This window comes from Gnatocerus cornutus, unplaced genomic scaffold (genome assembly GCF_029298725.1).
Source record: "Gnatocerus cornutus isolate USDA-ARS CGAHR unplaced genomic scaffold, icGnaCorn1.1 ctg00000033.1, whole genome shotgun sequence".
NCBI classification, from domain to species: Eukaryota; Metazoa; Arthropoda; class Insecta; order Coleoptera; family Tenebrionidae; genus Gnatocerus; species Gnatocerus cornutus.
In genome coordinates this window covers 1,887,352-2,031,530 of record NW_028275382.1, presented here as the reverse complement: position 1 = coordinate 2,031,530, position 144,179 = coordinate 1,887,352, and the positions used below count along the sequence as shown (strand labels likewise).

Genomic DNA, 144,179 nt, shown 5'->3' with positions numbered 1-144,179 from the left:
TATTGAAAACAAAATACGTATTTACACTTCTGTTATTAGGCCCACCATGACGTACGGAGCACCAACCTGGAACCAAGCAGACGAAAGAAGAAAGAAGAAACTCCAAATCGTGCAGAACAGGACCCTGAGGAACGCCATCGACGCCCCATGGTTCATGACCAACGAACAAATCCACAACGACCTGAAGATCCCACCCATTGAAGATGTCATCCAGAAGATCGCCAGGAGGCACTTCGAGAAGGCAGCAGAACATGAAAACCCAACAATTCGGAAGCAAACAGAAGAAACCACCACGAGAAGATTCAAGAGACCAAGACTCGCAATGGAAGAAGAATAGAAGAAAGAAGAAGAAGAAGAAGAAGAAAAGGTCCCACACTGGAAACACAAGACCACCGAAGAAGAAAGAAGAAAAAAACCACCGAAACAAAAGGCCACCGAAGAAAACAAGAAGAAAGAAGAAAACCACCGAAGAAAAGGAACCATGACTGTGGAAGAACACGAAAACTCGTGAGACCACGAAAAAGAAGCCACCGACCAAATGATGATGATGATGACGACGGAAGTTCATTTTAAGAGACCGAACGAAGTGGACGAGAGTTTGCGCCGCTCTCAAAAGGAAGCACATAAACTGGACGAAGGCAACGTCAACGAGGGAAGGAATCAAAATCCAGCCGGAAACGGTACAGGATTACCGGGCAATGTTCCTGAAACCACGACAGTGTGTCATCGTGGAGATTGGTAAGGATTACAAGTCGATATATAAGAAAAGGAACATTTTAGGTCTGTGCGTCACCGTCGAGGCGCTGAGGGCGGGCACGGAGGCACTGCAGTGCCACCGGTGCCAATTGTTCGGGCACGTGCAGCGGAACTGCTTTGCAGAATACCGCTGCATGAAGTGCGCCGGCAATCACAGCACACACGAGTGCACGAAGCAAAGGACAACGGCCGCGAAGTGCGCCAACTGCGGGGGAGAGCACATCTCCGCCTGGAGAAGGTGTCCCGAGCGGCCAGGAATGGAGAAGCCAAGGGAACCGAAGAAGTGGGCCGAAATCCCGAAGAAGCCGCAACCAACACTCAAGGAAATTCAGCAGGAGGAAAGGAAGAAAAAAGAAGAGGAGAAACCACACTCCTCCAAGAAATCGGAAACAAAGTCCGCCCCAAAAACGGACACAGGTAAGTTAGCGGTCATCATCAGGATGACCGCGAACTAAGAAGAGCACCTCGAGTGGGATAAGAAAAAAGAAAAATGAAGAAACAACTGGCGGACGGTTTGAAAATCGCCGCCTGGAATGCAGATGGGATCAAAAATAAGAAGCAAGAGCTGGAGCTCTTCCTCAAGGAGAAGGAAATAGATGTGGCCCTCTTAAATGAGACCCATCTCTCAGGTAAGGACAGTTTAAAATTTCAACATTTTTATTGCTTTAGAAAAGACAGAGAAAACAGACAAGGAGGGGGTGTGGCCATTCTCATCAGGAAGAACATCCAGCACCACCCACTCAACAACACAGCCGCCAATGAAAACGTGGAACAAACCGGAATCGTGGTCACCACGAAGAGCGGTAAACTCGCGTTGTTCGCGGTTTACTCGCCGCCAGGAGCACCAATCGACGAAGAGGAACTCGACGAAATCTTCAAAAGGAGGGAACCGACGATCGCAATGGGCGACTTTAACGCCAAACACATCGTCTGGAACAGCAAAATCACCAACACGCAAGGAAGAAAACTTTTAAGGTACGTAGAAAATCGAACACTCACCGTTATTTCCACAGATGAGCCGACAAGATACCCGCCTGGAAACTGTGGACAGCCGGACATCCCGGACATCGGAATCATCAAGGACATCAACAAAAGGTTCAAGCTGGAAGTGGAAGACGAGCTCAGTTCCGATCACAACCCGATCGTGCTGACCCTGGACGGAAGCCGAAAGCGAGAACCAAGGATCATCGAGAAGGTCAACTGGAACAAGTACGAAGAAAACTTCACCATCGAAGAAATCGACATCAACAACGGAGAAGAACTAGAAGAAGCAACGAAAAAACTTGAAGGAGCCATTCAATCAGCGATGGAAAAATCCAAAACGAGTAAGATTCAATATGAAATACCAGAGAAAGTTCGCGACGAGATCAAAGAGATCGTTAAGAAAAAAAGAAAAGCTAAAAAAGTGTTTCAGAGAACCCTCGCACCACAGGACAAGAGCGAACTCAACAGATGGAACCACGAACTCAGCCGGATTCTCAGGGAAGAAGAAAACCGGAAGTGGGAAAGAAAAATGGAAGAACTCAACGAAGAAGATCATCCACCATGGAGAATGGCAAGAACACTGAGGAAGAAAAGAGAAGAAATCCCCCCCCTCGAAACGGAAACCGGAACGGCGTACGAAGGCAGGGAGAAGGCAGAAGTTTTCGCGGAGAAGATGGAAGAACAATTCACCAACAACCCCTCAAAGGACAGGAACTTCGAGATGGAAACCGACCAGAACGTCCAACATCACCTCCAGGTACCAGAAGGGTACAGGATGGATGAAGCAACCGAAGAAGAAATCGAAAGAATCATCAAGGACCTCAACCCGAAGAAAGCTCCGGGAAAGGACTGAATCACCAACACGGCAATCCAAAAATTGCCACAGGTAAGTAAACAAGCACTACTGAAAATAACCAATGCAATTTTAGGTCTCCGGAAGTTTCCGGAAGCATGGAAGGAAGCAAGAATCATCATGATCCACAAACCAGGAAAGAAGAAGAAGGACCCCGCCAGCTACCGACCCATCAGTCTGCTCTCCAGTCTTAGCAAGGTAGCCGAACGGGTCATCCAAAGAAGAATTCTCGAAGTAATTGAAGAAAGAAAAATCATCCCGGAAGAACAACACGGATTCAGAAGAAGACACGGAACCATCCACCAAACGACAAGGATCACAGACTTCATCATCCGAGGATTCAACGCCTCAAAAGTGACAACAGGAGTCTTTTTGGACATCGAAAAGGCCTTCGACAGAGTCTGGCACCAAGAACTCGTCCGGAAACTTATCGATTTCCGGATCCCGTTGGCCTACGGTAAGTTAATCCACTCGTACCTTACTAATCGCTGTTTTCAGGTCAAAGTCAACGAAGAGGAATCCACCAAGAAGTGGAGCAAAGCAGGAGTCCCTCAGGGTTCTGTCCTAGGGCCGCTCCTGTATTTGCTCTACACCGCGGACGTTCCAACGACGGAGGACACCGTCATCGCAACGTTCGCGGACGACACGGCCATTCTGGCCCAAGGAAGACACACAGCAGGACTCGCCAAGAAGATCAACACCCACCTGGAGGAAATCGAAAAATGGACAGAAAAATGGAAGATCAAAGTCAACGGGAAGAAGAGCAACGAAATCATCTTCACGAAGAGACCAAAGAAGCACAAACCAATAAGAAGCATCAAGTTCAGAGAAGAAGACATCCCATGGAAGACGGAAGTCAAGTACCTTGGAATCACCATGGACCAAAAACTTGACTTCCAGAAGCACATCAACGAAGCGGAAACCAAGGCAAAAAGGATCAACCAGGAACTCTACCCACTCCTCAACCGGAGGAGTAAGGTAAGTATTGAGAACAAAATACGTATTTACACTTCTGTTATTAGGCCCACCATGACGTACGGAGCACCAACCTGGAACCAAGCAGACGAAAGAAGAAAGAAGAGACTCCAAATCGTGCAGAACAGGACCCTGAGGAACGCCATCGACGCCCCATGGTTTATGACCAACGAACAAATCCACAACGACCTGAAGATTCCACATATTGAAGATGTCATCCAGAAGATCGCCAGGAGGCACTTCGAGAAGGCAGCAGAACATGAAAACCCAACAATTCGGAAGCAAACAGAGGAAACCACCACGAGAAGATTCAAGAGACTAAGACTCGCAATGGAAGAAGAATAGAAGAAAGAAGAAGAAGAAGAAGAAAAAGTCCCACACTGGAAACACAAGACCACCGAAGAAGAAAGAAGAAAAACCACCGAAACAAAAGGCCACCGAAGAAAACAAGAAGAAAGAAGAACACCACCGAAGAAAAGGAACCATGACTGTGGAAGAACACGAAAACTCGTGAGACCACGTAAAAGCAGCCACCGACAAAATGATGACGACGGAAGTTAATTACCGAGCGAATTGGCTCTGGGTTGGGCGGCCCAGACTCGCATTCGGGAGGTCCCGGGTTCAATCCCCGGCGGCCGCCTAGCGTTCTAGAGGTTTTTGAGAGGTTTTCCTCTAGAGATTAGGCGAATGCTGCGCTAGTATTCCTCCTGTCAGTCAGGGATCTTCGGATCCCGCTCGGTCAGTGATGTAAGACCAATACAAAAATGCCCGATTGAATTATATAAGCGCATGAGGCGCTTGAAAAATTCACATCGCACATTTTTTTTTTACGGAAGTTAATTATTCTCTGACGACTTGTCGTGCTGAGAACATCACTTGTGAATTTGCTCGAAGCCACAAATCTCCAAAGCTTTTTCGAAATGGCCGCAACTGGTAGCTGGGACCTCAACACCATGACGGTGGACACCTTGTAGCGCTTGATGGAAGTGATCGCCATGCGACGGGAATTTCTCGTCGCAATGGGTGCCCCGTCAACGTCTGAGCCCCAACCCAATTCGGCCCCCATCGACTCCGACCCGGAAATGGACGTGGAAGTCCGCGAAGAGGGAGAAACAAAGAAGAAAGGAAAGAAGAGACAATCAAAGGAAGAACAAGAAGAAGGGTACGAAAACCCCAAACGAACGACGAAAAGATCGACCCCGAAAACCCCCAAACCCGTGGAGACGAAGAACATCTTCGAAAAACTCCAAAATGACGACCAGCAAGATGAACCGGAAAACGAGAAGACCGAAGAAAAGGAAACAAAAGAGGACGAACCGCGCCAGAATAAGGTAGGTGATAATTCTGGACAAAATTCTACTCCGATCATTTTAAGAGACCGAACGAAGTGGACGAGAGTTTGCGCCGCTCTCAAAAGGAAGCACATAAACTGGACGAAGGCAACGTCAACGAGGGAAGGAATCAAAATCCAGCCGGAAACGGTACAGGATTACCGGGCAATGTACCGGTTCCTGAAGGAAGAAGGCCATGAATTTCACACTCACCAACTCAGGGAAGAAAGGCGACTGAAGGTGGTGATCAAAGGAGTCCCGCAAGAAGTCACAGAGGAAGAAATCAAAGAAGAATTGGATCAAGAAGGATATCCGGCGGAAATGGTCCGTCGGATGAAAAATCGAGAAGGGAAACCACGACAGTGTGTCATCGTGGAGATTGGTAAGGATTACAAGTCGATCTATAATAAAAGGAACATTTTAGGTCTGTGCGTCACCGTCGAGGCGCTGAGGGCGCGCACGGAAGCACTGCAGTGCCACCGGTGCCAATTGTTCGGGCACGTGCAGCGCAACTGCTTTGCAGAATACCGCTGCATGAAGTGCGCCGGCAATCACAGCACACACGAGTGCACGAAGCAAAGGACAACGGCCGCGAAGTGCGCCAACTGCGGGGGAGAGCACATCTCCGCCTGGAGAAGGTGTCCCGAGCGGCCAGGAATGGAGAAGCCAAGAGAACCGAAGAGGTGGGCCGAAATCCCGAAGAAGCCGCAGCCAACACTCAAGGAAATTCAGCAGGAAGAAAGGAAGAGAAAAGAAGAGGAGAAACCACACTCCTCCAAAAAATCGGAAACAAAGTCCGCCCCAAAAACGGACACAGGTAAGTTAGCTGAAGAACTGTCATCTCTATTGATTCAATTTCAGGCTAAAAATCCAACGGATGAGGATATCCTCCAATTCCACAAAACCATCGGTCGCATCATCAGGATGACCGCGAACTAAGAAGAGCACTTCGTGTGGGATAAGTAAAAAAGAAAAATGAAGAAACAACTGGCGGACGGTTTGAAAATCACCGCCTGGAACGCAGATGGAATCAAGAATAAGAAGCAAGAGCTGGAGCTCTTCCTCAAGGAAAAGGAAATAGATGTGGCCCTCTTAAATGAGACCCATCTATCAGGTAAGGACAGTTTAAAATTTCAACATTTTTATTGTTTTAGAAAAGACAGAGAAAACAAACAAGGAGAGGGTGTGGCCATTCTCATCAGGAAGAACATCCAGCACCACCCACTCAACAACACAGCCGCCAATGAAAACGTGAAACAAACCGGAATCGTGGTCTCCACGAAGAGCGGTAAACTCGCGTTGTTCGCGGTTTACTCGCCGCCAGGAGCACCAATCGACGAAGAGGAACTCGACGAAATCTTCAAAAGGAGGGAACCGACGATCGCAATGGGCGACTTCAACGCCAAACACATCGTCTGGAACAGCAAAATCACCAACACGCAAGGAAGAAAACTTTTAAGGTACGTAGAAAATCGAACACTCACCGTTATTTCCACAGATGAGCCGACAAGATACCCGCCTGGAAACTGTGGACAGCCGGACATCCTGGACATCGGAATCATCAAGGACATCAACAAAAGGTTCAAGCTGGAAGTGGAAGACGAGCTCAGTTCCGATCACAACCCGATCGTGCTGACGCTGGACGGAAGCCGAAAGCGAGAACCAAGGATCATCGAGAAGGTCAACTGGAACAAGTACGAAGAAAACTTCACCATCGAAGAAATCGACATCAACAACGGAGAAGAACTAGAAGAAGCAACGAAGAAACTTGAAGAAGCCATTCAATCAGCGATGGAAAAATCCAAAACGAGTAAGATTCAATATGAAATACCAGAGAAAGTTCGCGACGAGATCAAAGAGATCGTCAAGAAAAAAAGAAAAGCTAAAAAAGTGTTTCAGAGAACCCTCGCACCACAGGACAAGAGCGAACTCAACAGATGGAACCACGAACTCAGCCGGATTCTCAGGGAAGAAGAAAACCGGAAGTGGGAAAGAAAAATGGAAGAACTCAACGAAGAAGATCATCCACCATGGAGAATGGCAAGAACACTGAGGAAGAAAAGAGAAGAAATCCCCCCCCTCGAAACGGAAACCGGAACGGCGTACGAAGGCAGGGAGAAGGCAGAAGTTTTCGCGGAGAAGATGGAAGAACAATTCACCAACAACCCCTCAAAGGACAGGAACTTCGAGATGGAAACCGACCAGAACGTCCAACATCACCTCCAGGTACCAGAAGGGTACAGGATGGATGAAGCAACCGAAGAAGAAATCGAAAGAATCATCAAGGACCTCAACCCGAAGAAAGCTCCGGGAAAGGACTGAATCACCAACACGGCAATCCAAAAATTGCCACAGGTAAGTAAACAAGCACTACTGAAAATAACCAATGCAATTTTAGGTCTCCGGAAGTTTCCGGAAGCATGGAAGGAAGCAAGAATCATCATGATCCACAAACCAGGAAAGAAGAAGAAGGACCCCGCCAGCTACCGACCCATCAGTCTGCTCTCCAGTCTGAGCAAGGTAGCCGAACGGGTCATCCAAAGAAGAATTCTCGAAGTAATTGAAGAAAGAAAAATCATCCCGGAAGAACAACACGGATTCAGAAGAAGACACGGAACCATCCACCAAACGACAAGGATCACAGACTTCATCATCCGAGGATTCAACGCCTCAAAAGTGACAACAGGAGTCTTTTTGGACATCGAAAAGGCCTTCGACAGAGTCTGGCACCAAGAACTCGTCCGGAAACTTATCGATTTCCGGATCCCGTTGGCCTACGGTAAGTTAATCCACTCGTACCTTACTAATCGCTGTTTTCAGGTCAAAGTCAACGAAGAGGAATCCACCAAGAAGTGGAGCAAAGCAGGAGTCCCTCAGGGTTCTGTCCTAGGGCCGCTCCTGTATTTGCTCTACACCGCGGACGTTCCAACGACGGAGGACACCGTCATCGCAACGTTCGCGGACGACACGGCCATTCTGGCCCAAGGAAGACACACAGCAGGACTCGCCAAGAAGATCAACACCCACCTGGAGGAAATCGAAAAATGGACAGAAAAATGGAAGATCAAAGTCAACGGGAAGAAGAGCAACGAAATCATCTTCACGAAGAGACCAAAGAAGCACAAACCAATAAGAAGCATCAAGTTCAGAGAAGAAGACATCCCATGGAAGACGGAAGTCAAGTACCTTGGAATCACCATGGACCAAAAACTTGACTTCCAGAAGCACATCAACGAAGCGGAAACCAAGGCAAAAAGGATCAACCAGGAACTCTACCCACTCCTCAACCGGAGGAGTAAGGTAAGTATTGAGAACAAAATACGTATTTACACTTCTGTTATTAGGCCCACCATGACGTACGGAGCACCAACCTGGAACCAAGCAGACGAAAGAAGAAAGAAGAGACTCCAAATCGTGCAGAACAGGACCCTGAGGAACGCCATCGACGCCCCATGGTTTATGACCAACGAACAAATCCACAACGACCTGAAGATTCCACATATTGAAGATGTCATCCAGAAGATCGCCAGGAGGCACTTCGAGAAGGCAGCAGAACATGACAACCCAACAGTTCGGAAGCAAACAGAAGAAACCACCACGAGAAGATTCAAGAGACCAAGACTCGCAATGGAAGAAGAATAGAAGAAAGAAGAAGAAGAAGAAGAAAAGGTCCCACACTGGAAACACAAGACCCACCGAAGAAGAAAGAAGAAAAAACCACCGAAACAAATGCCACCGAAGAAAACAAGAAGAAAGAAGAAAACCACCGAAGAAAAGGAACCACGACTGTGGAAAAACACGAAAATTCGTGAGACCACGTAAAAGCAGCCACCGACAAAATGATGATGACGACGGAAGTTAGTCTGAATCAAGCAGCGGTACGAGGTCTCTGCGCTAACTTTATCGGTTAGCCACCTAATTTATAATTGTATAATTTTATGCAATAATCATTTTTCAAACACTTTTGTGGTAATGGTCTTCATTTTTTAAAACAATTTCAAACAATGCTGTAGTACCGTACTCAGAATTCTTCAATTTTCTTATTCCTCTGTACACTAAACAATATGTGTCTGAAGTAAAGTTTTCCAAGTTGCTGCGTATAACCTCAATACTTCTTTTGGGTAGAAATACTTTAAAATTTTCCAATTCCACTATAGGACACTCACCGTAAAGCCCGTTGTACAAAGATACATTTTTAATAAGGTACTTTACACCAATGGGCAGAGTTGTAAGACCCTTAAATTCCTTTATGGAGTTGGAACTGTTAGTGACAATGTTGATTTGTTTCAAATCCATTCTAAAAAATGTATTACTTCGTATAAAATAATTAAATGAAAATTAACCCATACTTATATTCGATTCTTGGACTGCACAACACTTGATTTGAATGAAATTTATTGATTTTTTCTTTATATAGACCGCGAAAAAGGTCCGGTCTTATCAATCTTTGCGGTTTTTCTGAGAAACGCGGAAATCAGACCGGATGATTTCACCCAAATAACGAATTATTTTGCATTTTTTTCCGAGAAATTGCAATATTTTTTTCCCGAGAAATTGCATTTTTTCCGAGAACCGCACTCAATTTTTTTTGAAATTTTTGCTCACTCTAGCGCCCTCTATGATTGTCACCCAAACCGTCACCGCCATCTTGATCTGACACAACTGTCGAATTCAAAATTTCCGCCATTCCATAATGACATCTGTCAAAATTCTCGCCGCCAGCTGTCAAATTTCCAACGCCATCTGTCAAATTTTTAAATTTCCCGCCGTTTAGCCGCGCACGCGCAAACTGAACTGTTTATCGGCCCGCGGCGCCTCCAACCGGCTACACATTTAAATTTCCCGCCACTAGCTGTCAAATTCCCACCGCCATCTGCCAAATTTTTAAATCACCCGCCACCTGATTGGCAGATGACCAGCAATACGCCGGAAGAGCCGCCGACACCATCTGTGCGCCTGATTGGTAGATGACCAGCAATACATCACCGGACGGGCGCTCGAGATTACGACTTCCGGTCTAGAACCGGCTTTGTATCACTACTTCCTGGGAGTGGTAAGTCCCGGCCGTATAGAAGGTGGCTCGGGGACATGCCAGTGGCTGCATTGCGTCGCCGGCGGAGTTGGAACAAGATGTTTGGGAAGTAGTCGTCCCAGTTTTGATCAGGTCGCTGGATTGTCTGAATTCGCAGTGCCTTTTTAATTTCCCCGTTTCGTCGCTCGACGGGGTTTTGCCGCGGCATGTAAGGAGCCGTTCTTTGGTGTGTTGCCTGCCAGCGTTGGCAGGCTTGGGTCCATCTTCTTTGGAACTGGGGGCCGTTGTCTGATGTAATCACCCTTGGGTAGCCGTACCTGGGGAATATTTTCCTTTCGAGGAGGCGTATGATTCGCCTGCTCTTTGTGTCTGGTACGGCAAACGCTTCTACCCTCCGTGTAAACAAGTCCGTGAACGTGATGACGGATCGGTTCCCCGTTGTTGTTGTTGGGTACGGGCCCATTATGTCGATCGCGACATGTTCAAACGCGCGTCGTGGGCGTCGGGCGGTTTGCTGAACCTCGGCGGTAGGGGGCCTGCGTTTGCAACGCGCACACGTCAAGCATTCGCGCACATACTGCACCACGTCCCATTCTATACTCTCCCAGTAATAGGATGCCGCGATGGTGCGTGCCGTTTCTTCGCCGCCCGGATGACCTGCCAGGTTGGAGTCGTGGAATTCCTACATTACCTCTTCTCGACATCCCCGTGGCACGTACAACTTCCTAGGTCCCTCTTCGGTGTAATAGAGTACGTCTTCGTGTACTTCGAAGTGGCGGTGGAGGTCGAGCTCCCAACCGCCTTCCGGGGGTTCCACCTCAAAGCCCCTCTACCGCTCGATTGCAGCTTGAGTCAAACCATCGTTCCGTTGGGCCTCGCGGACCCGATCGGCCAACGTCTCGACTCCCGCTGGTAGGATCGTTAGTCAGTGGCGGCTCGTGACAATTTTGAAAACGTGGGCAACTTTAGATGACCATCTCCATTAATAATAATCACTTCCCTATTTTTTTCCAATACCTACACTTTTATGAATTACTCTTAATGTGGATTCAACTTCACTTGCCATTTTCTACAGATAACCCGCACAAATAAACCTTAAAACTAGTGTATGTAAATTAACCATGAAGTTATTTAAATCATCAAGAACACGCAAGATTCTTTCACTCCTGATAATTTCAGATGAATACCGGACTTGGCAAACGATATTATCCGATTTTTTCCGATCTTAACTTCGAGTTCATGGGCTGGGCCAGCGTTACGTGCTTGCTGAGACTGAGACATTAATTTGTTACTGGAATCAGTTGATTTATTTATCGGATACAATTTACTAATATATTAATTTTTATAACTAATTATTACTATTTACTATTAATTACTATTTTTATAATTAATTATAACATAATTGGAGTATTTTCAGTATAAAAATCCATTGAATTCTATGTAATTAGGCTTTTGGGTGTACGAAATTAATTCAACTTGTCACAATATTGTGTATTTTAAAAATTGAACTATTGGGTACAGTTTAATAGCTTCGCATATGTAGTTTTACTACATGCGCATTTATACCATTGCCCAAAACTAATAATTAAAATTAAATTCTAAAAGATTGTAACGGTACGAATTTGTGTAAGGGATTTTTAGCGTCATTTTAAGTTTAGGGTGGTTAAGCTCTGTTGGCGGGGTTGGAGAATGCGCCGACGCTAAACTCTGGCGGGAGTAGAAGTCTCCCAAAGTAACACTACTTTTAGAGGTCCAGCATCATCCAGGAATCCTCCAGCGCTGAAACAATGCGTTTAGTTTGGCTTAGTTGGGGAAGTTGTTTGTTGGAGCCAAGCAACCACCACATTCCTCTTTTACCCGCTCCAGGGGTGGCTGCTTGGACACCAGTCACCTCAGTTTTAGTGTCCATGTTTTGGTTGGGTTCGTTTGGTTTCGTTTAGTGTTTATTTCCGGTTATCCCTTAGTTGTGTCGTGTTTTTGCGTTGTAAACAAACCCTATAACCTCACTTTTGACTACTGTCATCTGAGTCAACTAGTTCTTTTGGCTATAAAAGGTTGGTAGTACCGTCCGTCGTGACGTATTTTCCAATTTTTATAGAGGTTTTCGGAGGGCGCGAAATGAGTACCGGATCGGCAGTCATCTTGGTTTTGGGACTGAAACACGTGAGACTGTGGTGATTATGGGTGCAGAAATCGGTGGTTATGTGAGCCATCCTCGTGGTTTTTGGTAATTGGAATACGGAGGCTCACTTGCGGCACAGGCCGGTTTTGATTTCTGTGGCCCAATTTTGGGTTTTGTGATAAGGTATTTTATTTTTTTATTTTTGGTTTCCTCGTGTCGTACTACCTTCGGGTCTGGGTACTTCCCAAACGTCACGCTTCAAACTCGTGGCGCTCACCCTTCCAGCTGATCGTACCCCCCCTTCTTCACTGGGGTAGTCGTGGCCGGGACCGCGAGGAAAGTCCGGGGAAGGTAAGGCTCGAGGAGCAAAGTGGGTTACAAATTTGGCGCCCAACGTGGGGTACAAGTAGAGACAGCACATTTAACTCTATTTATTTTTTTTATTTTTCTTTCTGCTCTTTTGGAAATTATTTTTTGTGGCCGTGGTGATGGAGGCAAGGTACCTAAGACGCGATGAGCTCGAATTTGAACTGCGGGTTAGGGGAGTAGACCCCAGCGGGAGGTCGGTGGAGGTGTTACGAGAGAAATTGGGGGTATTTCTCAAAGCGGAAGCGGACGGTACCTCTCACCCTACCGACGCACAGTATGATAAAGGCCAAGTATAAGGAACTGTTGACGGCGATCAACGTGTATCAGGAACCCTCGACGCGTGATAATAGGCTCAAACGCATTTAAAGTCGGTTGCTTCACCTCCTCCACAGGGTTAACCGTGCACCGTCGGAAGATGCTTCGGCGGAACATCTAGCGTCTCGGGCTTCCTTGGTTTCCCAGGTGTCAGAGCTGTTTGAAACACTGGATAAAGCAACCAAGGCCCGTCGCAGCCTTGGCAACTTCAACCTTAGCGCCATTATGGGAGTGGTTCCACCTTCGGGGGACGAATCCGTGGAGTCGGAGGATGAGGAGTCTGGTGATTTAGATGACACGGAGGGCAGCCCGCAGGGTAACTCCAGTCGCGTCGTGAGAGGCCCGACGGAGCATCGCGATATGCCCATACACAAATGGGGTGTCAAATTTTCGGGAGAGCCATCAGGATTATCGGTGCCAGAATTTTTAGATAGGGTTTCCGAGTTGAGGGTAGCACGAAGGTTCTCCGAACGCGATTTATTCATTGCGGCCATCGATTTGTTTGAGGGAAAGGCCCTAACGTGGTTCCGTTCGGTACGGCCTCGAGTACACAATTGGGGAGAGTTGGCGGATCTGCTACGGTACCACTATTTGCCGCCGGACTACAGCCACCGGTTATTTGGAGAGATCTTGGCACGGAAGCAGGGCGAGCAGTAGAAGTTTATCGAGTACCTCGCGTGCATGAAGTCACTGTTTGATCGACATGGAGCCATTCCGAGGGAGCTGAGATTGGACATCCTTACCCGTAACCTCGCTCCGTTCTACGTCCAACAATTACCAGTTGTGGAAAGCTTAGAGGAATTGGAGAGACAATGTCTTAGATTAGAGGTAACCAAGTATCAAGTAGACAGCTACCAGCCGCCACCGCGAAGAAGTCGCGATCTCGTGGAACCCTCGCTAGCGTACGTGGCTCCCACCGAAATTTCGGCTGTCCAACGACCAACTCCAGACAACGATCGGCGGTGTTACAACTGCCAACGAACAGGCCACCTCTCCAGAGAATGTCGACAACCTCGGAGACTACGTTGCTTCCGATGCCAGCGCGAAGGCGTCACTACGAGGAACTGCCCGGATTGTAACCGCGATAGACCATCGACGTCGGGAAACGACGCACGAAACCAACAGTAGGGCGGCTGGCTGGTTTCAAGAAGTTCAACCGCTCCGTGGGTTCTGGATCTAACGGTGATCGGGTTAGGCTAGCGACATCGCTGAGAGCTCGGCTGGATTTTATTTTGGAAGGTGCGGTCGGAGACGAACGACCTTATTTGAGTGTTGTTGTTTTAGGTCATAGGGTGTTAGGCTTATTGGATTCAGGAGCCAGTAGGACTTGCGTTGGGCAACCCGGTATTTCCATTTTTGAATCGTTGGGGTTAAGGCTGGACCACCCCGCCAATGTATCGTTGTGCGTGGTGGCTAATAGGGATAGATGTCAGGTTAAGGGTGTCTTTCATGTACCGTTTAGGGTAAAGGATCGTGTGTATGGTTTGGAGGTTCTAGCAATACCGTCTCTCCCACTTGTCCTGATTTTGGGGATAGATTTTTGGACCAACGTTGGATTAGTTCCAGATGTCAGACGTGGGGAATGGGTGTACAGTAAGGGTCAGCCAACGCAAATCAACGCCATCGAAAGCTCTCACAGTTTAACAGCGTAGCAAACCAGACGCCTGGAAGAATTGAGGTTGACCATTCCATTTGTGGACCATGGCATAGGTGTCACACATCAAGTGGAACTCAAGATCAGGACGGAGGCTGAGCCTATACGGCAAAGAACATACCCCATTTCACCGGCGTTGTGGAAGCACGTAAACAAAGAACTTGACACCATGATACGAGAGGGTGTTGTGGAACCGAGTTCATCCCCGTGGAGCTCGCCGATAGTGCTGGTCAAGAAGAAGGACAATAGCTATAGGTTTTGCGTGGATTACCGCAAACTCAATGCAGTTACTCAGCGAGACTCTTACCCATTGCCACGGGTGAGCACAATTTTAGATCGTCTCCGTGACGCTACCTTCCTCTCCTCGATAGACATCAAATCGGCCTACTGGCACATTCCTGTGGAGGAAATAAGTCGTCCAAAAACCGCCTTCGCTGTTCCCGGACGCGGACTCTTTCAGTTCCGAAGAATGCCATTCGGCCTCCATAATGCCCCAGCGACTTGGCAACGATTTATAGACCACGTTTTAGGTTTTGACTTGGCACCGTCGGTTTTCGTTTACCTGGATGACATTATCGTGGTTTCTAGTGACTTCGAGTCGCATATGCGGATTTTGGGCGAAGTCTTCCGTCGTCTCAGGGAAGCTGGGTCGACGGTCAGCCGTGATAAGTGTTGTCTATGTCGGTCGGAGCTTAAGTTTTTAGGTTATGTGGTGGATTCAAGAGGCCTTCGGGTGGATCCGGATAAAGTAGACGCGATCATTAACTTCCCCGTTCCCAACAACGTACGGGAATTGCGTCGCCTACATGGCATGGCTTCGTGGTACCGCAGGTTTATACCGGATTTTTCCGCGATTGTCGCACCCATCAACGCACTGCTACAGAAGAACAAGAAATTCCTATGGACACCTGAGTGCAGAGACGCCTTCAGGACTTTAAAAGAGGCACTCGTTTCCGTCCCCGTTTTGTATTGTCCGGACTTCGAGCGAGAATTTTTTGTGCAGACCGACGCCAGCGACTATGGTCTAGGGGGAGTGCTCTATCAAAGCTATCCTGATGGTGATCACGTGATTGCCTATGCGAGTAGATCCTTGTCAGCGAGTGAGCGCAAGTTTACGGTCACCGAAAAGGAGTGTGGAAGGATATAAGTTCACTGTCGTCACGGAGCATTACAGTCTAAAATGGTTGCATAGTTTGAAGTCGCCCTCAGGTCGGCTGTCAAGGTGGAGTGTGACCCTACAACAATACGATTTTGCCGTGGTGCATAGAAAGGGCAAGAACAATGTGGTGCCTGATGCGTTATCCCGAGCGGTTCCTCGAGTGGATGTCGTAGGCAATGGTGACGCTTGGCACAAGCGTATGACGACAGAGGTCGAGGATAAGCCGTTGTCATACCCGTTGTGGCGCGTAGAGGATGGGGTCTTGTATAAAAGGACAAAGACACCCAACACGGATTTACAGGGCTTGGAGGTTGCCTGGAAAATTGTAGTGCCGAAGGACCGACGAGTAACCCTACTGCGAGAGAACCACGACGACGTCTTTGCCGGTCACACCGGCGTCTTCAAAACTTACCACCGCCTCGCGGAACGGTATTATTGGCCGCGCATGAGAGCCGACGTCGCTCGTTACGTGAAGCACTGCAGGACATGCATCGCCAGCAAAACTGACAATATGCCAACAGCTGGACAAATGTCAGGCCGACCGAATATCACCAGGCCCTGGCAACTTATCTGCATCAACATTGTTTGCCAGCTTCCGCGTTCGACGCATTGTCACGAGTATATTATGACAGTGGAGGATTATTTTAGTAAGTTCGTTTTGTTTTTCCCACTGCGTAAGGCCGTCGCAAAGTCTATGGCGAAGTTACTGGAAGATCACGTGTTCTGTGTAATTGGGGTGCCTGAAGTCTTGGTGTGTGACAATGGGAAACAACTGGTTAGTCGCGAACTGAGTGACATGCTGCAGAGGTATGGAGTTCGGGTGCAGTTTACTTCCCTTTATCATCCCCAGGCTAATGCGGTGGAGAGACGACATCGGACCCTCAATATGATTCTGAGGTCATATACGACGGACAACCATAGACACTGGGACAAAGACCTCCAAAAGGTGGCATGTTGCCTTCGGACATCGAAACACGAGACCACCAACCAAACGCCATTCTTTATAAATTTCGGTCGCGAAATTCGTTTAGATGGGCGACCCCGCTCTGTACCAACAGCCGAGGAGGAAGTCGAACCACCCTGACCAGAACACCGTGCTACTGCTTTTGGAGAACTGTACAAGGATATTCGCAAACGACTTGACAAGGCGTTTGAACGCAACCGCCGAATTTACGACCTACGACACCGGAAGGTACAATTTTCAGAGGGCCAGCGGGTTTGGCGAAGGAATATGGCACAATCGAATGCCGCTGCGTATGTCACCTCCAAGCTATTGCCTAAGTTTGTTGGGCCATTTGTGATTCGGAAACGCTTGAACCCCTGGAATTACGAATTAGAGGACCTTCAAGGTAAGAGAAGTGGAGTTTGGAACATCAAAGACCTTAAGGAAGACCCCGGAGATCCCCCCGACGTGTAAACCCCAAGAGTGTCTGGCCAGGGTAACCTGCTACGGTGATATGGGTAGTCCGTACAGCCAGTTTCCCCAGTGTGGATTTCACTAGCGTCTGCACCAGAGTGGTCGGCTACCGAAATCAGCCACTTCGGCGTCTGTCTTCGAAGAAGCGGTCGTGTGGTTGTGTCCGATAATGAGCTGTTATCGTGTCTGTCTCCAGAGGAGCGACGTTAATAGTGTCATCGTTCGTGTATTTTTGTATCTTTGGATCTGTGGTTTTCTTGATGATTTTGGTGTTGATATTTGTAGATGGTATAATTGTCGTAAAGTCGAAGTAGTTTGCAACGCCGACAAACCTCTTTTGTTTAAGGCTAGGTTGATACCGAATCTTCCTGTGTGGAGTGGAGATTCGTTTTGCGGTGTGCTACGTTGATTAGTCCTTGTATGAGGTGTAGTTTTGATTCCATCGGCTGTGTTACTGTATTGGGGATCATTCGCAATTTGGTTTGGTTGTTCTTTGGTATATTGTGTTTGATTCCGTTTTGGTTTAGGATTTGACAGTTTGTACGGGTAGGTGCGATTCGTTAGGTTGTTTTCCGCTGCAGTCGGGATGTTGAGTCGTATCGATCTGTACCTCAGCCTCTTATACAGCTAGTGAAGTTCCGAAGTTGGCATTGGCGCCTTGATTAGGGAGTTTGATTCGGTCTTTCATTGGCTATACAGGTGTTCGGCTACGTCTTCTTTTCTTTTGTTGTTGACAATTATGTATTGCGAGCTGAGCCTTTGACCTCATGTTGTGATGATCCGATCGATTTTCGTGGTCGTCGGGGAACTTTTGACACTCCGTTGTATTGTTCTTTTCGAGAGTTTTATTATGATTTTGTTTAGTAGTTTTTGTTTTGACGAGAGGATCAAGCGCCCAACCTTTTAAGGTAGCTGCATAATTTAGAGTGTGGTCACAAGGGTGATCCAATCGCTCGTAGCAAATGTAATATTTTCGGGTTTTAGTAAGTTGTGGAGAACATTAGGTTGAGAAGTACAAATTTCGCCGATACCTCACACTGAGAAATTTTGGGAAAATTTCTAACGAGGAAAGGGTGGGATTTATGTAACGGTACGAATTTGTGTAAGGGATTTTTAGCGTCATTTTAAGTTTAGGGTGGTTAAGCTCTGTTGGCAGGGTTGGAGAATGCACCGACGCTAAACTCTGGCGGGAGTAGAAGTCTCCCAAAGTAACACTACTTTTAGAGGTCCAGCATCATCCAGGAATCCTCCAGCGCTGAAACAATGCGTTTAGTTTGGCTTAGTTGGGGAAGTTGTTTGTTGGAGCCAAGCAACCACCACATTCCTCTTTTACCCGCTCCAGGGGTGGCTGCTTGGACACCAGTCACCTCAGTTTTAGTGTCCATGTTTTGGTTGGGTTCGTTTGGTTTCGTTTAGTGTTTATTTCCGGTTATCCCTTAGTTGTGTCGTGTTTTCGCGTTGTAAACAAACCCTATAACCTCACTTTTGACTACTGTCATCTGAGTCAACTAGTTCTTTTGGCTATAAAAGGTTGGTAGTACCGTCCGTCGTGACGTACTTCCCCTTTTTTATAGAGGTTTTCGGAGGGCGCGAAATGAGTACCCGATCGGCAGTCATCTTGGTTTTGGGACTGAAACACGTGAGACTGTGGTGATTGTGGGTGCAGAAATCGGTGGTTATGTGAGCCATCCTCGTGGTTTTTGGTAATTGGAATACGGAGGCTCACTTGCGGCACAGGCCGGTTTTGATTTCTGTGGCCCAATTTTGGGTTTTGTGATAAGGTATTTTATTTTTTTATTTTTGGTTTCTTCGTGTCGTACTACCTTCGGGTTTGGGTAGTTCCCTGGACTCGTGGTCACGCTTCAAACTCGTGGCGCTCACCCTTCCAGCTGATCGTACCCCCCCTTCTTTACTGGGGTAGTCGTGGCCGGGACCGCGAGGAAAGTCCGGGGAAGGTAAGGCTCGAGGAGCAAAGTGGGTTACAAGATTTCTCATGAAATTCTAAACTTTAATCAAACATGAGAAACTGGATCAGATAAATCTAATATTTTTTATTAGGCTCACAAACAATAATCAGATGATTGTATTTATTGAATAAATTGTCGATTGGGAAAAAATCAACATGCTATGACGGGAAACGAAGAGAATCGACTACTGGGCTAGCCCATCGTAAGCATAGATCGCTGCAACAATGCGCGTTATACGTTCTAAGGCGATGTACGTGCTGATACGTGCTTTACACATATTTCCTCTGGAGACGTACTACGTTACTTGATTCGTAAAATTGGGCTAGCCCATGAGCGGTCTGCGCTTTAGCTGAAAATACAGTTTCTCTGATCTGTGCTGCAACTTTCCGTGATTGTTGAAGAAACATATTATTAACAAGTTCGAATTAATTTTTCTTCAATGAAAAATAAAACGAATTATATCATAAAAATCCTCTTCAATGATTGATGCTATTTGCTAAGTTCAATTATTATTATCGATACATAATTAAAGATGTAAAATTTAGGGTGGGATTAGCCCACCTTGCCCACTGATACGAGCCGCCACTGTCGTTAGTTCGGTTCTGGGTGTGGGAGGCAACATCCGGTGGAGGTCTTCGTTTCCGGCTTCGTCGTCACCTGGTGCTTCAAGTGGATCTCGGAAGAGGTGGTCTGAAACCTCGTTCTGAGTGCCTGGGCAGTGCTCGATCTTAAAACTGAGTGCTTGTAGCTCGAGTGCCCACCTCGTCAGTTTGGCTCGTTGGTCGCGAACTGATGCAAGCCAGGTGAGTGCCTTGCTGTCCGTTCTTAGTGTAAATTCTCGGTCTTCTAAGTACGGCCGGAACCTCCGAGTGGCCCATATTACCGCGAGACACTCTTGCTCGTTGACATGGTACCGTTGCTCCCGAGCATTAAACCGCGCACTCGCGTACGCGATTACGTGGCGTTTGCCCTCTGCGCATCCTTGGTAAAGAACAGCGGCCATGCCTACCCCACTCGCGTCAGTCTGCAGCACAAACGGTAGCCCCGGGTGTGGACGCCGGAAAGGCTGTGGTTTCTCATGCTCGCACTTTAACGCGTCAAAAGCACCCTGTTCTGCGCTTGTCCATCGCCACCTTTTCTTGTTGGACAATAGGTCTGTCAACGGGGCTGCCACTATCGCGAACCTCGGCACAAATTCCCGCACCCAATTGCACAGCCCCAAGAAGCTGCTTAGTTTCTTGCGGTCTGTTGGGGGTTGTGATACCTTAATTGTGTTGACGTGTTTGGGTAAAGGTTGGTTGTGCTCGTCGCTCACGAGGTGCCCCAAGTACTCAAGTTCCCGTTGGCCGAGCTGACATTTAGAGGGGGAACACTTTAGCCCGTGCGCCTCCAGCCTTTCAAACACAAGTCGGAGGTGGTGTAGGTGAGTGTCGTAATCGGGTGAGTAGATGATGATGTCATCTAGGTACACTAAAGCGAACCTCTTTAGGTAGCCTGCAAGGACGTCCTGTACCATCATCTTCTGGAAGGTGGCTGGGGCGTTGTTAAGGCCAAACGGCATTACCTTAAATTGGTAATGTCCGCCTTCGGGAGTGGAAAACGCGGTTAACGGCTTCGATTCCGGTGCCATTGAAATCTGCCAATAACCCGCCTTGAGATCGATGGACGAGAACACTCTTGCCTGCCCCAGGTCCTTGAGGGTTTCGTGAATGATCGGCAGTGGTGCCGCTTCATCCTTCGTTATGCAGTTTAGTCGTCGGTAGAACACGGAAAACCTCGGCCTGCCGTCTTTCTTTTTGACGATGACGACCGGTGATGAATAGGGCGACGTTGATGGTTCGATTATGTCACTTGCAAGCATTTCGTCCACGTCTTCCTAAATAACGCCCTTTTTGTGGTCCGAGTACCGGTACATTGGCACTCGGATTGGCGTAGGGTCTGTTATATGAATTACGTGCTTTGCCGCCACCGTGGTGGATGGTGGGAGGTCGTCGTGGAACGTCCCCGCAATGTCCTTCAGGAGCTTGGCAAGTGTTTGTTCATCTGGGAAGCCGTGATTGACCTCCTCGGGTGTCAGAGGTCGGCGTGGTTGGACTTTTTGACGATGACGACCGGTGATGAATAGGGCGACGTTGATGGTTCGATTATGTCACTTGCAAGCATTTCGTCCACTTCTTTCTAAATAACGCCCTTTTTGTGGTCCGAGTACCGGTACATTGGCACTCGGATTGGCGTAGGGTCTGTTATATGAATTACGTGCTTTGCCGCCACCGTGGTGGATGGTGGGAGGTCGTCGTGGAACGTCCCCGCAATGTCCTTCAGGAGCTTGGCAAGTGTTTGTTCATCTGGGAAGCCGTGATTGACCTCCTCGGGTGTCAGAGGTCGGCGTGGTTGGACTAGGTTACGTCTTTCTGCTGACCAATACACGGCGTGTCTGTCACTCACGCCGAGGTGGACGCTTCGGCGCGCGTAGTCCATGTAGGCCTGCTGTTTCTGAAGGAAGTCGTAACCTAAGAGTAAGTCCTCCTGCAAACGGTGCACCACGAGGCACGTCACCTGATAGGCGTGCCCGTCAATTTCGCACACAACCGTCTGCGTGTGCACCACCCGTGGGCGTTGGTTCCGGCCGCGAGGCGAATGTTAGCTCCGTCGGGGAGCTGGTGTACCGGGGCGTGTTCCGGGACACAACTGGTCGACGCGCCTGAGTCCAATAGCGCGATAGTTTTCAACCCGCACACGGTCGCTGTCACCCGCGGTGTTTCGGTGCGCACAGGGTTGTCTACCGGCAAGGGGACCACTGGCCGCGCACTGTGGATTAAATGTTTTGCGGGTTGCGGGGGATGTTCGTTATCGCGAACTTTCCGGCCATAAGGCGCGGGTCGCAACGTTTTTGTTCTCCGCACTGGGGTCTTAAGGTCTTTCGCGGCACCATGCACTGCGTGTCTCTGGTTTCGCGGGGGAAGTTGGGCGCCACCGAGGGTTTTCCCTCCCTCGGAAGGGTGGTTATACGGGAGCTTTATTGCTCGTCGAATTCCTCGGGCCGCGCTGCTGCCACAGCGTGACGGGGTACGGCCCTCGTGTCGTTTCCCTGTCAGCGGCGATTGTAGACTGGGCACTCTCGGTGGTAGTGTCTTTCGGGGCAGTACTGACACTGGGGTGGATTGTGGGCTGGAGTGTTAGCTGCTGGCCGCGGTGGAGGTGGTAGTAAGGCCTCCACGGAGATGGCGCGGTTGAGAAGCGCTGTGAAATCCTGGATCGTCACCGGGTCCAGGTGCACAGCGATGTCTTTGCGCACCAGCTTGATGCACGCCCGCACCAGGTCCTTTTCCACCAGCTCCGGACACACGCGACGCGCCACGATACGTTTCCGTCGGAGGAAACGCTCCACCGTTTCACCTCGAGCTTGTCGCTCGAACAGGAGTTGTCTCCTTAGTTCGGCGACAACCTCCTCACTCCCGTAGCGTGTTTGAAATGCGTCCTTAAAGTCTTCGAAATCACTGAGTAAGTGGCGCATTTCGGTCCACCACGTCCGCGCCTTTCCCTCTAGTTGGTTGGCGACGCTCCCCAAACGTTGGCGACCAGTCTGCTTTACCAAGAGGGACTCGCATTCCGCGAGGAAGGCTTGCGGATCTTCGTGCCCCAAGAGGCGGAGGACGTCATCAGCCGTGAAGGTTAGCGTTGGTGTAACCGGCGTGGCTGTGTCTCCGCTGGTGGACCCGCTGGCGAGAGTGGATTTCAACCAGTTTTCTGCCCCTGGGTTTAGTTTCGTCATTTCGGCTCCGATCTTAAAAAGCTGCCTCGCTGATCCCTCTCGTGTGGCGAGGGTTGCCACATGGAGCTCGAGAACTGCGAGACTCTCCTCGATGGAGGTGATTGTTTGCTCCGTCATCGCTCTCGTCGTTGGCTTGGTCATGGGTTAGTCTCTGAGCGCTCTCAGAAAAAAATTGCCCCACCTTGGGCGCCAATTTGTCACCCAACTCGCTGGTGACGTTGTTGTGAGTGTGGAATTGGGTAAAGAAATAAAAAGCAGTTTGTATTTTTACTGTCCCCGTAGTAGGCGGAGGAGAGAGGTTGCCCGTGTTGCAGGCGTGTGTTGAGGGTGGCTAGCCGATATAGCTAGCGCAGAGACCCTTGTTGGAGATGGTGCTCGATATCGTGGGTGTGTAGAGGGTGGCTGACCGATATAATCAGCGCAGGGACCCTTTGGAGGCGATGTTTGTTGGAGGTGGCTAACCGATAAAGTTAGCGCAGAGACCTCGTACCGCTGACTGCAGACTGACTTCCGTCATCATCTTGTCGGTGGCTCCTTTTTCGTGGTCTCACGATTTTCGTGTTCTTCCACAGTTTTGGGTCCTTTTCTTCTGTGGTTTTCTTCTTTCTTGTTGTTTTCTTCGGTGGCCTTTTGTTTCGGTGGCTTTCTTCGTTCTTCTTCGGTGGGTCTTGTGTTTCGAGTGTGGGACCTTTTCTTCTTCTTCTTCTTCTTTTTTCTATTCTTCTTCCATTGCGAGTCTTGGTCTCTTGAATCTTCTCGTGGTGGTTTCCTCTGTTTGCTTCCGAATTGTTGGGTTGTCATGTTTTGCTGCCTTCTCGAAGTGCCTCCTGGCGATCTTCTAGATGACATTTTCAATGGGTGGAATCTTCAGGTCGTTGTGGATTTGTTCGTTGGTCATGAACCATGGGGCGTCGATGACGTTCCTCAGGGTCCTGTTCTGCACGATTTGGAGTTTCTTCTTTCTTCTTTCGTCTGCTTGGTTCCAGGTTGGTGCTCCGTACGTCATGGTGGGCCTAATAACAGATGTGTAAATACGTATTTTGTTTTCAATACTTACCTCACTCCTCCGGTTGAGAAGTGGGTAGAGTTCCTGGTTGATCCTTTTCGCCTTGGTTTCCGCTTCGTTGATGTGCTTCTGGAAGTCAAGTTTTTGGTCCAGGGTGATTCCAAGATACATGTCTTCCGTCTTCCATGGGATGTCTTCGTCACTGAACTTGATGCTTCTTATTGGTTTGTGCTTCTTCGGTCTCTTCGTGAAAATGATTCCGTTGCTCTTCTTCTCGTTGACTTTGATCTTCCATTTTTCTGTCCATTTTTCGACTTCCTCCAGGTGGGTGTTGATCTTCTTGGCGAGTCCTGCTGTGTGTCTTCCTTGGGCCAGAATGGCCGTGCCGTCCGCAAACGTTGCGATGACGGTGTCCTCCGTCGTTGGAACGTCCGCGGTGTAGAACAAATACAGGAGCGGCCCTAGAACAGAACCCTGAGGGACTCTTGCTTTGCTCCACTTCTTGGTGGATTCCTCTTCGTTGACTTTAACCTGAAAACAGCGATTAGTAAGGTACGAGTGGATTAACTTACCGTATTCCAACGGGATCCGGAAATCGATAAGTTTCCGGACGAGTCCTTGGTGCCAGACTCTGTCGAAGACCTTTTCGATGTCCAAAAAGACTCCTGTTGTCACTTTTGAGACGTTGAATCTTTGGATGATGAAGTCTGTGATCCTTGTCGTTTGGTGGATGGTTCCGTGTCTTCTTCTGAATCCGTGTTGTTCTTCCGGGATGATTTTTCTTTCTTCAATTACTTCCAGAATTCTTCTTTGGATGACTCGTTCGGCTACCTTGCTCAGACTGGAGAGCAGACTGATGGGTCGGTAGCTGGCGGGGTCCTTCTTCTTCTTTCCTGGTTTGTAGATCATGATGATTCTTGCTTCCTTCCATGCTTCCGGAAACTTCCGGAAACCTAAAAATGTATTTGTTATTCTCAGTAGTGTGTAACGTGACAATTTCGAGTTAAACGGGAAGGTGTTAGAAAGGGTTGATTTTCGTGACCTTTTGACGCCTGGAATTTATTGGTTGCCTATTTTAGTGTAGCCGCGAGTTACATTGTCCGTTACGAATTCTGTTTAATTATGTTAATAGTTACCAGTTTGTTAGGTTCGGAGGTGACTGGAGGAATACGTTTGAGCCTCAGAATTTTAGCTGGAGGACTGCTACAAGTTTCTCGGGGTTGTCTAGGTTGCAACTCTTTAGTTTTCATCTTTGCTTCAACTTTTCTAACTTCTATTTTCTACCGTTTCACAACCACGATAGCCTGCTTGGTGTTGATCGTGTCGTGGGTCATTCTTCTTTTTGACCGCAACATCAACGGTGCTACTCTTGCTATTTTTTTCTTCTTGCGATTGTTTATTTTGTTCATAGTGTGCGTTGAAGTCTACGATTGATTGATGAATAATTTTCCAGCTGTTTACTTACCGTCGGCTTCGTTTTGCTACTCTTTACGATCACTTTCATTCTTTGTTTTGATTCGAATAACCCCAAATTTTCACCTGTCAAGGGGTCACCTTCTCAATGACAAAACGTGACGTAGAGCCGAAGAAGCGAGCAGCCATTCCGGGTCCGTAGTTCTCCTGCGTTTTAGATTTCGAGGCGTACGGTGCTCCACAGTGTTTCGATATTTTGGAATTTTGAGTGTGACTTATTGGCCTTTTTGATTTTATTGGTGCATTGGTATCTGGATTGGGTCACTAAGGTTCCTGGAGGAAACCGGAATTTGTCGGGGCTCGAGATCGAATAAATCCACCACGACGTGAACCACGTGGAAAACTTTAAGGCCGCTTTCCATCGTAGTAAGTAAAGTATTCCAGTATATTCATCTTCCTAAGGGTATTTTCCATCCTAGGGCCTTCTAGTCTGTTCTATTCTGTGCTATTCTCTGCTTTCGTTTTTTCCTCCCCTTTTGGTTGGGAGTGCGAACTGGAAGTTCGAAATTGGATCGCTGCTGACTGTTTTGACCGAGCCATACAACCTCTTCCCTTTTGGATTCTGGAAGGCTCAACACTCGGGAGCATCTAAAGGAGAGTCGGTAGGAGGAGCTGTTGGGGCTCCTGTAGGAGTCAAGGTCAGATCGTTTTATCCACGTTTTTGTTCGAGTCATCGTATCAACGCCATCGTGTCATCGTTTTGTTAACTTGTTTCTGTAGGAGTTTTCGGCTTCACCGTAATCGTCCTTGTTATTTGTTAATTGTAATATAGTAGTTGGGAGATTACAACTTCACTGTAATCAACCGTTTTACATTTAGTCATTTCTTTTTTGTTTTTCATTATTTGTACAGACGTTCTTGTTAGTCGGGACCCGGTAATTGCGAGTTTTGAACGATTGAATTGTTGCGCGGATTTTCGGTGTGCCGTCGGCTTGCGCAAGCGTTCGGTCTACAGCGAATCGTCGTAAATCTAACAGCAACGATTGCCGGTGTAAAGACGTCGTCCAAACTAAATACTTGTTTTTCCTGTATTTTTTTATTTAGGTTTTACTAGTGTGTTTTTGAATATATTCGTTCCTGGTTAGTTTTCTCTCTTGTTTTTTCCTTCTTCGTTCGGGTAAGCTACACCGAGTACTTTGGATCCGGGTACTCGCAAGTCGTAGCCGGAGGATCCTGGCGCCCTCAAGATTGTCGGGTCGGTGAGTTTTAACGAACCCACCCAGACTGAGCTACCGGCGTAATTTTGTCACCAGCCGGCCCGAGCGACTTTAGTCGGTCAGTTTGTTTTTTTGCTTTTGCAGTTTGGTTTTTTTGCGTGACAAGTGCTTGTTTACCTACCTGTGGCAATTTTTGGATTGCCGTGTTGGTGATTCCGTCCTTTCCCGGAGCTTTCTTCGGGTTGAGGTTCTTGATGATTCTTTCGATTTCTTCTTCGGTTGCTTCATCCATCCTGCACCCTTCCGGTACCTGGAGGTGATGTTGGACGTTCTGGTCGGTTTCCATCTCGAAGTTCCTGTCCTTTGAGGGGTTGTTGGTGAATTGTTCTTCCATCTTCTCCGCGAAAACTTTTGCCTTCTCCCTGTCTTCGTACGCTGTTCCGGTTTCCGTTTCAAGGGGGGGGATTTCTTCTCTTTTCTTCCTTAGTGCTCTTGCCATTCTCCATGGTGGATGATCTTCTTCGTTGAGTTCTTCCATTTTCCTTTCCCACTTCCGGTTTTCTTCTTCCCTGAGAATCCGGCTGAGTTCGTGGTTCCATCTGTTGAGTTCACTCTTGTCCTGCGGTGCGAGGGTTCTCTGAAACACTTTTTTAGCTTTTCTTTTTTCTTGACGATGTCTTTGATCTCGTCGCGAACTTTCTCTGGTATTTCATATTGAATCTTACTCGTTTTGGATTTTTCCATCGCTGATTGAATGGCTCCTTCAAGTTTCTTCGTTGCTTCTTCTAGTTCTTCTCCGTTGTTGATGTCGATTTCTTCGATGGTAAAGTTTTCTTCGTATTTGTTCCAGTTGACCTTCTCGATGATCCTTGGTTCTCGCTTTCGGCTTCCGTCCAGCGTCAGCATGATCGGATTGTGATCGGAACTGAGCTCGTCTTCCACTTCCAGCTTGAACCTTTTGTTGATGTCCTTGATGATTCCGATGTCCAGGATGTCCGGCTGTCCATGGTTTCCAGGCGGGTATCTTGTCGGCTCATCTGTGGAAATAACGGTGAGTGTTCGATTTTCTACGTACCTTTGAAGTTTTTTTCCTTTCGCGTTGGTGGTTTTGCTGTTCCAGACGATGTGTTTGGCGTTGAAGTCGCCCATTGTGATCGTCGGCTCCCTCCTTCTGAAGATTTCGTCGAGTTCCTCTTCGTCGATTGGTGCTCCTGGTGGCGAGTAAACCGCGAACAACGCGAGTTTACCGCTCTTCGTGGAGACCACGATTCCGGTTTGTTCCACGTTTTCATTGGCGGCTGTGTTGTTGAGTGGGTGGTGCTGGATGTTCTTCCTGATGAGAATGGCCACGCGCCCTCCTTGTCTGTTTCTCTGTCCTTTCTAAAACAATAAAAATGTTGAAATTTTAAACTGTCCTTATTTGTTAGATGGGTCTCATTTAAGAGGGCCACATCTATTTCCTTTTCCTTGAGGAAGAGCTCCAGCTCTTGCTTCTTGTTCTTGATTCCATCTGCGTTCCAGGCGGCGATTTTCAAACCGTCCGCCAGTTGTTTCTTCATTTTTCATTTTTCTTACTCCCACTCAAGGTGTTCTTCTTAGTTCGCGGTCATCCTGATGATGCGACCTATGGTTTTGTGGAATTGGAGGATTTCCTCATCCGTTGGATTTTTAGCCTGAAATTGGATTAATAGCGATGACAGTTCCTCAGCTATCTTACCTGCGTCCGTTTTTGGGGCGGACTTTGTTTCCGATTTTTCTGAGGTGTGTGGTTTCTCCTCTTCTTTTTTCTTCCTCTCTTCTTGTTGAATTTCCTTCAATGTTGGCTGCGGCTTCTTCGGCATTTCGGCCCACTTCTTCGGTTCTCTTGGCTTCTCCATTCTTGGCCGCTCGGGACACCTCCTCCAGGCGGAGATGTGCTCTCCCCCGCAGTTTGCGCACTTCGCGGCCGTTATTCTTTGTTTCGTGCACTCGGGAGTGCTGTGTTTGCCGGCGCACTTCATGCAACGGTATTCTGCAAAGCAGTTCCGCTGCTAAAATATTTCTTTTATTATAGACAGTAGATGATTTTTTCCGCGACCTTGCCAACTGCGGACAGCAGGCTGATGGGTCGATGGTTTTGCGGAAATTTGTGGTCCTTGCCCGGTTTCGGAATGAAGATCACCGTTGCGCACTTCCAACGATTTGGAAAATAACGATATTTGAATGCGGCATTACAAATGTTCGCTAAAGATACAAACGTGTTATCTGGCAGATGTTTCAGGATCCTGTTGGTGATGTTGTCAGGACCTGGTGCTTTTCTGGGTCGAAGTCCCCGGATTAGGAGGCGGATTTTTTCAGGAGAAGTGGGTGGAACGGGAATTTCGGGATCTTCATCGATGATTTCCCGGACTTGGCTTTCCACGTGGTCGAGATGGTCGTCGTCGGCGTTTTCCAGGTTTTCTGACTGGTTCTGCATTGCAGTTCCAAGCTGTCTGCGAACGCCGCCGCCTTTTCCTCGTCGGTGAAGACGATTCCATTTCTTCCGTGGATGGGAGGGAGGGGTTTCTTGCTGCTGCGAAGTGCCCTAGTCATCCTCCAGATCGAGTTGTCTTCCGTGGTGAGAGACTCGAGTTTCTCCTCCCATTGTTTATTTCTGAACTCCTGGAGGGCGATCGTGATTTCTCGTTGGAGACGGTTCGCAATCGTTCGGTCCACGGCGAGGCCTCTTCTCCTTGCGATTCTTCTGGCACGGTTTTTCTCCCTGATCATGTCCACGATTCTTTGGGGAATCGTGCGCCGTTTGGTTGGCGGCCGGGAGAAAGTCGTGGTGGATTATGCGATGGCGGCTTGAATCCGTCTCTCGAATTCTTCGACTGCTGCCTCGATTTGACCTTGATGTTCGATCTCGGGGAATTCTCTGAACTCATTCTCCGCGTGGCCGATGAAATCCATCCGTGGTGACGACTTCTGGTTCGTTTGCCTCGTTGCCGATTTGCATCAGAACGGGGCTGTGATCCGAAGAAAGTTCGTCGATTGTCGTCAAAAAAAAAAAAGGTGCCACAAGGGCACGGTATATTTGTTCATCCAAATACAAATACAACGGCAATAAATTGGGTGCCTGACAAGCAAAAAACAAGTTGTACATACAACATAACAACAAACAACTATACTTAACCATATGGCGTGCAAGAGTAATTATAGCCTTTAGAAAATAGCAGCAAAGAATCAAGTAAGGAGGTTTGCGAGCAAACAACCACCCGCAATAAATATGGACTAAAAAAACAACAGGTCATCTATCGAAGCGTAACTTTGCACTAGCCGTAACGTCATCAAATTGCCGGATCACTAAAGTCCACGTCATACACTACAAGAAACACCGCTGTTTGTACAATCTGCCACTACACAAGCGCTATCTGCTTCAATAGCCCGGAAAAGTCTAAAGGTGGGGCACTGCATTATACACTGTACAGGTAGATACGGAGTAAGGTATAAAATAAGTAATTAAACGACTATACAAGTCGAGATCATAGACAGAATAACACAATCATGTAACTTACAATTTGCAACTTAAATAAAGTATAAATGCGACCGAACAGTGCAAAACGACAGGTAGTCTGTAAGGACACTCAAAATACAATAAATGAAATAAAGATAGAATAAGATAAACAGCAATATCATGCATACAAATATATTCTGTTTAACAAACACTATCTACGCATTGAAGTCAGTCAAGAACTAGCGCAGCACAGTGGAAATTGCGTTTGAAGTATTGTACCGTAAAACACTCACTGCACTAACTAGATCACAGGGCGCGCGAACATCGCTAGGAAATCCAGGGGTAGCCTGGCGACGTCGGAAAGAGCTGGGTTAGGCCCCAAGCTGGTTGTCAGCAGAAGCCTCTCGTGGTCGAAGTTGGGACATGACAGCAGTCTGTGCTGGGGGTTGTCTATATCTCCGCAGGCCGGACAAGCATCAGAATCGGATTTGCCGATGCGGTACAGGTGAATACCGAATTCCCCATGGCCGGTGAGAACTTCGGATGATTTTCTTGTAAAAAAATGTCTAGGGTTTTCGGGCACAGTTGGACAAAAAGAGTACGTGACCCTGCCTTTGTCCGTACTGCCCCATCTTTCTTGCCAGATATCGAGAGACAGGATGTGTAAGTGTATTCTTTTGGATGCCGCCGTGAAGGAAATTCGGTAAGGTTCAGATTAAAGGAGAAGAAGGTGCAAACTTCGTTGTGTCTAAGGATTTTTAAAGTATCAATTTTGGCAATGACTAGGTCTAGCGGAATGATGCCAGCCAAGACACCAGCGGCGTCAGCCGAAACCGAGGTGTAGCATTTAGATACAATTTTTGAAATTAATCCGTAGATTTGTGTAAGGCACCGTTTGATTTTGCTAATATGTATACGATGGCACCAAAACTGGCAGCCATAACTAATGATTGGGAACAATTGCTTTGTTGTATATTGCCAGAAGAGACTCAGAAGATTTCACGCCGTAACAATCTCTAGCTTTTGTCCTCAGCGACCACAGTATTTTCTTAGCTTTATCGCAGATATACTTGACGTGTGGCAAGAAATTTAATTTTTCATCTACAATCAGCCCCAGATATTTCATTTGTTGTAAAACGTGGATTTTTTTTGTCGTCCAGTTGGAGTTTTAGGTCCCTGTTATGGAGCCTTTTGGGTCCTTTATTGCACAGAATTTTGGTTTTAGATGGGGAAATCGTCTGCTTATGATTCCCTGCCCACGTTCGCAATAATCTAAAATCATTAAACATTCTATTCTTTAGGTCGTCTCTAGAGTTTGCCTTGGATACAATAACCACATCGTCCGCGTAAGCCACAACTTCGGTACCAGGAGGCTGGTTTAATTCCAGATAATCATCGAGGATGCAATTCCAAAGTGTAGGACCCAGCACTGATCCCTGGGGGCACCCTTTAGTACAGGTTTTTGTTGACAATAAGTCTCCGTCACTGTAGGTAACTTTGCGATCTGACAAGTAGTTTTTAATTAATTCCACCAGATAATCGGGAATCTTCTTTTTTCTTAGCGAGCGGATTAAGGCTGGCCACCACACGTTGTCAAAAGCACCGCTAAAATCCACGAAGATGGACGCGATGTATTTGTTATCAGACTTTAGTTTATTTAAGTAGGAATTAATGGCGTCTGTTGAGGACTTGCCGGGGCAAAACCCAAATTGATTAGGCGTAAAGAAGTTTTGGTTGGAGTCGTACATCCTTTGTCTGATGATTTTTTCGAAGATTTTCCCATAGACCCTAAGCAATGTGATTGGTCTGAAGTTTTTAGGATTGGACAGATCACCGGAGACGTCTTTGGGAAGAACGACCAATTTCCCTTTTTTCCACAGCTTTGGAAAATATGCCGTTTTCAGGCATGAGTCAAAAACATGCAAAATAAAAGGCCCTACACTTGGATGAATTTTCTTAATTATGCCTGCTTTTAAACCATCAACTCCAAGGGTCTTTTTGTTGTTCAGGTTTCGGATAAGAATGTTTAGTTCTTCCGAAGGAATCCCATTGATGTCTCTATATTGGGATTTTATGTTTTGGAAATCTTGTTTGCAAATATCATGGGCGAGGTCGTCCTCGCCAGTGGCGTCGTCGCGTAGCAACGAATTTAACAGATAATTCATGGCTTCGTCTTTAGTAAGAGTGGCATCGTCCCCTACTCCAAAGGCCGACAGAAGCGCAGTTTTCTTAATTTTCTGAGAGGCCACTTTATATACGATGCCCCAGGGATCTCGAGCTAGATCCTTATCTGCAAACTTCTTCCATGCTTTTTCGCGGACTGAGTGCAGTTCTTTTTTATACCTCTCTCGGGCATTACTCATTTCCGGAAATAAAAAGTCTTTACGCGAAGGATCTCTGTTTTTGTACAATAAGTTTTTCTTGCTGAGGTAGACGCGTCGAAATCTGTCGATTCTATTTTCCACCAGTGTTGTCTGCTGGAAAATACCTTTTTTTTGCGTCCCAGGCCAATCAAGATTTCGTTAAGTTTGAAATAAAACTCATCCAGCGCTTCGTCAATTTTCCTTGGACAGGCCAGCACCGGGAATTGGTTAAGAAGATAATCGTTCAACTTTGCTGTTTCTTCTAAAAGAGTAGTTTCATCGACATTGCTAAGGTCCAACTTGTAATTTTCTTTTCTTCCTTCCATCGCCAAAGATAAGCTCATGTCAAAGGAAATTGGTCTGTGGTCAGAATTGGTAGAGTGGTCTAAAACTTTCCAGTTGCAGATACGGTTTGCTAAGTCGTAGCTGGCCAGTGAGATGTCGATGTTGCTAATACCATTTACCGTTTGAAACGTAGGCAAATTTCCCGCTTCGTTAAGGATTGACAGATCATGAGTAAGAAAGAGCTCCTCCAGAAGATGGCTATTTTCGTCAGAGAAACTGTCATACGACGCCGTTGATCTACAGTTAAAGTCGCCACAAATTAAAACTTTTTTCCCACGCAGTTTTGCAAGGATTAACTCTAAGGAATTGATGGTATTTATAAGATCTTCTTTGTGAGGAGGACTATAGACGGAGATGACGAAAACGGGGGTATTACCTGACTTTTGCAACGAAATTACTAAAATCAGCGGAGTGCTTAGAAATGGCAGAAAAAGAGTGTTTAAGGAGGAATCATTAATAATGAAACAGCTTAAAAAAAAATTCTGATGTCAAAGCAGCAAGCTGGAGGGTGCCAAGATTCGGAACGCTGTAATTTCTGTTTTGAGATTTGTAGCAATAGAGTTCTTGAATTATCGCTATGGCTATGTTTTCATTTTTTATGGTGTTCAGCGTATCCATCAGGGCGGTTTTGGACCGTTTTAAGTTGGCCTGTAGGAATTTGTAGCTAGTCCTCATAGGAGATGCTACATTCCATTTCATGAAGTCTCCGAATGTATACTGAACCCGATTTATTGTTGGTGGCGTGGTTGATTGCTCTAAATTTGGCATTGATGCAGTTTATGCACCTGTGTTTGGAGGGATCGTGTTCATGGGGGCAGTCTTTTGATTCATGTTCCGAAGACGTGCAAAAACCGCAAGTGGAGTCTGAAAGACAATGTTTTGCCACATGGCCGAAACTTTGGCATTTTTAGCACTTGGTCCCTCTAAGGAATCGTTCTACTTTGCAAGAGACCCAATCAATGTAGAGTTTGCCCTTATTGATGAGGTATTTCCAGACCGCAGGTGAGAGTTCAATGACCCAATTAGCAAAATTCGTTTTAATTGGGCCCACCTTAAAAGCTGATGTAACCCAGTTTTCAGGCAGCTCAATTTCGTCCTGGACGTTCTGTTTAATTTCATGAATAATTGCGTCTTGACTTAAACTATCTGGAACATCATAAATTATGACTTTAGGCCATATTTTTGAGGGTCGTCTATGTCTAGGTTGGCTTTCTTAAGCGAGTCATTTTCTAGCAAGGACTCAATTTCTTTTGAAGACGATTCAATGAGTAGGCCATTGTTACGAATTTTAATAATCCGGTCCGGTTTGATTTTCAACTCGCGAGGATTAACGGAATTGAACAGAATCTTTTTGGTGTCTTCCGATGAGTTAACATTCTTGGAGCTTTTTGAGGGGAAAATTAGAACTTTATGTGCGGGAGCGGGACGATGGGGTTTTACAGGTAAATTGGAACATACGGCAGTACTTACAACTTGAGAGTAGCTTAGTGGCGTTTCAGAAGGTCTTTGTTCGTTTTCTTTCAGCACATCCTTCAGTTTATCTAGCAGGCGATCTTCGTAATTAATGCGAGAGACGTTTTTGGTGTAGAGTCTGCACAAATCATTTAAGCTTGTGTGAAGGGCTGTCTCTGCTTTCACGGCCTGATTCCGCTTTGCGATTGGTTCTTTAGTTGAGTTCACAAAATCGACAAACGCACTCACTTGTTTATTTATGCTATCTAACACCGCTTTTAGAACTTTGTCTTCCGGGATGGTCGGATTTCCGGGCAAACCGTTTACACAGATAGTTTCTAATTGTTTAACATCTTCCGGTTGCGTCATTTTTAAATAACTAAAGTTCGACTGCCAACGGCCGTCGAGATAACACCTACACGCTTGCAATAGCAATTAATCGGAGCAGATGCGCTCGCCCAGACACAAAGCGCGCCGACACAGAGATCAAAGCGCGCCTCCGCCAGCGGTAAGAAAGGAAGCCGACACAGCTGCACAGCGAGAGCAGATTGAGACACGACCGCTCGCTATAAAAGCTCGATGCAGACACTTCCCAAGGTCGTGACACCGCGCGATGACCCATTTACCCATAAGGACGCCGTTGCTCCGGTTTCTGCGCTTGACACACCTGACACCGGCGAACGTACTGCGCGACATTCTTTGCCATCCCGGGCCAATAATACTTGGACGCGACTCGAGCCTTGGTCTTAAAATACCCCAAGTGTGCCGACGTAGGGTCGTCGTGACATTCCTTCAACACGGTCGTTCGCAAGGGTTTCGGAATGGCTTGCTTCCAGGCGTCGTCCGGGGTTAGTAGGGGCGCCGAGGATTGAGCACGTCGAAACAGGGTGCCCTCCTGAACCCGCCAACCCGCGTGATCCTCCGGAGACCCTGACACTCGTTCGACCATCCGGCGGCCGCCCGAGATAACGCGTCTAGTACCACATTCGCTTTGCCCTTCTGATGGACAATCTCAAAGTCGTAACACTGGAGCCGCAATGACCAACGTGCCAACCTTCCGGAGGGATTCTGTAACCTCGCCAGCCACAGTAAGGAGTAATGGTCGGTGATGACTCTAAACTTAACTCCCTCGATGTACGGTCTGAATTTCTCGATACCGAAAAGAACCGCCAAACACTCTAGCTCCGTCGCCGCGTACTTGTTCTCCGGAGCTGTCAACTTCCGACTCGCGTATGCAATCACCCGCTCGCCATCCTCCCGTTCCTGGGTCAGCACGCAACCTAGCCCGATTTGACTTGCGTCACACTTAAGCGTAAACATCTGACTGAAGTCCGGGCACACTAACTCGGGGCTAGAAACCAACAGCTGTTTAACCTTCAGGAAAGCCGTCTCCGCAGCCGGGGTCCACGCGAATCTTCTTGAAGCCTTAGTTAATTCCGAAATCGGGGCAACAATGCTGGCAAAACCCTTAATAAAGCGGCGGTACCAAGACACCATTCCCAAAAATCGCCGAACCTCTCTTACATTCTCTAGAGTGGGATAATCAACCATACTCCTAACCTTTTCTGGATCCGTTCGGAGGCCGGCCTCACTTACAATGTACCCCAGGTACTTTAGTTCGGGTTTGAGGAACTCGCACTTCTCCCGATTGACAGTCAAAATCATCAAAAGAAATTGAAACAGACCTTTACCGGGAACCGTGTAGGCCGTGATCTCGCGACTTCTCTCGGAAAGGGGCATCTGCCAGTAGGCGCTCTTAATGTCAATGGAGGACAAATAACGGGCGTTGCGCAAGCGGTCCAAGATCATGCTGATATAGGGGATCGGATACGCGTCTCGTTTCGTTACCTTATTGACCTGCCGAAAGTCGATACAGAACCGGTATTCGTTGTTTGCTTTCTTCACCATTACGACCGGAGAAGACCACGCCGATTGGCTTGTCTCGATAACCCCTGGCTTCAACATTTTATCTACTTCAGCGACAATAAGGTTCTGAATGTGGGAAGAGACCGGATAGTATCGTTGTTTAATTGGAGGACTCGTCCCTACGTCGATGTCGTGACATACCTCTTTCGCGAATCCTAAGCCCGTACCCATTTTCCGGAAAAAGTCCGAGGTCAAAGCATCCACTCGCTGCTGTTGTTCCTGAGCGTCCTCCGCCCGCAAAATCGCCACTGCGCCCTTATTCGGTACTTTATAAGAATTCGTCCGCAAGTGTGGGATAATACCCACTTGTCGCCAAAAATCCACCCCCAATATGACGTCGACGTCGATCGCCGGTACCACCAGGACCCTCACAACGCTCACTTGACTTCCCAACCGAATAGGTAACTGCAACGCGCTCTTCACCGGACACGCGCTACCGTCCGCAACATACACGGACAAATTGCAAACCTCGAGAGTTAGATCCAAAGTCTCCAACTTCTCCCAACCCCTGCGGCCCACTGCGGTCTGAGAAGCACCGGAATCTAACAGACCCGTTAACGTAAGGCCATAGATTTCCACGGACAAATACGGCCGGGGGTCACCTTCTCTAGAGACAAGCACTTCGTCCACCCGGTGCCGCTGAAACATTACCCCCAAAACCGAGAGCCACTTCCGCCATGACTTGTCTCTTACTCTTACTGCCGGTCCTATTGTGGAGTGGTACGACCGACAGCTCCGCGCCCTCCGGATACGTTTTCCCGCGACTCGACCCGTGCACCCGCAATCCCGTCTCCTAGCCCCTGGCTTCCCGCAGCCGAAACAAAATATCCTGCGCCTAGGTTGAGGGCACCTCGAAAAATTGTGGCCATCTTCCCGACAGTTCCAACACAAGGCGTGAACGATAGCGGTTGCCTGTGTACTTTCCGAGCTCGTGACTGGCGCCGCCAAGTCCGGCTCCAGGAGACTAACGCGGTGAGTCGATCCGCGTGTAGAGGTGGCCAAATGTCGCGAAATTTCCAGACGTTTGCATATACCCATAAACTCATCGACCGTGTGAAATTCCGTTAAACCGCTACCATGAGTAAAATGTGGGGCGATGTTCCGTCGGAGAACTCGAAGCTTTTCTTCTTCGGTAGGAGGGGTGGGTAACCGGTTAAACAAGTTAATCATACACGAGAAATACCCGCCCACGCGTTCCGTGGCACCTTGCACGCGTCCCCGAGTCTCAGCCCACAACTCCGCCTCGTAGTCAAAGGGAAGGAACTCCTCTCGCAGCAGTTTTACAAACTCGGGCCACGACGAGATGTAACTTCGGATGGACCGGTACCAAATCAAAGCGGGTCCTTTTAGCAAATCAATCAGCGAATTGGCTAACTCAAGCTCCGAGACCCCGCGCGCGATGCGATACTCCTCCAACCGCACGATAAACCCGTTCACGCTTACTCCTCCCTCGAGTCCGGAAAAAGTGATACCCCATTGGGAGACTGGTATCTGGTTCCGATGAACCACCACCTGAGTCTCCTGTACCGGAAGTGTTTGGGGTACAAACGCGTGTGTCCCCAACATCAGGCGATCTCGTACTTCCTCGATGATCCCCAGCTCTTGTATCAGGTTTGCCGCTGCGGTGACCAACAGTTGCTCTCGAGGATCCGCCGCCTCGATTATTCTTTTAATCCGCCCAACCCGGCCGTACAGGTGCGCCAGTTTTGTCTCCACCACGCGGTCTTCGTGGGAGTTGCGGACCAATTGTAACCGCCCCTGGACCATTGCCCGCAAATTTGCCACCTGACCGGTGCACGCCCGCAACTCGTCCTCTATTACCGGCTGGAAGGTCTCATGAGTCACCAACGTTCCGAACTCTTCCGTTCCTAACAATTCCGACAACCTCCGCCTCATCGCTAAAACGGTTGTCGCCTCCGACATTCCCCGGACCAAAAGCTCATAGAGAAGCTCCCCTCGGCTCAGCCGTGCCGGATCCATCTTAATTGTAACCCACTACCAATAACTATATCCGAAAAGAAAAGAAAAGAGAAGAAAAAGAAGAAAGAAATTTTGCCTTTATACCTGCCCAGGCCCCACGTTGGGCGCCAATTTGTTACGGCCGAACCGCACTGGGATGGCCCCGGCGTTACACCGGCTAGCTCGCAAAGATGAGGCAGGTAAGGGGAAGGCAAAGAAGGGCGCCAAGTGGTTTGAAGAAAGAATTTATTTCCCACACACACACACCGACTTCCGGAGGTAAACCACTAAACGACTCCGGGAGTGGTGAAATAAACGGAAACAATGCTCAGCAAAAAAAAGAAAAACGGCGACGCCGATAAGGTCTCCACAATGCAAATCAAAAGGCTGAGGGCCGAATCTTTAATGAAATTTTTGTAGTAGCCAATTAATCCTAAAAATTGTTTAATTTGTTTGGTATTAGTCGAAACAGGGTAATTTGTGACTGCTGATATCTTTTCAGGATTTGGGGATACGCCCTTGTCGCTTATAACATGACCCAAGTAAACAACCTCTTTTCTCATAAACTCGCATTTATCAGGTTGCAAAAGTAAATTATTTAATCTTAGGCGACTGAATACTGATTTGAGTTTAGCATGGTGATCTGCGATTGAATTTGCATAAACAACAATATCGTCCACGTAAGCGAAACATTGAAAACTAGTTAAGCCCGTTAATACTGTATTAATTATAGCTGAAACGTACTAGGAGCCGTTTTCAAACCGAAAGGCATACACGTGTACTCATAGTGACCAGTTGGAGTTGAAAATGCAGTTTTTGGAATATCCTTTTCTGCCATTTTAATTTGATTAAATCCCGAAGCTAGATCGAGTTCTGTAAAATATTTAGAGTGGCCAAGACCATCTAAAATTTCTTCAATACTGGGCAATGGAAATGCGTCACCGACAGTTACAGAATTTGACATTCTACGGAGTGGCCCATATAAGATTTTCGGGCTCAATATCTTCGTTATTTATGAACGGATTTTTCCAAAATTTAAAATATAATTTCTTGAATAGGTAAGGATGATGTGACATTACCAGCGTCATCCTTGTCTTAAAAATGTTAATTTTACTTGTCTTATTTTAAATTTTAATTAGTTAAAAGTTATGTCATTTTATAAAACAGCAATAATTATACGCGTGTGCCAAAAATCAACCGTCTAGCAAGTCAAGTTGCCGAGAAAAAGACAAAAAAGGACCTCAATATTTCCAAAAGATTGTAACCCACTTCGCTCCTCGAGCCTTACTTTCCCCGAACTTCCTCGCGGTCCCGGCCACGACTACCCCAGTGAAGAAGGGGGGGTACGATTAGCTGGAAGGGTGAGCGCCACGAGTTTGAAGCGTGACCACGAGTCCAGGGAACTACCCAAACCCGAAGGTAGTACGACACGAGGAAACAAAATAAAATAACTTATCACAAAACCCAAAATTGGGCCGCAGAAATCCCAACCGGCTTGCGCCGCAAGTGAGCCTCCGTATACCAATTACCAAAAACCACGAAGATGGCTCACATAACCACCGATTTCTGCACCCACAATCACCACCGTCTCACTTGTTCGAGTACCAAAACTAAGATGACTGCCGATCCGGTACTCATTTCGCCCCCTCCGAAAACCTCTATAAAAAAGGGGAAGTACGTCACGACGGACGGTACTACCAACCTTTTATAGCCAAAAAAACTAGTTGACTCAGATGACAGTAGTCAAAAGTGAGGTTATAGGGTTTGTTTACAACGCGAAAACACGACACCACTAAAGGATAACCGGAAATAAACACTAAACGAAACTAAAAGAACACAACCAAAACATGGACACTAAAACTGAGGTGACTGGTGTCCAAGCAGCCACCCCTGGAGCGGGTAACAGAGGAATGTGGTGGTTGCTTGGCTCCAACAAACAACTTCCCCAACTAAGCCAAAACTAAACGCATTGTTTCAGCGCTGGAGGATTCCTGGATGATGCTGGACCTCTAAAAGTAGTGTTACTTTGGGAGACTTCTACTCCCGCCAGAGTTTAGCGTCGGCGTATTCTCCAGCCCCGCCAACAGAGCTTAACCACCCTAAACTTACAATGACGCTAAAAATCCCTTACACAAATTCGTACCGTTACATAAATCCCACCCTTTCCTCGTTAGAAATTTTCACAAAATTTCTCAGTGTGAGGTATCGGCGAAATTTGTACTTCTCAACCTAATGTTCTCCACAACTTACTAAAACCCGAAAAGATTACATTTGTTACGAGCGATTGGATCACCCTTGTGACCACACTCTAAATTATGCAGCTACCTTAAAAGGTTGGGCGCTTGATCCTCTCGTCAAAAAAAACTACCAAATAAAATCATAATAAAACTCTCTCGAAAAGAACAATACAATGGAGTGTCAAAAGTTCCCCGACGACCACGAAAATCGACCGGATCATCACAACATGAGGTCAAAGGCTCAGCTCGGATCCTCGACTCCTTGCATTATAGCTCCTTAGTGAGACAAAAGTTCTCAATACATAATTGTCAACAACAAAAGAAAAGAAGACGTAGCCGAACACCTGTATAGCCAATGGAAGACCGAATCAAACTTCCTAATCAAGGCGCCAATGCCAACTTCGGAACTTCACTAGCTGTATAAGAGGCTAAGGTACAGATCGATACGACTCAACATCCCGACTGCAGCGGAAAACAACCTAACGAATCGCACCTACCCGTACAAACTGTCAAATCCTAAACCAAAACGGAATCAATCACAATATACCAAAGAACAACCAAACCAAATTGCGAATGATCCCCAATACAGTAACACAGCCGATGGAATCAAAACTACAGCTCATACAAGGACTAATCAACGTAGCGGACCGCAAAACGAATCTCCACTCCACACAGGAAGATTCGGTGTCAACCTATCCTTAAACAAAAGAGGTTTGTCGGCGTTGCGAACTACTTCGACTTTACGACAATTATACCATCTACAAATATCAAAACCAAAACCATCAAGAAAACCACAGATCCAAAGATACAAAAATACACAAACGATGACACTATTAACGTCGCTCCTCTGGAGACAGACACGATAACAGCTCATTATCGGACACAACCACACGACCGCTTCTTCGAAGACAGACGCCGAAGTGGCTGATTTCGGTAGCCGACCACTCTGGTGCAGACGCTACTGAAATCCACACTGGGGAAACTGGCTGTACGGACTACCCATATCACCGTAGCAGGTTACCCTGGCCAGACATTCCTGGGGTTTACACGTCGGGGGGATCTCCGGGGTCTTCCTTAAGGTCTTTGATATTCCAAACTCCACTTCTCTTACCCTGAAGGTCCTCTAATTCGTAATTCCAGGGGTTCAAGCGTTTCCGAATCATAAATGGCCCAACAAACTTAGGCAATAGCTTGGAGGTGACATACGCAGCGGCATTTGATTGTGCCATATTCCTTCGCCAAATCCGGTGGCCCTCTGAAAATTGTACCTTCCGGTGTCGTAGGTCGTAAATTCGGCGGTTGCGTTCAAAAGCCTTGTCAAGTCGTTTGCGAATATCCTTGTACAGTTCTCCAAAAGCAGTAGCACGGTGTTCTGATGAGGGTGGTTCGACTTCCTCCTCGGCTGTTGGTACATAGCGGAGTCGCCCATCTAAACGAATTTCGCGACCGAAATTTATAAAGAATGGCGTTTGGTTGGTGGTCTCGTGTTTCGATGTCCGAAGACAACATGCCACCTTTTGGAGGTCTTTGTCCCAGTGTCTATGGTTGTCCGTCGTATATGACCTCAGAATCATATTGAGGGTTCGATGTCGTCTCTCCACCGCATTAGCCTGGGGATGATAAAGGGAAGTAAACTGTACCCGAACTCCATACCTCTGCAGCATGTCACTCAGTTCACGACTAACCAGTTGTTTCCCATTGTCACACACCAAGACTTCAGGCAACCCAAAATATACAGAACACGTGATCTTCCAGTAACTTCGCCATAGACTTTGCGACGGCCTTACGCAGTGGGAATACCAAAACGAACTTACTAAAATAATCCTCCACTGTCATAATATACTCGTGACCCTGCGTCGAACGCGGAAGCTTGCCAACTATGTCGATGCAGATAAGTTGCCAGGGCCTGGTGATGTTCGGTCGGCCTGACATTTGTCCAGCTGGTGGCTTATTATCAGTTTTGCTGGCGATGCATGTCCTGCAGTGCTTCACGTAACGAGCGACGTCGGCTCTCATGCGCGGCCAATAGTACCGTTCCGCGAGGCGGTGGTAAGTTTTGAAGACGCCGGTGTGAACGGCAAAGACGTCGTCGTGGTTCTCTCGCAGGATGGTTAGTCGTCGGTCCTTCGGCACTACAATTTTCCAGGCAAACTCCGAGCCCTGTAAATCCGTGTTGGGTGTCTTCGTCCTTTTATACAAGACCCCATCCTCTACGCGCCACAACGGGTATGACAACGGTTTATTCTCGACCTCTGTCGTCATACGCTTGTGCCAAGCGTCACCATTGCCTACGACATCCACCCGAGGAACCGCTCGGGATAACGCATCAGGCACCACATTGTCCTTGCCCTTCCTATGCACCACGGAGAAATCGTATTGTTGTAGGGTCACACTCCACCTTGACAGCCGACCTGAGGGCGACTTCAAACTATGTAGCCATTTTAGACTGTAATGATCCGTGACGACAGTGAACTTATATCCTTCCACGTAAGCTCGAAATTTCTCTATCGCAAAGACCACAGCCAAACACTCCTTTTCGGTGACCGTAAACTTGCGCTCACTCGCTGACAAGGATCTACTCGCATAGGCAATCACGTGATCACCATCAGGATAGTTTTGATAGAGCACTCCCCCTAGGCCATAGTCGCTGGCGTCGGTCTGCACAAAAAATTCTCGCTCGAAGTCCGGACAATACAAAACGGGGGCGGAAACGAATGCCTCTTTCAAAGTCCTGAAGGCGTCCCTACACTCAGGTGTCCATAGGAATTTCTTGTTCTTCTGTAGCAGTGCGTTGATGGGTGCGACAATCGCGGAAAAATCCGGTATAAACCTGCGGTACCACGAAGCCATGCCATGTAGGCGACGCACTTCCCGTACGTTGTTGGGAACGGGGAAGTTAATGATTGCGTCTACTTTATCCGGATCCACCCGAAGGCCTCTCGAATCCACCACATAACCTAAAAACTTAAGCTCCGACCGACATAGACAACACTTATCACGGCTGACCGTCAACCCAGCTTCCCTGAGACGACGGAAGACTTCGCCCAAAATCCGCATATGCAACTCGAAGTCACTAGAAACCACGATAATGTCATCCAGGTAAACGAAAACCGACGGTGCCAAGTCAAAACCTAAAACATGGTCTATAAATCGTTGCCAAGTCGCTAGGGCATTATGGAGGCCGAATGGCATTCTTCGGAACTGAAAGAGTCCGCGTCCGGGAACAGCGAAGGCGGTTTTTGGACGACTCATTTCCTCCACAGGAATGTGCCAGTAGGCCGATTTGATGTCTATCGAGGAGAGGAAGGTAGCGTCACGGAGACGATCTAAAATTGTGCTCACCCGTGGCAATGGGTAAGAGTCCCGCTGAGTAACCGCATTGAGTTTGCGGTAATCCACGCAAAACCTATAGCTATTGTCGTTCTTCTTGACCAGCACTATCGGCGAGCTCCTCGGGGATGAACTCGGTTCCACAACACCCTCTCGTATCATGGTGTCAAGTTCTTTGTTTACGTGCTTCCACAACGCCGGTGAAATGGGGTATGTTCTTTGCCGTATAGGCTCAGCCTCCGTCCTGATCTTGTGTTCCACTTGATGTGTGACACCTATGCCATGGTCCGCAAATGGAATGGTCAACCTATATTCTTCCAGGCGTCTGGTCTGCTCCGCTGTTAAACTGTAAGAGCTTTCGATGGCGTTGATTTGCGTTGGCTGACCCTTACTGTACACCCATTCCCCACGTCTGACATCTGGAACTAATCCAACGTTTGTCCAAAAATCTATCCCCAAAATCAGGACATGTGGGAGAGACGGTATTGCTAGAACCTCCAAAACATGCACACGATCCTTTACCCTAAACGGTACATGAAAGACACCCTTAACCTGACATCTATCCCCATTAGCCACCACGCACAACGATACATTGGCGGGGTGGTCCAGCCTTAACCCCAACGATTCAAAGATGGAAATACCGGGTTGCCCAACGCAAGTCCTACTGGCTCCTGAATCCAATAAGCCTAACACCCTATGACCTAAAACAACAACACTCAAATAAGGTCGTTCGTCTCCGACCGCACCTTCCAAAATAAAATCCAGCCGAGCTCTCAGCGATGTCGCTAGCCTAACCCGATCACCGTTAGATCCAGAACCCACGGAGCGGTTGATCTTCTTCGGTAGGCCAGCCGCCCTATTGTTGGTTTCGTGCGTCGTTTCCCGACGTCGATGGTCTATCGCGGTTACAATCCGGGCAGTTCCTTGTAGTGACGCCTTCGCGCTGGCATCGGATGCAACGTAGTCTCCGAGGTTGTCGACATTCTCTGGAGAGGTGGCCTGTTCGTTGGCAGTTGTAACACCGCCGATCGTTGTCTGGAGTTGGTCGTTGGACAGCCGAAATTTCGGTGGGAGCCACGTACGCTAGCGAGGGTTCCACGAGATCACGACTTCTTCGCGGTGGCGGCTGGTAGCTGTCTACTCGATACTTGGTTACCTCTAATCTAAGACATTGTCTCTCCAATTCCTCTAAGCTTTCCACAACTGGTAATTGTTGGACGTAGAACGGAGCGAGGTTACGGGTAAGGATGTCCAATCTCAGCTCCCTCGGAATGGCTCCATGTCGATCAAACAGTGACGTCATACACGCGAGGTACTCGATAAACTTCTCCTGCTCGCCCTGCTTCCGTGCCAAGATCTCTCCAAATAACCGGTGGCTGTAGTCCGGCGGCAAATAGTGGTACCGTAGCAGATCCACCAACTCTCCCCAATTGTGTACTCGAGGTCGTACCGAACGGAACCACGTTAGGGCCTTTCCCTCAAACAAATCGATGGCCGCAATAAATAAATCGCGTTCGGAGAACCTTCGTGCTACCCTCAACTCGGAAACCCTATCTAAAAATTCTGGCACCGATAATCCTGATGGCTCTCCCGAAAATTTGACACCCCATTTGTGTACGGGCATATCGCGATGCTCCGTCGGGCCTCTCACGACGCGACTGGAGTTACCCTGCGGGCTGCCCTCCGTGTCATCTAAATCACCAGACTCCTCATCCTCCGACTCCACGGATTCGTCCCCCGAAGGTGGAACCACTCCCATAATGGCGCTAAGGTTGAAGTTGCCATGGCTGCGACGGGCCTTGGTTGCTTTATCCAGTGTTTCAAACAGCTCTGACACCTGGGAAACCAAGGAAGCCCGAGACGCTAGATGTTCCGCCGAAGCATCTTCCGACGGTGCGCGGTTAACCCTGTGGAGGAGGTGAAGCAACCGACTATAAATGCGTTTGAGCCTATTATCACGCGTCGAAGGTTCCTGATACACGTTGATCGCCGTCAACAGTTCCTTATACTTGGCCTTTATCCTCGGCACCTCGACCTCATACTCATAAACATACTGTGCGTCGGTAGGATGAGAGGTACCGTCCTCTTCCGCTTTGAGAAATACCCCCAATTCCTCTCGTAACACCTCCACCGACCTCCCGCTGGGGTCTACTCCCCTAACCCGCAGTTCAAATTCGAGCTCATCGCGTCTTAGGTACCTTGCCTCCATCACCACGGCCACAAAAAAAATTATTTCCAAAAGAGCAGAAAAAAATAAAAAAAAATAAATTGAGTTAAATGTGCTGTCTCTACTTGTGCCCCACGTTGGGCGCCAAATTTGTAACCCACTTCGCTCCTCGAGCCTTACCTTCCCCGAACTTCCTCGCGGTCCCGGCCACGACTACCCAATGAAGAAGGGGGGGTACGATTAGCTGGAAGGGTGAGCGCCACGAGTTTGAAGCGTGACCACGAGTCCAGGGAACTACCCAAACCCGAAGGTAGTACGACACGAGGAAAAAAAATAAAATAACTTATCACAAAACCCAAAATTGGGCCGCAGAAATCACAACCGGCTTGTGCCGCAAGTGAGCCTCCGTATACCAATTACCAAAAACCACGAGGATGGCTCACATAACCACCGATTTCTGCACCCACAATCACCACCGTCTCACTTGTTCGAGTACCAAAACTAAGATGACTGCCGATCCGGTACTCATTTCGCCCCCTCCGAAAACCTCTATAAAAAAGGGGAAGTACGTCACGACGGACGGTACTACCAACCTTTTATAGCCAAAAGAACTAGTTGACTCAGATGACACTAGTCAAAAGTGAGGTTATAGGGTTTGTTTACAACGCAAAAACACGACACCACTAAAGGATAACCGGAAATAAACACAAAACGAAACTAAAAGAACACAACCAAAACATGGACACTTAAACTGAGGTGACTGGTGTCCAAGCAGCCACCCCTGGAGCGGGTAACAGAGGAATGTGGTGGTTGCTTGGCTCCAACAACCAACTTCCCCAACTAAGCCAAAACTAAACGCATTGTTTCAGCGCTGGAGGATTCCTGGATGATGCTGAACCTCTAAAAGTAGTGTTACTTTGGGAGACTTCTACTCCCGCCAGAGTTTAGCGTCGGCGTATTCTCCAGCCCCGCCAACAGAGCTTAACCACCCTAAACTTACAATGACGCTAAAAATCCCTTACACAAATTCGTACCGTTACAAGATACAAACTGATAGTCGGCTATGAAACAATTGACTTCTACAGCGAGTTTAGATTTTGGACATCCCTGACTTGTTGATGAATCCGTGACATTCATGACATTTGTGACATTCATTTGAGGTTATGTTTATTTTTGAGCATTATGATGAGGACTATTGATTTAAACTTGCACATTCACGATTTGTTATCTCGATCTTTTAGTAACTAATCACAATGCATTGAACCGAACATCGTTTCTCGACATTTGTGATATTTCTCATTTGAGGTTATGTTTACTTTTAAACATGACGATGAATATCATTCATTTAAACTTTAATGTTGCAATGGCCTGAAGTTAATTGTTCGTTTAAAGAATTATCCCATAGAAAGAGTCGACCGACCATATTTTGTTAGAAATATCATGTGTGCAATTCTCATTGGAACGTAGGTATAGATGATGTTCATTGTCATTTTGTTTAATTTTTTCTTGCACTACTTCTTTGACTCGTTATTCTTTCTTAGTGAGAAATCGTCTTGATACCGTGCAAGCACATTTTCCATATCATAATAGTCGTCCTAGATCGTTAGATACAAATACAACTTGCAACATCATGCACCATATTCGGTTCGAAAGCACGAATCTGAAATATCAGAGGTAAACAGTATTTTCCTTAAACAGTATGACCTTAGAAAATGTAACTCACTATCATGCGTTTTTGGTGATCCAAAAATGTATCTGATTTCCATATTACTTATTATACGTCTTGGTTTCCTATTCAAAGTTTCATTTGCCAATCTTTCGAAACGGAATATTAATGGTACTGTTTGGCCAATTTGGACTTGAAGAAACTTTCTTGATAACACCTTTTAGCATAGCGGTGTGCAGAATTATACCTACATTTGTCGATTCAACCTTGTTTCTACAAATCATAATTGAAACATACGAATTTATTAATCGCATAGCCACTAAATACCATAAAACTCCGTTTTGACATGGGTAAACTTGTCTTTGTCATTAGTCTTGTAGGTGCTGGGCCACTCAACGATACAGCATTCTTCGTTACTTTTGCATACCAACTATTCTGGCATTCACTTCTGAATCAAGTGATTCAAACACTCATGAGGTACAAGCTAGTGCGCACAAATGGCACATAGCTCAATTCTGCACCAGCATTTTTCGATAGCAGCACTACGTCCTAGATTTCATAGGTATTATGAACCAATTTTGACTTCTTGACTACGGCAGTTCACATATTGGAGCTTCAAGCTTAATCTACTTTGGATTAATGACATTATAAACAAAAGAAAAATGTTAAAACTGTCTAGTACCACACATTTTATAGGCGCAGTAAAGAAGTTTGCTGAATAATGATGAAATACTGTGATGATCTAATTCTGTCTCCATCATAACTGTTTTAACGTAAATGCAATCATAAATGAGTCAAATCGCTTCACTGCATACGTGTCACTGAATTTCCATTTCCAATAAACTAGTGACATTTCTAAAGAAGTCGTGAATTCTAGTTGTACCTCATAGCGAACCATTCTGCAATCATTTTTCTGGTGATAACCAACTTTCAACAAGTTTTTTACTCACATTTCCTTGTGCCTACGAATTTTTTGCACCAAAACGCTGCCTGATACATTGTGATTAGTTTCCAATTTCAAAAGATCAAGAAAACTCGTTCTGCGCAAGTTTAAATCAATGATTTTCATCATCATGCTCAAAAGTAAACATAACCTCAAATGAGAAATATTACAAATGTCAAGAACGTCAGCGATTATTGACAGACCGAACGCAGGGATGTCCAAAATTGGGCGTGGGAAATTATCTTTTTCATAGCCGACTATGATTTTGCATCTTTTGGAAATGTTGAGGGTCTTTTTTCTCTTTTTCTCGGCAACTTGACTAGCTAGGCGGTTGAGTTTTGGCACACTCGGACAATTATTGATGTTTTATAAAATGATATAAATTTTAACTAATTAAAATTTAAAATAAGACAAGTAAAATTAACATTTTTAAGACAAGGATGACGCTGGTAATGTCACATCATCCTAACCTTTTGAATAAATTATATTTTAAATTTTGGAAAAATCCGTTCATAAATAACAAAGATATTGGTGGCCACCCTGGTGGCCCATCTAAGACTTTCGGGCTCAATATCTTTGTTATTTATAAACGGATTTTTCTAAAATTTAAAATATACTTTCTTGAATAGGTAAGGATTGATTTGACATTACCAACGCCATCCTTGTCTTAAAAATGTTAATTTTACTTGTCTTATTTTAAATTTTAATTAGTTAAAAGTTATGTCATTTGATAAAACAGCAATAGTTATACGCGTGTGCCAAAAATCAACCGTCTAGCAAGTCAAGTTGCCGAGAAAAAACAAAAAAGGACCTCAACATTTCCAAAAGATACAAACTGATAGTCGGCTATGAAACAATCGACTTCTACAGCGAGTTTAGATTTTGGACATCCCTAACTTGTTAATCAATCCGTCACGTTCATGACATTTGTGACATTCATTTGAGGTTATGTTTATTTTTGAGCATTATGATGAGGATTATTAATTTAAACTTGCACATTCACGATTTGTTGTCTCGATCTTTTAGTAACTAATCACAATGCATTGAACCGAGCATCGTTTCTCGAAATTTGTGATATTTCTTATTTGAGGTTATGTTTACTTTTAAGCATGATGATGAATATCATTCATTTAAACTTGCGCAGAACGATTTATCCCGATCTTTTGAAATTGAAAACTAATCACAATGCATCAGACAGCGTTTTGGTGCAAAAATTTCATAGGCACAAGGAAATGTGAGCGAAAAACTTGTTGAAAGTTGGTCGTCACCAGAAAAATAATTGCAGAATGGTTTGCTGTGAGGTGCAACTAGTATTCACGAATTCTTTAGCAATGTCACAGGTATATTGGAAATGAAAATTCAGTGACACGTATGCAGCGAAGCGATTTGACTCATTTATGATTGCATTTGCGTTAAAACAGTAATCTCACTTATTATGGAGACAGAAATAGATGATCACAAGCTTACGTCTTTTTTCAGGAAACTACTTTACTTTGATTAACACATAATTTGTTACAACATATTTTATTGTAAAGTACAAAGTTTTAACAGTGAATAAATTAAACCAGTGACAATTATAGCAAGGTAACACTATATTTTCTATAATAGTAATGAACGAATGTACAAAAATTTACAAATGTATCAGATATTTACACTGTTACAACATGTCTCTGTAGTTTGAACATTTATAGCAAGTACAAATAATGCTGGAATACTGTAAGCGTTTGGTCACTGCCATTTTGCTTGTTGGCGATGAGATTTGGCTTTTTTTTTATTATCAACTCATTTCTTGAACTGTCTTGTAACGAAATGGACACAAACAATTAGGGGCAGCATAAGTTTTTAGATATGTTCTGTGATGGTAAAGAATGAATTTGCGGTCCCTTGGTCTCAGCAAATCGCTTGTCGCTTTCAACTGGAACAATTGCTTCGATGGTACTACTCATTTGCCTTCCCTGAACACTTACCATATCATGTTGCGGCGACTCTTTATCGAATTCATCAACAAGCAGGGTTTTGCACTTTTAGCAGCTTGGTTACTGCCCGTCAAACATATCCACCCATGTTAGAAGAATCCAAGTGGCATAGTCGTTCATGGTGGTCAACAACACCGTTCAGAACGTTCTGCAATCGTTCTTAATGCTTGCAACAGGGTACGATAGGGTGTCAATGAGAGTCCCTTACATGTTTGCATCTTTTGGCGGTTCAATAAGAAAGAACAGGTTCAATATTGAAAGTAACAGTCCGTGTTGAAGTAATTTTCAGTGGGCTGCTTTTAGTCTTGTTCGTCTTTTTTTCACTCGTCCAAGTTATTAATGAATGTTATGTTACCGCGCGGAAAACGCTCCGCGGGACAACCGCGAAACGCGAATTATTCCGCGCTCTGTGCAGCCAATCACAAGCCCGCATTTGGCACTAGACTGTACGGAGAGCGGACTGCAAACGAAACATCCACCGCCGCAGGCGAATCGCCCCACCTTACGACCAGGCCAGACAGACAAAGGCTCCTCCCACATCCGGCCGACACACAGATAAATACCGGCCGGATTTCCGACGGAAGTGAGTCAACCCGACCGTGCTGACGCTGGACGGAAGCCGAAAGCGAGAACCAAGGATCATCGAGAAGGTCAACTGGAACAAGTACGAAGAAAACTTCACCATCGAAGAAATTGACATCAACAACGGAGAAGAACTAGAAGAAGCAACGAAGAAACTTGAAGGAGCCATTCAATCAGCGATGGAAAAATCCAAAACGAGTAAGATTCAATATGAAATACCAGAGAAAGTTCGCGACGAGATCAAAGAGATCGTCAAGAAGAAAAGAAAAGCTAAAAAAGTGTTTCAGAGAACCCTCGCACCGCAGGACAAGAGCGAACTCAACAGATGGAACCACGAACTCAGCCGGATTCTCAGGGAAGAAGAAAACTGGACGTGGGAAAGGAAAATGGAAGAACTCAACGAAGAAGATCATCCACCATGGAGAAGAGCACTGAGGAAGAAAAGAGAAGAAATCCCCCCCCCGAAACGGAAACCGGAACGGCGTACGAAGACAGGGAGAAGGCAGAAGTTTTCGCGGAGAAGATGGAAGAACAATTCACCAACAACCCCTCACAGGACAGGAACTTCGAGATGGAAACCGACCAGAACGTCCAACATCACCTCCAGGTACCAGAAGGGTACAGGATGGATGAAGCAACCGAAGAAGAAATCGAAAGAATCATCAAGGACCTCAACCCGAAGAAAGCTCCGGGAAAGGACGGAATCACCAAGACGGCAATCCAAAAATTGCCACAGGTAGGTAAACAAGCACTACTGAAAATAACCAATGCAATTTTAGGTCTCCGGAAGTTTCCGGAAGCATGGAAAGAAGCAAGAATCATTATGATCCACAAACCAGGAAAGAAGAAGAAGGACCCCGCCAGCTACCGACCCATCAGTCTGCTCTCCAGTCTGAGCAAGGTAGCCGAACGGGTCATCCAAAGAAGAATTCTCGAAGTAATTGAAGAAAGAAAAATCATCCCGGAAGAACAACACGGATTCAGAAGAAGACACGGAACCATCCACCAAACGACAAGGATCACAGACTTCATCATCCAAGGATTCAACGTCTCAAAAGTGACAACTGGAGTCTTTTTGGACATCGAAAAGGCCTTCGACAGAGTCTGGCACCAAGGACTCGTCCGGAAACTTATCGATTTCCGGATCCCGTTGGAATACGGTAAGTTAATCCACTCGTACCTTACTAATCGCTGTTTTCAGGTCAAAGTCAACGAAGAGGAATCCACCAAGAAGTGGAGCAAAGCAAGAGTCCCTCAGGGTTCTGTTCTAGGGCCGCTCCTGTATTTGTTCTACACCGCGGACGTTCCAACGACGGAGGACACCGTCATCGCAACGTTTGCGGACGGCACGGCCATTCTGGCCCAAGGAAGACACACAGCAGGACTCGCCAAGAAGATCAACACCCACCTGGAGGAAGTCGAAAAATAGACAGAAAAATGGAAGATCAAAGTCAACGGGAAGAAGAGCAACGGAATCATTTTCACGAAGAGACCGAAGAAGCACAAACCAATAAGAAGCATCAAGTTCAGAGAAGAAGACATCCCATGGAAGACGGAAGTCAAGTACCTTGGAATCACCATGGACCAAAAACTTGACTTCCAGAAGCACATCAACGAAGCGGAAACCAAAGCGAAAAAGATCAACCAGGAACTCTACCCACTCCTAAACCGGAGGAGTAAGGTAAGTATTGAAAACAAAATACGTATTTATACTTCTGTTATTAGGCCCACTATTACGTACGGAGCACCAACCTGGAACCAAGCAGACGAAAGAAGAAAGAAGAAACTCCAAACCGTGCAGAACAGGACCCTGAGGAACGCCATCGACGCCCCATGGTTCATGACCAACGAACAAATCCACAACGACCTGAAGATTCCACCCATTGAAGATGTCATCCAGAAGATCGCCAGGAGGCACTTCGAGAAGGCAGCAGAACATGAAAACCCAACAATTTGGAAGCAAACAGAAGAAACCACCACGAGAAGATTCAAGAGACCAAGACTCGCAATGGAAGAAGAATAGAAGAAAGAAGAAGAAGAAGAAAAGGTCCCACACTGGAAACACAAGACCACCGAAGAAGAAAGAAGAAAAACCACCGAAACAAAAGGCCACCGAAGAAAACAAGAAGAAAGAAGAAAACCACCGAAGAAAAGGAACCATGACTGTGGAAGAACACGAAAATTCGTGAGACCACGCAAAAGCAGCCACCGACAAAATGATGATGACGGAAGTGAGTCTGAGTCAAGCAGCGGTACGAGGTCTCTGCGCCAACTTTATCGGTTGGCCACCTCCAGCAAACATCATCTTCAAAAAGGGTCCCTGCGCTGACTGTATCGGTCAGCCACCCTCTACACGCCCACGATATCGAGCACCATCTCCGACAAGGGTCTCTGCGCCAGCTATATCGGCTGGCCACCCTCAATACACGGCTGCAACATGGCAAACTCTCTCCTCCGCCGTCCACGGGGACAGTAAAAACACGGATTGCTTTTATTTCTCAACCCAATCCCACACTCACAACAACGTCACCAGAGAGTTGGGTAAACTCCTGGTAACAGTTACAATGCCCTAAAGTTAATTGTTCGTTTAAAGAATTATCCCATAGAAAGAGTCGACCGACGATACTTTGTTAGAATTATCAGATGTGCAATTTTCATTGGAACGTAGGTATAAATGATGTTCATTGTCATTTTGTTTCATTTTTTTCTTGCACTACTTCTTTGATTCGTTATTCTTTCTTAGTGAGAAATCGTCGTGATACCGTGCAAGCACATTTTCCATATCCTAATAGAGGGGGTATAGTGGTCCTAGATCGTTAGGTAGTTCGCAAGGTTTGTTGAAGCAACAAATACAACTCGCAACATCATGCACCATATTCAGTTCAAAAGCACGAATCTGAAATATCAGATGTAAACAGTGTTCCTACAATTTGCAATGACCTTAGAAAATGTAACTCACTGTCATGCGTTTTTGGTGATCCAAAACCGCGTAGTTGTAGGTAAGTACATGTATTTGATTTCCATATTACTTATACGTCTTGCTATCATTGGTTGGTTTCCTATTCAAAGTTTCACTTGCCAATTTTTCGAAACGGAATATTAATGATACTGTACGGCCAATTTGGACTTGAAGAAACTTTCTTGATAAGACCTTTTAGTATGGCGGTCTTAAAAGTGTGTAGAATTGTGCCTACATTTGTCGATTCGACCTTGTTTCTACAAATCATAATTGAAATATACGAATTTATTAGTCGCATAGCCAACAAATACCATAAAACTCCGTTTTGACATGGGTAAACTTGTCTTTGTCGTTGATCTTGTAGGTTCTGGGCCATTCAACGATACAGCATTCTTCGTTACTTTTGCATACCAACTATACCGACATTCACTTGTGAATCAAGTGATTCAAACACTCATGTAGGTACAAGCTAGTGCGCACAAATGACTCATAGCTCAATTCGGCACCAGCATTTTTCGATAGCAGCACTACGTCCTAGATTTCATACGTATTGCGACATTGTGAACCAATTTTGACTTCTTGACTACGGCAGTTCAGATATTGAAGCTTCGAGCTTAATCTACTTTGGATTAATGACATTATTAAGCAAAAGAAAAATGTTAAAACTATCTAGTACCATACATTTTATAGGTGCAGTAAAGAAGTTTGTTGAAAAAGGATGAAATCCATCTAATTCTGTCTCCATCATAACTGAAATAACTGTCTTAACGTAAATGCAATCATAAATGAGTCAAATAGCTTCACTGCATACTGAATTTCCATTTCCAATAAACCAGTGACATTTCTAAAGAAGTCGTGAATTCTAGTTGCACCTCATAGCTCATAGCGAACCATGCTGCAATCATTTTTCTGGTGATTACCAACTTTGAACAAGTTTTTTTCACTCACATTTCCTTGTGCCTACGAAATTTTTGCACCAAAACGCGGTCTGATGCATTGTGATTAGTTTCCAATTTCAAAAGATTGAGATAAATCAAGTTTAAAGTTTAAGTGGGAAATTATTTTTTTCATAGCCGACTATGATTTTGCCTCTTTTGGAAATGTTGAGGGTCTTTTTTCTCTTTTTCTCGGCAACTTGACTAGCTAGACGGTTGAGTTTTGGCACACTCGGATAATTATTGATGTTTTATAAAATGACATAAATCTTAACTAATTAAAATTTAAAATAAGACAAGTAAAATTAACATTTTTAAGACAAAGATGACGCTGGTAATGTCACATCATCCTTACCTATTCAAGAAATTATATTTTAAATTTTGGAAAAATCCGTTCATAAATGACAAAGATATTGAGCCCGAAAGTCTTAGATGGGCCACCCTGTATAGGACAGCTTAGAAAAAATAGAAGACAAACATTTTTTTCCAAAATTTTTATGTAGGATCACTCAGGTATCTAAACTAAACATATGTAAAATTTATGAAAAAAAATTATTATTTCTGGTAGCGGGCGTTAATGGGTTAAAGTCCCCACTTTTTCTAAAAATGAAAGAATTAAGAACAAATACATAGTTAAACAGACTTCTTACAAAAGATTCTGGAAACTACCTATTTGTGGATTAATTAAACAGCAAAATTGGATTGCGATAGAAATCTAATTTTGCGTATGTCAAATACGTGTGCAAATGGTACCTACCGTTCTGGGAAAAAACAATGAGAAGGAAACGAATGTTTATAATTTATTTCGCAAATTCAGAAACATCTTGTTGATATTAAATTTTGAATTACTATCGTGAAATTAAAATTTTCCACATCAAATTGATTGATGTTTAAAAATTGTAAACTGTCCTTTGTCTTTATAACCTTAAAATTTATAAACGGCACAGCAAGTGTCAGAAATTTACTGTGATTAAAAAATTCTTTATAATTATGTAAAATACACGTTCCAACATTAAAATGATGCTAATTTTTTCGATCTCATTGTAAAATTTTGAAAACTTGATAGCCTTCGATTTTTTTAACTTGTTTAAAATTTAAATTAATAAACAAAAATTAAAAGCTTATCAACGTCATTAAAAAAAACACGGTGAAGGGATCAACAATCATCTAGAGCTCCCGCGCTAATACCTGGAAGCGGCACGGGTCCACATTTTTCTACCTACTTGAAGATGTCGTAAATTTTAATTTTCGGACACAATAGCCTGTTTACACCCTCCACATTATGAGTGCAATAAGATAATATTCGACTCTAAAAGTCAGGTACGCCATGGTAAAAGCTGGTTACTATACTGTAGTTTTTGTAATATTTACAAAAAGAAAGATAAAGTAGCTCCGGCACATAATTGTTTTAAAAATTATGAACAGTCAAGTACGTCAATGGAAGCGGCATTAATTTTAGAAGGGTTTAAAAAGTCAGAGCAAGTGCATAATTTGCTCGAAACCATGAGGTAGGAATTGTATTTGGGAACACCGATTTTTTTATGACAGGGTTAAAATTTGGGTCTCTTCACTGCAGGTATAGAGGGACAGACACCCCATGGAGAGTATTAAGTACTTAACTGCATATCGTAAATCATGCATCCAGAAGAATGTTGAGAATCTTCGCAAAAATAGCCCTATTTTGTGATGGACTTTTTTCACAATAACTAAAAAAGTTGCGACTTTTAAGAAAAAACGGCTTCGTACTATAAAGTAAAATAAAAGTTGCTACAACCTCGGCACTTTTTTAAAACGGTACGGCTTATAACTTCTTTTGAAAATGGATTTTAGAATTTAAACATTTTATTTTTTATAAAAGAAATTAACAACTTTTTTCAAAAACCGGCTTCGTACAATAAAACAAAAGTGTCTCAGCAATTTATTCACATTTCGTTCACCATTCCAACTCATAGGATGTGACCGCAATTTGGATTTGCGTTTTGCATTGCCAAGCGGTCTACTGCGCTTTAGGGTGCGCGACCCTTAAAAGGGTACTTCTAACTATAATAATATAATACTATAATACTATAATAATACCAACACAATGCTACTTGACTTACCCCTTCCGGAACACCTTTATTTAGTCAGGTCCAGGCTTAGCACAACTGGGAAGTCACGGAATTCTCGCAACATAACATATTGCCACCTGCCTTATTGGCTTTAATCATTTTTAATGAAATAACTTACCGGGGGAGCTTCGCTTCCTGCCCCATCGCTGGATAGCGGCTCGGATTACTGGCACTGACCCCATTTTCTGCAACGGCGGGACACCCATGTCCTTACTCCGACCCTGGGGAGTTGCTCGAATGGCTGATCTGTACCCATGGCAGCATCTCGGCATCTTTTTCTCTCTTCGAGTATGATAAAATCTACCATCACCGTACCCACCCGCGTACTGGAAATCTACCATCCAGTACGCTCTCTGGAAATCTACCATCCAAAGCACCAGGAAATCTACCATCCAGGTGCGACATGTAGCCCTGCGCCTTCTGGAAATCTATCATCCAGAACACTTCCTGGAAGTCAGCCATCCAGGCCGCTATCGTCTTTACACTTGTATGTAAACAGTCGTGAAAATTTTTTTGCAGCCTTGAAAAGACGTTTCTTTCATCTGCAGGAATAGGTATTGAAATATATGTCCGCTCTCGTTTATGGCCGGTATTGCGTGCCAAGAATTTGCTTTCGATATATGTCTGGTTTTGTACGTAATTCTTTTTCGCGCAGTCACGCCAGTCGCGAAATTTAAAGCAATTCGAAATTTTAATATTCGCGCAATAAATATTTGCCATCGATATCGGATTTATAACGTTCATGCAGGAAGAATCCAGCCGACATTCTCCATTACGTCTAAATATAAACCTCCAGCTATAATTGTTGTAAGTTAATTATAGTCCAGGGTCGCGCAATTATGCGAAAGTGTCGTCGCCAGGTCCGTAATCTGTGAGAGAAATCAGCACGAAAACTTCTTGTGTGTCGAGGTAATTTTACGAGAGTGTAGCGCGTCTATCGTGGGTGGCTGTCATCTTGGGTCCTTGGAATAAATGCATGAGTCATAATGCAACATGGAACGGTTAGAAAATTACCATAATGCTATTTCGAATATGTAATGTTTCTTGCGTTGTGGTGTAATAACTGTCGTCTATTGCATTACGTGGTATATTTCAAAAGACTCTTGTCCAGACTCAAATGCATGCCTCTAATTATTCCTGCAAAAACTATCTCTCTCTTGATTCTTATTTATGTAACTAGCAGGAATTAAACGCCGATTAAACACATTAACCGATAAAAATGTTTTGTCTACGAAACCAACCTATGAAAATAAACACTTCAGATTTGTTTTGGCAAAATCGCCGGTGAGAGAGAGCTCCAGATTAACGCTCAACGAGCTTGTTGTTAACACGCTGTGTTTGTTATGGCCGTTATTTTTAATGTTTTTCAAAATCATCACATACCTTAGATGTGTTGACGAGGTTTTTTAAGAGCCGCGGCCATAACTTTGTTTAGTTTGTTTTTTACACGTTCCGTTTTTCGATGTTTTAAGTAATGAAATTTTCGTCACCTGGATGGGACGGTCCAATCATTTGTTTACATCTCAAATCACTTCAGATCCCAAGACCAGAGGTAAAAAATGCTGGTCACAATCCGGCAAAATTAGAAGCTTCGTTGTCAAGTTTTACAATTGCAGGCACCAATTAATGATTGTATGTCCCAATTGGAGTACTCACAGAAGTAGTGACACAAAAGGACTAAGAAGCAGTAAATTAACAAATTCTTTTTTTTCTGCCTCTATTTCAAAATCACTCTGTATATGTTTACAACAGTTAAAGGGTTAAGAAAAGTAAAATTAACATTTTTAAGACAAGGATGACGCTGGTAATGTTATTTTAATCCTTACCTGTTCGAGTAAATATATTATAAATTTTAGAAAAATTCGTTCATAAATAATAATGATATTGAGCCCAAAAGGCTTAGGTGGGTCACCTTGTATTATGAATCTTTATGACCATAACTACGTTAATATCTTAAGTAACCATGAAAAAGAGCTTTTTTCTTTGTTTTTTCAACTATTTTTCAAAATAACATTACCAAAAAAATTATACGTGATACAAAGTTTAGTTTAACAGAGGGCTTAAAATGCAAAAAAAAATCAGTTGACTACCAAATTTTTATTAAACATTTTTATCACATTTTTTTACACATTCGGATGGCTCACAATACTTAACAGCTACCTAACGTTGGTGAGTAACCCACATCTTCAATACATACAAATATTTCCTACCACAAAATTAATATAAACTAGGTTAGAATTTAGACTCTGTACAAAAAGAACAAACGTTGTAATCAAGCTTTGCCCCTTCCTGAAAGTAAAAAAGGTGTCTATATTACTTTAGAATACGATTCCTAAATAGCAAAATATGACCAACGATTGTGCAGCAGTCTAGTAAATTTTTATTTCTTGTGTCAAATAGAAAGTACTTACCTTATAGATATTTAAATTAAATGATGGATATTTCTTGACCCGTCGAAATAATCTTTCGTTTTGCTCCATCCAGGTTAAATTTTGATCTAAAAGAAATACAATGTAATAAATAACAATAAAGGTAAAGCTACCATGAATTCATTTTAATTTGTTGACTATAATCAAAATTTTACGTTCATCTTGTCTTAAAATGCTGAACTGACAGTTGTTTTCATTTTTTACGCAAGGACGCAGCAGAAGGTGTCCAAAATGATGGTGACTGGTACCTTCAAAATTTGTCCCTGCTTGAAAAAAATATCAAATTTTAGTTAAAAGTTTGATCAATTTAGAAATACAAGATAAACAAATCTGTCGTTTTTCGTAAGATTTTAATTCGAGAAAAAGTAGTTACGAAATATTTCACTAACAGAAATAGGTGTTGTTGTCACTTTAAACAAAGTCGACATTTCGTTTCGATTTATTAATGTTGACCACAATTAAAATTTGAGGTTGCCTGCAAAGTGTCATAATAAATGTATCACAATGTCTTAGATAAGCCTTCAGACAATATTTCATAGTTGGCTAGACAACAAGTCAAAATGTCAAACTCATAACATTCGCGAGGGTTTCGTTTTAACTTTTATATGCGAATGTCAAATTTGCGAATGTTAAGTCTATTAACTTGTGTAAATGGGGGGTTAACTTCAAAGAAAAACACCATGTAAATTAAAAAATTAAATTAAATTAGAAAAAAGCTTAATTGTAATTATAACATATGTAATAATATTTTGAAAAGCTACACCCACTTTTAATCTGTCTAAAATTTTAATTTTTTTTCAAGGAAAACAATTTTTTCCTTTTAATAAACTTTAATAACCTGTTAAGTCGACAAAAAATACTAAAAACACAATAGAAAAATGAAATTCACTTTGGCCAACAATTCATAGAATTGTTCCAAAAACACATAAAAACCGCATGATATGGCCGTAATAATAAGATTTAAAAAAAAGTAAAGTTTTATTTAATTTTTATGGTCATAAGGAAGTGAAGTTTAGATTCTTTGTTAGTTCTTAAAAGCATTTTCGTTCCAGGATTTTATTTACTCTTTCAGGGGGGTAGCGAATGTTGAATTCGCAAATGTCGAACCCGCGAATGTTGATTGGTTTACTCTACTCGGTATGTCACTAAACAGAGGTCCTACTTATCTCTACAAAATGACGAAAATCTTAGATAGAAAAAATCATTCGCTTATACACTATTCCTTTTCTGTTCAATTTCTAAGCGAAAATCGATATTACCTTAAAATTAAAATTTTAGTTTCAATGAATTTAAATTAAGATACAAGTGAATAACTTATTACTTACAGAATAATATTTGTTACAATCATAAAGTTTCGTGAAGCACACTGTACCAAGTAGGTAGGATTACAGGGTGGAATGTTTTCTCAAGTAGTCATAAGACCAAAAAGGTCAGCACCGAGTTGTCTCCCATACATGACCGTCAGGTTAAAATAAAAAGATTAGACGATTGAAAGTTCTTTAGCGCTTCCGTAACTATTTGATTTTTAGATACCAGCATAGCTCTATATTGTTACTTCTGTGTTTTGGCAATTTCCCCAACTTTGTTAAAATAATTACCCAAAACATGATTTTACATTTTCAATGATTTCTTTATACATATCTCAAATTGTGCTACTGTAGCAACTTTTTAGACTTTTCCAAAATGATGAAAACATTCATTGAGGTGGACATTTGTTCTCAATTTTTAAAATATTTAGTAATGTCAAGATATGTTATTTTTTAATTTTTCGTGATGCGTGTAAAATGTATAGTTTTTTGACGTCCACGTATAAAAAGTAAAGGACAAATTAGTGTTAAAGTTTAATACACCAGTATTAATAGCTATTTGTGTATTAAGAGCGTAAAAATTGTCGATTGAAAGAGACAAAAAGTTTAAAGTTACTCGGCAATCTTTCAAAAACGGCAATTTAAATTTGCGCTCGAAATACACACAATATTTTTTCTACAATCTTGCATTTTCCGCGATTAAAAACAACTTCTACTTCTAATTTTTAGATTATTAAGACCTAACCACACACCACCTCCTATGTTGCCATGGTAAAAATACCAAAAAATCGTGATCGAGTGTTTTTTCAATTTAAAAAAAAATTGTAGCTCTAGAACATATTCTTTACCTACCTGTAATATTTTGTCATTCGGAAGTACCCATATATCCGTTGTAAAATTTGGTAGAATTGATTTTATTAAATACCCGCGCATTCGTTGAAACACAAGAAATGACAAGATGAACTAATATCTAAGTCTAATTTTTTTAAATTTATTATCAATTAAAACACTGTGTGACAAAGTTTTAGTGGCCAAAAAACTATTCTATAGGTAGCTCACCTTTTGATGAAACATATGCCGTTAACCGCAAGTCACCACCAAATTTTATATTCAATTTTAAATGTAAAATTTTATGACTTTGTAAGTTTTTAACATTTTTGTTTCCAAAATAAAAGTCTGTACATTGTCAAATACAATCAGTTTAAAATTATTGTAAAAAAATCGAATTTTGTAATAAAGACTAAAAAAATTGTATCAAAGTTGGCGGCTAAACAAGTTATGATTTGCATATATTTTTTTTTAATTTCAGTTTTTTTATGTGTATTTTAAATATTGATGACCATACATACATTAAAATCATAAGTAAAATAGAAAAATAATCTCTTTTCTATGTTTTTCTTAACACTTATGTTAAAAATTGTGAAAGTTTTGAGGGAAGGATGTTCTTTGGGTATGTACTTTGTTTGGATTACATAACACATTCAAAATTAATTTGAATTTGTTACACAGTGTAATTTTGAAAACAAAATTGTTATGGTACACATTTTTAACGAATTATTTTTTACTTGAAATATAAAATTTATTAGATGATGCCATCATTTATTATTTCTCTTTATTATTTATTTATTATTTTCGAGGGATATAATATTTCGAAATCGGGAAAACGTTCGAAACAAACTCTAAAGCAAGGCAAATTCATCTGCCTGGTTTATTGCTGAATTGTGGTAGAAAATATGCTAATTTTACAAACGATTTTCACCCTTATGGATGATTGGCATGTGTCAAATGGTTAGTATGTTGGGTTGCATATTTTTCAAAACACGAACTTTAGTTGAGGGGTAGAACAGCCGTAAGTGACATACAAATTGATCTTCAATATTATGATGTAAAACAAAATATTTTTCTTAGGTTGAATTTAATTTTGACAAAATATACCTACTCATTTTAAACAGTTTCAACTTATATCGATTACTAAATTTCGAAAAATGGCCTACGAATGTGCAGAACGCAAATAAATCTGTTTCTTGTGAAAATAAACAAATCTAAAAATTTTTGGAAGTGTGAGCCACTGATCCTACATTTACTTAAATGATAATCCCATTAAGTGAAAAATCACCAAGGGCTAATAATTCATTAGTTTCTTTATATAAAATTCCGGATATATAATTTTGTTATCTTACAAATTAAATTTACAATTTGTTTGATTTTTTCATAAAAAAGTCCATAATGTCAGTAAACAAATAAAAACAAATAAACAAAAAACATAACTATCGCACAATGAAGTATAAGAAAATATACAGTATGGTCCACGAGTGATAATTAGCCTGACCGAATTCTAACTGCAACCCAAAATACATTTTCATAGCATTCGTTGTCAAATTTATATTTACAACAAGACAGCTGTCAGAGTTTCGACAAATCCTTTCACTCAAGGTAGTTTCTAATCGCATGCAAAATCCCATCTCCTCCGACGAAACGTTAAGCAGGAAAAAGCAATGCTAAAACTTAGCAGTCTTCATAAATTAAAAGCATAATAGCGTCAGTAGATTGTTCTGAAAAATTTGTCAACTTTGACGTTAATTTCAAATATTTACGACAGCTATGAAAATGTATGCTGGGTTGCAGTTTGAGATTAGTCAGGCTCGTTATCACTCGTGGACGACGGTGTATGAAAACGATTACGAAAACACAATTTGAAATTTGGAAGTAACAATGCGTATAACACCCCGGACTTCAAAAATTCTTACAAAGTTGGGAAATGCTTTGTGTAAAGTTTCAATAGTTTTTTGTGTGATATGTCCGCATTTTTTGCTTAAAGTATTTATAAGACCATAACTGGAAAAAAAATTCTAATAAAATTTTTACCGAAACGTAAAGTTTTATTGCAGCAGAAATGAAAAGTTAGTCTTTCACATTTTGGGTACGTTTCCCTTGCTTATGTTTTTGGTCTTAATTTATAAATCCATCTTTATAAGATGTTTAAATTTATTAATGTAAGTACTTACCTTGGAAAGATAAATGAAATGATGGATAATTCATGACCCGTAAAAATAAATGTTTGTTTTGCTCCATCCAGGTTGAACTTTGATCTGAAAAAAAATCAAGCGTTACAAAGAACAACAATAAGCAGTATTTCACATGTCTATATAGCCCTGACGTAAACCGTAGATGGAAGAAATAATTTATTTATAATTAACGTTAAACTATATAAATAGACACAGCTTACACAATGACATGTCTCTACGACTACTTTTATTTCAATTTGTTGAAGGTAATTCCTCAAATAGTATCTGATGATTTTAAATTTTAAAATGTTTGCAATATAATGTTGCCTGTACTTGATTGAATTTTTTTTCTCTTTTGAAGATTGTGTTATTCAGTTTTTGTACTCCTTTGTATTATTTGTAAATATTTGATAAATTGTAATTGTTAAAAAGATTAACTGTTTTGCAGCTAGTCATGTCAGCTTAAATAGATTTTTCAAATTTTAGTTCAACAAGGTACGCATCAATTTGTAAATTTGAATAAAAAACATTTAAACTGACAAGCTTTGACTAAATCTAAAATTAACCCACTCTTGTGCTATTTCATTTGTTTTGATAATAACTAGCATTGAGAAGAGTCGACAAATAAAAAAAATGTAATACATTTTACATTTTCTAGAAAAAAGTAAAAGGATTTTCTAAGTAGCGCTCTGATAATGATAGATACCCTTGCTACCAAAACGCTCGTCAGCATTATTAGACAACGTTTGGTAAGTGGGAAAGCAATACATTTTTTTATAAAATAAATAAAAACCCAATGAAATTGTACGTTTACCTATGAGATCACTTAAGTAAAAAAATGCTTACAAGGGTCATGTTAAACTGAAATGCATGTGGATGCCATAGTTAAATTCTGTTAAATTGATGATAATAAACAATTTTTGGTTTGAATTTGTAAAGGATTATTTTATTATCAGGATACTGGCAACCCATTTTGACTTTATGATGTGTATTCTAACTTTTGAATAATGTAGAAAAGACTTTAAGCCTCTAACTTACTAACCTTTCTTTTTGATGTTGATCCTCTGATGCACCGGCAATGTTGAGGAGTGATACATTTGAGAATTTGGCTTAAAAGACTATATATATCACTTTGTCAAAATTTAGACAAATAGAAATAAGTCAAATTCAGTAATGCAAGAAATGTTCACTATTTCAGATGTCGAATGCTATTGATCTCTAGCTTTGAGAGTTGGTACAGTATTCACTTTCGAAAAGCCCCACCCAAGTAAGCTTCGATAAGTTGAATGGGCGTGGCAAGAAGTAAAAGATCGTTTGGCTGGTTAAAACTTAGATTTATAAAACTTAGTTTTCGTCATAATAAAATAATCCTTTTAGGAAAGGAGTTCATACCTGGCGATGTGGACATTTAGACTCTAGGTGAACTGGTAAAAACCAGCTCTAATAATTATAATTAATGGTAGGCGGTACCCCATTTCTTTCTTTCACAGTGAGTTGCACACAAGATGAATTCTATCTTATGTTTTGGCCATTTTAAAAATTAAATGCCACAGAGATTTCAAAAAATTGTATTAAGAAACGTTGTTTAAAATTAAATTGGAAACCGTTGAGCCAAAATTCTACACAAAATTTATATCAGTCAACGTGAATTATTAAAAGACACTAGGTGGCCCTCCGAAATCGATAAATCTCGCTTTTTTCGTGGACCTCGATTTTCCGTGACCTTTGATTTTAATTTGGGATTTTTTATTTAGTTTACTATAAAACAAAGATGGTCACGGAAAAGCAAGATCCTCAAAAAGCGAGATTTACCGATTTCCGAGGGCCACCTAGTTAATTCTCATTTTACATATAGCAAAGTTGTTTGTGTCCTTTAATGTTTGAAACTCGGATAGATAGAAATAATTCTTCTTGGCATTTTTTTTAATTATAGATTAAAGTACCAAGGAAAATAAATTAAAAACCAACGGGCTTCGTTATAAAAAATCAAACAGTACGCGGAAAATGTATAAATTTTATAGCTTAATAGGAGTACTCACAACACAAAAGGCGTAAACCAGTAAATCAGCAGATTCTTTATCAAAATACCAAAAGACTGCTACTGATAATTTTTGTGAGTTTGTGATAATTAAATTTATGGAATTCCAGTTACGTATCGAAACAATCATTTTTTACCGAAATTAGGACTTAGGTCGCCCTTTAAAATTGGTAAATTTCGCTTTTTTCGTGAACCGATTTCCGAAGGCATCTAATTAACTCTCATTTAACATTTAACAAAAAAATATAACTTCGTTATTTATGTTCTTCGATTTTTGAAACTCTCATCGATATAAATAATTGTGCTTGGCAATTTTTTAACTTTAGATTAAAAATAAATAAATACTTAAAAGTACAAAAAAAAATTAAAAACCAACGGGCTTTGCTATAAAAAAATAAACAGGAAAATTCATAAAACATACAGGTTGCATTTACTACGATTGTAGTTAACTCTCATTTAGCAATTAGCAAATATAACTTCGTTGTTTATGTCCTTCGATTTTTGAAACTCTGATAGAAATAATTGCGCTTGGCATTTTTTTATATTAGATTAAAAATAAATATTAAAATGTACAAAAAAAAAAAAACACCAACGGGTTTTGCTATAAGAAATTGACCCGGAAAATGTATAAATCAAACAAGATTTATTTCGATTAAATTCTCAAATTAGTTGCCAGATTAATTTACATTCAATTAAATTATTGTCTAAACCAGCAAATTGCTTCTTGTTAGTTTAATTTTAGTTGCCACGGTTATTCCAGTTAATTAGAGAAATAAGAAAAGTTAAAGAAAGAGTTAAACGTTCTTATTTAGCACGTCCAACTTTGATGTTTACACATACGTTTTTCGATTATGTTTTAAGTAATGAAATCTTCGTCACCCGGATGGAACCGTCAAACACCAGAATTCGTCAAAAAATGCTGACGCGCGTTTCGATAGTAATGCTACCTACCATCATTTTAAAATTAACAAAATTACAATTTATTCCCAAACACCAAATTTCGTCAAAAAATGCTGACGTGCGCTTCGATAGCAATGCTGCCTACCATCATCAGAGCGATGACACGCTTTTAGTATATAGAGACGAAATATTTGTTAGATTTTAGATTAATCATCGCTGTGATGATAGTAGCATTGCTATCGAAACGCGCGCCAGCATTTTCTGACGAAATTTGGTGTTTGGGAATAAATTGTAATTTTGATAGTTTTAAAATTTTAAGTTAGTATTACGCTTCACTACACAATACGGACCTGGGCCAGTTGAGCAGCATATTATTTATGACAGGGTAAAATTTGCGGTATTGCTCCATTGTTGGCATACTTAACTGCAGCACAATGGGACCCACCATAAAAACCAATTTCTCTCTGCAAAAGTATACAATAAATGTTCCAGCCATAAATGTTTCAAAAGCAGGCAACGCAATTTGACTGCACCTAGAGTGAGTGGACTCATAAAATTGTTTGTGCACAGCTGTGCTGTATGTTATTTGTATAATTTTCAACGGATTATTTAAGTACGGTCTAAGAAAACAGCCGATAGAAGCAGGTACCCGGCTACTTTTGTAGGATCACAGTTGGTGGCTGATCATTAGGTGGTTTTCTAGGGACTAACATTTTCAATAATGATGGTATTTTCGTACTTAATTAATATTTTTTTAGGTAAAGACCACTTAAGTGACATACAAATTTATCTTCAATATTATGATGTAAAACAAAATATTTTTCCTAGGTTGAATTTAATTTTGACAAAATATACCTATTATCAAAATTACAATTTATTCCCCAAACACCAAATTTGACAAAAAATGCTGACGCGCGTTTCGACAGCAATGCTATCATCATCAGAGCGATGATTAAAGTTTAATCATCGCTCTGATGATGATGAATCTGTCAATAATTATTTAATTAGATAATTTTGTAATTCTGTAGCTTAATAACCTTAACTTGACTTTTTTTTGTAATACTTTGTTAGACCGTCATTTGTGTTAATATACATATATCTCTTTGATTAGCCTTTTTTGTTCTTTTCGTTATCGTTTGGTATGGTATGGTATTAAGGGGGAGGATGATGTATTCACTGCACTCAGGCCGCAATCGGCCCATTGTGCTGCCTCCCATTTTTCCCAGCTAGCTTCCTTCGAACCAGCCCAGCTTCAAAGCAAATTGAAGGAGGGCGGAGGGGGAAGTGCTGGGGACCATGCCCATATCTGGGTATTGATCCTTTCCCCACATGGATCTTCTTAAATCGACGAGCGCGAGACAGTGACAAAATACATGCTCCACGGTCTCGTCGTCTTCTTCACATCCTCTGCATTGAGGGTTGCTTTTTACACCTACCTGGTGTAGGTGCTTATTTAGACCGCAGTGTCCCCTAAGAATTCCCACTAATAAGCGGAGGTTTCCTCTAGACAACCGCAGTAGATAATTTGTGACCTTTTGAAGAGGTACTGGCATTGTTTGTCTCGAGATCCGACAACCGATAGTGTTTCGCCATCTATTGCTGTGGTGCTCGAGATTGCTTTTGTTTATCAGCCCGTACATTGCTTCGAGGTTTAGCGGTATGGTTGGTCCCGGTCCATATGGTTTCCTGGATCCGCCTTTCGCCAAGCCGTCGGCGATGTCGTTGCCTGTTATCTTTGTGTCCTTTAACCCAAGCCAGAGTGATCAAGTTTGTTCTGGACAACCTTGTGAGTTCTTCGTGGGTTTCGTATCGTATTAAATTTTTTGCAATGAGAACGAAAAAATTTCATCATTTTAATGTTGGAACGTGTATTTTACATAATTATAAAGAATTTTCGAATCCTAACACAAATACATATAAGTAATTCAAAATGTAATATCAACATAATGCTTCTGAATTTGTGAAATAAATTATAAACATTCGTTTCCTTCTCATTGTTATACGCAAAATTAGTTTTCTATTGCAATCCAATTTTGCTGTTTAATTAATCCACAAATAGGTACTTTCCAGAATCTTTTGTAAGAAGTCTGTTTACCTATTTGTTTTTAATTCTTAAAAAAAGTGGGGACTTTAAGTGGAACATTAAAATGTCGTTGAACTAAAAGGTTTTTGTAAACAATCTATTTGGAGTGGTAATATGTATAAAGACGACCGGTAAGTACAAAAAATCATTTTGAAGTTAACTGTTTGGCCAATTTTGCTCACCTTGTTTTCTTTACGATCTATTTCATGATGTGGCAACCTTCGTTATATCAATCTAATGAAGATGAAAATGATGATTTTATCGACGTAATTGGTGTAGAGCCAATGGACGTTCCAGAGCAAAACTTGTTAAAATAAGGTAAGTCAAGAAAACCTATCATTATTTTAAATAAAAGTTAGATATTTTTTTACGGACCTAATATTTATAAATGGAATTAATAACTACAAAATTTGTTTTTTCTTTAGGTGCCAGCGAGGTGCGAAAATATTTGTGCAATTCTGCACTTGGTCAGGAAAGTCTATAAAAACTTGATTAACCGGGGAGAGAAAGCACCTGTGCAGGTTACATCTGAATTAACGGAAATCCCATATCGGACAAATCAGCGCATCATCAATTCTATCGGAGAAAACTGAAAAGAATTTGGTTGCTTTAAGTACACAAAGTGACGGAATAAGTCCAAATCATATGCGATTGACAACTTTGCTGAAAACTGTGGACACCAGATTTTGCGACTTCCACCATACCACTGTGTGCTAAATCCCATCCAGTTGGTGTGGAGCCAACTCAAACACCGAGGGAGGAAGGGTAATTTAACGCCAAATTTGACTAATTCTGTCATCAATTTGATTTGCGAAGAGGCTCAAAAAAATTGACGGTGTTCTTTGGTCCAATTGTATTGACCACACAGTTCACGTGGAAAACAATTTCCTAGGTCGAAATGACTTTCCAGAACTCATTATAAACACTTATGATGACAGTGATGATTCTGATGTGGAATGATTAATTTGTAGTTTTTTTTATAACTTTATATAAATTTCATAATTTTTGTTTAATTTTTAATTAGGTAGATAGGATTAGGATGTTCTTTATAATTTTTTTATAATTATGTAAATACACATGTCTCAACATTTTTTTTTATTTGTTTGTTCTTTTCGTAAAAACTTGATGTCTCTCGGTTTTTTTCAAATTAATAAACAAAAATCAAAAATTTAATAACGTTTTTAAAAGAAAACATATTGAAATGGTCCACATTTTTCTACCTACTTGGAAATGTCGTAAATTTTAATTTTGAGACACAATAGCCTGTTTACACCCTCCACATTATGAGCGCAATAAGATAATATTTGACTTTAAAAGTCAGGTTCTCCATGGTAAAATCTGCCCACTATATGAGAGCGCGCCAAGAGTTTGTACAAAACCGCGGACTCAAGGAGGCTACTTAAACCCGAACGAAGTTCGGAGGCACAAATAAACGATAACGAAAAGAACAAAAAAGGCTAATCAAAGAGATATATGTATATTAACACAAATGACGGTCTAACAAGGTATTACAAAAAAAAGTCAAGTTAAGGTTATCAAGCTACAAAATTACAAAATTATCTAATTAAATAATTATTGACGATTACAAAATGGCGTATCTCTAACAACAAAATGGCGGAATCCCGTAGGTAGAGGTCAGAAAATGTACGCTAACGGCGGGAACACGCGGACAGCTGTCAATTTAACTCTCGCGACTTAAATTAGTTAACCGCTCACGAGGTTACGTAAAGGTACTTATCGCGTTGTTGGCGTCGATGCTCCTATAGGAACACAGATCCTCCTGCCTGGGTAGAAACCTCTGGATCGGGACTGCCAAACTCGAAGCCAAACTCGAACTTCCAAGGAAAGACCAAACGGGTAGAAGAAGGAAAGCAAGAAAAAAAAACCTGTGATGGAGGAAAATCCCTTTAAGTATGGGGACGCCCGAAATATCGTAAGTTCTCAATAGTCACCAGTGATGGAGGGCGTCTTAAATGAGAGTGAAGTTGGTGGTAACTACTATTCCAACCAAGTCGAGTAAGGATTGATTTATCCCTCTCCAATCCAAAAATTTATGTTGTTGATCACTTATCCGACAACGTCGATTAGGAATCTCTTTTCAAAAATCCAGAACACTCAAGGATGATTTTCAAAATTTAAGATTCTTGCACCCGTTTACACACCAACCCACACCGAAACCAAAATGACCGAAGCTCCGGTCCTTCCTCATCATCTTGTACAAAAAACACGTCACGAGGGACAGTGCCACCAACCTACGATAACCAAAATAACCGGGTGATATAGATGACAGCTGATCGTGAAGTAGGGTTATGTGGTTTGTTTACAAAATCTTCAGCGGAAAACCGACGAAGTCGCCAGACATTAAGGAATTTGACTACAACACCAATTACGACACAACAATGACTCCCGTATTGATACTAAACCTTTTAGGATCACCAGGACAACAAAGAAAAAAGCAGACTAAAACCAAAGTAGGGGAAGAAAACGTGGACGCCAAAATTGAGGCAACTAGTGTCCAAGCAGCTACCCCTGGAACAGGTAACAGAGGAAACTGTGGTTACTTGGTTTTAATCAAGTAACTTCCTTCAAAGCAAAATCCGCGAATGATACAATTCAGGGGTGCGATTTTATTTCTGTTCGATACGCTAACGAAGTGATAAATTTTCGTTAGTGACGTCATTTTTCACCATCCTGTCAAAGAATGCGATTTTATTTCTCCAAAATATCACTTCGGTAAGTGATATTTTTTCACTCACCTTACTCTGCCGATAAAAACTCACATAACCTAAAACCGCTGTTATTCCTTTCCCGTCAACAAGCCATCTTTAGTGTTGTGCGCTTGTGTACAAGTTGAAGAGGTAAATTATGAATACTTTTCAATTAATAAGAATTTAAAGTTTAACAGATTAAAACAGATGTTATTTAAGAAATAAAAACATTAATAACAATTTTTTAATCATTTATTTTCGTTGGTAGCATTATAGAGCAAAAACAAAGAGGTTCAAAGCCATCATTGGAACAACGGGCCCTTATGATCCAATTCATGGAAAACGAAAATAAATTTGCTCGAAACCAAGAGAGTGATGGGGCCAAAGTTGCAGGACTATGGAAAACCTTAGTCCTGCAACTTAATGCTATGGGTGGAGCAAATAAAGACAAAAAACAATGGCAGAAGGTTTGTATTGGTATTTAAAGCCCTATGTTTCATGATGGTAACTTTAAATATTCCCTAGTGTTGGAATGACTGGAAAAGTGCCATTAAACAGAAGGCAGCAAAATTGAAAAGAAAGAGGCAACAAACAGGTGGGGCAGGACCATCAGAAGATGATGAACTGCAGGAATTGAATGCCATTGAAAGTCGGGTTCTTCAGATCATTGGGCCCGACTACTGTGTTGATGGGAAGACTCAAGAACTTCCCATCATCAAGATGAAGGTAAGTACATAATTTCTTGCTTCCAGGTTTATTTCTTTTAGGTTCCTGAAAAATAAATTATAATTGGCTCGGCTCGTACTTGAAATTTGTGTGTTATATGTACAACTTATTATGTGCATTTATATTTTTTTAATTAAATAAACTTCATCATTTTTAGAACACACCTTCAGATCCTGTAGTTCCTCTGACTGAAAACCTGCATAATTCGGTAGTTGGTACCTCATGCTCCTCTGCTGCCCCACTTTGTGTTCCTTTTGTTTCAGAAGTACTAAAACATGTGTGTATAGTACTTTCCTAAATTAATCCCTTGTATTGTAGAATCCCATTGAATGTATTGTGGAATCCCGTCGTGCCTCACCTCAGCCATCAACTTCTTCTACAAATACCTCTAGAAAACGAGACCACCCTGAGAAGAATGTACCCATTAGTTCCTATTTTATATCCGTTCACAATTAATACCTCTGTTCGTAGAATCCTGCTGCCAATTTTTCCTCTCCTCAAAAAAAAGAGAAAACGGCGAGTACTTCTTGAGGACGAGTACAAGCAAAAATTATTAAAAATTGAAGAGGAAGCAAATATAATTCGCAGACAGCAAGCTGCTGCTCTGGCCATGCAAGCTACTGCAATGTAGCAACTTGTTGAAGTGAACAAAGAAATTTTATGTGTTTTAAAAAAAATATAATCGAATAAATAATTTCTTTTACTTATCTGAATTATCACCATTCCTTTTAATTTTCATCGTTACTTAGATTAGCAAAACTGACTTAAATCAGCTTGGAGCATGGGCAACCCATTATACAATAAAGTTTAACAACTTTAAATATCCTTACTTTATTAATTTATTACAAGAAAACCATGCAACTCTTAAAATAAAAAACAATAACACAAAAAATATAAGAAAGCAAAGGCATAATATCCTAAATTAGGTGCAAAACCTTTAAATAAAATTTTAAAAATATTTAATTTTTAACTTGTGGGATATTTGACGCAAATGAAGAGCGCAAGTCCAAGAAAATAAAAATGAAAAATAATGATGGCAGACACAGTTTATTTGTAGACTGGTTTATTATTGCTAGTAATTAATAAAGTAGTTCCGAATCATTTGTGCTCGGTTCCGCGTAGCAATTCGCAGCATTTGCCCTCCATCTACAGGTGCAAATGCAAGTGCATGGTCATCATCGCCGTTGTTATCATTATGTTGGTTGATTTCGTCTTCAGGCGGTAGGGGCAAATTTCTCGCAATCATCAAATTATGCAGAATAATGCAGGCATTAATGATGGTCCCTGCCTTTTCTGGTGAATAGTGGAGTCCCCGTTCCCCCATCAAACAACGAAATCGTGTTTTAATAATTCCGATACAACGCTCAATACATGATCTCGCCCTACGATGAGCGATGTTGTATCGGAATTCAGGGGTGTTTTCTGGGGGATTTCTTACTGGGGTATACAGAAATGGCGTTAAGGGGTAACCACTATCTCCTGCAGAAAACTGTTACAAAACTTAATATTTTTTTGTTATAGATTACCAATTAACCAAGAGTTTCTAATTCCCTGGGCAAAACGGGTTTGCATAAGAGCTTGTATATTGCTCGTTTGCCAAACAAAAGCATCGTGGGATGCACCACCATTTGCCGCATTTACACCAAAAACTTCGTTGTTGGGACCACATATCTATGAAATAGAGTTTAATGAGTTCAATCAGATCCATCAAAAGAAGAAATATTTACAATTTGTACGTTTTTTGAGTGGAAACCTTTCCTATTGAGGTATTGATGCTCTCTGAATGCTTCAGGTTTTTTTATGGCTATGTGCGTCCCGTCGATAATACCAATTATACCTGGCAAGTTGTAACGCCCCAAAAATCTGTTTAAGTGAAATTATGAATGAATTGTGTTAAAAATTTTGAAGATGTATACAATTTCTTTATGTCAGGGTAATCTTGAATATTGGGGAATTTAATAAAATGATAAAGGTGGTTTTCGATGGCGGAAGCTACCTCGCTGATTGCTATAGAAATTTGCGATTGGGACAGGTTGACAAAACAATCCTGCCCAACACAACGCTGGTAACTTCCGGCAGCAAAAAATCGCACGGCAGCCAAAACTCTTGTGGATTTCGATATTCTGTGGTCCCGTCTCCCCTGCACTAAATGCGGTTCTAGCAACGTTATGAGTTCTTGCATTGTTGGCTTGTCCAACCTGAACAACTCCACAAAGCTAAAATTTATTATAAAATTGTAGGTAAGTATTAAAAATTGATAATTTTGAGCCCCACCGTTCATTTGGAAGGTCGAACACATCATTCTCTTCTCTTAAACGGCGTTTTAGCCCTCGCAAATAAGTTCGGTTTTCGTTAAATAATGGTTCAAAGCGGGCCATTTGGAACTTTTAATGAATGACATGTGTCAAATATCAAATAATTTATAAAAAATCTTAGCCACATCCGAAAAAATAATGGCAACACCGCTCGAATCTATCACCCTGCGTGACGTGTCGAATCAGTTATCACTTCGCAAGTGAAAAGATATAAAATACCATTTATTGGGGGTAACGATAAATGCCCACGAAAAATTTTCGCTAGCGAAAAATTTTCGGTAGGGAAATAAAATCGCACCCCTGGGCGCAATTTTCGATATCTTCGCCACCGCGCATTTTGACCGTTACACAGTCTTCATAAATTAAAAGCATAATAGCGTGAGAAAATTGTTCTGAAAAATTTGTCAACTTTGACGTTAATTTCGAATATTTACGACAGCTATGAAAATGTATGTTGGGTTGCAGTTTGAGTTTGGTCAGGCTCATTATCACTCGTGAACGACAGGGTATGAAAACGATTACGAAAACACAATTTGAAATTTGGAAGTAAAAATGCGTATAACACCCCGGATTCTTACAAAGTTGGGAAATGCTTTATACACCGTGGTCCACGAGTGATAATGAGCCTGACCAAACTCAAGCTGCAACCCAACATACATTTTCATAGCTGTCGTAGATATTTGAAATGAACGTCAAAGTTGAAAAATTTTTCAGGACAATCTACTCACGCTGTTATGCTTTTAATTTATGACAACTGCTAAGTTTTAGCATTGCTTTTACCTGCTTAGGGTTTCGTCGGAGGATATGCCATTCCACATGCGATTAGAAACCGTCTTGAGTGAAAGAATTTGTCGAAACTCTGACAGCCTGTCTTGTTGTAAATATAAATTTGGCAACGAATGCTATGAAAATGTATGTTGGGTTGCAGTTTGAGTTTGGTCAGGCTCATTATCACTCGTGGACCACGGTGTATTTCCACGGTGTAATTCTAATAAAAATTTTACCAAAACGAGTCGTAAAGGGGGCCCATTATTGATTAATTAAAGGTCAATTAAGGTCAATCAAAGGTCAATTAAATTAATTAGTCGAATAATTGGCCTAATGAGAAATTAATTAGATATCAAAGTGAAAGTGCAATTAATTAATTAATAAAATTGATTTCATAATTAGATCAAGGTCAATTACATTTATTCAGATATCAAATTGATAATGACGTTAATTGATCCGCTAATTAATTAATTAATCCATTAATTAATGCCATGCTTTTAATCAATAGGGAAATCCCAACAATTCAACAAAAAAAAAACAAGAAAACAAGACACAAGGACACTTGCTGATGTTGCGACTCAGGTGGTGTGAAAACACCAAAAAATGCTCGGAGCTCAGTGGAGTCGCAGGTTCGCGGAGGGCACACCTGAGTAACCCACCAAGATTAGGACGCCAGGATCCTCTGGACAGAGACTAAGATACTCCGGACCCGTGAGTACCAGGACTCAATTTGCAACTAAACACGTGTCCCACGAAATAATTTCTTTACAGTAAAAACTAGTACATTCGGTTGGAAAAAAAGAAAAAAATTAAATTGAAAATAACTAATTAACTGAAACTAAGACTTGCCAGATCCGGTACACCGAGGATAAAGTTACCTGCCGCGGATGTGGTCGACTACGCCAAGTCCGCGTTGCGCAAGGTTGAATTAGACGGACGACGTTTCCGCACTAAAAGTGAATTGGCGACCGAGTCCGCTTACAATATCTAATATTACAAAAAAAAAGAATCAAAAAGGAAGTTAATAAACGACAGTGACAGACAAAGAACTAAATTATTGCGCAACAGTTAAGTCGACAAACGACGAACTTCTCCGTCCCGTGAAGGGTTAGACTCCCGGAAGAATAAGATAGAGTGGGTCTGACCTTTTCCTTCGCTGGGGAGTGACGGCTACTCTCTTGGCTAGAAGGCCTTATCCGGCTCCACTGTAGAGTGATCCAAAACTCTAGAGAGGACTGTCTCCAACACTCCAAACGTCTCTCAAACCCGCGGAGTTCCCGCGAGGAGAAGAGCCACGAAGATACGAATCGTCGAGAAGAAAAGAACAGGGAAGAGAAGAGTCGTGGTGTAGCGTAGAGGAGCGGAGAGTAGAGGAGAGTAGAGAGATCTTGGGCGGCCTCAAGGTGTCCTGTCTCGCCAACTTAACACAAACCCCGGGACAAACCGGACTGGGTTCCGACAAACTACCCAATCTTTTTGTTTTCCACCACTGCGAATTTACTCAACTTGCCTAAAAGAATGCAACGGCACAATCTTCGTGTAGTGATGGTCGAGACGGAAAAAAAGTTCGAATCGCCAAGATGGACTAGAGACCAGGAGGGGCAAAAGCGCGAAATTCAGTCAATCTTTCCCTAAATGAAAAACCTCAACAATTTCAAATGTGAGAAATAACGCCTTCAGCGGCCCGCATAAGGACATTGAAGAACCACTCCGCCGGCACCACTTGGTTGACAGGTGATAGGTCAGAGGTTATGTTATGTTTGTTTACATTCGAAGGTGTGCCCCACAAAGAAAGATTGACTGCCCCTCGATTTCACAGATGGAAGAATCCTTCTGGTATGTTAACTGCTTTAAGAAATCGTATTGGGGATGTGGCTTTATTAATGGCTATTGCGTGGATATTAAATCATGGGAGATGAAATTATATTTTTTATCTTGAGGAGTTGAAAAATGATTTTTATTTAGAAATTGTGTCTTATTTAGTTCTTTTAGCTGCAATAACCAAGAGAGCTCAAATTCCATTTTCTTCTTGGTTGCCAGCTGCTATAGCGGCTCCTATTCCTGTGTCTTCTTTGGTTCATTCTTCTACTTTAGTAACTGCGGGGGTTTATTTGTTAATTCGTTTTAATTTTTCTTTTAGAGGTTCTTTGAGATTGTATTTGCTTTTTATTGGTAGTATAACAATGTTTATGTCTGGATTGGGTGCTGGGTTAGAGTTTGATTTAAAAAAAAATATTGCTTTGTCTACTTTAAGGCAGCTTGGTATAATAATGAGAATTTTGGCATTGGGTGGATATAAGTTGGCTTTTTTTCATTTATTGACTCATGCGTTATTTAAGGCTTTACTTTTTATATGTGCTGGAAATATAATTCATAATTTACTTAATTGTCAAGATTTTCGGTATATGGGCGGGTTATTAAATTTTATGCCTTTAACTTGTGTGTATTTTAATATTAGAAGACTTGCTTTGTGTGGGCTTCCTTTTTTAAGAGGGTTTTATTCTAAGGATTTAATTTTGGAGGTTATATCTATGGGTTATTTAAATTTTTATATTTATTTGTTTTTTTATATTTCTATTGGATTGACAGTTTGTTATAGAGTTCGGTTAGTTTATAATTCTTGGGTTGGGTCTTTTAATTTTTTTAAGTCTATCAAGAATTTCTGATTCTGGCTTGATTATGATTAAGGGGATAACTGGTTTAATTTTTTTGGTTATTTTTATGGGAAGGTCTTTAAGGTGATTAATTTTTTCTTTTCCTTATGTGATTATTTTACCTTTTTTTTTAAAAAATTATGGCTTTAGTATTTATTTTTTTGGGTTCTTGAATTGGTTATGAGATTTCTGAGTTTGGGTTAAATTATAAAAATTCGTATTTAAATGTAAATATATGGATTATCTTGATTTTTATCTGGGATGTGAAATATACCTGTGTTATCAACTTTAGAGATTAATTATTATCCTTTAGTGGGTGGATCTGTTTTATATAAGAGTATAGATCAGGGGTGAACGGAGTATTTTGGTTCTCAAAAGATTTATGGTTTATTGGTTAGTAGGTCTAATTTGGCTCAGGCCTTTATGTTTAATAGAATTAATTTTTTTTTGTTTTAGTTGTTATTTGGATTTTATTAATTTTTATATTTTACTTGAATAGCTTATATAGAGCATAATATTGAAGATATTAAGGAAATGGGTTTATTTTTAAGTATTTATAAACTTTGGTTAATTTTACATTGAAAATGTAAGGTTTTTTTTTAACTATATAAACAGAAATATAAACATATAATGCTTTAAAATTAAGTTAGAAGCTTATTTTTTATAGATATTTCTTTAATTGGAACAGGAAAGTTCAATATTATCATTAACAGTGATATACCTCTATTTGATGTCAATTAAAAATAAGGATTTTAATAATCAAATTTTTAGGTCGAAACTAAACGCAATTTTTGCTTCTTATTTAAGATAAATTGATTTAATCAATTATTTTTAAGTGCAAGTTAAATGTTATTATTAACTATTATCCTAAGATGTTCAGTTTAGGGCCCCTTGTTTTCATTCATGGAATAAGCCTAATAGCAAGATTAGGATAAAAAATTATGTTAATATGATATAAGTTAAGATGTTGTTGAATTTGACTGTAATAATTATTGGAAGAAGTAGGGTAATTTCAACATCAAAGATTAAGAAAATAATAGCAATTAAGAAAAAATGTAAAGAGAAAGGGAGTCGGGAAGATGATTTTGGGTCGAATCCACACTCAAATGGGGATCTTTTTTCCCGGTCAGAAATGTTTTTTTTTGAGGTTAAATTTAAGACAATAATTAATACTGTTCTAATTAGAGAAATTACTAAGGCTATTACTATAAGTAAGTGGATTATTTATACTATTTTATAGATCTTTTGATTGGAAGTCAAAAATAATTTTTATACTATACAGGGTGGGCCATCTAAGATTTTCGGGCTCAATATCTTTGTTATTTATGAAAGGATTTTTCCAAAATTTAAAATATAATTTCTTGAATAGGTAAGGATGATGTGACATTAGCAGCGTCATCCATGTCTTAAAAATGTTAATTTTACTTGTCTTATTTTAAATTTTAATTAGTTAAAAGTTATGTCATTTTATAAAACAGCAATAATTATACGCGTGTGCCAAAAATAAACCGTTTAGCAAGTCAAGTTGCCGAGAAAAAGATAAAAAAGGACCTCAACATTTCCAAAAGATACAAACTGATAGTCGGCCATGAAACAATTGACTTTTACAGCGAGTTTAGATTTTGGACATCCTTGACTTGTTGATGAATCCGTGACGTTCATGACATTTGTGACATTCATTTGAGGTTATGTTTATTTTTGAGCATTATGATGAGGACTATTGATTTAAACTTGCACATTCACGATTTTTTATCTCGATCATTTAGTAACTAATCACAATGCATTAAACCGATCATCGTTTCTCGACATTTGTGATATTTCTCGTTTGAGGTTATGTTTACTTTTAAGCATGATGATGAATATCATTCATTTATACTTGCGCAGAACGATTTATTCCGATCTTTTGAAACTGAAAACTAATCACAATGCATCAGACAGCGTTTTGGTGCAACAATTTCATAGGCACAAGGAAATGCGAGCGAAAAACTTGTTGAAAGTTGGTCGTCACCAGAAAAATGATTGTAAAATGGTTCGCTATGAGGTGCAACTAGTATTCACGACTTCTTTAGCACTATCACAGGTTTATTGGAAATGGAAATTCAGTGACACGTATGCAGTGAAGCGATTTGACTCATTTATGATTGCATTTACGTTAAAACAGTAATCTCACTTATGATGGAGACAAAATTAGATGATCACAAGATTTCGTCCTTTTTCAGGAAACTACTTTACTTTGATTAACAAATGATTTGTTACAAGGTATTTTATTGTAAGGTACAAAGTTTTAACAGTGAGTAAACTATACCATTGACAATTATAGCAATGTAACACCATATTTTTTACAATAGTAATGAACAAATGTATCAAATATTTACACTGAAACAACATGTCTCTGTGCTTTGAACATTTATAACAAGTGCAAATATTGCTGGAATATTGCGTTTGGTCACTGCCATTTTGCTTGTTGACGATGAGATTTGGCTTTTTCTTTTTTACTATCGACTCATTTCTTGAACTTTCTTGTAACGAAATGGACGCAAGCAAGTAGAGGCAGCATAAGTTTTTGAATATGTTCTGTGATGGTGAAGAATGAATTTGCGGTCCCTTGGTCCGAGCAAATCGCTTGTCGCTTTCAACTGGAACAATTGCTTCGATGGTACTAGTCATTTTCCTTCGCTGAACACTTACCATATAGTGTTGCGGCGACTCTTCATCAAATTCATCAACAAGCTGGGTTTTGCACTTTTAGCAGTTTGGTTACTGTCTGTCTATCATATCCACCCATGTTAGAAGAATCCAGTGGCATAGTCGTTCATGGTAGTCAACAACACCGTCCAGAACGTTCTGCAATCGTTCTTAATGCTTGCAACAGGGTACGATAGGGTGTCAATGAAAGTGCCTTTCATGTTTGCATCTTTTGGCGGTTCAATCAGAAAAAACAGGTTCAGTATTGAAAGTAACTGTCCGTGTTGAAATATTGCATAATGTTCAGTGGGTTGCTTTCAGTCTTGTTCGTCTTTTTTTCATTCGTCCAAGTTATTAATGAATGTTACAATGCCCTAAAGTTAATTGTTCGTTTAAAGAATTATCCCATAGAAAGAGTCGACCGACGATACTTTGTTAGAAATATCATGTGTGCAATTTTCATTGGAACGTAGGTATAAATGATGTTCATTGTCATTTTGATTCATTTTTTTCTTGCACTACTTCTTTGACTCGTTATTCTTTCTTAGTGAGAAATCGTCGTGATACCGTGCAAGCACATTTTCCACATCATAATAGAGGGGGTATAGTGGTCCTAGATCGTTAGGTAGTTCGCAAGGTTTGTTGAAGCAACAAATAGAACTCGCAACATCATGCACCATATTCAGTGCGAAAGCAGGAATCTAAAATATCAGACGTAAACAGTGTTTCTACAATTTGCAATGACCTTAGAAAATGTAACTCACTATCATGCGTTTTTGGTGATCCAAAACCGCGTAGTTGTAGGTAAGTACATGTATCTGATTTCCATATTACTTATACGTCTTGGTATCATTAGTTGGTTTCCTATTCAAAGTTTTATTTGCCAATCTTTCGAAACGGAATATTAATGGTACTGTACGGCCAATTTGGACTTGAAGAAACTTTCTTGATAACACCTTTTAGCACTGCGGTCTTAAAAGTGTGCAGAATAGTGCCTACATTTGTCGATTCGACCTTGATTCTACAAATCATAATTGAAACATACGAATTTATTAGTCGCATAGCCACTAAATACCATAAAACTCAGTTTTGACAAGGGTAAACTTGTCTTTGTCGTTGCTCTTGTAGGTTCTGGGCCACTCAACGATACAGCATTCTTCGTTACATTTGCATACCAACTATCCCGACATTTACTTGTGAATCAAGTGATTCAAACACTCATGTAGGTACAAGCTAGTGCGCACAAATGGCTCATAGCTCAATTCTGCACCAGCATTTTTCGATAGCAGCACTACGTCCTAGATTTCATTCGTATTGTGAACCAATTTTGACTTCTTGACTACGGCAGTTCACATATTGGAGCTTCGAGCTTAATCTACTTTGGATTAATGACATTATTAAACAAAAGAAAAATGTTAAAACTATCTAGTACCATACATTGTATAGGCGCAGTAAAGAAGTTTGCTGAAAAAGGATGAAATCATCTAATTCTGTCTCTATCATAATTGAAATAACTGTGAGATTACTGTTTTAACGTAAATGCAATCATAAATGAGTCAAATCGCTTCACTGCATACGTGTCACTGAATTTCCATTTCCAATAAACCAGTGACATTTCTAAAGAAGTCGTGAATTCTAGTTGCACCTCATAGCGAACCATTCTGCAATCATTTTTCTGGTGATAACCAACTTTCAACAAGTTTTTTACTCACATTTCCTTGTGCCTACGCATTTTTTGCACCAAAACGTTGCCTGATGCATTGTGATTAGTTTCCAATTTCAAAAGATCGAGATAAATCGTTCTGCGCAAGTTTAAATCAATGATTTTCATCATCATGCTCAAAAGTAAACATAACCTCAAATGAGAAATATTACAAATGTCAAGAACGTCACTGATGTCAGCGATTATTGACAGACCGAACGCAGGGATGTCCAAAATTGGGCGTGGGAAATTATTTTTTTCATAGCCGACTATGATTTTGCATCTTTTGGAAATGTTGAGGGTCTTTTTCCTCTTTTTCTCGGCAACTTGACTTGCTAAACGGTTGATTTTTGGCACACGCGTATAATTATTGCTGTTTTATAAAATGACATAACTTTTAACTAATTAAAATTTAAAATAAGACAAGTAAAATTAACATTTTTAAGACAAGGATGACGCTGCTAATGTCACATCATCCTTACCTATTCAAGAAATTATATTTTAAATTTTGGAAAAATCCGTTCATAAATAACAAAGATATTGAGCCCGAAAATCTTAGATGGGCCACCCTGTATAAATATCTACCTCATCAGTATACTGAAATATAAAGGAAAAGTCTACATCTACGAAGTGTCAGTATCAAGCTGCAGCTTCGAATCCAAAGTAATGAATTTGAGAGAAATGGTTTTTTAAGTGACGAATTAAGCAAATTAATAAAAACTAGACTAGATAGGTACCGACTGCAGAAAAGTTTTGAATTTTTGAATTTTGAATCTTTTTTATTTTAACTATTATTTTGATCATTAGTATAGCACAAAAATTTGACATCGCATTCATTCCATTGATTCAGTTTATTATCGCTATTGAAAGATCGCTTTTTAGGGTGTTTTTCGTTGAAACAGTACAAAAATTGTGCAAACGATGTCACCAATAGAAGGTAAAAAAAACAATCAATTTTTTTAATTTAATTTTAAATTCTTGACATTATTACGTTATTCTTGTCGTAAAATGCTGTTTATTGTATAACTTTGCACATCAGAGCAAACAATCACAAATTTTATCATACGTCTTGAAAGAAAAAAATGAACTTCAAGATTCAGTAATTAAGTAATAAATATTATTTACCACCCTGTTGACTCAAAATAAAAAGAACACATGTTAAAAAATTATGACAGCAATTGTGACACGGAGCACCTGGTTATTCAAATGAGGTGCACAAGTTCTAACTTTAGGTCGGTAATAGAAAGTCAAACGAATTGTGACATTTTACACGGAGTTTGTCGAAAAGTGTCAGTGCCTTAATCGAGTTAAGTGATGTTTCCTCTTAAAAACAGCTACACCTTATTTATTTTGAATACCACATTTCAAGGTCATTATTCGTCCAAATTTTGGGACTGTACACGAAATTTGACAGAATTTATGTACCTATTGGGTTGTACTGTGAAAGGGTAGTTTTACAACTGTATGTTGGCACTGGTGTTGTCATCATCTTGTCATCAGATAACAGACACTTGACAGAAATAATAACAACGATGAAGTTTATCAATTTTCGATGAATTGCATTAAAAATAAAGTGGTATTGCATTGTATTCCATTGTGATTAAAAGTTTAGGACTTTAACTTCACAACAAATTAGGTAGACGAGACATTTATTAAGGATACAAATGTAGTGGTGCTATTGTTTACAATAAACAGTTTGAAATGTGATAATGCCTGTTAATACAAATTAGGAAGTTCTGAATTTTGACAAAAACTTGAATAGTTGCATAGTTTTTTGTTAAACCTAGAAAGTATAAAGTAGCTCGATATACGAAATGGTTATCATCATCAGCAAGTTCTTCTAGTTCGTTGTTTGTATTAATCGCATGAATCGGATGAAGATAGTACCAGCAGTACTTTGGTCGTAATTTCAAAAAACAATCCTCGTTTTCGTAAAAGACATTGCCAGAGTCAATAGATGATGTATTCAGTACAACAATAAATGAAAAATAATGCTTTTCTTTAGGCGCACCTGCCTTGACTGTATTTTTTCTACTTAGAGTGAAACTCGGGATGTGAAAACAACGAAAATCGGCGAGAAATCGTCGTTTTGCATCGAAATATGCGGTTTTCTGTAAAAATTTTGATGATTTCGTGCAGAATTCTACTGTTTTCTTGCAATTCAGCCGTTGAATCTTGGTAAAAAGTGATGATTTTGTAGATCTCGTGCTCTTCTTTGCGAATTCAAGCCAGAAAACAACGAAAATCGGCGAGAAATTGTCGTTTTGCATCGAAATATGCGGTTTTCTGTTAGAATTTTGATGATTTCGTGCAGAATTCTGCTGTTTTCTTGCAATTCAGCCGTTGAATCTTGGTAAAAAGTAATGATTTTGTAGATTTCGTGCTCTTCTTTGCGAATTCAAGCCAGAAAACAATGAAAATCAGCGAGAAATCGTCGTTTTGCATCAAAATATGCGGTTTCAAAGAATTTTGATGATTTCGTGTAGAATTCTGCTGTTTTCTTGCAATTCAGCCGTTGAATCTTGGTAAAAAGTAATGATTTTGTAGATTTCGTGCCCTTCTTTGCGAATTCAAGCCAGAAAACAACGAAAATCGGCGAGAAATCGTCGTTTTGCATCGAAATATGCGGCTTTCTGTGAGAATTTTGATGATTTCGTGCAGAATTCTGCTGTTTTCTTGCAATTCAGCCGTTGAATCCTGGTAAAAAGTGATGATTTTGAAGATTTCGTGCTCTTCTTTGCAAATTCAAGCCAAAAAACAACGAAAATCGGCAAGAAATCGTCGTTTTGCATCGAAATATGCGGTTTTCTGTAAGAAATTTGATGATTTCGTGCAGAATTCTGCTGTTTTCTTGCAATTCAGCCGTTGAATCTTGGTAAAAAATAATGGGTTTGTAGATTTTGTACTCTTCTTTGCGAATTCAAGCCAGAAAACAACGAAAATCGGCAAGAAATCGTCGTTTTGCATCGAAATATGCGGTTTTCTGTGAGAATTTAGATGATTTCGTGCAGAATTCTGCTGTTTTCTTGCAATTCAGCCATTGAAGTTTGGTAAAAAGTGATGATTTTTATAGATTTCGTGCTCTTCTTTGCGAATTCAAGCCAGAAAACAACGAAAATCGGCGAGAAATCGTCGTTTTACATCAAAATATGCGGTTTTCTGTAAGAATTTTGAAGATTTCGTGCAGAATTCTGCTGTTTTCTTGCAATTCAGCCGTTGAATCTTAGTAAAAAGTAATGATTTTTTAGATTTCGTGCTCTTCTTTGCGAATTCAAGCCAGAAAACAACGAAAATCAGCGAGAAATCGTCGTTTTGCATCGAAATATGCGGTTTTCTGTAAGAATTTTGATGATTTCGTGCAGAATTCTGCTGTTTTCTTGCAATTCAGCCGTTGAATCTTGGTAAAAAGTGATGATTTTGTAGATTTCGTGCTCTTCTTTGCGAATTCAAGCCAGAAAACAACGAAAATCGGCAAGAAATCGTCGTTTTGCATCGAAATATGCGGTTTTCTGTGAGAATTTAGATGATTTCGTGCAGAATTCTGCTGTTTTCTTGCAATTCAGCCGTTGAATCTTGGTAAAAAGTGATGATTTTGTAGATTTCGTGCTCTTCTTTGCGAATTCAAGCCAGAAAACAACGAAAATCGGCAAGAAATCGTCGTTTTGCATCGAAATATGCGGTTTTCTCTAAGAATTTTGATGATTTCGTGCAGAATTCTGCTGTTTTCTTGCAATTCAGCCATTGAATTTTGGTAAAAAGTGATTATTTTTATAGATTTCGTGCTCTTCTTTGCGAATTCAAGCCAGAAAACAACGAAAATCGGCGAGAAATCGTCATTTTGCATCAAAATATGCGGTTTTCTGTAAGAATTTTGATGATTTCGTGCAGAATTCTGCTGTTTTCTTGCAATTCAGCCGTTGAATCTTGGTAAAAAGTAATGATTTTGTAGATTTCGTAATCTTCTTTGCGAATTCAGGCCAGAAAACAACGAAAATCGGCAAGAAATCGTCGTTTTGCATCGAAATATGCGGTTTTCTGTGAGAATTTAGATGATTTCGTGCAGAATTCTGCTGTTTTCTTGCAATTCAGCCGTTGAATCCTAGTAGAAAGTTATGATTTTGAAGATTTCGTGCTCTTCTTTGCAAATTCAAGCCAAAAAACAACGAAAATCGGCGAGAAATCGTCGTTTTGCATCGAAATATGCGGTTTTCTGTAAGAAATTTGATGATTTCGTGCAGAATTCTGCTGTTTTCTTGCAATTCAGCCGTTGAATCTTGGTAAAAAGTAATGATTTTGTATATTTCGTGCTCTTCTTTGCGAATTCAAGCCTGAAAACAACGAAAATCGGCAAGAAATCGTCGTTTTGCATCGAAATATGCGGATTTCTGTGAGAATTTAGATGATTTCGTGCAGAATTCTGCTGTTTTCTTGCAATTCAGCCGTTGAATCTTGGTAAAAAGTGATGATTTTGTAGATTTCGTGCTCTTCTTTGCGAATCCAAGCCAGAAAACAACGAAAATCGGCAAGAAATCGTCGTTTTGCATCGAAATATGCGGTTTACTGTGAGAATTTAGATGATTTCGTGCAGAATTCTGCTGTTTTCTTGCAATTCAGCCGTCGAATCTTGGTAAAAAGTGATGATTTTGAAGATTTCGTGCTCTTCTTTGCAAATTCAAGCCAAAAAACAACGAGAATCGGCGAGAAATCGTCGTTTTGCATCGAAATATGCGGTTTTCTCTAAGAATTTTGATGATTTCGTGCAGAATTCTGCTGTTTTCTTGCAATTCAGCCATTGAATTTTGGTAAAAAGTGATTATTTTTATAGATTTCGTGCTCTTCTTTGCGAATTCAAGCCAGAAAACAACGAAAATCGGCGAGAAATCGTCATTTTGCATCAAAATATGCGGTTTTCTGTAAGAATTTTGATGATTTCGTGCAGAATTCTGCTGTTTTCTTGCAATTCAGCCGTTGAATCTTGGTAAAAAGTAATGATTTTGTAGATTTCGTAATCTTCTTTGCGAATTCAGGCCAGAAAACAACGAAAATCGGCAAGAAATCGTCGTTTTGCATCGAAATATGCGGTTTTCTGTGAGAATTTAGATGATTTCGTGCAGAATTCTGCTGTTTTCTTGCAATTCAGCCGTTGAATCCTGGTAGAAAGTTATGATTTTGAAGATTTCGTGCTCTTCTTTGCAAATTCAAGCCAAAAAACAACGAAAATCGGCGAGAAATCGTCGTTTTGCATCGAAATATGCGGTTTTCTGTAAGAAATTTGATGATTTCGTGCAGAATTCTGCTGTTTTCTTGCAATTCAGCCGTTGAATCTTGGTAAAAAGTAATGATTTTGTAGATTTCGTGCTCTTCTTTGCGAATTCAAGCCTGAAAACAACGAAAATCGGCAAGAAATCGTCGTTTTGCATCGAAATATGCGGTTTTCTCTAAGAATTTTGATGATTTCGTGCAGAATTCTGCTGTTCTCTTGCAATTCAGCCGTTGAATCTTGGTAAAAAGTGATGATTTTGTAGATTTCGTGCTCTTCTTTGCGAATTCAAGCCAGAAAACAACGAAAATCGGCGAGAAATCGTCATTTTGCATCAAAATATGCGGTTTCTGTGAGAATTTTGATGATTTCGTGCAGAATTCTGCTGTTTTCTTGCAATTCAGCCCTTGAATCTTGGTAAAAAATAATGGTTTTGTAGATTTCGTAATCTTCTTTGCGAATTCAAGCCAGAAAACAACGAAAATCGGCAAGAAATCGTCGTTTTGCATCGAAATATGCGGTTTTCTGTGAGAATTTAGATGATTTCGTGCAGAATTCTGCTGTTTTCTTGCAATTCAGCCATTGAATTTTGGGAAAAAATAATGATTTTGTAGATTTCGTACTCTTCTTTGCGAATTCAAGCCAGAAAACAACGAAAATCAGCGAGAAATCGTCGTTTTGCATTGAAATATGCGGTTTTCTGTGAGAATTTTGATGATTTCGTGCAGAATTCTGCTTTTTTCTTGCAATTCAGCCATTGAATTTTGGGAAAAAATAATGATTTTGTAGATTTCGTACTCCTCTTTGCGAATTCAAGCCAGAAAACAACGAAAATCAGCGAGAAATCGTCGTTTTGCATTGAAAAATGCGGTTTTCTGTAAGAAATTTGATGATTTCGTGCAGAATTCTGCTGTTTTCTTGCAATTCAGCCGTTGAATCTTGGTAAAAAGTGATGATTTTGTAGATTTCGTGCTCTACTTTGCGAATTCAAGCCAGAAAACAACGAAAATCGGCAAGAAATCGTCGTTTTGCATCGAAATATGCGGTTTTCTGTGAGAATTTAGATGATTTCGTGCAGAATTCTGCTGTTTTCTTGCAATTCAGCCGTGGAATCTTTTTAAAAAGTGATGATTTTGTAGATTTCGTGCTCTTCTTTGCGAATTCAAGCCAGAAAACAACGAAAGTCGGCGAGAAATCGTCGTTTTGCATCGAAATATGCGGTTTTCTGTAAGAATTTTGATGATTTCGTGCAGAATTCTGCTGTTTTCTTGCAATTCAGCCGTTGAATCTTGGTAAAATCTGATGATTTTGTAGATTTCGTGCTCTTCTTTGCGAATTCAAGCCAGAAAACAACGAAAATCGGCGAGAAATCGTCGTTTTGCATCGAAATATGCGGTTTTCCCTCAGAATTTTGATGATTTCATGCAGAATTCTGCTGTTTTCTTGCAATTCAGCCGTTGAATCTTGGGAAAATATAATGATTTTGTAGATTTCGTACTCTTCTTTGCGAATTCAAGCCAGAAAACAACGAAAATCAGCGAGAAATCGTCGTTTTGCATTGAAATATGCGGTTTTCTGTGAGAATTTTGATGATTTCGTGCAGAATTCTGCTGTTTCCTTGCAATTCAGCCGTTGAATCTTGATAAAAAGTGATGATTTTGTAGATTTCGTGCTCTTCTTTGCGAATTAAAGCCTGAAAACAACGAAAATCGGCAAAAAATCGTCGTTTTGCATCGAAATATGCGGTTTTCTGTGAGAATTTACATGATTTCGTGCAGAATTCTGCTGCTTTCTTGCAATTCAGCCATTGAATCTTTTTAAAAAGTGATGATTTTGTAGATTTCGTGCTCTTCTTTGCGAATTCAAGACAGAAAACAACGAAAATCGGCGAGAAATAGTCGTTTTGCAACGAAATATGCGGTTTTCTGTAAGAATTTTGAAGATTTCGTGCAAAATTCTGCTGTTTTCTTGCAATTCAGCCGTTGAATCTTGGTAAAAAGTGATGATTTTGTAGATTTCGTGCTCTTCTTTGCGAATTCAAGCCAGAAAACATCGAAAATCGGCGAGAAATCGTCGTTTTGCATCGAAATATGCGGTTTTCTGTAAGAATTTTGATAATTTCGTGCAGAATTCTGCTGTTTTCTTGCAATTCAGCCGTTGAATCTTGGTAAAAAGTGATGATTTTGTAGATTTCGTGCTCTTCTTTGCGAATTCAAGCCAGAAAACAACGAAAATCGGCAAGAAATCGTCGTTTTGTATCGAAATATGCGGTTTTCTGTGAGAATTTAGATGATTTCGTGCAGAATTCTGCTGTTTTCTTGCAATTCAGCCGTTGACTCTTTTTAAAAAGTGATGATTTTGTAGATTTCGTGCTCTTCTTTGCGAATTCGAGACCGAAAACAACGAAAATCGGCGAGAAATCGTCGTTTTGCATCGAAATATGCGGTTTTCTGTAAGAATTTTGATGATTTCGTGCAGAATTCTGCTGTTTTCTTGCAATTCAGCTGTTGAATCTTGGTAAAAAGTGATGATTTTGTAGATTTCGTGCTCTTCTTTGCAAATTCAAGCCAGAAAACAACGAAAATCGGCGAGAAATCGTCGTTTTGCATCGAAATATGCGGTATTCTGTATGAATTTTGATGATTTCGTGCAGAATTCTGCTGTTTTCTTGCAATTCAGCCGTTGAATCTTGGTAAAAAGTGATGATTTTGTAGATTTCGTGCTCTTCTTTGCGAATTCAAGCCAGAAAACAACGAAAATCGGCGAGAAATCGTCGTTTTGCATCGAAATATGCGGTTTTCTGTAAGAATGTTGATGATTTCGTGCAGAATTCTGCTCTTTTCTTGCAATTCAGCCGTTGAATCTTGGTAAAAAGTGATGATTTTGTAGATTTCGTGCTCTTCTTTGCGAATTCAAGCCAGAAAACAACGAAAGTCGGTGAGAAATCGTCGTTTTGCATCGAAATATGCGGTTTTCTCTAAGAATTTTGATGATTTCGTGCAGAATTCTGCTGTTTTCTTGCAATTTAGCCGTTGAATCTTGCTAAAAAGTGATGATTTTGTAGATTTCGTGCTCTTCTTTGCGAATTCAAGCCAGAAAACAACGAAAATCGGCGAGAAATCGTCGTTTTGCATCGAAAAATGCGGTTTTCTCTAAGAATTTTGATGATTTCGTGCAGAATTCTGCTGTTTTCTTACAATTCAGCCGTTGAATCTTGGGAAAAAATAATGATTTTGCAGATTTCGTACTCTTCTTTGCGAATTCAAGCCAGAAAACAACGAAAATCAGCGAGAAATCGTCGATTTGCATTGAAATATGCGGTTTTCTGTGAGAATTTTGATGATTTCGTGCAGAATTCTGCTGTTTTCTTGCAATTCAGCCGTTGAATCTTGATAAAAAGTGATGATTTTGTGGATTTCGTGCTCTTCTTTGCGAATTCAAGCCAGAAAACAACGAAAATCGGCGAGAAATCGTCGTTTTGCATCGAAATAAGCGGTTTCCTGTAAGAATTTTGATGATTTCTTGCAGAATTCTGCTGTTTTCTTGCAATTCAGCCGTTGAATCTTGGTAAAATCTGATGATTTTGTAGATTTCGTGCTCTTCTTTGCGAATTCAAGCCAGGAAACAACGAAAATCGGCGAGAAATCGTCGTTTTGCATCGAAATATGTGGTTTTCTGTAAGAATGTTGATGATTTCGTGCAGAATTCTGCTCTTTTCTTGCAATTCAGCCGTTGAATCTTGGTAAAAAGTGATGATTTTGTAGATTTCGTGCTCTTCTTTGCGAATTCAAGCCAGAAAACAACGAAAGTCGGTGAGAAATCGTCGTTTTGCATCGAAATATGCGGTTTTCTCTAAGAATTTTGATGATTTCGTGCAGAATTCTGCTGTTTTCTTGCAATTTAGCCGTTGAATCTTGGTAAAAAGTGATGATTTTGTAGATTTCGTGCTCTTCTTTGCGAATTCAAGCCAGAAAACAACGAAAATCGGCGAGAAATCGTCGTTTTGCATCGAAATATGCGGTTTTCTGTTAGAATTTTGATGATTTCGTGCAGAATTCTGCTGTTTTCTTGCAATTCAGCCGTTGAATCTTGGTAAAATCTGATGAATTTGTAGATTTCGTGCTCTTCTTTGCGAATTCAAGCCAGAAAACATCGAAAATCGGCGAGAAATCGTCGTTTTGCATCGAAATATGCGGTTTTCTGTAAGAATGTTGATGATTTCGTGCAGAATTCTGCTCTTTTCTTGCAATTCAGCCGTTGAATCTTGGTAAAAAGGGATGATTTTGTAGATTTCGTGCTCTTCTTTGCGAATTCAAGCCAGAAAACAACGAAAGTCGGTGAGAAATCGTCGTTTTGCATCGAAATATGCGGTTTTCTCTAAGAATTTTGATGATTTCGTGCAGAATTCTGCTGTTTTCTTGCAATTTAGCCGTTGAATCTTGGTAAAAAGTGATGATTTTGTAGATTTCGTGCTCTTCTTTGCGAATTCAAGCCAGAAAACAACGAAAATCGGCGAGAAATCGTCGTTTTGCATCGAAAAATGCGGTTTTCTCTAAGAATTTTGATGATTTCGTGCAGAATTCTGCTGTTTTCTTGCAATTCAGCCGTTGAATCTTGGTAAAAAGTAATGATTTTGTAGATTTCGTGCTCTTCTTTGCGAATTCAAGCCAGAAAACAACGAAAATCGGCGAGAAATCGTCGTTTTGCATCGAAATATGCGGTTTTCTGTGAGAATTTAGATGATTTCGTGGAGAATTTTGCTGTTTTCTTGCAATTCAGCCATTGAATCTTTTTAAAAAGTGATGATTTTGTAGATTTCGTGCTCTTCTTTGCGAATTCAAGACAGAAAACAACGAAAATCGGCGAGAAATCGTCGTTTTGCATCGAAATATGCGGTTTTCTGTAAGAATTTTGATGATTTCGTGCAGAATTCTGCTGTTTTCTTGCAATTCAGCTGTTGAATCATGGTAAAAAGTGATGATTTTGTAGATTTCGTGCTCTTCTTTGCGAATTCAAGCCAGAAAACAACGAAAATCGGCGAGAAATCGTCGTTTTGCATCGAAATAAGCGGTTTTCTGTAAGAATTTTGATGATTTCGTACAGAATTCTGCTGTTTTCTTGCAATTCAGCCGTTGAATCTTGATAAAAAGTGATGATTTTATAGAATTCGTGCTCTTCTTTGCGAATTCAAGCCAGAAAACAACGAAAATCGGCAGGAAATCGTCGTTTTGCATCGAAATATGCGGTTTTCTGTAAGAATTTTGATAATTTCGTGCAGAATTCTGCTGTTTTCTTGCAATTCAGCCGTTGAATCTTGGTAAAAAGTGATGATTTTGTAGATTTCGTGCTCTTCTTTGCGAATTCAAGCCAGAAAACAACGAAAATCGGCAAGAAATCGTCGTTTTGTATCGAAATATGCGGTTTTCTGTGAGAATTTAGATGATTTCGTGCAGAATTCTGCTGTTTTCTTGCAATTCAGCCGTTGAATCTCTTTAAAAAGTGATGATTTTGTAGATTTCGTGCTCTTCTTTGCGAATTCGAGACCGAAAACAACGAAAATCGGCGAGAAATCGTCGTTTTGCATCGAAATATGCGGTTTTCTGTAAGAATTTTGATGATTTCGTGCAGAATTCTGCTGTTTTCTTGCAATTCAGTTGTTGAATCTTGGTAAAAAGTGATGATTTTGTAGATTTCGTGCTCTTCTTTGCGAATTCAAGCCAGAAAACAACGAAAATCGGCGAGAAATCGTCGTTTTGCATCGAAATATGCGGTTTTCTGTAAGAATTTTGATGATTTCGTGCAGAATTCTGCTGTCTTCTTGCAATTCAGCCGTTGAATCTTGGTAAAAAGTGATGATTTTGTAGATTTCGTGCTCTTCTTTGCGAATTCAAGCCAGAAAACAACGAAAGTCGGTGAGAAATCGTCGTTTTGCATCGAAATATGCGGTTTTCTCTAAGAATTTTGATGATTTCGTGCAGAATTCTGCTGTTTTCTTGCAATTTAGCCGTTGAATCTTGGTAAAAAGTGAAGATTTTGTAGATTTCGTGCTCTTCTTTGCGAATTCAAGCCAGAAAACAACGAAAGTCGGCGAGAAATCGTCGTTTTGCATCGAAATACGCGGTTTTCTGTGAGAATTTTGATGATTTCGTGCAGAATTCTGCTGTTTTCTTGCAATTCAGCCGTTGAATCTTGGGAAAAAATAATGATTTTGTAGATTTCGTACTCTTCTTTGCGAATTCAAGCCAGAAAACAACGAAAATCAGCGAGAAATCGTCGTTTTGCATCGAAATATGCGGTTTTCTCTAAGAATTTTGATGATTTCGTGCAGAATTCTGCTGTTTTCTTGCAATTCAGCCGCTGAATCTTGGTACAAAGTGATGATTTTGTAGATTTCGTGCTCTTCTTTGCGAATTTAAGCCAGAAAACAACGAAAATCGGCAAGAAATCGTCGTTTTGCATCGAAATATGCGGTTTTCTGTAAGAATTTTGATGATTTCGTGCAGAATTCTGCTGTTTTCTTGCAATTCAGCTGTTGAATCTTGGTAAAAAGTGATGATTTTGTAGATTTCGTGCTCTTCTTTGCGAAGTCAAGCTAGAAAACAACGAAAATCGGCGAGAAATCGTCGTTTTGCATCGAAATATGCGGTTTTCTGTGAGAATTTAGATGATTTCGTGCAGAATTCTGCTGTTTTCTTGCAATTCAGCCGTTGAATCTTTTTAAAAAGTGATGATTTTGTAGATTTCGTGCTCTTCTTTGCGAATTCAAGACAGAAAACTGTTTAGGCCACCACCAATTCATAAATCCACCCCCTCTGTACCAACTGAGGGTGGCAGGGTGGGGTGAGACATAACAAATTAGTTTTTAAGCATTCAAAATTCTAAACTCGAATGAGTAAGTCGTTGTACCGAGAATTCAATAAACATCCAAAAACCATTTGAGTCGAATCACTATTCCGTGTTACAACATTCCACCGTGAGGTGAACCATTGGTCCTTCGAGCCGGATTCCCAGATACTCAATATTCAAGTCGTCCAACATCGTCGTCCACCAGAGGATCCCAATCAGCTTCGTGGAGCAAAAGGTTAGTGGCTCTCAAATCCATTCTTAATTATTCCTGTTTGCCGTTATTCCTAAGTTAAACAAGCTTCAATTCCACCAACGTGTACGACGAAAGCGGATCACCGGATAGTTTCGATTCAATCAAATAATTCAAAATCATTTTTATTCATTAATTCGTGTTTGGCACAATGACGAAAATCGAAGAACTCAAAATTATTTTGGTAACGATTGCCGAAAAGTTCCGACGCATTCAAGATTACGTAAAAACCTTTGATCTCGCGAACAATAGCATTAATCGGCTAGTAGCGCGCAAACAGATTCTTGAAGGGTTACGTAAGGAATTTGAAGAAACGCAATACGAGCTAGAAGCGCACGATAGTAAAACAGAAGCAGCAAAACGAAGTAACCGCGATTCGCGAATTGCGTTCGAAGATCAGTATTGCGATTTGTTAGGCGACATTCTAGACTTAATCGAAAGGTGCGAAACAAACTCAGAATCTCAAATCAATAATAAAGGTCCACAAGCAACCACATCAACCGATAGAAACGAGATCTTACCTGACCTTCCAGCCTTAAACTTAGTCCCGTTTTCAGGAGATTACAAGGAGTGGACTAGTTTTGAAAATTGTTTTAATTCGTTGATCGGTGATCACAAAAGACTTGATGGCAGAAGGAAACTTCAATATTTAAAAAACGCATTACGCGGCGAAGCTTTGCGCGCTATTCAATCCTTAGCCATTTCAAACGAAAACTACACAGAGGCATGGGATATTCTGATAAAAAGATTCAAAAACATGCGTTTAATCGTAAACGACCACGTGAAAACGATAATAAATGCACAGCATATTTCAAAAGCATCCGGTGTCTCTCTACGCGAATTGCTAGACGTAATTGTAACAAACATAACGGCACTTAAATCGCTGAAAATTCCAATTGAGTCATGGGATGCGATATTAGTTCCCATCATAATCGAGAAATTAGATTTTAACACGAAAAGGGATTGGGAAACGTCACTGAGCACGGAAGTTCCCAAATACGAAGACCTAATTTCCTTTTTAGAAAAAAGAGCCACGGTTTTAGAAGCGCTCCAAGTAACCCAAAAATCTAATCAAATCAATAATATACCAACACAGTTAACGCGAAATTCATAAAACGAACTTCATCGAACCCGACACTTATTACTAAACCTAATGTTAAATCGCAATCTTGTATATATTGTAAGTCTCCAGAACACAATGTTTTTGTCTGCCCAGAATTCGTTCACCTGACTGTATCAAGCCGCCTCGAAAAAGTGTCCAAATTAAAACTTTGCGTAAATTGTTTGAGGAATAATCATTCGGTGAGCAACTGTCGCATTGCAAACGGATGCAAAACTTGTGGTCAACGTCACCACTCATTACTTCACGTAGACAATGAGACGCCAAGTACATCAAAAACAATCAATAATCATGCGATAAATGGTAATTTAGTTCATAATTCCACTTTATTAGCCACTGCTGTTATTTTAATCAAGTCCGCGAATAACAAATTCAAACGCTGTCGAGCTTTCCTAGACGCGGGATCCATGTCCAATTACATAACGGCTCACATGTGTGCAAAATTGGGTCTAGAACGTAAGAAAGAAAGTTTCGAAATCAAGGGAATCAGTGGCACCACCACTAATTCTAATGAAACGGTAGCGATATCACTAAAGTCACGATACAACGCGTATCAAGCAGACAATATCAAATGTATTGTTTTAAATCAAATCACGGAAACTTTACCATTAACACAATTGGACAACCTGGAAATTCCAAAGAATGTATTTTTGGCCGATCCGGAATTCCATAAACCAGCTGCAGTAGATATGTTAATTGGTAGCGGCTTGTTTTGGTCTTTATTATGCGTTGGTCAAATTGCACTACCTGGGGGTCTAATTCTACAGAAAACGCACTTTGGATTTGTTGCCGCTGGACCCCATCATAAACAAATCATGCCGAAATCGGTTTGTAATCTGGCAATAACTAACAAGTCCCTAGAAAACACAGTAGTAAAATTCTTTGAACTTGAAGCATCTGGTACTACCTGTCATAAACATTTGTCGGCAGAAGAAACGGATTGCGAGACCCATTTCAGGGAAAATACGAAACGTGACATTTCGAGGCGTTTTGTAGTAAAGCTGCCGATCAAACGTAACCCGCTAAAAATCGGGGAATCCAAAGGCCTTGCAATTAAACGGTTTAACCACCTTGAAACTAAATTTGCAAGAGAACCGCAACTCAAGCTAGATTATTCTAAATTCATTTCGGAGTACCTCGCTCTAGGTCATATGGAACTTATCCAAAATCCCGGCACAACTTGTGTATTTCTCCCACATCATGCGGTACGTAAGGAATCCAGTACAACCACAAAGCTCAGGGTTGTTTTTGACGCATCCGCGATAACTTCTGATGGTACAAGTCACAACGACCATCTATTGCGTGGCCCAGTAATTCAACGCGATTTGTTCTCGATTATAGTAGAATTCAGAAATCATCAATTCGTTCTAAATGCCGACATCGCGAAGATGTACAGGCAAATTCTTGTGGATAATAACGATGCTTACTACCAATTGATAGTATGGCGTGACAATCCCAATGAACAATTAAAAACATTTAAATTATCAACTCTTACGTATGGCACAAAACCTGCCAGCTTCATAGCGACGCGGTGTTTGAAGGAACTCGCGGATACAAACGCGCGCGAATTTCCCATCGCGAGTCAAGTTGTTCTAAACAATTTCTACATGGACGACTTATTAGTTAGAGCTGATTCTGTAAACGAATTAATCACAATTCGAAAGCAGGTAGTAAACATTCTCGAACAGGGAAAATTCGAATTAAGAAAATTCAATTCCAACAGTTCCGCGGTTTTACCCGAAACTTCTGACGCGTCGTCTCAGATTGTTGATTTGACCAAAATCGAAACTACAAAGATTTTGGGTCTCTCTTGGGACTCGAAAAATGACACATTTAATTACGATTTCAATTACAGTGGCATACCAAAAAAGGTCACAAAACGCGTAATATTGTCCGTAACAGCGCAAATCTTTGACCCATTAGGTCTAATCGGTCCCATCATAATGCGAGCGAAAATTCTATTGCAACAACTTTGGTCTTTGAAACTGGGTTGGGACGAGTCAGTACCATTATCAATTCACACCGCGTGGACTTCGTTAATAAATGAGTTTAAACAGTTGAAAAACATAAGCATTCCACGCAAAATTATGTCATATTCATCTGAACTCGTGGAAATGCACGGATTCTCAGATGCGTCCAAGCAGGGATATGGGGCAGCCGTGTATTTGAGGGTTCCAATAAGCGACAATGAATACGAACTAAGACTAATATGCGCAAAATCACGTGTCGCCCCGCTCAAAACAGTCACAATCCCACGGTTGGAATTATGCGGCGCGCTTTTGTTGGCCAATTTGATGACAAGGGTAAAACATAATGTCCCACAAAAAATCGCGCGAGAACTTTATTGGACCGACTCAACGATCGTGTTGAGTTGGTTAAAAACTCCTGTAAATACGTTGAAGGTTTTTGTGGCGAATCGCGTTTCCGAAATTAATACTTTAACAGCGCCCGACCATTGTTACCACTAAGTCCCGATCCAAATGATTTGCAAGCCTTAACCCCTTCCCATTTCCTGATTAGAGAGCCATTAACAGCACTTCCAGAGCCCGACCTCCAAGAAGTACGGATCAACCGATTGTCCAGATGGCAGCTGGTAGAACGTCTTCGACAGCATTATTGGAATCGGTGGTCCCGCGAATACCTAAGCAGTCTCCAACAGCGAACCAAGTGGAAGCAAGACGAGGTCCCCGAGAACCTCGTAGGGGCATTGGTGCTACTCGTCGACAATTCACCTCCATTGTGTTGGAAGATGGGCCGTATCGCAGAGGTACATCCAGGCAACGACGGTCATTGTCGGGTAGTCAGCGTTCGTACCAACCAAGGCGTCATGAAGAGGTCATTGAAAAGGTTGTGTCTCCTACCCATTCAGGACCAAGAGTAGTGACCAAGTGTAGTGCGGACTTCAGTTTACGTGTGAAGGACAATTCGCATTTTATTATTATTATTTTTTTCTTCCCTTTATTGCCTTGCTTTTCTTAGTCATTTAAGTTTGTATGTACAGATGTTTATTCGTTGTTATTAATGAATTAGTTATTTTTTAATTGTTAGTTAGGCATAATAATCTTGTAAATATGATATATGTAAATACGATTATTGAAGTACTAAGTAAGTAACTTCAAGGGGGGCAGTATGTTTAGGCCACCACCAATTCATAAATCCACCCCCTCTGTACCAACTGAGGGTGGCAGGGTGGGGTGAGACATAACAAATTAGTTTTTAAGCATTCAAAATTCTAAACTCGAATGAGTAAGTCGTTGTACCGAGAATTCAATAAACATCCAAAAACCATTTGAGTCGAATCACTATTCCGTGTTACAACATTCCACCGTGAGGTGAACCAAAAACAACGAAAATCGGCGAGAAATCGTCGTTTTGCATCGAAATATGCGGTTTTCTGTGAGAATTTTGATGACTTCGTGCAGAATTCTGCTGTTTTCTTGCAATTCAGCCGTTGAATCATGATAGAAAGTGATGATTTTGTAGGTTTCGTGCTCTTCTTTGCAAATTCAAGCCAGAAAACAAAGAAAATCGGCGAGAAATGGTCGTTTTGCATCGAAATATGCGGTTTTCTGTAAGAAATTTGATGCTTTCGTGCAGAATTCTGCTGTTTTCTTGCAATTCAGCTGTTGAATCTTGGAAAAAATAATGATTTTGTAGATTTCGAACTCTTCTTTGCGAATTCAAGCCAGAAAACAACGAAAATCAGCGAGAAATCGTCGTTTTGCATCGAAATATGCGGTTTTCTCTTAGAATTTTGATGATTTCGTGCAGAATTCTGCTGTTTTCTTGCAATTCAGCCGTTGAATCTTGGTAAAAAGTGATGATTTTGTAGATTTCGTGCTCTTCTTTGCGAATTCAAGCCAAAAAACAACGAAAATCGGCGAGAAATCGTCGTTTTGCATCGAAATATGCGGTTTTCTGTGAGAATTTTGATGATCTCGTGCAGAATTCTGCTGTTTTCTTGCAATTCAGCCGTTGAATCCTGGTAAAAAGTGATGATTTTGTAGATTTCGTGCTTTTCTTTGCGAATTCAAGCCAGAAAACAACGAAAATCGGCGAGAAATGGTCGTTTTGCATCGAAATATTCGGTTTTCTGAAAGAATTTTGATGATTTAGTGCAGAATTCTGCTGTTTTCTTGCAACTCAGCCGTTGAATCTTGGTAAAAAGTGATGATTTTGTAGATTTCGTGCTCTTCTTTGCGAATTCAAGCAAGAAAACAACGAAAATCGGCGAGAAATCGTCGTTTTGCATCGAAATATGCGGTTTTCTGTGAGAAATTTGATGATTTCGTGTAAAATTCTGCTGTTTTCTTGCAATTCAGCCGTTGAATCTTAATAAAAAGTGATGATTTTGTAGATTTCGTGCTCTTCTTTGCGATTCAAGCCAGAAAACAACGAAAATCAGCGAGAAATCGTCGTTTTGCATCGAAATATGCGGTTTTCTGTAAGAATTTTGATGATTTCGTGCAGAATTCTGCTGTTTTCTTGCAATTCAGCCGTTGAAACTTTTTAAAAAGTGATGATTTTGTAGATTTCGTGCTTTTCTTTGCGAATTCAAGCCAGAATACAACGAAAATCGGCGAGAAATGGTCGTTTTGCATCGAAATATACGGTTTTCTGAAAAGAATTTTGATGATTTCGTGCAGAATTCTGCTGTTCTCTTGCAATTCAGCCGTTAAATCTTGGTAAAAAGTGATGATTTTGTAGATTTCGTGCTCTTCTTTGCGAATTCAAGCCAGAAAACAACGAAAATCGGTGAGAAATCGTCGTTTTGCATCGAAATATGCGGTTTTCTGTGAAAACTTTGATGATTTCGTGCAGAATTCTGCTGTTCTCTTGCAATTCAGCCGTTAAATTTTGGTAAAAAGTGATGATTTTGTAGATTTCGTGCTCTTCTTTGCGAATTCAAGCCAGAAAACAACGAAATCGTCGTTTTGCATCGAAATATGCAGTTTTCTCTAAGAATTTTGATGATTTCGTGCAGAATTCTGCTGTTTTCTTGCAATTCAGCCGTTGAATCTTGGTAAAAAGTGATGATTTTGTAGATCTCGTGCTCTTCATTGCGAATTCATGCCAGAAAACAACGAAAATCGACAAGAAATTGTCGTTCTGCATCGAAATATGCGGTTTTCTGTGAGAATTTAGATGATTTTGTGCAGAATTCTGCTGTTTTCTTGCAATTCAGCCGTTGAATCTTTTTAAAAAGTGATGATTTTGTAGATTTCGAACTCTTCTTTGCGAATTCAAGCCAGAAAACAACGAAAATCAGCGAGAAATCGTCGTTTTGCATCGAAATATGCGGTTTTCTCTAAGAATTTTGATGATTTCGTGCTGAATTCTGCTGTTTTCTTGCAATTCAGCCGTTGAATCTTGGTAAAAAGTGATGATTTTGTAGATTTTGTGCTCTTCTTTGCGAATTCAAGCCAAAAAACAACGAAAATCGGCGAGAAATCGTCGTTTTGCATCGAAATATGCGGTTTTCTGTGAGAATTATGATGATCTCGTGCAGAATTCTGCTGTTTTCTTGCAATTCAGCCGTTGAATCCTGGTAAAAAGTGATGATTTTGTAGATTTCGTGCTTTTCTTTGCGAATTCAAGCCAGAAAACAACGAAAATCGGCGAGAAATGGTCGTTTTGCATCGAAATATACGGTTTTCTGAAAGAATTTTGATGATTTCGTGCAGAATTCTGCTGTTTTCTTGCAATTCACCCGTTGAATCTTGGTAAAAAGTGATGATTTTGTAGATTTCGTGCTCTTCTTTGCGAATTCAAGCCAGAAAACAACAAAAATCGGCGAGAAATCGTCGTTTTGCATCGAAATATGCGGTTTGCTGTAAGAATTTTGATGATTTCGTGCAGAATTCTGCTGTTTTCTTGCAATTCAACCGTTGAATCTTGGTAAAAAGTGATGATTTTGTAAATTTCGTGCTCTTCTTTGCGAATTCAAGCCAGAAAACAACAAAAATCGGCGAGAAATTGTCGTTTTGCATCGAAATATGCGGTTTTCTGTAAGAATTTTGATGATCTCGTGCAGAATTCTGCTGTTTTCTTGCAATTCAGCCGTTGAATCTTGATGAAAAGTGATGATTTTGTAGATTTCGTGCTCTTCTTTGCGAATTCAAGCCAGAATACAACGAAAATCGCCGAGAAATCGTCGATTTGCATCGAAATATGCGGTTTTCTGTAAGAATTTTGATGATTTCGTGCAGAATTCTGCTGTTTTCTTGCAATTCACCCGTTGAATCTTGGTAAAAAGTGATGATTTTGTAGATTTCGTGCTCTTCTTTGCGAATTCAAGCCAGAAAACAACGAAAATCGGCGAGAAATCGTCGTTTTGCATCGAAATATGCGGTTTGCTGTAAGAATTTTGATGATTTCGTGCAGAATTCGACTGTTTTCTTGCAATTCAGCCGTTGAATCTTGATAAAAAGTGATGATTTTGTAGATTTCGTGCTTTTCTTTGCGAATTCAAGCCAGAAAACAACGAAAATCGGCGAGAAATCGTCGTTTTGCATCGAAATATGCGGTTTTCTGTAAGAATTTTGATGATTTCGTGCAGAATTCTGCTGTTTTCTTGCAATTCAGCCGTTGAATCTTGATAAAAAGTGATGATTTTGTAGATTTCGTGCTTTTCTTTGCGAATTCAAGCCAGAAAACAACGAAAATCGGCGAGAAATCGTCGTTTTGCACCGAAATATGTGGTTTTCTGTAAGAATGTTGATGATTTCGTGCAGAATTCTGCTGTTTTCTTGCAATTCAGCAGTTGAATCTTGGTAAAATCCGATGATTTTGTAGATTTCGTGCTCTTCTTTGCGAATTCAAGCCAGGAAACAACGAAAATCGGCGAGAAATCGTCGTTTTGCATCGAAATATGCGGTTTTCTGTAAGAATGTTGATGATTTCGTGCAGAATTCTGCTCTTTTCTTGCAATTCAGCCGTTGAATCTTGGTAAAAAGTGATGATTTTGTAGATTTCGTGCTCTTCTTTGCGAATTCAAGCCAGAAAACAACGAAAGTCGGTGAGAAATCGTCGTTTTGCATCGAAATATGCGGTTTTCTCTAAGAATTTTGATGATTTCGTGCAGAATTCTGCTGTTTTCTTGCAATTTAGCCGTTGAATCTTGGTAAAAAGTGATGATTTTGTAGATTTCGTGCTCTTCTTTGCGAATTCAAGCCAGAAAACAACGAAAATCGGCGAGAAATCGTCGTTTTGCATCGAAAAATGCGGTTTTCTCTAAGAATTTTGATGATTTCGTGCAGAATTCTGCTGTTTTCTTGCAATTCAGCCGTTGAATCTTGGGAAAAAATAATGATTTTGCAGATTTCGTACTCTTCTTTGCGAATTCAAGCCAGAAAACAACGAAAATCAGCGAGAAATCGTCGTTTTGCATTGAAATATGCGGTTTTCTGTGAGAATTTAGATGATATCGTGCAGAATTCTGCTGTTTTCTTGCAATTCAGCCGTTGAATCTTGGTAAAAAGTAATGATTTTGTAGATTTCGTGCTCTTCTTTGCGAATTCAAGCCAGAAAACAACGAAAATCGGCGAGAAATCGTCGTTTTGCATCGAAAAATGCGGTTTTCTCTAAGAATTTTGATGATTTCGTGCAGAATTCTGCTGTTTTCTTGCAATTCAGCCGTTGAATCTTGGGAAAAAATAATGATTTTGCAGATTTCGTACTCTTCTTTGCGAATTCAAGCCAGAAAACAACGAAAATCAGCGAGAAATCGTCGTTTTGCATTGAAATATGCGGTTTTCTGTGAGAATTTTGATGATTTCGTGCAGAATTCTGCTGTTTTCTTGCAATTCAGCCGTTGAATCTTGGTAAAAAGTAATGATTTTGTAGATTTCGTGCTCTTCTTTGCAAATTCAAGCCAGAAAACAACGAAAATCGGCGAGAAATCGTCGTTTTGCATCGAAATAAGCGGTTTCCTGTAAGAATTTTGATGATTTCTTGCAGAATTCTGTCGTTTTCTTGCAATTCAGCCGTTGAATCTTGATAAAAAGTCATGATTTTGTAGAATTCGTGCTCTTCTTTGCGAATTCAAGCCAGAAAACAACTAAAATCGGCAAGAAATCGTCGTTTTGCATCGAAATATGCGGTTTTCTGTGAGAATTTAGATGATTTCGTGCAGAATTTTGCTGTTTTCTTGCAATTCAGCCATTGAATCTTTTTAAAAAGTGATGATTTTGTAGATTTCGTGCTCTTCTTTGCGAATTCAAGACAGAAAACAACGAAAATCGGCGAGAAATCGTCGTTTTGCATCGAAATATGCGGTTTTCTGTAAGAATTTTGATGATTTCGTGCAGAATTCTGCTGTTTTCTTGCAATTCAGCTGTTGAATCATGGTAAAAAGTGATGATTTTGTAGATTTCGTGCTCTTCTTTGCGAATTCAAGCCAGAAAACAACGAAAATCGGCGAGAAATCGTCGTTTTGCATCGAAAAATGCGGTTTTCTCTAAGAATTTTGATGATTTCGTGCAGAATTCTGCTGTTTTCTTGCAATTCAGCCGTTGAATCTTGGGAAAAAATAATGATTTTGCAGATTTCGTACTCTTCTTTGCGAATTCAAGCCAGAAAACAACGAAAATCAGCGAGAAATCGTCGTTTTGCATTGAAATATGCGGTTTTCTGTGAGAATTTAGATGATATCGTGCAGAATTCTGCTGTTTTCTTGCAATTCAGCCGTTGAATCTTGGTAAAAAGTAATGATTTTGTAGATTTCGTGCTCTTCTTTGCGAATTCAAGCCAGAAAACAACGAAAATCGGCGAGAAATCGTCGTTTTGCATCGAAAAATGCGGTTTTCTCTAAGAATTTTGATGATTTCGTGCAGAATTCTGCTGTTTTCTTGCAATTCAGCCGTTGAATCTTGGGAAAAAATAATGATTTTGCAGATTTCGTACTCTTCTTTGCGAATTCAAGCCAGAAAACAACGAAAATCAGCGAGAAATCGTCGTTTTGCATTGAAATATGCGGTTTTCTGTGAGAATTTTGATGATTTCGTGCAGAATTCTGCTGTTTTCTTGCAATTCAGCCGTTGAATCTTGGTAAAAAGTAATGATTTTGTAGATTTCGTGCTCTTCTTTGCGAATTCAAGCCAGAAAACAACGAAAATCGGCGAGAAATCGTCGTTTTGCATCGAAATAAGCGGTTTCCTGTAAGAATTTTGATGATTTCTTGCAGAATTCTGTCGTTTTCTTGCAATTCAGCCGTTGAATCTTGATAAAAAGTCATGATTTTGTAGAATTCGTGCTCTTCTTTGCGAATTCAAGCCAGAAAACAACTAAAATCGGCAAGAAATCGTCGTTTTGCATCGAAATATGCGGTTTTCTGTGAGAATTTAGATGATTTCGTGCAGAATTTTGCTGTTTTCTTGCAATTCAGCCATTGAATCTTTTTAAAAAGTGATGATTTTGTAGATTTCGTGCTCTTCTTTGCGAATTCAAGACAGAAAACAACGAAAATCGGCGAGAAATCGTCGTTTTGCATCGAAATATGCGGTTTTCTGTAAGAATTTTGATGATTTCGTGCAGAATTCTGCTGTTTTCTTGCAATTCAGCTGTTGAATCATGGTAAAAAGTGATGATTTTGTAGATTTCGTGCTCTTCTTTGCGAATTCAAGCCAGAAAACAACGAAAATCGGCGAGAAATCGTCGTTTTGCATCGAAATAAGCGGTTTTCTGTAAGAATTTTGATGATTTCGTACAGAATTCTGCTGTTTTCTTGCAATTCAGCCGTTGAATCTTGATAAAAAGTGATGATTTTGTAGAATTCGTGCTCTTCTTTGCGAATTCAAGCCAGAAAACAACGAAAATCGGCAAGAAATCGTCGTTTTGCATCGAAATATGCGGTTTTCTGTAAAAATTTTGATAATTTCGTGCAGAATTCTGCTGTTTTCTTGCAATTCAGCCGTTGAATCTTGGTAAAAAGTGATGATTTTGTAGATTTCGTGCTCTTCTTTGCGAATTCAAGCCAGAAAACAACGAAAATCGGCAAGAAATCGTCGTTTTGTATCGAAATATGCGGTTTTCTGTGAGAATTTAGATGATTTCGTGCAGAATTCTGCTGTTTTCTTGCAATTCAGCCGTTGAATCTTTTTAAAAAGTGATGATTTTGTAGATTTCGTGCTCTTCTTTGCGAATTCAAGCCAGAAAACAACGAAAATCGGCGAGAAATCGTCGTTTTGCATCGAAATAAGCGGTTTTCTGTAAGAATTTTGATGATTTCGTACAGAATTCTGCTGTTTTCTTGCAATTCAGCCGTTGAATCTTGATAAAAAGTGATGATTTTGTAGAATTCGTGCTCTTCTTTGCGAATTCAAGCCAGAAAACAACGAAAATCGGCAAGAAATCGTCGTTTTGCATCGAAATATGCGGTTTTCTGTAAGAATTTTGATAATTTCGTGCAGATTTCTGCTGTTTTCTTGCAATTCAGCCGTTGAATCTTGGTAAAAAGTGATGATTTTGTAGATTTCGTACTCTTCTTTGCGAATTCAAGCCAGAAAACAACGAAAATCGGCAAGAAATCGTCGTTTTGTATCGAAATATGCGGTTTTCTGTGAGAATTTAGATGATTTCGTGCAGAATTCTGCTGTTTTCTTGCAATTCAGCCGTTGAATCTTTTTAAAAAGTGATGATTTTGTAGATTTCGTGCTCTTCTTTGCGAATTCGAGACCGAAAACAACGAAAATCGGCGAGAAATCGTCGTTTTGCATCGAAATATGCGGTTTTCTGTAAGAATTTTGATGATTTCGTGCAGAATTCTGCTGTTTTCTTGCAATTCAGTTGTTGAATCTTGGTAAATAGTGATGATTTTGTAGATTTCGTGCTCTTCTTTGCGAATTCAAGCCAGAAAACAACGAAAGTCGGTGAGAAATCGTCGTTTTGCATCGAAATATGCGGTTTTCTCTAAGAATTTTGATGATTTCGTGCAGAATTCTGCTGTTTTCTTGCAATTTAGCCGTTGAATCTTGGTAAAAAGTGATGATTTTGTAGATTTCGTGCTCTTCTTTGCGAATTCAAGCCAGAAAACAACGAAAGTCGGTGAGAAATCGTCGTTTTGCATCGAAATATGCGGTTTTCTCTAAGAATTTTGATGATTTCGTGCAGAATTCTGCTGTTTTCTTGCAATTTAGCCGTTGAATCTTGGTAAAAAGTGATGATTTTGTAGATTTCGTGCTCTTCTTTGCGAATTCAAGCCAGAAAACAACGAAAGTCGGCGAGAAATCGTCGTTTTGCATCGAAATATGCGGTTTTCTGTGAGAATTTTGATGATTTCGTGCAGAATTCTGCTGTTTTCTTGCAATTCAGCCGTTGAATCTTGGGAAAAAATAATGATTTTGTAGATTTCGTACTCTTCTTTGCGAATTCAAGCCAGAAAACAACGAAAATCAGCGAGAAATCGTCGTTTTGCATCGAAATATGCGGTTTTCTCTAAGAATTTTGATGATTTCGTGCAGAATTCTGCTGTTTTCTTGCAATTCAGCCGCTGAATCTTGGTAAAAAGTGATGATTTTGTAGATTTCGTGCTCTTCTTTGCGAATTTAAGCCAGAAAACAACGAAAATCGGCAAGAAATCGTCGTTTTGCATCGAAATATGCGGTTTTCTGTGAGAATTTAGATGATTTCGTGCAGAATTCTGCTGTTTTCTTGCAATTCAGCCGTTGAAACTTTTTAAAAAGTGATGATTTTGTAGATTTCGTGCTCTTCTTTGCGAATTCAAGACAGAAAACAACGAAAATCGGCGAGAAATCGTCGTTTTGCATCGAAATATGCGGTTTTCTGTAAGAATTTTGATGATTTCGTGCAGAATTCTGCTGTTTTCTTGCAATTCAGCTGTTGAATCTTGGTAAAAAGTGATGATTTTGTAGATTTCGTGCTCTTCTTTGCGAAGTCAAGCTAGAAAACAACGAAAATCGGCGAGAAATCGTCGTTTTGCATCGAAATATGCGGTTTTCTGTGAGAATTTAGATGATTTCGTGCAGAATTCTGCTGTTTTCTTGCAATTCAGCCGTTGAATCTTTTTAAAAAGTGATGATTTTGTAGATTTCGTGCTCTTCTTTGCGAATTCAAGACAGAAAACAACGAAAATCGGCGAGAAATCGTCGTTTTGCATCGAAATATGCGGTTTTCTGTGAGAATTTTGATGACTTCGTGCAGAATTCTGCTGTTTTCTTGCAATTCAGCCGTTGAATCATGATAGAAAGTGATGATTTTGTAGGTTTCGTGCTCTTCTTTGCAAATTCAAGCCAGAAAACAAAGAAAATCGGCGAGAAATGGTCGTTTTGCATCGAAATATGCGGTTTTCTGTAAGAAATTTGATGCTTTCGTGCAGAATTCTGCTGTTTTCTTGCAATTCAGCCGTTGAATCTTGGAAAAAAGTGATGATTTTGTAGATTTCGTGCTCTTCTTTGCGAATTCAAGCCAAAAAACAACGAAAATCGGCGAGAAATCGTCGTTTTGCATCGAAATATGCGGTTTTCTGTGAGAATTTTGATGATCTCGTGCAGAATTCTGCTGTTTTCTTGCAATTCAGCCGTTGAATCCTGGTAAAAAGTGTTGATTTTGTAGATTTCGTGCTTTTCTTTGCGAATTCAAGCCAGAAAACAACGAAAATCGGCGAGAAATGGTCGTTTTGCATCGAAATATACGGTTTTCTGAAAGAATTTTGATGATTTAGTGCAGAATTCTGCTGTTTTCTTGCAACTCAGCCGTTGAATCTTGGTAAAAAGTGATGATTTTGTAGATTTCGTGCTCTTCTTTGCGAATTCAAGCAAGAAAACAACGAAAATCGGCGAGAAATCGTCGCTTTGCATCGAAATATGCGGTTTTCTGTTAGAAATTTGATGATTTCGTGCAGAATTCTGCTGTTTTCTTGCAATTCAGCCGTTGAATCTTGATAAAAAGTGATGATTTTGTAGATTTCGTGCTCTTCTTTGCGATTCAAGCCAGAAAACAACGAAAATCAGCGAGAAATCGTCGTTTTGCATCGAAATATGCGGTTTTCTGTAAGAATTTTGATGATTTCGTGCAGAATTCTGCTGTTTTCTTGCAATTCAGCCGTTGAAACTTTTTAAAAAGTGATGATTTTGTAGATTTCGTGCTTTTATTTGCGAGTTCAAGCCAGAATACAACGAAAATCGGCGAGAAATGGTCGTTTTGCATCGAAATATACGGTTTTCTGAAAAGAATTTTGATGATTTCGTGCAGAATTCTGCTGTTCTCTTGCAATTCAGCCTTTAAATCTTGGTAAAAAGTGATGATTTTGTAGATTTCGTGCTCTTCTTTGCGAATTCAAGCCAGAAAACAACGAAAATCGGTGAGAAATCGTCGTTTTGCATCGAAATATGCGGTTTTCTGTGAAAACTTTGATGATTTCGTGCAGAATTCTGCTGTTCTCCTGCAATTCAGCCGTTAAATTTTGGTAAAAAGTGATGATTTTGTAGATTTCGTGCTCTTCTTTGCGAATTCAAGCCAGAAAACAACGAAAATCGGTGAGAAATCGTCGTTTTGCATCGAAATATGCGGTTTTCTCTAAGAATTTTGATGATTTCGTGCAGAATTCTGCTGTTTTCTTGCAATTCAGCCGTTGAATCTTGGTAAAAAGTGATGATTTTGTAGAATTCGTGCTCTTCATTGCGAATTCATGCCAGAAAACAACGAAAATCGACAAGAAATTGTCGTTCTGCATCGAAATATGCGGTTTTCTGTGAGAATTTAGATGATTTTGTGCAGAATTCTGCTGTTTTCTTGCAATTCAGCCGTTGAATCTTTTTAAAAAGTGATGATTTTGTCGATTTCGAACTCTTCTTTGCGAATTCAAGCCAAAAAACAACGAAAATCGGCGAGAAATCGTCGTTTTGCATCGAAATATGCGGTTTTCTGTGAGAATTATGATGATCTCGTGCAGAATTCTGCTGTTTTCTTGCAATTCAACCGTTGAATCTTGGTAAAAAGTGATGATTTTGTAAATTTCGTGTTCTTCTTTGCGAATTCAAGCCAGAAAACAACGAAAATCAGCGAGAAATCGTCGTTTTGCATCGAAATATGCGGTTTTCTGTAAAAATTTTGATGATTTCGTGTAGAATTCTGCTGTTTTCTTGCAATTCAGCCGTTGAATCTTAATAAAAAGTGATGACTTTGTAGATTTCGTGCTCATCTTTACGAAATCAAGCCAGAAAACAACGAAAATCAGCGAGAAATCGTCGTTTTGCATCGAAATATGCGGTTTTCTCTAAGAATTTTGATGATTTTGTGCAGAATTCTGCTGTTTTCTTGCAATTCACCCGTTGAATCTTAATAAAAAGTGATGACTTTGTAGATTTCGTGCTCTTCTTTGCGAAATCAAGCCAGAAAACAACGAAAATCAGCGAGAAATCGTCGTTTTGCATCGAAATATGCGAATTTCTGTAAAAATTTTGATAATTTCGTGCAGAATTCTGCTGTTTTCTTGCAATTCAGCCGTTGAATCCTGGTAAAAAGTGATGATTTTGTAGATTTCGTGCTCTTCTTTGCAAATTCAAGCCAAAAAACAACGAAAATCGGCGAGAAATCGTCGTTTTGCATCGAAATATGCGGTTTTCTGTAAGAATTTCGATGATTTCGTGCAGAATTCTGCTGTTTTCTTGCAATTCAGCCGTTGAATCTTGGTAAAAAATAATGGTTTTGTAGATTTCGTGCTCTTCTTTGCGAATTCAAGCCGGAAAACAACGAAAATCGGCGAGAAATCGTCGTTTTGCATCGAAATATGCGGTTTTCTGTAAGAATTTTGATGATTTCGTGCAGAATTCTGCTGTTTTCTTGCAATTCAGTTGTTGAATCTTGGTAAAAAGTGATGATTTTGTAGATTTCGTGCTCTTCTTTGCGAATTCAAGCCAGAAAACAACGAAAATCGGCGAGAAATCGTCGTTTTGCATCGAAATATGCGGTTTGCTTTATGAATTTTGATGATTTCGTGCAGAATTCTGCTGTTTTCTTGCAATTCAACCGTTGAATCTTGGTAAAAAGTGATGATTTTGTAAATTTCGTGCTCTTCTTTGCGAATTCAAGCCAGAAAACAACAAAAATCGGCGAGAAATTGTCGTTTTGCATCGAAATATGCGGTTTTCTGTAAGAATTTTGATGATTTCGTGCAGAATTCTGCTGTTTTCTTGCAATTCAGCCGTTGAATCTTGATAAAAAGTGATGATTTTGTAGATTTCGTGCTCTTCTTTGCGAATTCAAGCCAGAATACAACGAAAATCGCCGAGAAATCGTCGTTTTGCATCGAAATATACGGTTTGCTGTAAGAATTTTGATGATTTCGTGCAGAATTCTGCTGTTTTGTTGCAATTCACCCGTTGAATCTTGGTAAAAAGTGATGATTTTGTAGATTTCGTGCTCTTCTTTGCGAATTCAAGCCAGAAAACAACGAAAATCGGCGAGAAATCGTCGTTTTGCATCGAAATATGCGGTTTGCTGTAAGAATTTTGATGATTTCGTGCAGAATTCTACTGTTTTCTTGCAATTCAGCCGTTGAATCTTGATAAAAAGTGATGATTTTGTAGATTTCGTGCTTTTCTTTGCGAATTCAAGCCAGAAAACAACGAAAATCGGCGAGAAATCGTCGTTTTGCATCGAAATATGCGGTTTTCTGTAAGAATTTTGAAGATTTCGTGCAGAATTCTGCTGTTTTCTTGCAATTCAGCCGTTGAAACTTTTTAAAAAGTGATGATTTTGTAGATTTCGTGCTTTTCTTTGCGAATTCAAGCCAGAAAACAACAAAAATCGGCGAGAAATGGTCGTTTTGCATCGAAATATACGGTTTTCTGAAAGAATTTTGATGATTTCGTGCAGAATTCTGCTGTTTTCTTGCAACTCAGCCGTTGAATCTTGGTAAAAAGTGATGATTTTGTAGATTTCGTGCTCTTCTTTGCGAATTCAAGCCAGAAAACAACGAAAATCGGCGAGAAATCGTCGTTTTGCATCGAAATATGCGGATTTCTGTAAAAATTTTGATGATTTCGTGCAGAATTCTGCTGTTTTCTTGCAATTCAGCCGTTGAATCTTGGTAAAAAGTGATGATTTTGTAGACTTCGTGCTTTTCTTTGCGGATTCAAGCCAGAAAACAACGAAAATCGGCGAGAAATCATCGTTTTGCATCGAAATATGCGAATTTCTGTAAAAATTTTGATGATTTCGTGCAGAATTCTGCTGTTTTCTTGCAATTCAACCGTTGAATCTTAATAAAAAGTGATGACTTTGTAGATTTCGTGCTCTTCTTTGCGAAATCAAGCCAGAAAACAACGAAAATCAGCGAGAAATCGTCGTTTTGCATCGAAATATGCGGTTTTCTCTAAGAATTTTGATGATTTCGTGCAGAATTCTGCTGTTTTCTTGCAATTCAGCCGTTAAATCTTGGTAAAAAGTGATGATTTTGTAGACTTCGTGCTTTTCTTTGCGAATTCAAGCCAGAAAACAACGAAAATCGGCGAGAAATCGTCGTTTTGCATCGAAATATGCGGATTTCTGTAAAAATTTTGATGATTTCGTGCAGAATTCTGCTGTTTTCTTGCAATTCAGCCGTTGAATCTTAATAAAAAGTGATGACTTTGTAGATTTCGTGCTCTTCTTTGCGAAATCAAGCCAGAAAACAACGAAAATCAGCGAGAAATCGTCGTTTTGCATCGAAATATGCGGTTTTCTCTAAGAATTTTGATGATTTCGTGCAGAATTCTGCTGTTTTCTTGCAATTTAGCCGTTGAGTCTTGGTAAAAAGTGATGATTTTGGAGATTTCGTGCTCTTCTTTGCGAATTCAAGCCAGAAAACAACGAAAATCGACGAGAAATCGTCGTTTTGCATCGAAATATGCGGTTTTCTGTAAGAATTTTGATGATTTCGTGCAGAAATTGTAATATTAGTATTGTCCACCCCGTCGAAGTAATGTCTTCCTGTATTTAGGGAAAGTCGAACCATCACAATAAGAACAATAAACATCAACACTGAAAAAACCCTTTGTGCATTACGTAATTGAGAGTTAATAAAGTCTTTTGTAATATCATTTAAATCCTCATCAATTAATTCAAATTTGCCATTATCGTAAAGTTTACATAATATTTTTGCTTTATTCCTTTCTTTTTCTTAAAATGTCGTGACTTTACATAATTTTGCCTGAATATTTCTATGAATTCTGTACATCCTGGTCTTTCTTAATTAGATCCTTAGAAGCAACACCAATTTTAAAAAAATTAATTATTAATTATTATTATAACTTATTTAAAAAATCGAAATTACTGAAGTTAAAAAGCGCATCATTCTGAAAAAAATCAGCATAATTATGATCCTGAAAATTCACATCAAAGTTAGAATTACTTGGAATATCATCAACAAAGTGATCTTTGCTTGATGTGATATTGTCAAAATCATAATCATTATCATCTACTTCTTCACTGTTATTTTGCAAACAAGAGAAATGTGATTGACAAACGTGAGAAGACGTTAATGGATGGTTGCAAGTGCAAACTACCCTCTCAGTTGGAATTGGCATTGCATTGTAGTTCAAGTGCTCTTTTCTCTTGTTTTCAAAATCAGTGTCAACAAAATGATCCTGACAAATGTAGCAGTTCTTGGTGTCCCGTTTTAAACGTATTTTGCAAGCATTTTTTCAACTTTGGAGGCGCTGATCTCTCGGAAATCGAAAGAAATGTTTGTTAGGAGCAGAAGGATTGGTGTAATAGATACCAGTTGTTGCATCCTGGATACTTGCAACAATATTTCTTTCGATCCAAGACTAACCATTTAAAAACTTTAATTAATAAATAATTAATAAATAAAGCTGTAGTTCTATTTTTTTTCGAATTCATTAGTTATGCATGGGCAGTCTCTAAATTTATCTTTTGGAAATGGTTGGGCTATAACTTATAGTATCTTAGTGCCACTTTCAGTTCCCTATTGTGGTCCTTGTTCTACACATTTTATGGCTTGTCTGTAAATGCAATTTGAGGGCAACTTTTACATTCCACAAGTGGCTTGTGAATGTAAAATGTCCTAAGCTTCAATAAACTTCCTACTAATACATACCGAATCGATATGATTTGGACACCTAATATTTGTCCTTCATACATACTATTGGTTCAGTATGTATGAAGGACCGAAGACACTCTTAAATTGCGATCAGGCGAAGCGAGAGAAAAAATAAGCAAAGGCTATTTCTTTGCGATATAGACTTTCCGAAGAAACTGTTAACATAACTAGCTTGAATATATTTTAAAATAAAAACAAAACTGATACATTCTTCGATAATGCTGCAACATGAAAACCTTTCCGGTTGTTCTCCGTCCGAGCCATAAGGCTAGCAATGCATTATTTGCATTGTTACAAGGACCTTGCTAACTGTCAACTTATTTTGTGTAGCAAAAATAAAAATCGAAGTTTCGTTTTGAGTTTTGATCAATACAATTGCTCTTTATGTGTTTCAGTTCCAGATTTACCAAAAGCCTTTTAAATGCTGCTGTGAATTGTGTTGTTAAATGCCCAGCGACTTCTCACTGATAAAAAAAATAGCTCCACATGGTCTTGACTTTGCTTATATGTCAAAGGATGACTAAAAGAAATAAATCAATCTTAAAAATATATACGATTTACTAAGGTAGAATACTGTGGTAAGATAAGACAGTATTTTTTGCTATTCCTGAAGGAATGAATTCGAGTATATTGCAGTCTACACTTTCTAAAATCCTTATTCCTGCTTTCTTGTGCTTCCTCTGAAAGCTGACCTATAGGTAGTACAGCTGAGGCAATGATAGCCACCATGAATCAAAATTCGGTGGACACTCAGGGGCATGTAATACCAGCCATACTCTTGCACAAAGAGCTTAGCAATGCTGACTGAATATGTATGGAAAGCCTTAGTGTCAATCTCTGCATTACAAGAAAGTATTTTCAAAATTACAGTAGAACCAAATATTAAGGTTTTCAGAGATGCTTGTGATTTCGGGTGATATTTTGGGATTACTAAAAATTATTCGTGTTGTATTGCCATCATTAGATCACATTTAACATTTAACATTTAACATGATGTGTTTAAAGCGCATTAAATCAGAATTTCTTGATTGTCAGACGTTTTGTATGTAGTAGGCATTAGGACGTCTATTTGTTGTTGAGTATAGTTTTTATCTAGCACGGTAAGTTTAGTAGTTTCTTTGGCCAGCTGGATCCTTATTGGGCGACAATATCTTGTTGATGAAGGGTTCGGATTTTGCCAAATAATTTGCTTGTTATCAGCAGTATCTTCTGTTGGGCAGAATAATGCACAAGTTAATGTTTGATTGAGTACACAGGTGCCCCAGAACTTTATTATAATCATGCTTTGACAAGGAAGCATCTATCAGGAGGGCTAAAGCTCTTTCGGGCGAATACGAAAAGATGGGATTGAGAAATTTTTTTGATGTAGCAATTAAAAATTCTTTTTCAACACTGTCCAAAAGTTGTTTTATTTTACGGCGTATGGCTTTTTCGCCACACTTCTCAAAGGGTTTTTCTGGACGACCACCTTCTCTTCTGTCCCTGTGAGGAACAGTTTTGAGCGGAACCATCCTGCGTGGAACTGGATGGTTCCACAACTATTATGGAACATGCATTTGCGTGCCATTCCTGGTACTTAGCAGAAAACCTTTTTTATTTCTACCCGCCTCATGCCTACTTCTACGAAAGTGTAATAAAAATGTTTTGCTCAAATACCTTTATATTTCATCAGTTTGGTTCGAGTTGAATTGCGGATGACAAAATCTTATTTTCGCAATGCATTTTTCAACATCTCTCTGTGCGAACACGTGAAACTCATCACTGCTGTTAGCTTTAACCAACTGACAGAAGCACCTACTAAATTGATTGTTGTTTTGTAAATTCTCATTTTTGTCGCCTGGCAAAATTTTCGATAAATTATTCTAGCAAAAACAACTTTTGGTCGTCTAGCAATTTTGGCGTTTTCTCGGTGTGTTTTTGTTTTCTTGTTTCTTTGTTTAAATCTTAATTTCCAAGTCTCTACGTTCGCCAGCCTCTCTTATCGTGACTGCCGAAAACAGTAATATAAAAATAAATCAAAAATATGCGTTTTTGCATGTCACCACTAAAGCCGCAGTTACCGCAGTTAATTCTTGCTTTTGTCGTTAATAGAAGGTTTTAAGAATATTTTGGTGATAAAATGTAAAGATAAAAGTAAAGTAGTAAAATGTAAAATAATAAATAAAAACACAAAACATTTAATTAAAATTTAACTTTCCCCTAGCTTTAGTTCTAATAAAACCTTGGCGCAATTATTCTAGCAAAAACAACTTTTGGTCGTAGCAATTTTGGCGTTTTCTCGGTGTTTTTGTTTTCTTGTTTCTTTGTTTAAATCTTAATTTCCAAGTCTCTACGTTCGCCAGCCTCTCTTATCGTGACTGCCGAAAACAGTAATATAAAAATAAATCAAAAATATGCGTTTTTGCATGTCACCACTAAAGCCGCAGTTACCGCAGTTAATTCTTGCTTTTGTCGTTAATAGAAGGTTTTAAGAACATTTTAGTGATAAAATGTAAAGATAAAAGTAAAGTAGTAAAATATAAAGATAAAAGTAAAGTAGTAAAATGTAAAATAATAAATAAAAACACAAAACATTTAATTAAAATTTAACTTTCCCCTAGCTTTAGTTCTACTAAAACCTTGGCGCAATTATTCTATCAAAAACAACTTTTGGTCGTAGCAATTTTGGCGTTTTCTGGGTGTGTTTTTGTTTTCTTGTTTCTTTGTTTAAGTCTTAATTTCTAAGTCTCTACGTTCGCCAGCCTCTCTTATCGTGACTGCCGAAAACAGTAATATAAAAATAAATCAAAAATATGCGTTTTTGCATGTCACCACTAAAGCCGCAGTTACCGCAGTTAATTCTGGCTTTTGTCATTAAAAGAAGGTTTTAAGAACATTTTAGTGATAAAATGTAAAGATAAAAGTAAAGTAGTAAAATGTAAATATAAAAGTAAAGTAGTAAAATGTAAAATAATAAATAAATAAATAAAAACACAAAACATTTAATTACAATTTAACTTTCCCCTAGCTTTAGTTCTTGTTAAGATTAAGGGTTCGGAATAACACAACCAGTCGGTTGGACGGTAAGAACAAGACTACTTTATTTGCTAATATAAAGGATAGGTGGTGTAAGAGAAGATAAGGGAGCGCTAAATTTGAAATAGTTTTTGGTATGATTTCAACACCCCCACTTAACAAAAACACTATTTCATACTATGCTTAACTAAACCTAAGAGTTGACAAAATTTGCCCATTTTGACAGCTGGCTAACTTTTTGTCAATAAATCTGCTGGCATATCGTCTGTCGGTACGTATCTTAACTCTACATACTTATTACTAACATTATCCTTGATAAAGTGAAACTTTATATCGATATGCTTCGACCGTCTGTGGTGAATAGGGTTAACTGCTAGACACTGCGCATTTTGGTTATGGTTACTTAATGAGATGCAATGGATCTGGCTTGTTAACTCCTTCCACAGGTTTCGCAGGTATATCGCTTCTTTCGTCGCCTCACTAATGGCCATGTATTCTGCCTCAGTGCTCGACAGGGCCACAGTGGACTGTTTGCGGCTTTCCCAGGACACCACCGAGCCAGCAAGTTTAAAAACAAAACCAATATAGGACTTTCTATCTGTTGAATCAGATAAACACTAAACAATGGCGTATCGTTCCTGCTAAATACCTTAGAACCCTTTTAACACATTTCCAGTGTTCTTCAGTATAACATTTGTTAAATTGGCTAAGGAAACCAATCAAGTAAGTCAAGTCAGGCCTAGTCAATACCGACAAATACATCAAACTACCGATCAGTTGCTGGTAAGCCAAATTTTTTTTGCTTAAATTTATTTTCGTTTTCATAGGGGTCTTTACCGATTTGCAATTTTCCATTTTGTATTTCTGCAATAACGTTTTAATGTACTTTGACTGATCCAGTATAATTTTTTCATTCTCTCTTCGAATCCTGACACCTAGGCAATTTTTTAAGTCACCCACATCTTTGATCTTGAACTCATGTTTCAAAGCATTTTTTAATTTCTTAGCATTGTCGTCATCGTTAAGCTTATTAAAAAAAAGTCAACTTTTTGGTTCCATGCTCTCGATGACTGTTTCAAACCATAAATTGCTCTTTTGAGCTTACAAACTTTACCCTCCTTGTGAGCAAAACCTTCAGGTTGTTCCTTGAAAACATTTTCCTTCAATTCTCCGTTTAAAAAAGCTGTAGGTACATCTAAATGAAACATGTTTAAACCTAATTTCGCGGACAAAGCAATCAACAAGAGCAATGTTGAATGTTGAATGTCGAACTACAGGTGCAAAAGTCTCTGTGTAATCAATTCCCTGACTTTGAGTAAACCCTTTTGCGACTAACTGTGCGCGATATTTCACGTTTTCATGTTCATCAGTCTTTCTTTTGAATACCCACTTGCATTTGACGATCGTTCCATTATCTGGACAGCTTACCAAGTCCCAGGCTTCGTTCTCTTCGAAAGACTTTATTTCTTCTTCCATCGCCTTTTTCCAAAAAACTCGATCTGGTCTTGACATGGCTTGAGCTACTGTCATGGGCTCTCTTTCTATTTGTGTGTTGTTGGAGTTTGTAAAGAAGGTCACAAACCCGTCAAGGTTTTTCGGCTTCTTTGGTCTCTCAGATCTGCGTGGTTCGGGGTCTGGTTGGACAACTTGAGGTACTACCGCTTCAACTTCCTCCACATCTTCTAAACTCTGAGCTGCTTCAACATTATATCTTGTTGGGGTTCTTCAGGTTGTTCTTCTTCAGTTGCTTGCTGCTGTTCTTCAAGGGGTTCCACCATTTCAGCCCCCACTGAATCGACGCTTACAAGAGGAACTTCAACTCTCTTCTCACACTGTTCGATTATTACAACATCTATGCTGATGGTTATTTTTCCTGTTCTTGGATCGTACATTCTATAGCCCTTCGTGTCCTCACTGAAACCCATGAGGATCATCTTTGCTGCTTTCTCGTCCCATTTTAGTCTGCGTTGTTTTGGGACGTGTACCATGACTTGGCTCCCAAAAACTCGTAAATGTTCCACGTGTGGCTTTCGACCGGTCCACATTTGGAATGGAGTCACCTTCAACCCTGAACAGACAGAACGGTTTCTCAAATACACAGCAGTATTAACCGCTTCTGCCCAGAACTTCTTATCGAGGTTAGCATCAAAGAGTAGACATCTGGCCTTTTCGACAATGGTCCTGTTCATTCTCTCCGATTTACCATTTTGTTCGGGCGTGTAAGGGGTTGTCGTCTGGTGTTGGATGCCCTTGTCTTCTAAGTACTTTCTGAATTCATTGCTGCTGAACTCAGTACCACCATCAGTGCGAAATGTCTTCATTCTTCTGTTTTGCTGGTTTTCAACGAAATTAGTGAAATTTCTAAAACAATTAAAAACTCCGCTTTTTGATTTCAAGAAATATACAAACGTCATCTTCGTGTAATCGTCTTTCAACATCAAAAAATATCGCGAGCCTCCAATTGACTTGTGTTGAAAACTTTCTAATTAAGTACTGAAAAATGTATGAACAATGCATGCCGACTTTCGATGGTTACAGATGCAGACAAATATTCCGGTTTTCAAATTGCAAGTAAATTGCTTCAAATTCAAGTGAATTTGCAAGTGAAGGTCCCCATGTGAAAGATAATGCCAAAAAAGGTCTTGATTTCGTCTATAGTTACAGGTGATTCTGTAACTATAGACGATTCTGTAAATTCCATCAGTTGAATACTCTTATCAAGGAACTCGGTATTATTTACATTCTTTATTTCTCTTCGATGTTTCTTCACTAACGTGATCATTATAAATTGCTCTTAATTCTGTATTCTTTTGTAACTCTTGTTGTTTTAATTTTAACTTTCAGCCTCCAAGTTTGTACTGGAAATTTCGCTAATGTTAGTTAGTATTACAATTGCTCCAGTCATGATATTTTTCATTCCGTCCATAGCCTGAATACAGTTTTTCCACAGTATCTCCAATTTTGTTAAGAAGTTGCAGTTACTTGAGTATTTATATTAAGTCTCCCCATATGTTTTTGCATGATTAACAATGGAAAAAAAAAGCTTACACAAGGCAATTTTTGTCATCTAGTTTTCAGTCTTAATGAGTTTGCAATATTATAACCAAGGGATTCAATAAATCAATGCATTTAATTGACATACATGTTTATTTATTTTACATTTAAGATCTGCATGTTTCTTTTCTTTGGTAGAAACTCAAGATCGTAGCGTAATTTTTATATAGCCTTAAGTAAGGACTCTGCCTGCTTTCGTTTTCGTCGAATAAGATTTTTCAATTGTTTAGATTTCTGAAAGAAAAAATAAAAATTCAAGATTTCATTAACTTTTTTATTCAACTTACATAAAAAACTTGTGGTGTTTATTTTTATATAAAGCTTGCATATATTTCTTATACTATATACAAATAGTGCAAGCAGAGCCTTGTTCAGTGGTCTCGCCTAGACATTTTGGACATTTATATTGGATAGATATAGGCATCTTGACTCTAACAATACTTAACAAGTTATGGTTATAAAATTAACACGTTGACTGCCGTGTGTATTAATTTGTATACACGTTAGGTGAGGCTGGTGCACCGTGTGTATGATTTCTTATACACATCCAACAATTCAGTTTCCGTTTAGTGTATCAGAATAGAGCACACTTTAAAATCCACGCTAGCTGACCTAGCTTAGAACTACAAGTTTGCCAGCATAACCAAACTTTTTAAGAAAATGTAAAGTAGTGGTAAAAGAAAAATTTATAATAAAAGTATTAAAATGTAAAAGGAGGATTTTACAATTTTTTTTCAAATGAAACAACCAAAAAATGTAGTTCTTAGACATGTAAAAAAATTGAAAACAGTCAAAGTTTATTTTATAGATGGGTTTTAGAAAAACATTCCAAACAAAGCAAAGGTGTTCCAGGGCATTCTGGACATCTTGACAAAATTTGCTCTTTTATTTATTGCGTATTCGCGACCATTACGTTCTTTATTTTTTGATAGCATATTTTGCAACGTCCTGTTTCCTGCTGGAAGGTATGTATGTTCACTAAATATGGGTTCTTCCACCTCAGTTTTATTACTCATATTCAGTAATTGCAGGCAAAGGTTCTCTTTGAAACTTGTAATACTCTTGCTCTCTTCTTCATTTTTTTAAATCAATAATGTGCATTGACTACGCTTGCACCTATGATAAGCTCTACCGCAATTTTTCTGTACCATTTAATTATTCTTCGTAGAGAATTCGTCGGTGTGTTTCGTTCAGAGCATTAAAACGTCTCTCTTATCTTTCCATTTGTGTATAACAACTCCGTTTTTCTCTTTGGCAATTATTTCTCCCTTCTTGATCTTGGCTTCGACAACTTCTTTTGGAAGATCTTTTCTATATTTTTTAAGTGTCCCCACCAAGTGAGTTTTTCTGTGTTTTAATTTTTCGGCCAACTCTAAACTCGTGTACCTAAACTCTGAAATTAATGGGTTTAGGAAAATTATCAGTGTAGACTGTAACACCCTTGTCTAGATTTTCCTTCATCAGTTCTAGAACTACTTTAGTACCAACATTCATTCCTTCTACTTTCTCTTTGCCACAGTATATTTTTGCATGATACAAATATCCACCAGAAATACATAGTGCTACGAGAAGATTCTGGAAGCTTCTAACACCAGCTAGCGGTGGGCTTCTAGAGTCGTTATTTGATATTAAGTTAAAAAAGTGGTTGTCAAAGTTGGGGTCATTTGGAACTTGGTGAATTTCTTCGAGAAGGTTCGCGAAGCAATTTGCTTTGTCTTGGGAAGAGTGGTAGACATTTGCTATGTCAATTGGATTATGGTTCGGTCGAGAACGTAGGCCAGAATTTGCTTTGAATTTTGACCAATACTCTTTCCCGTTCCGATAATCCAAAGACTCGCAAGTTTTCTCTTTGTAGCTGTTAATGTCGCGTCTGATTTTGGCGTTAAATTTATTGATAAGCGTTTTTAGAAAGGGGTCGCGGCTGCGGACGTAATCGCGGTAAATTTTGCGTTTTTCTTTAATGAGTCTGAGGATGCGGTTTGGCAGTGGGGTTTTGTCCTTTAATGACTTTAAGTTTACAGTAATCGATTGCTGAAGTTAATGAGTCTATTTGTCGGTCTATTTCTACCTGGGAATTTACTGGGATAATGACTGGTAAGGCTTGGTCTAATTCTTTGCGGAAAAGGTTCCAATTAGCGTTTTTGTAATTGAAGATTTGAATAAGTGGTGGTTGTAGCTGATGGCCGTCGATAAAAATGTTTGCAATTAAGGGAAAGTGACCTGACGTTACTGTGGTGCCTATTGCTGTTTCATTGTCAAACGCGTGAATTAAAGATTCAGAGATAATGATATTGTCAATAATTGAGGCGCCTATATGAGAGGCAAAAGTGGGAAATCGGTTTTCTAATCTGTAAATTGGGAGTTCGCTAATGAGAGTGGATAGGATTCTGCCGTTCGGGTTAGTTGCAGTGTCTCCGAAGTCTTCGTGTCTGGGATTAAAGTCGCCGAAAATGACTGAATAAGGGAGATTGGATGCGTATTCGAATAGTTCCGCTGGAAGTCTTTGCCTGACGGATTGATAGAGAGAAAAGAAAATGATGGTTTTATTGTTTATTGTTGTTGAGTTGACTGAAAGTCAGTAGAAACTAGAAGCGCGGTTCCCTAGGAGATGTTTGAGGGCGTGTTGTGATAACAAGAAAAGTTTTTGACTTTAATCGCGAGACTTGAGCGCGTTTCGGTAATTGATAAAATTTTTATCGCGTCGGTTTCGATGAAGTTACGGAGGGCATGCAATTTACGCTTGATTCCTGCAATATTGACCGTGGCGATATTCACACTAGGGGACAGAAGGCCCCCGCCGGGAGTGGCCACCGTGGTAGCCATGGCGAAAGAGAGTTGGACGAATTAGGGCTGTCAAATCTACTCAAAAGTAAAGTAGATTCTTTGACCCGCATGATTGATGCGGGTCTTTGTCTTAAGGACAGATTTGGAAGCGCTCTCGACGAGCTCGCTGACCTTTGCTCGTTGGTGAGGGAAAAGATCGTACAGAAGTTTCGTGACGAAGGTGATTGTCTGACGAATAGACACGGGTTGGGGATCGGGGTCTGCAAATTCGGGAGGGGGCTCCAGAATCAGAGTTGGGGCAATGGGGGTTTCGGACGTGACGACTGCGTCCTTGATTTTGGGGCACTGGCGGGACCAGGCCGGGTGGGTGCCGTTGCACAGAAGGCAGGTGACGTGATTTGATTCACATTTGAAAGCTGGGTGATTTTCGGAGCATTTGGGGCACGCAATTTTGTTGGGGTATTCGGTGGCTGGGTGCCCAAGTTGGAAACACTTGGAGCACTGAAGGGGGGTAGGTTTGACGGGGGCTTTGGACGGCTCGCACTGATGGCGCTTGCCGAACATGATGACGCCTTCCTTGAGGAGGAAGTCGACGCTCTCTGTGCTGTCAGTGATGACACGCATCCGTTTAGTGAAATTTCCTGATTTCATTGAGCGGATTCGCCAGACTCTGATTACTGACAGATTATGCGATTTGAGGGCATTGAGGGCTTCGTCGTATTCGATGTCGTCGTCAACATCGCGAATTACGACAGAGATGGGGTTTAGAAGTGGCAGTGGTTGGTTTAGCTGAGATTTTCTTGTGGGTTTCCACAATTGAAATAGATTGATTTAAGGTGGCAACTTGAAGTTTTTTTGAAAGTCGTTTGGAAGGGGGTTTTGCGTTACCAGAAGAGCAGTCTTGTTCCAGTTAACAACAAGCTGTTTAATGTTTTTTACCAAAACAGTGGGCGTTAGAAGGGAGTAGAATTTCTTTTGTGCAGCCCAGTCTGCAGGGATGTTTCTGATTGTGTACTTGTGGTATTTCCTCTGGCACGAGGAGACAAGAGGGCGTGTCGCAGAGAAAATGGGTGTTAGAGCCCTTGCGGGCGAAGTAGAGCGTGTGATCAACTCACCTGGTGATGCCGACTGGCGATAGGAAAGGGAAAAATGCTCCATGTCACTGGCACTTGAGGCACTTGCACTGGCACCACTGATACTGGAACTTGCACTTTTCACTTTGGAACTCTTTGGAGCACTTGCGGGTGGCTTTTGAGGCCGGGAGCGAAGAGAGAGAGCGCGCTCCAGCATTGCATTAGTGATAGGGGAAATATCTGTATATAAGGCAATAGCGATAGGATGTAAATAGTCAAGTATTTGGAAGTCTTTAAAAGTGGAATAATTGTGAATTATCGAGAGAGTTCCTAGTGCTGAATAAATTGTGATTGCTAAAAGTGAGACTTTGAATTTTCGGCCAACGTGACAACAGTTTGAACAGTTTGATGCCAAATTTGTGTCGTTTGCCTTTCATATTTTGACGAAATTTCAGGCGTCCACGAAAGGGTACCAAAGTTTCATCGTCACAAATGTGTTCGTTGGCGAACAAAACACATTTTTTAAATCTGACATTTAGTAAACCTAAAAGTTTCGTATCCTGTGCAGTCTATCACCGTCAGGGCATAATTGATTGTCTGAAAAATGCCACATTCGCAACAAAATTAAAAATTAGTTGCGTGACATATATTTGGCTATTTTGGATAAATAAAGGTCTGATTTTCGCCAATAATCAGAAAATGATGGTTTTTTATCTAAAGCCATCCACACCAGTAGTCCAAAAAACTTATACATTTCGTCTCTATTCGTGGGAAGCCATTTATTTACCCGTGATGCTTTGCTTATGCTTTCTTCAGCTATACTTTGTACAATAAATTGTTCCGCATAAAGATTTGTTTAGCAACAATGGTATCTACAACTTGCTCGTCTTTCTTCAAAATTAAAGTCCGAAAATTCACCAACAACTGTTCCCCACTGTTCCTTGTCATCCCTTAGATCTTCCGTTTCTTTATCAAAATTATCATCTTGACTTTCTGAGTCAGATCAAATTTTCTTTTTCTTTTTTTTGTTTTCAGACACTCCACAAGAACTACTTTCAAACGGATTTTTTTTCTTTTACGTACTCTATCTAAAAATAAATGGAATTATATTTGATTGTATGACGAAAAATATTTCTCCTAACTTCACTTTCAGAGTCGCTATCTTCGCTGCTGCTAATGTTAAATTTGGACACTGGATCTATTAAATCTGAGTCTCAATAATATTCAGGACATTCCTCACTCATATCCAATTCATCCACATCAAAAGACTGCTTTCTTTTATCCGACATTTTTTGGTTTTTGCACAAACACTTTCCGTGACATAAATGTCAAATAGATAATTCCCTATATACATGATTTTGTATTTCAAGGTTTGACTTACATTTATTTTGTGTATTCAAACAAATACACATGGCGAGCAAAGGGCTTGTTGTAAAAGTACGCCACGTGTATATTCTAGTCACTCGGAAGTAAAAATGTATAAAATCATAAAGGAGTGTAAAACTGTTATATTGTAAGCCTACTAGTACCATTTTATTAATACTGGAACAAAAATATATGAATGGCCTGTTTGACTTAACTTCAAAAATAGTCGTGGCAATCAATGTGTTAAACTCGCTGTTATAATCTGAAAAGATTTTTGTATTGTACCGGGTGTTTCGCAGATTGTTAAACATAGAAAGATGACATAGGAATTTCCTGCTCTCCTGAACCTTCAAATTGAGTTTGCCACTCGAAATGTCAAAGATTGTGTGACTACGAAATGATGATCTGTCACTGTGTAACTTCGCTTTGTACCTAAAGTAACCTTCTTAGTGCAAATATGCAGTTTTAGGATGCGTGTTTATTTTTAGTATTATCCACGCACAAGTAAATTTAAAAAGTAAGGTTGGTTTAGACAATGTGACAGCTTTTTAATTTTCAGTTTAAAATGTACTCCATTGATGTATGTAAGCGTGTTCATTTATGATGTATTTGTGTTGTAAATAGCTATTTATTTTGTGAGTTGTGTTATTTTAACAATGGCAAAAACTGAATATCGAGCTGTTATAAAATTCCTTGTAAGAGAAGGACTAACACCGACTGAATTTCAATTCATGGTTTTTAAAAGTTTTTACGGGGATTCTTCTTCTTCATTTTCCACTAAAAAGAAATGGGCTGCCCAATTTAAACGTGGTCGTACCAAAATCGATGAGGATCCGCATGAAGGACGGCCAAAAACTGCAACAACTCCTGAAATTATTCGTAAAGTACATGATACCATATATCATCGTTTAAAATTTACAATTTGTATTGCAGTCGGCATCTTCTCTTGTTCTCTGGGTGAGTTCCAAGACAGCCTGTATGCGCTGTATAAATATGTATTTAAGTTTTATTCTGTGTAAACCGTTTTTTTGGCCCTAAAATCACCGTAATTTTTAGGTCTTTACTAACTTGTTGGTCAAACTTTTATAGAAGACGAATTACTACGGTAATCAGTTACGTTAAATTTATTATTAAAATTACTTACTAGGTCTATGATCTTTTGAAGACGACGCAATTACGATAGGATTTATTAAATGTTTGTCACAAAAAAGGCATCCTTTAAATCGAAAGGATCAAATTCTATTGGGGAGTCCCCCGTACCCTTGTTATACAGAGTGTCCCAGAACTCATGACCCAGAGAGCAAGGGAGGGTGCCGACAGCAATACAGATTGTAAATTTCAAAACAAAAATTGTTAAAGTTTAATAGTATTCGAGTAAGGATAAAAAATTAATAACCAATCCCGGAAGCTTATTCTAGAGATGGAGTAAAATTTCCTAGACAACGAGAGTGTAATGTTCATCTGACCAATGACCGATAGTATGTGTCCATAGTTACCGATTTTCAAATTCTGTTCAACTCCCGGACTGGCTACCGTTTTTTCGTCTTAACTCGATTATTTTTTGAGCTAGAAAATTTTGGTTTAGAAGTTTTAGTTCAGAATTGTTGCGTCTCTAAGCCTTTTTTCTCTGGGTCATGAGTTCTGGGACATTCTGTATATTATCTTTTTTTTTATATATCGCAGTTTTAGATATTTATATTAATCATTGCACTGGCTTTCTGTGACATCGAACCTCCGCCTTCCGGGGGTTCTATATCGAAACCTCTCTTTCTTTCGATTGCGGCTTGCGTCAATCCGTCGTTTTGTTGGGCCTCGCGGACCCGATCGGCCAACGTTTCGACTCCCGCTTATTGGATTGTTGGTTCGATTCTAGACGTGGGAGGCAACATTCGGTGGAGGTCTTCGTCTCCGGCTTCGTCGTCACCTGGTGCATCTAATGGATCTCGCGAGAGGTGATCTGGTAGCTCGTTCTGGTTGCCTGGTCAGTGCTGCGAGCCAGGTGAGCGCTTTGCTGTCTGTCCTTAGCGTGAAGCCACAAGGCACTCCTGTTCGTTAACATGGTAACGTTGTTCTCGGGCATTAAACTCTTATTTTTTTAGGGTGAGGTATTTGATGATTGCTGGAAGGTTTGTCATGATGTCGGATACTTGCGATAGTGTTTCTATTTCAATTGCGCTTATTGCGTAATTATACTTTGTTGCATCGTTGGTAGCTCTAGCTACCTCGAATTGCGCTTCGATTTGTACGAACTATAATTGTGGGTCTAGTCGGGAAGATGGGGACAATTTGATTGTTACCCTATCGACTTGTGGTGGTGGATTATCGTCCGGCATTTTGAATTTAGCACGTGGTACAGTTGGAAATTGAACTATATTAGCTCTATAGCTATATTTTGTCTCATCGACTGTGATGCGACCCAACACGAATTGGCTTTCTAGCTGGGCGAACTATGGTTTGGGATTTTCTGTCCAAAATGGCGGTGGTTTTACTGAAATTGCGGTTATGGCGTCGTTCCGGTCTTCGTCAGTCATCCTAGTGGGTATAATTCGCACTTCGGCGTCACCAATGTCGTAGTCTTAATAATAATAATATTTATTCACTAATTATGTACAAAAACTTTTAGATAACTAAAATGACAACGACCGGTACGTACATACTGTGTACATACTGTACGTATGTATTTTGCCTTAAATATAAATATAACAAAAATGTGACACATATAGTGATACTAAACTGAAAATGTATAATTTTTCCAACAACAAATCGAAAATGTCGAAATAAAATGATGTAAGTATATACATATGTAAATGAAGACTACACAGGTAATCTGTACAAATTTAAGCAAGTATCCAAAATCAACAAATATAATATTATGTAATAAAAAATTAATAAATACTATGTACAAACAAAATTATATAAATTTACATGATATTTATTATTGCTATTTTTTTTCTTTCTCCAACATTAATAATCACTTAATGGGTCATGAGTTCTAGGACATTCTGTACGTAGGGCCGGTTTACAGAAGCAAAGTTAAGTCTTTGCTCTTTAATTTCGATTAAATACTTAACATCATGTTAAACTGACATGTGATCGTTTATCCGTCAATCAAATTTCAGCAATCGTCAAATTAGTTGCGAGATTAACTTAATTTTAATTAAATTAATGTGTAAATCGGCTCGATGTTAATAATATAAATATTTCATAAATAATTATTTGCGTTTTTTAGATTTCTCATACTTAACAAATGCTAATTTTGTGAGGGGGTCGTCGTTCACCCGTCTCAAGTCTTGCTCTTTTAAAATCCTATTTATAACCAATAAATAATAATAAATAATTACATTAAGAACAATATTCATAAATGTGGGAACATTATCTGCATGAGAAGGACAAAACAATGCCAAAGGACTCGGTATTTCGTCTAAATTCAACAGTTGTTCCTTTAATTTATACTTTACGACCATATACGGTAAACGTTTCAAAAGAACCCTCACCGTATCTCTAACAAATGGAGTAAATTGAGTGCTAGGTTGCACTAGTGTTTTTAAGCCATAATTTCTCAATCCAATTAAAGTATTCTGTGGCAGTTTCTTTTTTGTTTCATGAATTTTAAGGCATTTACGACATTTTGGCAACTGCTTGCGAATTTTTTTGCCTATTACACCTGCGACATAAGCTGTCGCAAAGTCCAAGTCCCTTGCCTCATCCGCTGTAGAAGCATAAGAGGCGAAAATGGGAGTAGGCACACGAGGAGCCTCCGCCAAATCGTTTTCTACTTCGACAAAGCTTATTAAAGTGTCTAAGTAGCCAACAGTTTCGTCTGCCTCGCAGTTAGCTTCAACAGAACGAGAAGAAACAAGATTGTTAATGAGAAGAGATTTGACAGTAGAAATGAAAGAAGAACAAGTTGGTTTAGAATTTGGCCCTGCGTAGCCTCTTACGCATGAAAAGAAGCTCTCCAATGGATCTTGGTTGAAAGCTCTTGGCATCATGTAACGGAAACCGCGAGCTTTCAACCGAGACCATAAGTACGAGAAGCCACGTAGGGTAAAAACCCAGTTAAATAAAGAAGGAATTTTAGTTTTCTGTGTAGAAGAAGGTGTAGTAAAGTACATAGACTCAAGAATAGGAATAGCAGAACGCCAGAAAGAAGAACTGGAGCTAACAGCGCACCTCAAAATTTTACGCTTTTGAGGCCTCAATTGGCTACCATTGACACTATCAAAAAGCTTGTCAAAGAATAGAAGAAGGTCCCCCGTTTCTGAAGCTTTAGGATCGATGTAAAATTACGAATTTGGCGGAAGTTCTGCACTTTGCAACGCTCTTACCTTTATTGCGCTTGCTACTCTTTGACTAAAAGCCTGTGTGCAGTGTCTAACACTCATTTTTTGTACTCGGTTAGGAACCACGTGTTCATCGGTCAATTTTAAAAAAGAACTAAAAGGACCTAACTTACTATCTACAAGATAAGCATTCAAAATGTGCGACCAGGATGCCACCTTCGCCTGACCGTCTTGGGTGAAATGAAGGTCTTTATTTAACAAGGAATTGCGAACATAAGGTGCGGTACATCGTACAAATCCACAACTTCTTCATTGTAAATAATGTACCCCTGAAAAGTGTTCACAATTCCTCGTCGTCAGTGCTCCTGAGGAGGTTGTTCACGGCGGCAACGTTTGTGGTGCCCTGGTCGCATATTGATGCCACCACTTCAAGGCCGGTGCGGCGCACATTACGGACCACACTTTTAATAATTCTGGTGAGATCCGCCGAAGAAACAGTTCCTTTCGTGAAATAAAATGAAACTGGCTGTTTCCACTTTCGGCGGATACCTTTTAACATGAAAACAAGAGCGTGATCCGCAAATGCAGCCGCCTTATGTTTGCCTCCAAAGTCTACAAAACCTAGAACTGAATCCGTTCGACGATCGTACGTCAATCCAGGTTGAATGGCAACTTCGTCAAACATCATGACACAAAATTTTAAATGTTCAAAAACTCGCGAATTGATTCCGCAAGTCAGCGGCATCCTCTGCAAAACACTTCGTAAAGTTCTTGCAGAGGGCAAACTAAACATTCGTTGAAGGTATCTGTAACCTCTGCCGCTTTGTTTCATTAGAGATAAGACAAAAAGTTTATCTTCTAAAGAAAATCGCCTGCCCATGGCCTGAAGTGGCTGATTTCTAATTTGCGACTTAATAAATAATTGCGTCGCAGCGCTCAAATTTTTAAAGCAGCCAAGCAATTCGGGATTTTTGTTGATTAATCACATCTTTAATCTCTGTGAATGCTGGCTGCTTTTACATAGTTTAAGTTGTCGCCGAAGTTTCGACAACTGTTTTCTCAAAACACGTTCCTCTTCTCCCACACGAGTTCCTGAAAAAAAGTCCCATTAGAACATTATAATGAATGAAAATGAATAAAACTAAGACGTTAATAATAACGAATGCACACAAAAGACAAAGTTAATATAATATCGATAAAACTAGTTTTTCATTTTGATTTATTTTGCGAGTTTGCATTTCGTAGTTTGTAGTTTGAAGGGATGGTGAGTCAGGTAAAGAAAGTTTGAGGAGTGTTTGCCAGATGTTGGGAGCTTTGGGAAGACCGGATGAGTTTTATGGGATGACGTAAACGGTTGAAAAGGAAAACTGTGTTGGTAATTATAGGGTGATAACACGGGGGCTGAAGATAAGAAAACAACTCATTGTTCACAGATTTACAGCCCAAGGACCGCTTAGCCGGCTACCTGATCGCAGGACCGAACTCGACCTAGCATGTGTTTTCTGCATTGTGGGTTGAGTTTCTCCTATTTTACTGGAGCCGTACCGATCTTATGGTTCCACCAAGACGGTTTGAGCCACCATAAAATCATAAAAATTTGAGTGCTACCACAACTGGATAAAATGTATCAATTACTTTGTAGTGTACTATCTTACCAAAAACTGTTTCACAAGTAATTTTTCCATTTCTAATTTGTGATTTTCCTCTTTTTGATTTTCATTTTTTAAAATTTGTTTTTCAATTTTTACCGAGAGTTTTTCTTTCTGTTTTTCATGTCTTTCTTTTTCTTTTTCATGTCTTTCGTTTTCTTTTTCATGTCTTTCTTTTTCTTCTATACATCTTTTTTCATGTCTTTCTTTTTCTTCTATATATCTTTTTTCCATTTATTTAATTTCTCTCATTAAAGAATCTAAAACAAAAAAACGTAGGTATAAATTTAGCCAGCTTTATATGAAATATGATTCTTACTAATTGTATAGAAGATAATGACGCCAAAAGTTAGAATAAATGCGATAATAATGTACTCGCCCTCCATTATGACCACCTGAAAATCGTTTCATTTAATGTGGTAAAAATCTACAAATTACCATTGTTGTAGTTGTCTTATTTATAATTTTTGCAGAAATTAATTTATAATTAAATTAAATTAAATTAATTTATAATTTTTGCGAACGATCATAAGGCTGAAAATAATTTCCACAGCTTTGTTGTGTACATACAATTTTTTTTTATTTAAAACATTATCTATTAATAGAAATGTTAGGAACTCTTAATCTTTTTATTTAATTAATTAATTATGTACTAGCAACTAATTTTATAATTGAGTATTTAAGATCCTTTGTTTAGAACATTCAAATAGTTGAATAACTGCTAGTCAATGTGTAAAGCGCGTTTAAAGACTTATATATTTAAACTTAGATATCGCTAACTAGAGTTCATATTTTTTCTTGTTTTAAATTAAATTAAATTTTAAATTCTTTTCTTTAAAATCTAGTCTGAATGTGAATCTAATAATAATCTATTTACAATGTATAGAAATGTACAAAATTACAAAATTTACAATGTCTGTGTCTTCAATGTGCCGTCAGTTTCCTTTTCCAATTTTATGACGATCTTAACAATGCTTCATTTAATTTTCTGATTGTTTGTCTTTAAAACTTACTTAATTACTACGTCTTCATAAAAATTGAAAAACGTACACACTTATTGATTCAATTTACATTATTCATTATCACTTACCAACTTGTTTCCGTGTGGAGGAGGCCCTCACCCTTGGCGCAACAGGGGTTGGCTCCAACACTTCTTTATATTGCCGGGAAGTCGAAGGCCCCCATGTGTCGACGCTTTGAGCCCTCGTGCAAGAAGCGGCCACTAAAAATTTAGATACAAATGAAAATAAACAGAATTTTGTTACATTTTTCCTTTTAGATGTAAACATTTTTGTGGGGTACAAACTGACAAACTATGAATGAGGTGTATAAAATGTTGTAAACATTTTAAGCTTATTCTTACAATCTTCGTGCTTCTTCGTATGCCAACCGGACCCTAGCCCCCCTATAAGCCCTTTGGGTCTCGGTTTTCCTCACTTTTGGCTGAGGACTTTCGTCTTCGTCAGAAGCACCGACTTCCACAGCAACGCCTCCCAGACCTCTTGCCAACGATTCTATTAAAAGTGTTAATTAATAGTTTTGTTTTCATGCATAATATAATATAACTTACTGCGCACTTTTTCTGGGGTAAAAATTGTTTTACTGCCTGATGGGGATTCCGGAAATAAAAAGCAATTTGCTTCCGTTGGCTCCAGATCACCTCCTGTATAAAACATTTATAAAATTATGTTACTACAACTAAAACACCACGACAGGAAGTATTTACCAGGCAAATTTAGGGTTGGGAGAGAGAAATTTCGTAACTCTCCCCCATAAAAACATTTCTCATGAAAATGTCCCACGCAGATCCTGGCGCTCTTTGAACGGTCACTTATTCCGGGGTTATTTATTCGACTTAGCCATATATTTTGGACGATTGTCTTGACCGGAATGTGTACTCTAAAAAAATACTTTATTACAAAGTTGGATCTATAAAAACGGTTTTCATTTTTACTTTTTGGAAGTAGTGTCATTACACCCAGGCACACAGCACCCTCTTCCTCCTGGAGTCTTTATACTTCACAAATAGTTCGATTGTTCAAAAATTAAGTACTAAACTTATAATACACTAAACACTAGACACTTAAACCACTGAACTAACGCAAAACACTAAACTAAATAAGAAACTAACTTAAATATATAAAAAGTAAAAATAAAAATAAAAAAAAACTCTGAAAGGCAACGGAACAAAGCCAAAAACCAAATGAACAGTCAACTTGGGTACGGCCAATGTTTCAGCGCAATTCAAGTGAGACAGATACAGTCCATAAGGCAATGGGTTAAAACGAGACGCAAGATTCTAGAGAATTGTCATAAAATTGTTGACGTAAAATTTGTCATTGATAAAATTTAAGGTTATCTTCAAACTTATTTGTCCAAAATGCACTTTAATAAACTGGAAGTGCAAAAAAAATGGTTTCAACATTATAACAGACTATGTGAATACGTATAAGAGGTGAGCAAACCGACATTAGGACCGATTCCATTTTAGCATAGAAGAGCAACACTTGGAAACGTTTTAATTAGAATATGCTATCGGCACTTATTATATTGCAGTTACTGCCGACGATGTAGTAACAATAATGAGGTGTAAAAATAAGTGCGATAAAGCGTTGCACAAATGGAAGAAGCAAATAGATGAGCAGAAAATGAAGTACATGAGATATTCTTCAGGCGCTATTAAGAAGAGAGAGAGTTTACAAATTTGAAGAGGTAGACATGTTTAAGATCTTAATTGAGTTTATACAGAACAACTGCAATTATCAACATCAAGAAAGCGAATATCAGGAGCAAATATTAAGGTTATGGCAAAATTATTTGTTAAACACCCTGAAATACAAAATTAAATCTATTTCTACATTACAGGAGGCTATTTGAATACGTAAGAAGTGAGTGAGCAAACCAACATTACGATCGATTCCATTGAAGCGCGAGTCATGTATCTGAGTACTTTGCTCAAGTTCTTGAGCTTCTAGCGTTGTCTTAGGCAGTGTTTTAACGATTCCACCTGTTTACAGTAAGGGCATAAATGTTATAAATTTTTTTATATGTTGTGTACAGACTGACCTAAAGAAGAACTGAGAAAAAGCATTAGGACGGACATACATGGAAAATACAAGTGACGCGTATAGTTAGGAAATAACTGAGAGTATATAAAATAATTGGGAGAAGTTGAATAGTTGAGAAGTTTGAATGTGGAAAGATTTTCAAGAACTTGATGATGCACAACACTGAAATGCAGATTGTTGCAATGAAACCTTGTGATTTTCTAATGAAGTAACAAAAAACCAAGTGCAAGTCTGCAAATGCAAGAGACTGATATTAGTCATATTTGTGAGTAAAAGAATAAGATGATATAGTGTAACTGGTAAGTAGGTGGGAAATTTATGTATTTACTATGAACTGAGGCAGCAGTAGTTAAGATTTCAGGTAAAATAAAGATTCAACGTTATATCCAAAAACCAAAGAAATAGTGCAACATATAACTTAACGACAATAAAATAATTTTTTCTCCAAACGTCACGAAAAGTCACTATTTTTTAGTCGTTTTTAGACAGTAAAGTAGGCACTTTTGTTATAAGTAATGAAAAGCGCTCGTTGACATGGAAACACTTTTGCTGCCTAGGCAGAAAAAGTACTTTGTGTGACGGGTACTATTTGAGACTTACATTTTGCACTTGCACTTGCACGATCTTAACTTTGAAACTCTTTGAAACCAATATTTTTCACAATAAATGTCATCAATGACAACTACATGCATAGCCATCCATGTTTATAATTCAATTTGCATTCACTCATTGTCGGCCGTTTTGAGAAAAAATAGTATTTGTTATTTGGGCTAAAAAGTGGCTTTGCTGTCTAGCAATTTTGCATACGCTTCGTCTTGCAACTGCAATTTAATTGGTCGTCAAAAAGTACCACTTTTCTGCCGTATAACAAAATCTACTATTATTCAAATCTTTTATTCTACTACATTTTCTCAATGAATGTATAGCTATGAGTTAGCCCCCATGTGTTTAAGGACCTTCGTACGCCACATTGAACTATAGAACCTGTTTTGCCTATCTTATGTATATTTCATGTTCTATTGCATTTTCAGTGTTCCCATTCTTTATGAGGAAGCAGCAGTGGCTTCAAGCCAATCATATTCTGCCGGTGATTTGACAAGAATTGACAGTTCATAAAGCAATGTGTCCATACAAACAACACAAAATATCCAGTCATTTAGTGAGCATGTAAAGATAGACAGAAGATATCGTTGTCTTTCTCTTTGTTACTAATAACCTTACCCTATAAAACAGAAATTTTGATGTAGTGGCCATAAAAGTGGCGACAGAGTTACCAACACAACTAATATACTATACTAAACAACAGATAAACTTAAGGTTACTAAAATTAACAGGTTTGCTACAAAGTTTCAGCCAATAGAAGCAGGCCTGTTGAACTGGCGCGAATACGTCATCGGAAAGCTCTTTTAAATTCCGATTGAATTTTTTCATAGCTATTATTATTTAAAACAGCAATATTTAACACTCTGATGTTTCTACAAGAACTTTGTTAAACAACAATGGCGATCAACAATGTTTTTACACCTTAAAACAATTGACAGAACTTTCTTGTGACGTCATTTATGGTCGCACGTTCCTAGCAACCAAAAGGGGGTGGAGTTTCAGCCTTAGTAACGAGCAAACCTGGTTAATTTAGGAACCTTGAGATAAAGTGCAGCTCATTCGTTACTATTACTCTCCTGTGTAAATTTTCGAAAATTTTTGGGTGTAAATCAGGCTTTCAATTCTTTAGGAAGAAACGTAGGGGAAAGTTCAGGTCAACACGTTGTCAAAGTTGAGTGTATTAATCAATAATTAAAAATGTGTTGCAAAAGGAAGATTTTAATAGTGATTTAACAAGTTTTTTCAATGTTGTGCAAGACGATTAACTTGTACGCATCCCACAGTTGCGTCAAGGTTAAACGCTTTTGCTACCAATTGATACTGATAAAAATCGCTAGGGGCTGCTGCCAACTTAACTTCTTCATGAGCGGACCGATAGTAATGAGCTCTGGTATACGTTTAGATCCACAATGTTTGAATACCTGAGCCTAATCTGCAAATACGACAAAACTGTGAACTACTCCAATCCTGGATTTTTCCCCGATGATTTCTTCGAAGTTCTGCACAAAATCAAACCACGATTAATCCTGTGGGAATGCATGTACCTAGGAAGCCCCTATAAATGCGATGATCTGTTTACCCCCATTATAACAGACCAAGGAGTTTGTTACACCTTCAACATGTTAGACTGCAGCGCCATTATCAAAAACAACATGTAAGACCGACTCGACATTATCTATTCAACTGTCTTTAAAGATTCCAGTTTAGGAACTACTTATTTTCTCCTAACATTAGTCTCTGGTCTGTAGAATACGGTTTTTCCTCCGCAAACTTACCCTCGGCAAGCCCTTTTTTCCGGGGTACCAAACGGTTTGAGTTTCAACATTCTGTCACGTCTGTGACGGGGCCTTTCAATAATGACACAGTTTTGGGAGTATGTATTGTTTATTCCTAACTACTATTTCTACTAACTACATTGATACTAGAATATAATAAACTTAAAACTACTTACAATATATAGATGGGGGTAGGCATTGTCCCACTTGATCCAAAGGCTCGCTAACTTAATAATAATCACTGCTACTACTCGATGACCACTACCACTAACTCTGTAATCTCTACGACTGGCTAACTACCCTTTGTACGTCGCCCATGTCACCTCGTTTCCGCAAGCTGACTTTGCTAGTCCTCCGTTTTGGAGTGCTAGCTAAGCCACTTGCGAAAACCCTGTGCAACGTACAAAGGTAGTTAACCTGTTGGTCGTCGCAATTATTATTAATTGCTGATATATGCCGACCCCTTAAGAATTGTCGTTCCGACAATTAACTTATCGCCTAAACCTTAACTAAATTATCCTAACCATTTACATCTCTATCTTATGCCTAATCTCCTCTTCTGTCCCGCACTTCACTCTTGTCCGGAAACGTTGACTCCTTACATCCTGTCACTAGCTTCGACTAGAAGAACAAAGCAGAACTTCCCCACACCTCGGAGTGGAACTCTTCCAACCGCACTGACGGGTCTTTCTAGGTGCAAAAACTTGTACTGCTCTGGAGTGGGGCTTCATCTTGGTTACTTTTGGGTTGTGCGTCCTCTTTGACCATTTAGGAATTCTTACTCAGGAGGATCTTGCTTAGGTTTTCAGGAAAGTTGCGTGGTTACAGGATTCTCAATAAGGGTGAGGTTAAGTAAACAGGGGAAAAGAATGGTCGATCTCGTTGTTCTCGCCGCTCCTTCGGCATCAAGTAGTATTGACTTCAAGCCGTCCCTTCCAGATCACACAGTTTCTTGTTGGTTCCGTTGAGTGGTCACTCTGCCTCCACTTTGCCCTCCGGTTCTTTGATGGTACTCCTGGAAGTCTGATGTTCCCTCTAGCCTACCACTAGGACAGTCTGATCTTGTCGTGACATCTCGGACGATCCATCGGTGATGGGACAAACAAAAACAACAATTACAAACTAAAATATTTAACTCCTAGTCTAACCTTACAAGCTATTTGCAAATTTCTCTAACGTTTACACGGATTACCTTATTCTAAAACTGCTGACAACAAGAATGCGAACATGGCATTCTTGACCCGACCTTCGCCTTTCGATCAGCTGTTCCATTAATCGAATTACTCATATCTTCCAACCCAAATAAAATTTAAAATTTTATTCCGGTGGGTAGAGTGTAATACTGGCACTCTGCCCCTTCGCCAATCCGAGTAGGGTATCCTTCCATATCTCCACATGGCACGTGCTCTGCGTTACCCTACTGTCCTCTTCTGGCAGTCTCCGAGACCTCTCCTCCCGGGAAGGGTAACTGTTTCCATCAGGCTTTCTCCTAGAAATCTTTCTAATCGTCCTGACGATTAAATACAAAATTAATATGAAAAACACAACATACATCGCTATAATGATTGATTGGTGCCACCGCTGTTCCATCCATGTGGAGTGGTGACGGCTACCAATCCAATTAAGTTTCGGCGGATCAAAACATAGACCAACCCTATATATGTTCCATATCAGTAGAATCAAATTGTATGAGGTAACGGTTTTCAGTACACCCCCATACTGATTTCGACTAAGTCCGGTTGAACAAAGTTGTCATGACATACAACTAACAATAACCTAAAATCACAAAAAAAAATTATCCTAATATTAAAAAAACAAACAAAAAAAAAATTGTATGCCTGAAACTTAATAATAACATATTTTAGACGTCATCGCTACTGGCCGAACTCGTCCATCTTTTGTTCTTGTGGTCGGTAGCGTTCTGTTGGTCGAAAATTTCGAATTTCCGGTTTCTCGCGTATTCTGGTTAGTCCATTGGCGATATTCCCTCGTCGGACTTTGAATTGTCAAAAATGCTGCGTTCGCAGACATGCTGTTTATTAGCGTCAGTTTCTTAACCTTGCTAATTTTGAACGCTAAGCATTTAATGTCGTCTTTAGTCATGTCTGGCTTTGCGAACATGTAGAAAGTTTCGGCTAACAAATCGAGATCTGAAGGTCTCGTCAGACATCACGGGGTCAATTTCCTGTTGCAATGCCAACAGTTCGAAGAAGTATGCCTTAATATCTTCATTTTAACCCTGTTTTCGATTTTCAAATCTAGTCCTAACCGCTCTTTTGGAGTGCTCCTCCGTTTTGGAGTGCTAGCTAAGCCACTTGCGAAAACCCGGTGCAACGTACAAAGGTAGTTAACCTGTTGGTCGTCGCAATTATTATTAATTACTGACAATTCTCACCCCCGAAGTACATCTAGATTTTGCTTGCGGTGGTAATTCGTTTCAAAGGTATAAAGTTACATTGCATTCTCCTATGAGGGTGCCGAGACCGAGCCAACAGTACTTCAGAGTCTCATTGGATCAGAGCATGGTAGGGGCGGTACAACCTGTGATGATCAGTACTTCTGATAGGGTGAAAATGTACAATCCGAGACGGAGAGGGTGTTATTTTCCTTCCGAACGTAATTTGTCGTACTTTAAGATTTACAGTGCTTTGAATTGTAAGTTGGAATGTTTAACCAAGCACACTTTGAAGAGCTGCGGATGTGTCAACTTTTACATGCCAAGTAAGATAAAGAGAAAGTGGCGGTACTATAATGAGAGGTTTTGTAGGAAAGAACGGTACAAAAATTTGTGGAACTGGAAGAATTGAATATATGAAGGATGCCGAAGGTATGTTACAACAAATTAGGTAGATTTTAATTTAAAAAAAAATAGATTTCATGCAAGCTAAAGATCTCTACGAAAAAATCTCCGAAAAGAAAACCTCTAAAGACGACTGTAACTATTTACCCATTTGCACCGACATCACCTATGATGTAGAAACCTCTTAAACTGACTTTGGGCCTTCCATCCCCAATGAGCAAGTCCGGACTAAGGGGGGGGCTAAGGGTGCTGTAGCACCGGGCCCCACTTTCCCAGGGGCCCCTTGCCACGTAGAAATTTGCTATAGAAATTGAAAAAATACAAATCAAGTTCGTAAGGCTTTCTTTGCATAATTTTATCGATGGGGCCCCCTTTTACGATTTAGCCCCGGGCCTCAAATTTTCTTAATCCGGGCTTGCCAATTAGTACGTCCAATGGTTCTTCTTCAGTCTTTGAACTTAACATTTCAGCACGGATTTGTCTTCTCTGACTATTTTTTTCAAGAGTGACAGGTTTGTCACGTCCGAACGAAACGAGCTGTATGGTCCCATCGATTTTGTGGCCAACTTTGGAGGCATTCTGGGGCTATTCACTGGATTTTCCGTCCTCTCATTTATGGAAATTTTGTACTTTTTGTCTGTTAGATTGATTTGTAACGGTCGATTCTATGGAAATTGGGCTGGACTTGAGCCTCAACTTTAAAACTTTTAAAAAACTTTACATTTTATTAATTAATTATACATCTAGTCGTCTGGCATATTGCCAGTGTGTCAAATAATTGGCAGATGTTGTGGAATGACAGACATTCACAAAGTAACAGCCAACTAGATAAATAATTTAGTGGATCTCTGTCTAATTTTAAAATTAAAAAAAAAATTGCTAATGTATTCACAATTACATGTTTGCGTGGTTTTAAACGTTTGGTCGAAGAAAATCGCACGAATTTCCATACTTTAAATCGATATCAATTTCTACCTTAAACTATTTCTCTTAGTGTAAAGTGTGTCGTTAAGACATAAGCACCTTTAATTGTGCAAACTAGGTAAAAAATAAACAAACAAAAGCTAACAAAATGTACTCCAATCATCTTAATCTTAATCATCAGAAGGTCAACTTGTACTAAAAATGATACGATTGAAAGGTGGGCACTTAATTTAAAGTGATTATAATGTGCCGCTATTTTTTATCCTAGAGATGTTTGGATTTTCCTGCTTTTGGTGTCAGCAACTACTTTTATTTACATCTTCTTTGTCAAACTTTTATGGTGGAAAGCTCATCTTATCCAGAAATAAACTCCGTAAAATTTGAGAAGCTAATGTTTATTCTAGATGAAGCTGATTTGGAAGTATTTACCATGAAGATAGTCACTATTTGTAAGTTTGCATCTTATAAATCATGTGAATTTCTGTTTATGTCTGTTAGGGAGTAAGTTTTAGTTGAAATTTTATAACACTGCATAATAAAGTTTTTTTTTCAGAAAATATAACACATCGCACTTGGTTCAAAATCCCAAAAACTTGAAGATTCTTTACAATTAAAAATAGATACCATCTGATTGTATTAATACGCTTGTGAAATAAGTTTGTAAAATTAAACATTTTGAGTTCACAGAGATTTTCCAAACTATAAACATTTTTTGTGTGCGCGCCAAATTTTAAATGCAGCTTTGTGATTGGTCATTCAGTCGCGACGCCTTAAAAATGTAATTTTTAGCTGATTGGAGGGGTTGGAAAATTAACCACTAATTTTTTTTTCATATAAATGTGGCAAAAATATGTCAATTGTCATTTAAGATTTCATGCAAATTGTATTAAAGGAGGAAAAATTGCTGTTTTATCATGTTACGTCATAAGTTCATTACGTCAAAATTAGAAACTACGTTTACACCAAACTGTCAACATATTGTGTCATAAATGTCATCTATCTCTTGATTTGCTTTAAATTGTAACAAAAGTCTTACTTGGTAAAATTGTCGATTTGTCGATGTTAGTTAATGATTTGTGGTTCAAAAAGTGCAACATGCTCAAGTTAATCAAAATTAGCCTTCATGCGAGCGAATGAAGTGACTTGTGAAAATTTGGTGTAAACGTAGTTTGTCTCTGCACCATCATAATTTTAAAACTAACTTGATAAAAAAATGTGAATTTACGAGTATTTCTGCAAAAACCCAAATTTTTTTAAAATTATGCTTCTACGCCAAACAAACCGTGACAAAAAACAGAATTTTTGCGACAGATTATGGAGTTTGATCAACCATAAGCGTATGCAAAATTGCAAAATTTTTATCATCTTTTCTAATTGAGAGATCGCTTGTCTCTTCAGATTTTTTTATTTTTTTTTATACATTTATCATAGTTATCTGGAAAATAAAGTGTAGAATGAATCTGACTATAACACTATGTAGAAACTTTTTCAAATGTTTGTAGACTGAGTGAAAATAAGGGTCAGGACTAAATTGATAGAAGTACTGGCTGCCTATATGTCAACTAAAGAAAAACTAAAGAAAATAATAAAACCATTAGAGAATGAAAAATAAGCTCTCTTTATGTTATACAACATAACATTAAATCTGTGGCTTAGTGCAAAAAACATGGTATTCAGATAATAGTTATGGATTCAATACCTGTTGTTGACTAGTGCTGTTGCAACATTTAACGTTGAAAAAAAATCTCTTATTTTCTACATTTTGACAACAAATGAAGATTTGCTAAAATGGTTAGATTGGCTCTTTCAAAACTGCATATCTGATGGAATAGTCCAGCGTAAATACGGTAATTTTAAAACTTTCGTTTCGTTTATAGTAAAAAACTTATTAAATTCTAATTCAAATAATTTTGACTATAAAATAGTGACTATAGAAGTTTTTTTTTAAATGAAATATAAAAAAAACAACTAACTACAAAACTTAATCTAAAACATCTTCTGCAGAAGAAGACGACTTTAAACCATCTACAGGGTGTTATGGAAATGAGTACGCAAAATTAAACTAGGAAGAGGACTCACCATTTGCAACAACTTTTTTTAATATTTTTTTTTCGAAAGCGCATTTTAATTAAAACTGAAATAATCGAAAAACAATAGTATATTATTATATGAGCAATTATGGTAGTCATTATTCACGAGGATGACGTTTTCGAACCGAGCCGTAGGCGAGTGAAGCAAATCATCCCAGTGAATAATGACCATAATTGCGAATATAAAACTATACTTTTTCTAGGACCAAGTAGTAAAAAATTTGTCTCTCCATCGAAGCAAACTTTTTGTTTTCAAGTCTTTGACTTTTGCAACGATCATTTTGATAATTGAGAAAAAAAGAACGGCATGCAACCGGGGCGTAGAGCAATGTATTTCCTGATTATTTGATAAAAATCACCTGCAGATATTTTAATTTTATTTTAATTTTCATTGTCAAGCGACAAACGTCTGTAACTTTTTTTGCGATTTTTAAAATATCAAATTTGGAAAGTCGTCATTCGTTAGGGTTTTTGGACCACTAATGACGCTAAAAGTGCCTTAAAATAAACAATTACTACTTAATGGCAGTATAGATAAAACATATTAAAAGATTTCAACCCAACCATGGTAAAAACACAGTAAAAAATAATTAAATACTGCCTCTAAACAACTCTTTCGATGGTATTTAAATGGACCGGCAGGGTTTGTTGATCCTCCAGAGTGGGAGGTTGCATACTTTACAGGCGGTAGTTGCCGCACTCCATGTAGCCGACAGAGGCACTTTAGCCACTTCCGCTGATTTGCATCGCCGCGTCATAGTGTTAGGTTAAGTTTCAATATAGCGCGTGCACGTGCCGGCAATTTTGCTTTATTAATACGTTTGAATAAAACAAATGGACTGGAGTGCGTTCATAAATGAGCTGTGTGGTGGAGCGTGTGACGTCAGAGCGATGTCGTGTGTACTGCCAGAGCGTTTCTCAATTATGAACGATTTTGTTTAAATTTGTGTAGTTGTTACCCGTGCCCATAGCTTGTTATTGTACCATATGAGCAAAAAAACTTTAGATAAAGGGTGGCTGTCTACAAACTTTTGTTTTGGAAACGTATGTCGGCTTTTGTTGTCATACCCAATCATATGTGCTTGAATCTTTGATGTCTTCGGCTCTTTGAACTTCTTGTTCTGCCAGAACCATTGCTACGATGCACGCTCCCGATTTCTTCAAATAACTGCACACCAATCCATACCATAATAAAATAATCACCATCCAAAGATGCCATGCCGAGAACTGTCAAATTTTGACGGCTTAGTTTAGACAATCAACGACAAATTCATTTGTTTTTCATGGCCTCCTATTATCTAAAATTTTGTTGCTCATACGGTAGTATAATGGAAGAAGAAGATACAGTGATTACCATTGTGCCTATGTTTATGCCACTAGCATGTGAAATGTTGTTTGGTATCCCAATTCAATTAAGTGATAATGAATATGAAGACAGTAGTGAAGAAAAAGAATTGATGACAATGCTATTAATTAACAGAAAGAGGAAACTAAGAACTCCACAACGCTTTCACAATTATATTGAAGATATTGTACCAGGATACACATCCAAACAATTTCAGACACATTTTCGGATAACAATAGAAGCATATGAACATCTTCTGACCATAATTGGTCCAGAATTAGTACGACAAGCTCAATGTGGGAGACATAGGATGAATCCCGAAAGACAATTTTTGTCAGTTTTATGGTTATTAGCTACTCCAGATTCATATAGGTACAGTTATTGTGCAAGGTTAGGTATTATTTTTAGTAAATAGGCCTTTTTTTGTAGATCTGTTAGCGAACGATTTAATTTGGCAAAATCTTCTCTGTCTGTTGCTTTTATGAGATTCATAAAGTTGTTGAATTCTCTTGCTCCACAAATAATCAAATGGCCACAGGGACAACGTCGTATTGATGTGACAAGAAGATTTTATGACATATCAAGATTACCAAATGTTCTAGGTGCCGTCGATGGAACGTACATACCAATTAAAGCACCAAAAAACGATGCTGAAGCTTATATTACACGAAAATGTAATTATGCATTTACTCTTCAAGCAATAGCAGATCCAAGCCTCAAATTTACCAA

At 39.9% G+C, this 144,179-nt stretch overlaps 1 protein-coding gene and 1 pseudogene across 1 annotated transcript; both read left to right on the top strand.

The window, feature by feature from the left end:
- The first annotated feature begins 95,594 nt into the window (after nt 1–95,594).
- Nucleotides 95,595–112,573, top strand: LOC148166066 (uncharacterized). Its single transcript, XM_088049471.1, has 9 exons — nt 95,595–95,641; nt 95,683–97,963; nt 98,007–98,029; nt 98,096–98,472; nt 98,550–98,552; nt 98,610–98,666; nt 98,699–98,755; nt 98,809–98,893; nt 112,501–112,573. The coding sequence occupies exons 1-9, from the start codon at nt 95,595–95,597 to the stop codon at nt 112,571–112,573; spliced, it is 3,003 nt and encodes a 1,000-aa protein (XP_087905597.1).
- A 23,352-nt stretch (nt 112,574–135,925) lies between these two features.
- Nucleotides 135,926–139,793, top strand: LOC148166065 (pickpocket protein 28-like; annotated as a pseudogene).
- The last annotated feature ends 4,386 nt before the right edge of the window (nt 139,794–144,179 follow it).

What these genes read in the sequence shown, in the direction of transcription:
- LOC148166066 (XM_088049471.1), top strand. Translation starts at nt 95,595, where the DNA reads ATGTTAAATCGCAATCTTGTATATATTGTAAGTCTCCAGAACACAAT. An exon ending in GTAAGTCTCCAGAACACAAT is followed by an intron (nt 95,642 to 95,682) that starts GTTTTTGTCTGC and finishes GACTGTATCAAG; the next exon opens with CCGCCTCGAAAAAGTGTCCA. An exon ending in TACGATTATTGAAGTACTAA is followed by an intron (nt 98,667 to 98,698) that starts GTAAGTAACTTC and finishes CAGTATGTTTAG; the next exon opens with GCCACCACCAATTCATAAAT.